This window comes from Pelecanus crispus, chromosome 2 (genome assembly GCF_030463565.1).
Source record: "Pelecanus crispus isolate bPelCri1 chromosome 2, bPelCri1.pri, whole genome shotgun sequence".
In the NCBI taxonomy this organism is placed as follows: Eukaryota; Metazoa; Chordata; class Aves; order Pelecaniformes; family Pelecanidae; genus Pelecanus; species Pelecanus crispus.
In genome coordinates, this window is record NC_134644.1 from 107690582 (window position 1) to 107819592 (window position 129011).

Genomic DNA, 129011 nt, shown 5'->3' on the forward strand with positions numbered 1-129011 from the left:
TGAATATTGCTGATCTTATCAGATGGAAATTTGGAAGAAGTGTGTACACTAATAATTAAGAATGTAATCAAGTCTTTGAAAATAGAAAAAGTGATTAAATAAAAGCCACTGCTAGGGAAATTTGCAAACTGTAAATCATTAATATCCTGTTACCAGCTTCAGGTAGTTTCAAACGTACTGGAATCTGAGTGGAAACAAAGGGGATTTCCCTTTGCTTTATGGTATATCAGAGCACCTCCAAATGCATGCTTGTTCAATTCTGCATGATTCCTTTACACGGAGAAAATACAAGGATGACATTGGTATTATCCAATAGTGGGCATCGGAAACTACCTTACAGAAACAGAAATGCCCTGACACAATCAGATCTGAGTCCAGCATTCTGCCTCCTATAGCAACATCTACTAAACATTTCTGGAAAAGATGCAAACAAAGTACAATGTGGATTGACTCATTTTTAATTGTCCCATCTTTCTTCTAAAACAAAAATAGAACAAAAACAGCTGTCTAGAAGAAGTAACGCTTAACTAGTAAAGACTGGTGTAATAAATATTCTTTCTGGAAATTGGTCATAGAGCACTTAAGAAGGAAAAATGCAATTTGAAAGGAAGTGCTTGAATCTTTACAATCAGGGAGTTAGAGATCATGCATCTGCAGTAGAGCTATTTCATCTGCATCCTGAAAATCTGTGGCTAAAATTTTGGTGTCCAACTGAGTATGTGGCATTCAGATGACAAAACAGATTTCTTCCTTCTATCCTATCTTCCCTTTTCTCCCAGCAAAGCAAATCCATTTCACCCACCCACATCAACCGCTTCTCTTTACTTTGATCTGACTGACCCTAATGCTCACAGTCTCATAACCTCCTCTGGTGCCACCACATGTAAATGCACATCCTTCCCCTGTTTTGCTTTCCTGTCTCTTCTGGAGGCTTCCTGCACCCCCTTCCCACCAGCGGTTTCTCTTTGCTGTCCCCCAGCCTGCCCTGTGTGCCTGCTGTCTGCATTGTGATCAGGCCTGGGGAGCCGCAGGCTCTTCTGCGGTGCCTCGGGGCACGTGGACCCGGCAAGGCCAGCGTGGTGGAACTGGCAGCGTGAATTTCCAGGCCCAGCTGGGATTGCGCTGCTGCCTGTTGTCTCACACAGCTTAGTCTTCACAGCCACGTGCTGACTGCCTCCTATATTCCTCCAGTAGCTTCCACCAGCCAGCCATAGTTGGCTAAATCTGTAGAAACTCAGGACTAAACAGATGTCTTTTTGATAGAGCAAGAAACTCCAGGCAGACTCCAGGTTACCCCTTGTCTTCCCAGGGGTCTGCCTCCACACAGCTGCATACCCATCTCCATACTGCCTCCTATAGCAACATCTACTAAACATTTCTGGAAAAGATGCAAACAAAGTACAATGTGGATTGACTCATTCTTAATTGTCCCATCTTTCTGCTAAAACAAAACCACAACAAAAACAGCTGTCTAGAAAAAGTAACGCTTAACTAGTAAAGACTGGTGTAATAAATATTCTTTCTGGAAATTGGTTATAGAGCACATAAGAAGGAAAAATGCAATTTGAAAGGAAGTGCAAGAGCACCCACCTAAGCAGGACTCTGCACTAGCTATGTGCCTGTTGCGAGGGCCCCAGTGGCATCATGGATTTCAGCCTGCAGATTTCTGTTCCCGCAGCAGTGCAAGTGATGAAGTAACAGCTGGCCGGCTGCTGCCTATGCAGATACTCAACTGCTTGCAGACAGGTTCAGACACATTTAAGAAGGCCTGAGATGAACCTTTTCACATTGTGCATGCTCTGATGGGTCCAGTTGATGCAAATGCCTGTCACCATCAATGTTTTGAATCATTAATTCATTCCATCAGTTGGTATGAATCAGGTACAATTAGGTGCCCGCACAGACTGGGACAGACATACAACAACACTGTCATACGTAAGCCCTGCCAAGGAGGAGTGTACGCCTCCCACTCTTCTTTTAAACACAACACTAAGCAGTTTCTCCACAAGTCAAACTATGCATACAAAAGTCTGTGAGCAATACTAATTGTAACAAATCTGTTCTCCCCAGGGACTCTTACCAAATGACCCTAAGGACCAACAGTATTCATGTGAATATAAATACGTCGCATATGAATGACATCGTATTATGGTGACAAGAACCGTGAGTGAACAATAAAATTATGCACCAGACTATCAATCAACTAGAAAGTTGCATATTGAGGTAAAAGGAAAATGGGGCAAAAAATGATGGTAGAATATTTGAGAATATTCCTCCTGTTCCAGTTTTGCCAGGCTTTGCTTGTGGGACCCAAACCAGTATTGCCATTTCACCTCTAAAGTAATCCAGGCTGTGTAGCAGGTCACAAAAATTCAACTTTAACACAGTTGGAGATGTTAATTTTCTTGCAAGAGGAGATACTCATCTCTGCTTTCTAGTTTGACCGTAACTCTCAGATGCTGAAGAAAATGAAAAGAACCGAGCTGCAAAGAGCAAGAGTACAAAGGCAAGGTTATTCCTTTCCTCTTTTCTCAGCACTTGCCGTTATCGGCTGGCCACATCCTCAAAACCCTCACACAGAAAACAGGAGACTGTCACTGCAGAATAGTCATTGACTTTAACTTCTTCCTACACATTGCAAAATAAAAGTAGCGCGTGATTAATCACCAACAACAGTCTTAGGTGCTGGATTCAAAGCAAAGGTTTGGGGGACAAAATGTGGGAACACTGTTGTCCAAAGAGGAGTGTGGCACAGGCACTGCCTTGCTCTCGAGAGGCCCAGAACCATCCCCAGCTGACGTTCTTCAGGCTCAGTCCTTGACCATCTAAATGTCTGAGAGCACAAGCACACAAATCTCACCAGAGCAGGGCAGTGAAATGTCCACTTCAGCCTCAGGATGTTCCTCAACATGGGCCAGACTACTGGGGTTCTAGCTTCAGGAAAGAACCAGAGGAAAACCCTCAGCATGGTTGCTCTCAGCTAGCTCCAAGCGGGAGCCTCCGTAAGAAGTGTCACTTCCCACCTCTGCAGATGCTCAGAGTGCTTCCCCTGCACCGGAGAAAGACATGGAGCCCCTATGGCTCCGTAAAAGGCAGGGAGCTCAGCTCAGCCTGAGGGTACAGAGGAGTTAAGGTAAAGAGGGGGAGGAGAGGGTACGCTGGAAGGACTTCTGGCACAAAAAAGGATTTGAGGGGATTCAAAAGGAAGAGAGTTTCTGTCAGCGCTACAAAGTGTTACCTCTCCTCCTCCAAGGCTGTGGTGGGCTGAACAGTACCTGGTGCGTGGTGCTAGGACAATTTATGGGCTCTCTGCTTCAGCACAGTACCTCAGGCTGAGGTTAAACACCATTTTTCCAGAACAACTGCTCTGTAGCTATGACAAGAAAAGTCCAACAGCAGCCCAGATGAGCACAAATACACAAAGGAGTCAGCCAGCTGCTGACCTCCAGTAGTGGTATAGCCATACATAAACATACTGACTCCGCAGCATCTGTGGTTTTGCCTTCTTGTGCATAGCCCTGCAGTCTACTACTTTTTATATCAGATCCACATATGCAGTAACCTTTGTTTTAGCAAAACCTCATCCCACTAACTGGAAGCACCTCCTGCTTAACAGCCACATATTTAGCCATTGCATTAAAATATCCTTGTATATGAACAACTTTATGAGTCAGAAAGTATATTTGAGCAGTTACTCATGAATGAGATCACACAATTATGATAGGTCCTGAAAACATCAGTTTAAATGTTCAGAAGATGACAAGAAAGCACATCCGATACTGGGAATAACTAGAGAAGAAACAAAGAAGGCAGCAGATTGTGGTATCGTTTAAACCTCTGATTTGCTTGTTCCTTGAATTACACGGGTAGTCTTGGTTTCCTGATCTCAAAAAGGATACAGCAGAAGTGGAAAAAGATCAGAGAAAGGCAACAAGGGCATGGAAGCTTCATACGTAAAACAACAGGGCTGTGAGCAACCTGATCCAGAGGAAAAGTATCGCTGCCCATGGCAGGGGGGGTTGGAACTAGCTGATCTTTAAGGTTCCTTCCAACCCAAACCATTCTATGATTCTATGACTCTTCAGCCAAGGGAAGAGATCATGGAAAGGGAAATTACAGACATTACTACAAGATGATGAGCAACACAGATGGCTAATGACTGTTGATTGTGTCCTCCAATACAGGAATTAGAGGATATTAAAAGAAGTTTGTGGGAACAAGGTTAAAAAAAACGGATGTGGGATGCAACAGGGAAGGTGCTTTGTTTATTTTTGTGCACGTTGCCTCTTGTCCTACCAGCGGGCACTGCTGAGAAGCGTCTGTCTCCCCCTCCTTCACTCCCTCCCTTCGGGTGTTTATACGTGCTGATGAGATCCCCCCTGAGCCTTCTCTCCTCCAGGCTGAACAGTCCCAGCTTTCTCAGCCTCTCCTCATAGATTTTCCAGTCCCTTAATCATCTTTGTGGCCCTGCACTGGACTCACTCCAGTACATCTGTGTCTTTCTTGTACTGGCTAGCCCAGTAAAGACAGCCCAGTAGAGACTGCCCAGTAAAGATTTACCAGTAAAGACTGAAGGCATCGAGTACCTCAGCCTTTTCTGTGTCCTGTGTCACCAGGCCCCCACTGCACATAGCAGTGGGCCACATCTTCCTTGGTCTTCCTTGTGCTGTCTATGCACTTGCAGAAGCCTTTCCTGTCACCCTTCACATCCCTCACCAGATTCAAGTCCAGGTTGGCCTTGTCTTTCCTAACCCTATCCCTGCAAGATCAACCAGCAGCTCTATCGTCCCGCTGGGTCACCTGCCCCTGCTTCCATCCCCTGTGCACTTCCGTATTATGTCTGAGTTCAGTTAGAAGGTCTACGTCTGCTCCTCCATGTCACTCCTCCATCATCTCCTCTCCAGCAGCTTTCCTACCTGATCTTTGCATCAGGCTCTTCTCCTCACAATTCCCCTGCAAGAAACTCATTTCCATATTAGTGACCCATTTGAGTCCTCAAACATAAACTCCTCAAACATAAACTCCAGCACCATCACATCTGCATTCATCACACAGCTTTGGTTCAGTCTTTGTACTCCTGAAGAGTGCTGTTTACCACCCTGGGGCTATGTCTGTCTTAGCAAGTAGTTCAGCACAGCAGAGGCAGATTTGTAAGGAGAAACCTGATGTTCAAGCTAAATGTTTCATTTGAGTTTCATCTTGACCTAAGACTAGCTCAAGGCCAGCAGCATGGAATGAATACCCAACAGCAGCTGTAGCGTGTCAGATAAACTCCTGGAGCAAGTCTGGCTATATTCCATCCAAAAAGAATCCATTTCACACCCAGAGACAGTTGCATGGTGCAAACTAATGAGTGCCAGAACACTAACCGAGATGGACACTGGAATATCATCTAGCCTTGCTTTCGGTGATCTCTTTCTATTGTTGATTCTTCTCACAATTTCATCCAACGCACTTGGCAGAGTCTTGACTTACCTCACTGGTGCGTGCAATGAGTTTGCAATGGCACTGTTCATCTACATTGTTAGCTAACAACATCATAGTTGATTTTCCTTAGGCAAGATTTCTCTGGCATTACTGCTTTGTGTTTCCCTTCCTTTGATTACAGAAACAATTAAATCCAGGAAAAGTCAAGCTAATAAATCCAGAAAGAAAACACCATTTTTATTCAATTTCATTGTTTAGTATTTTTCCCCTCAATAAATATTTTTTTCCCTTAACAGTCTTCCAACACAGTGGATTTTAGATGCAACAGGCACACTTCCAAAATAATTCCCAGCAACCACTGACACCAAGAATGAGGGCACTGCTTATCACTAGCAGTTGAACCACTGTATTGGAGTTGGTAAAACATTACTGGAAGCAGGCATCTGAGCAGGACACACAGCACACAGACATTTCTGCAATGACAACAAGAAGGCTATTCCCAATGCCTAATTTTTTTGTTCTTTCCCTCTATGCTTCCAATCAAATTGCAAAGCCATCCCTGTAGAGGACAGGGCTAATCAAAGAAGCATGAGGAAAACAAATGCTAATTCCATAGTTGGCATCTCCCAGGCTGCACATGTCTGCGGTGACACCGCCAGGGAAAGTGAGTCCCGCCAGCACGTGGCTTTGCTTGCCTTCTTAGGGGGATGGCTGGAAGTAGAGGGGTGTCACCTCTCACCCCTGTGCTGGGACATCAGTGCTGGGGCTGGACTGTCCAGCTTGGCAGGACTGATTTTTAGCCAGAGCAGTCTAATGGTCTGGGCTAACTCTACCTGCAAGCCCTACTGCTTTTGTGAAAGAGGCAGAGACAGCAACCTGGTGCAGTTCACCTAGTCCAGTTAAAGCCCCTCCTAAAACTGTGTACTTGGGAGTAGTGCACCCTGAGGCAAAAAATTTACAAAGCTCCTAAACTGCGAACAAATAAAATCGCATGTGTACGTCAGCTCTGTTGTGGATCTTCATTCATACCTCCCAGTTCAGGGCTCTTGCCCTCATCCGTTCATGCTGCTCAAAGCTCTGTCACCACAAGTTTATGCCTTAGCATTTGCCCTGGCTTATCTCCTGGCTATGCTATTTTCTGCCTCTTCCATTCCTGCATGAGGCTCTTACTGTTCCTTTTTTTCCTTTTCTTTTTTTCCATGAATCAATCTGAACGAGCTTTTCTGCCAGTTTGCACTTCTTTGCAAACCTTTGAGATTGACTGATGTTCTGAGAAACATTTCAGATGCTCCTGTCATACTTAGTGCCAGCTTTCAGTTTTAAAGTCCTAGGATTGCGGGGATTTCAGCTATTGCTTTTTCTTTTTTTGAAGGTTGCTTTCTAGACCACTTGCTTGTAAAGAAAATCCTTGACAGTGTCACCTGTAAGAAACAGATGGCAATTAATTTATTTTTAAATAATGTAGGCATCAAGCTATTCTCAAGAAACCTACAGTTTCTGAACAGTGGGAGAAGATAAAACACATTGGAAACTTATCTGTCTTTTCTTTCTTCATTGATGCTCAGCAAGTGCTTTTTTTTTTTTTTCCCCTATGAATTCTGTCCCTTTGTCTTTTCACTCAGAACCCTCTAATGGAATCCTTGCTAACATTCAGTTCATTTTCTTAGCTCTAGTAGCTCATTTATATACCTGTATTTTCAATATACTTTTTTTTTAAGACTATTCAAGATCCTGTATAGATAGCACATTTGGCTAAAACCATCATATTTTATTACTATTTATGTAATTTTAATGTTTTTCTTCTATTACTTAAACTAACAGTCCATCAAATAACAGACAGACAAGATTAAAGTTGACAAAAGTTAAATGATGTTTTGAGTCTTTCATGTGGATTTTAGGCGGGATACTTTGGTTTTCCTATCTTACCCTTTTGCCTGATATAATTCCAGAGGCATTATTTCAATTTTTCTGTTTCAAACTATGTATCTACAGCTGGCTGCATTCTGTCTCGCCAGCGTTGCTCAGTACTGCCCATGAGCAGTACCTTCTGTTTCCCTTTTTTCCTCTTTGCTTTTTACTTGGCACTTTTAAGACATTGATCATAATGCATAATTTGAATACCGCTTAATCCTGTTTTGCAAAATCATAAAAAATTACCAGCATTCAAAGTTTGTGAGTAGATAACCTCAAGCAAGAAGGTGAAGAAAATTCCCTAAATCTCCGAGATCGGCTGGAGTTGGACCTTTAGGCTGTACTACCACCCATTGGCTTAAAGTAGAATCAGCAAAAGCAGCGGGGTGGACAAAGCCTCTGCTCTGCTGTTGCAGCACAGCCTGCCACGGTAACCCAGCTCCTACGAGGCTGTGAATCCCAACAGCTGAAGGCTCCTCATTCCTGATGGATTTAGCTGCAGTGGCTAGAGAGATTACCAACCCCCAACATGGTCCTCTTTGATCATAGCTACATCTGACAGGGATTTTGGCTTTTCAAGGCAGGGCTTCTGTCTGGTCATATGGGATGTTCTCGGTAGCTGGTCCAAGACTAGAATTTTTTTCCACAAAAACTGAGGGAGTTTAAAGGTGTCATCACTTAATTTTTTTTTTTTTTTTTTTTTTTGTAAGGGAACCTTAAAATATTTACCATTTCAAATGTGAAGTTCTCTTCATAGATGTAGATGCAAGCTATCTTGCTCTTCTCTCTCATTCTGGAAGGTGTTTCACTCAGGATCACTCTCTACAGCTCAAGATCTTAGTATGTGGAAACAGTTCCTGTGCAGGACAGAATCCACATGAAGCTTGCTACAGATTTCTTAGTATTGCAGGTAAAACTACTTAACCTTGAAGGTTAATTGTCAGCAGAAGTAATGAACTGCTATGGGTTTTGATAATGTCAATATAATCCAGTGCATCTTTAAATCTTTAAACAATTGATTCTTTTATTTGGTCAGATAAATCATCAAATCTGTTTCTTTTCATGTCAGTAATGTGCATCCTTCTACATTTTCTTTAGGCTTTATAGCTACCTGAGTAGCATTGCTCAAAAGTGGAACAAAATGCCTAGGTCCAGAAATAATCAAATACAAATACAAATCTTCCTGTGCCTACTTCAGGCATAGTTTATCATGTAACTATATATTTAGATATGACAGATCACATTGCTTTTTGTCCAGGAGCTATGAAAACTGTGGAACTCTAACATTCAGTCCATCCTGCATATCCTGTGAATGGAGCTTTTGTCATACATATACATACATCTTACAGTATCTTTTAGTAAGGCACATTAGTTTCAATTAGAAATTTGCCTAAAATGTACCTAAGAATATAAAAACTTCTGGCATTATCTCTGCTAGGATAACTTTAAAATTTTTGCTTCGTGTCATAGAAGAAAAGTAACATTCGTGTGTAGACTCTTTTGTTGATATTAAACATTAGCTCATTTCATACACTTGATAACCAACCTTTAGCAGCTCAGCTCATTAAACATAATGTCTTGCTTCACATCAGTTCTATCTGAAGAGTTCTTCATGTTAAGAACAGGTAATATAGGGCTATTGTTACTGGCTTTGTATCATGGAACCAAGAAAGCAAGAGGAGAAAGATAAACATTGTACAGAGAAAGATACAAGTACAGCTTTCTGGGTATATGAATATTGGTATCAGTGGATTTTGAGATTTAGATTTGCAGCTGGCAAAAATAGTAAATATTGAGCCTAATTCATGATATTACTGGTTCTACACCAATAAGGTAACAAGAGCAGACAGAATAAAGGAATATTCTGAGTCTTTCTTTACTGAATGTGAACACTTTTTTTTTTTTTATGCTATTCCTGCTTGCTGAGACTGACCATGAACAAGAAGACAGCCAAGGTAGTACAAATTCAACAACAGAGAACGCACGTGTGGATCTTGTCAGTATTATGAGAATGCCTTAATTTTATAACTTTTCTAGACTATAGTTCACAGATGAACTGTGACCTGGTTACTGTATCGTGTATTAAAAAAACCCAGCATTCATTTATTGTCTGTACTTTTATAGCATTTCCTTAATAAATCTTCCTTCCAAATCTTCCATCATTTTCAGTAATAAAAATATTTTGGAGCATTTCCAACATACAACTATACTAGTTATAGGAATTGCATGATTTTTGTTTGTGGTGTGCTTTGAAGATATAACTTACATTTTCCATACAACTGCTTAACATAAATGCCCACTTCAGAATATGGGAATTTTTTTCTCTTATTAATATGAACAATATTGCATGACAAATACTCAGCTGTATAAGCTTGCTGAGATCGGTACTATTTTAAGTCATATCATCTGTTTAAAAATAACTGCATTTTAGCTCCATTCATCAGAGGGCGAAGTTGTTACTTAAGCAGTTGATTCATTTAACTAGAAAGCTGTTCTAAAGTTACTTTAAAATTTTTTGTAATGTCAGTATTTGTGTGTTTAAGAGTATTTAGCTGTAGCCTTATGTTGCTACACGAAGTTATAGGTATGTCATTTCATTAGGTTTCACGGAGCAGTGCTAAGCCTTCAAGGATTATTTCTGCATCAACCAACAGGTACCACACCTTCTGGAAATGCAACTGTTGCTGCAGCAGAATACCTAAATAGCAAAATATTTATGAAAGCAAGGAGTATGGAAGGCGAGGGGGGAGCCCTTCTTCAAAGTCAAATGTCTATTGTGGTTTAGCCCCAGCCAGCAACTCAGCACCACGCAGCCGCTCGCTCACTCCCCCTAACATGATGGGATGGGGGAGAGAATCGGAGGAGTAAGAGTGAGAAAAACTCCTGGGTTGAGATAAGAACAGTTTAATAATTGAAATAAAGTAAAATAGGAATGATAATAAAAACAATATAATAATGATAATATTAATGATATACAAAGCAAGTGATGCACAATGCAATTGCTCACCACCCACCGACCGATACCCAGACAGTTCCCAAGCAGCGATCGCTGCCCCCCGGCCAACCCCCCCCCCAGTTTCTATACTGAGCATGACATCATATGGTATGGAATAGCCCTTTGGGCAGTTTGGCTCAACTATTCTGGCTGTGCCCCCTCCCAGTTTCTTGTGTACCTGGCAGAGCATGGGAAGCTGAAAAAGTCCTTGACTAGCATAAGCAGTACTTAGCAACAACTAAACCATCAGTGTGTTATCAGCATTATTCTCCTACTAAATCGAAAACACAGCACTATGCCTGCTGCTAGGAAGAAAATTAACTATCCCAGCCAAAACCAGGACACTGTTCCTTTCTGCACATTTACATTTTTCTAGACTCTTTATGTTAAAATTCAGGTAAGTTTTACATTAGAACTGCTTTTGGAGCCTGCTGATTTTGACTTCACAATCTTTGTTTTAATTTTACTAAATGTTGCTTCAGGTACTGTTTAGAACCTGGTCCCTGCTGCTGTTGGGAGACAACCATATGGTTTTCAAAGCTTTAACAATTAATATATGATCCTTGCTCTACAACTGCATACCTTTTTCTGTGCTTGCAACATGAAAATCAGCAGACATGTCATCATTTCCCTAATGCATTCCTTATTCCTCTGAAATTTGGATAGTTGCAGTGAGTTATATTGGCCACAAAACAGCAGTGTAAAATTGTCGTTCAGAGGAATACAACAATTTATGATTAACGCCCGCTAGGTATTATATGAGGCCATAAGCAAAAAGGTTCTCAGAAACAATGGTGCAGTTCAATACTGTCAGGTGAAATGCAAGACCACAACAGGGGTTAGATCGCTATTAGTTTATTGATAATACACTCACACTGCCATCAACGCGCAGAGCCCCAGTAACCGCACGGAGGGTTGCGAGGGAAAAGGGGACAGTCTGGTCAGGTGCCCGATTGAGGCTCAGTCCAGGGACGTCCCTGCCTCGACTTAGATACTTTTTGACAGAGGTTATATGTACATATATCATGCCCACCTGATTACACATCAAACAATACAATGCTGCAACAATTAGAAGCTCAGGTCACTGTGACCTGATGATCATCAGTGCGGGCAGGATGTTTGCTTTGTGAACTGGGACTAGATCATGTGCATTAAGCTATGCCCTTGACTCCTCGACGATCTTCCAAGTCCTGCCCTTGCAACTTGCACATCCCAATGTGGTGCATTTCTCTGTAAAAACTGCAGTGACCAGGTTCCAAAACTTGGAGTAGATGATTTTATGCATAGTTTTTCTTTCACCTCAGTCAGTACATTGGGGGCAGGGGGGAAGACATCCTTGTGGTATAGCTATTTACACTTGCAGCAGCACAGATATTTATGTGTTAAAAGATGCATATATAAAAGTATGTTTCCTATTATTCCCCTATTAAAAAAAAAAAATCAAATTCAGAAGTACTCTTAAGTTCCTTCCCCACTATAATCTGAAAATTTATACTGTTTTAGGAAGACTTTTGAAATAACGTACACAAACAAAGATTACCTGAAAATACTGCCTGAAGGAAGACAATGAGAATCAGTATGGCAATATGCCATCAATATTGCTCAGAAATGCAGCTATTTTGAGGTTAGCATTTCTTTTGTTCACTTGGCTGTCTCTATTCTGGCTGATTCATATCAATCCCAAAGCAAAAATCATCAATAAGGTGCTTCATTAAGACACGGAAAATAGTCTTCAGTCTTGAAGAGGACTGGAGGTTCGTAGAGGGTCTGTTGCTGTCGTGAGGAAGATGATTTCTGCAAATTAGATAAGTTTATTTTTCGCCGCCTTAAAAAAAAGCAAGTTTTAAAACAAAGCCTACAGAGACAAAATGCAAACCAAGAGAAGTTTTAGAGGCATGTCTCCTTAGTTGGGCAAATTTTTAATCATAGTTCAGATGGGTCTGGCATATTCTTAATGTTAGTGAAGAAAAGCAGCCTTTGACTTTTGCCATTCTATCACCTGAACAGACGCAGTCCTGGAAAGTGTATGATACGCCAGCTTTGCAGGAGCCAAACGGCTAATCTTTTCCAGCTGATGGTATAGTCATTGTAACCTTCCAAAGCCATATACTTTTACCTTTCCTGCTCCGGCCTTTGTGTTCTCCTCAGCCACTTCCTTTGAGTTAACCCTAGCCTGTGTTCTCATTTACTTAGTTAAAAAAGTCTTCATATGGAAACACACCTAGCACATGTTTCTTTCGAGAAGGTTGCTGCTCCATCAAGTGTATGTTAGAACATACGTACTATGACGTACCACTAAAAATAATGTGTTAGTGGACTGGAAAAGAGCTGTTAGACTGTTTTTCAGGAAAAGTGTAATGTTTCTTTTAAATATTAACTGTACATTGTTTTGCTATACCAGGTGGCTCATTTAAAGAGACAACAGCAAGGACCACTACTGACTATTGTGTCAGCCTTCCTGCATGTAAATAAAGCTGCACTGCCACACAGAGCCAGTGCATGTTTTCAATATATGGTCTTAAATAGAAGGCTCGAAATCAAGACTTCATTCATTGAAAATTCTTTTGGACTCATGAAAAGATTTTGATGAACTATTTTGCAGAGCTCTCAGTCAGTTTGTCTGCAGAGTTCTTCAGGTACTTTTCTGCCTGTCTGGGATGAGGAAATTAGAGTCTTCACCAATAATAAAGTTAAAAGCATACCAAATATCATTAGTATACTTGGAGTTTGTAATGCTTTTACAGTACCAAAATGAAGATATAATTAAGCATACCTACAAAACAGCTAAGTGGAATTCTTCCAATATTCAGTCGAGCTGCATACTTGTACTCCACATGAAATAAGTACATATTCTCCCATTATATACAAAATTGCTGATTTATGACATTTAAATTGTGTTTGTCTTTAACTTTACGATACCACTAATTTCTCTGAAATGTTTGTTTTGCCATTCAAGTTGTAATGAAATAAAAAAATATAAACAAAGATCAAATCTATATGGTGGATATCATCAGTGTTCTCTGTATCAGAAATTTTGCCAAATGTAAAAACAAATTTTGAAATCAAAGTTCTGTTTTTAAAAATTATTTCCTGTCCTGTACTGCCCTAGGAGAAAACACCTTGCAAGCAAGGGAAACTAAGGTCACAGGTATTCTGCAACTCATGACACTGATTTAAGAGGCACTATATTTGCCTATGTGCAAGAAGGGGAGAATTTCAATCCAGTGAGGAGATTCATAGGCAGGCATAGTACCCACAGTTGCCTAAGTACACATTTATGAATAGTTATGTTTGCAGCTGCTTAGCAGACATTTTTACCTTTTGGGAGAGTCTACATCCTTAGTGATATTAGAAGTCTTACAGTACTGTACTTTACACTGCCTGGTATTCACAAGGGAAGAACTTGGGGCAAAATCTGAAAGTGAGATTACAAATACACAGCTTAAGAAATACAAAATATATCCTTTGTGTGAAGAAACAGATACATTTAAATGTGAAGAGAGTGAGGGCACTTGACTAAATCAAAATTGTAGCAGGAAAATGCGAACTACAGCTACAGTGAAAGTCACAATACTGGTACAGCCTTCTTTTCTAAAGGGCTGACGTATCGAGTGAGCTAACTGAGCATTAGGCATGAGGAGAAATCTCTGTAGGCATTTTCATTCAGACATGCTTGTGTTTACTAGTGAAAATAGATATTTTACTCTGCAATGCTCAGTACGTGTGTGGAACAGTGACCTGCCTGTTAGTTAATCAATTAGTACCAGTAAGTTCTGAGGACTGATTTTATTGCTATCCATACTCAAACCAAGAAACCACTGGACATGCCAGGTTCGGCCTGCTGACACTTTCAAAGACTTTTCCACCTTTTTAATTGTGGAAAAACTGCTAAGCTGACAAAGTGTTCCCATGCACTAAAAAAAGCACTTTATTAGAACTTTCAAACTTTTCAATTGAAGATTATAATTCTGTATTTGACAACTGTTTTTAGCAACAAAATGGAAAATACTGTTGAATATTCTTCAAGACAATTGCTGCAGTTGTTTGTTTTTGCAATTGGCCCATAAATAGCAGCTTTGTGTTGCCTTTTTTTTTTTTCTTCAGAAAAAGATGACATCACTAAATTTCAACACCAAAGAAAATGACAGAATGAGAAGTTAACTAACTTAAAGACTGCACAGGAAATAGCAGTGAAGAACAGGTTTCCTGAACTGAGTCTTACCAAGACACACTCTTTTTACAACCAATTTTTCTCTGCTGTCACATGTGCTTGCAATATGTAGAACACAAACACTTTAACAGTCACAGCCATCTCCCTCTTCCACTCTGCAAACCTCCTTTATTTCAGCATTCTCACCAGTATTATGATACAGAATGCTGAGCTAGTACAGGACAAATACAGGAAAAGAGAAAAGAATCTGGGAGCTGACAAGATGCAAGGAGGAGGGCTTATAAATGGTGTATTGGCAGGTGATGCCAAGAAGCATCAGGTGGTTCAGAAGTTTGGTTTGGGGTTTTTTTTTGGTGTTTTGTTTTGTTTTTTTTTTAAACCCAGAAGATTATTTTAAAACTAGGGCATTTTTTAATGCCCTATTTAAGGCTAGGTATGGCATCTCTTTGAACCATACTAGAGAGAGCACTAACAAGTCTTCTGTACAGAAACAGTCCACATGTAGTAATGTGGAAAGGTAGAGAAAAACTACACTTTTAGAAAGTTTAACAAGGTGCTTACATGATTACTGAACTGTGTGGACTGAATATAAACAGAACATTTATTTTAAAAATATTGTGCAATGTACCTTTCATTTCCTTTTTTGGTAACATTTTTGCAGTGATATTCTTAATGCAGTATGATCCTTTAACAGCATTGTCCGTACAGGCTCTTCCTACTTGTTTTGCATATCAGCAGAGATCAGGGGTGCTTTAATATAATGACTTGTTTATTATGTGCACTTGTTTGTGCTCTTCACATTCCCTTCTTCATGTATTCAGCCTTATTTTGGAAAGTTACACAAATCCTTGTAAGAATTTGTGATTTAAGTGTTTTTTTTTTTTTAAGGTCTGAGAACTTTGCAAAAATGCTAATACAGTATATGAAAGTTTTACAGTTAAATTCAGATATATGTGCAACAAACAATGTTATTTTAATCACCCACGCTGGTAAGCAGAGCAACTAAGCTGGTCACATGATGGCACAAGCTTACTTACGTTAAGGAAGGATGGTATGCTGATTGTGTGCAAGATTTTCTTGAACGCGCTCGGAAAAGCTCCAAGGTCTGTTTCTGCCTTTGTGACCCGTTCTTCCAGTCCAGCTACACTATTTCCAATCATCTTCACAAAAGCCTAGTGTGAAAAAAACAAAAGAAATCCCATTTTTTCACTAACAAATTGAAACAGGATTGTGTATTGCATGACAGTGCTGAAAAGTTCCATTACTTAAATGAGGAGTCAAAACTCCATGCTCTATTTCCCTTCCATCTACAAGCCCATTTTGCTAAAAATTACTTGAGATACTTAAAAGGCTGCAAAAGCAGGTTAAATCTAATAAAACAATCAGTCTTCCTTTTCCTGTTTGCTTTTCAAATAACTAATTTAGACTTCTATCTGCCTTTCTACTAAAAGTAGGACCAAGGATCTGAATCATAGTTTTGAAGCTTTACCAGGGATCAACAGACCGCTCATTCTGCTAGTCTCTGAATAGCTCCCAAGACAGTAACTTTGAAAGACACTATAAAAAAAAAAACCCAACCAAAAAGAAAAAAAACTGGTAATATTACTTTCTGAAAAAAGAAAGATGGCTGCCTTGCTTCAAGCAGTAAATAAAATAAATAATTTTTTTTTTTTTATAAAAGGCGTTTTGTTTTAGAATGCCCATAGTCTCCAGAAATTCTTAATAAATTGTGTTCTCTTCATTAACCCTGAAGTATTGAACCCAGGTTGGACATGGAGAGCAAACCGGATCTGAACCCATTGCATGTGCACAAGACACACAATTAATTACAGCATATCATTGATTCTTTCCCCTATTGAGAAACAGAATACATACAGAAGATACCAAAAACATACCTCTAGTTTGTCAATCTTCCTGTATATCTGTCTCATTTCTGTAGCTTTTGTGTAAATTTGAGGTATACTTTCATTGACAACTTGAGAGGAATCACTTCGAATCTAAAATGATTCAAAGAAATAACACAAAAGTCAATGAATAAAGAAAAATGTTAAGTAGTAGATTTTATTCTGGAAACTAGAACTGTGCTGTAATTAACAGATTAAAACTCGCAGTTGAAAAATACTAGATTAGTATTAGTATAAAAATACTAGATTAAAACTAATAAGCTCACTTCTTTGTACAGTTTAGTAAGTGCCTTTGAACAAAATTTAGTTTGCATAGGCAAATATTTACCTTTATAATTATATTAAAAATAGGCTGCCTCAGCATTATCAGAGCTAAGAGATGGAACACTTCCCAAGACATGCTAAAGAATCAAATATAATAAACTAAAATTTTTACTTAAATTTTACTACCTGTACGTTTCTAAAAAACGTACGTTTTGCTAAAAAAATAAGCTAGGCCACAGAACTTTTTGTTAAAAACAAAAAAGCGCCAAGCAACAACCAGTAAAGTTCCCCTTAGAGGAGTGCAGCAGAAACACATGTACTATACTTTAAAAGACAGCCTGTATACCAGTATCAGCTCATAGAAACTTTCCATTCCATTTCCCTGTTTCCTCCCATGTGAAAGTGAAAACAAAGCTGCCTTTCTGATGAAAGGATAAGAAAGGGCCCTCTAAAGACAAAATAGCTTTGGAGGTTTGGCAACTCTGATTAGATACTTTGATTACAAAACCCAGAGAAGATGTCTTTATGTATTTTAAAGGAGAAGCAGAATTGTCCTTTTAAGCATCTATCATTATGCCATTCAAAACTGGATTCCATGCATGTACATGGACAAATATACAAACAGAATTATGTAAATATGCAGTTATATAGCTATATGGGCATATTTATGAAAATAAATATGAAAGTTCAGTAGTTTTCAACCACGAGTTATCTAATTATCGAGCGTGTTTTCATACCGGAACCCGTCTGCCTAGACCAAAAGCTGCTTCCCACCTCGTGTTTTTAAATGAGACAGAGTGCATCATAAACCGCACTCTGACTTCAAAAGCACAACTACATGCAAGTTATACATACCATGTCCAGCATTCCCACAAATTCATCCACTCTGGTCAGCAAATCTTCTAGACTCTTGTCTAAGCTTTCTATCTGCAAAACAGAAATCCTTTAAAGGTAGTTGAAAACACAGCCCCCCCCCCCCCCCGCCCCAGATTCTCCCAAACAAAACCCCCGAGCAGAGAGGCCAGCCAGGCGAACGCCAGCCGCAGAGCAACCCCACCGCTTCGCCGCCTCTGGGCTGCGCCAGGTGCAGCTGAGCCGGCGCACCGGCACGCCTCGGCTTGCACCGAACCGCACCGGGGCCCTGCGGCCGGCGCGGCCGAGCCGCCCCGCTCCAGAGGAGAGCCGCCCCGCTCCAGAGAGCCGCCCGCCGCCGCCGCCCCCTGCCCCCGTCCCAGCCGCCGCCCGGCACGGCCGGGGCTGCCTCGCTCCCTGCGCCCCACAGCCGGCGGCGGGGCCGGGCCGCTCGCCGGGAAGGGCCCGCCGCTGCCCGCTCGGCCCCGCGGAGCCCGGCAGGCCCGGCCGCGGGGGCGGGCGGTGCGGAGGCCCCGGCCCCTCACCTGCTCGCTGAAGAGGCTGCGGTCGGCGAGCAGGTAGGCGGAGTAGGCGGCGGCGGTGGCGCTGAGCGAGGCCTCCGAGGCGTCCTCGTCCTCTAGCTCCCCGAGGCCGGAAGCGCTGCTGTGGCTCTGGGAGACGTTCCCGCTGTCCGCGCCGGGGCAGGCGCCCGGCGGCTCGGCTCCGGCCCGCTCCCCGGCTCCGGCCCGCTCCCCCGCTGCCGCGGCGGCCGCCATGGCCCCGCCGCCCCCGGCCTCCCTCCCCCCGCCCGCCAGGCGGCGCCGCCGCGCACGTGAGCGGGGCGGGGCCGGCGCAGGCGCGCTGGCGGTGGGCGGAGCCGGGGCAGCCCCGCCCCGCGCTCGGGGGGGCAGAAGGGGAGAAGATGGCGGCGTCTGCCGGGGTTGGGGCTGGCGGAGGGTTTGGCCGCCGGGGAGGGCTAGCGCGGCTCCCGCTACCAGCCGCGTTTAAAGCCCCGGTTCAACAGTCTAATCGCGTACCCGAAGGCGCCTCCATACGCGAAAGCTAAATTCCTCGCTCTCGTTTCCACACACGGGTTTCTGCCGCTCGCAGCCTGAACTGGGGAAGGGGTTCGTCCTAAACAGACACCTGGTACGAGACAACTTCAGCTATCACTGTGGCGAATGCAAAAATAGAAGCTTTCTTTGTGTGTGTGCGTGTGTGTGTCCGAGTTGATGCAAATGAGCACTATCCTGGTTCCGGCTGGGATAGAGTTAATTTTCTTCCTAGTAGCAGGCACAGTGCTGTGTTTTGGATTTAGTAGGAGAAGAATGTTGATAACACACTGATGGTTTAGTTGTTGCTGAGTTCTGCTTATGCTAGTCAAGGACTTTGCAGCTTCCCATGCTCTGCCAGGTGCACAAGAAACTGGGAGGGGGCACAGCCAGAACAGTTGATCCAAACTGGCCAAAGGGCTATTCCATACCATATGACGTCATGCTCAGTATAGAAACTGGGGGGGGGTTGGCCGGGGGGCAGCGATCGCTGCTCGGGAAACTGTCCGAGTATCGGTCAGCGGGTGGTGAGCAATTGCATTGTGCATCACTTGCTTTATATATTATTGTTATTATTACTACTACTATTTTATTTCATTTCACTTATTAAACTGTTCTTATCTCAACCCAGGAGTGTTTCTCACTCTTACTCCTCCGATTCTCTCCCCCACCCACCGGGGCAGGGGGTGCGCGAGCGGCTGCTTGGTTGCTGGCTGGGACTAAACCACAACAGCACACACCGTCTGCAAGCCTTAAACATTATGGCGCACAGGGTTAGCTCCGAAGCTGATACATCGATACTTTGCTGTTCTCAGCTTGTAATCGAACTCCCAGGTACAATACTTACACACTGACAATACTTCCACACTGCTGAAACTTACGTTTCCTACGCCCCGGGATGAATTAGCTCGAAGAGCGTGGATATTTTGTGCTAATGCACTTAATTTGGGCAGTCACCGAGGGGTCTCCAGGCCAAGACGTGCAGCGTGGCAGCGTATCACTAAGCCAGAGGTACAGTGGGCTTTTTCTGAGGAGCCAGAACTACCCCAAGTCCTCAAAGCCACGAGGTTCAAAGCAAGCCGTGCTACGAGGAGTGTAGCAAACTACTTGGTTCCCCTGGGAATCCGTGTAACAGTACCCTTAGTAAAAGCAGTACTGGGAAGAAAACATCATAGAAAGAAACTTGGTACCAGTAACAACAAGCGGAGGAATCTAAAGCATTCTATCAATCTATCAATTCTATCAATCAAAGCATTACTATAATGGTTACGTATTTGAAGAGTCATCAAAACCAGGTATCTTGTTTCCACAGGGAAGGGAGATACTTCTAGGGAAAGATGTGCTTGAGCATAGGGGAAACGATATAGCATAGAAGTACGACAGTGCACATTTTATTGCAGACAGGTCACATTTTCATCAATTAAATAAGGTAAAATGAGTAACTCCAGCCAGACAAATCCACTTACTCATTAAAGTAGTCTTATTTAAGGTGTAACAAAATTTTCCTGATAAGATGGTCTGATTGACTGAAGCACACCCAGCTCTTCATTTTTTTTTTACTCCACCAATAATCAGATTTAAAAAAAAAAAAATTAAAACCTTTGGTAAAGTACAAACACAGTTTTAAGACGAACAGGGTCAATGTTCTATTCTTACTGTGCTGGGAAAAGTAAGTGTACAGCTCTATAACTGCTGTGATACCTAGAAAAGGTTTAATTAGAGTAAGTGAAAGAATTTTAAAATAAACTTTTATAGCAAATCTAGAAGAAATAAACTAAGTTCAACATCCCAAACACATTTAACAATGAGCAGAAGACTGGTTGTTCCACAGGTATTCTAAATTAGCGACAATGAATTAGTCCGCACATCCTTTGTCCAGCCATTACAGATTCCAAAATGGAATGTAATTTTTTTCAAACCAAGACTTCTGAATTTTCATATCCGTACAATATTTAAGAAATGTCTATTCCACCATATAAAAAAGCTTTAATATACTACAAAGTTAAAAACAAAAAGAAAATGACACAAGCTAAAAGTAGAAAAATACACTGTAAAACATTTATATTTTGTTCCTTACACTGATCAGGATATAACAAAATATTTTAGATTAGACCACTTCCATAATTCATGGCATTTTCAGAAGCAGACAGTTATTGACTCAACAGTCACTGGTTACCCACTAGCCAGCATCCAGTGAAGATGCCTGACCATCGCAAACATCCAGTATATTTTAAGTTCCTAGAAATCCTGTGTAGACCTTAAGCTTTATGATTACTAGAAGAGTCCAGAAGTAACAGAACTATTCTAAGTTAGGTGTGACAGTCAGTTAGCATCCCTCCTCTGTATAGCAATCAGCCAATCTTTTGTAAGGAAAGACCTTGTGGATTTAGGTTGCCCCAAATGTACAGCAAGGACTTGCGTCAGCTCTGAGGTGAAGGGGGACAGTCCTAGCACACTCTTCCACTTTTGTTGCCTTCTCGCTCACAGCCCTAAAATTCACATGAACCATGATGTTGAAAAAAACAGAGATGATGGGGGGGGGGGGGGTGGGGTGGGGAATGGACTTTGGAAGAGAGGTATTATCTAATAAATATCGAAAAAGAATACATTTACACATAATGGTGTGGAACCTAGTTTTAAGCCCTTATCGTCATGTTTTTCATTCCCGTGCAGCACACGGCTGTGCTGCAGGCAGGCCTGCCTCCAGCCGGCAGGCGGTGCTGGCCTCACAGCAATAACAGCAACATCCTCCAGCATCGCCTCCTCAGGCTTTTTTTTTTTAAAAAAAAAAAAAAATCTCGTTTCATTTGGAAAATGTATTTGCAGCATCTCCCTAACGTTGCTACCACCAGAGTAGGAAACCACTACTTTTATAGAGCTTGTCTGGATTAGACAGAAGGTTGCAAATACGGTGTAAACAAGTTAGTGGAAGGTCTGCGTGTAACGGTAAAAGACCGGATGGCTATTAAGAAGCACTCTCTTTAAACTGGTATTAGAAGAAAACCAGATTCCACTTCAGATAGACACGTCTGTTACTATTAAAATCTAATTCATATACATGCATGTATAAATACATCCACCCATGCATTCAAACCCAAGCATGTAGCACTGCCATTGGTAGCCTGTAAGACTGCTTAGATTTACACCCACCAAAACAAATTTGTGTTCGCACTTCAGGGCTAGGACGTAAACCAGGTTTTACACTCTGGCCTTCTCCTGACAAATTTCGCACTGCGTGACAGTTTTATGTCTAACTCCAGATGCCACGTTTCCTAGAAAGCAACAGTTTTCTGCACCCGTGAGGTCTATGAGAATATCAGCTCTCTGTTTTGTGCACAACATGTTGCAAAAGTCAATTGTCCCAATTGGCACTTAAGACTGAAAGGAGAGTTGCGGGAATTGCTACTAAAGTGTAATGACTGTTCCATCCTCCTCGATACCTCCTCTGGGGATAACCAGACTGTGTCGGGGATCAGTTTTTAAGGAGCTGAGTAATTTGTGGATGTTGCCGTTGCTTTCTCGGCCAGAGCTGTTGTTGAGCACCAGGTCCCTTTGAAGTCTGTGGCTAAGGCTGCTGCCATTGATTCGCGAGAGGCTACTGGAAGTAAGGCTGTGCAGTTTAGGAATGTGCTGTGGCTCCAGACCGCCCTCGATGACAATGTCAGCCTCTTCGTCACTCTCCATTTCATCAGGGTGGAAGTTCTGCAGCACGTGGGACGTAGGCAAGCTATGGTGACTAGCAGTGCTGTCTGTAGACTGGCCAGAGCTACCAGACATCCTACTGCTTCGAATAATATTGTTCCTCTGGTTTGCTGGCTTGACCGTGATAATAAGATTATGGCTGTTGGCAATCATCATGTCTGTGACTTGGTCGAGAGTCTTTCCTGCTACTTCAATGCCATTAACTTCCAGGACTTCATCGTTCACAGCCAGCAAGCCCGTGCTCTCCGCTAAGCCTCCAGGCACCATACGAGAGATGAAGATACCAGGTACTTTTTCCAGTCCATGAGGAGTAACCCTTACGCTGGTGCCGTCGCGAATGTAAAATCCTAAGGGTTTCTCACACCCGTGTCGATACAGCCTCACTCTCCTGTGTGTTTCAGGAAGAATGTCCACATCGATTATGGAAGACACTGGTCTAAAATCATGAGGCATGCTAATGTTAATGTGGGGACGCCGGCGGAGGTTGTCATTGCGGAGTGTCACCAGAGCCTTCTTCTTCCTCGACAGTGTGTTGGTCCCAAAATTACTGTAGTCCACTTCATCTGAAAGAGAACAGTACCAATGTTATCAATCAAACAGAATAATTCAATCTACAGGGCATTTTCCTCTTAAATCTGGTTCAGTGAAACCACACTCCCAATAATATGGAAAAAATCAAACGAATTCTTCCTGCTTACTCTAACCGTTGTTTCATTTTATGTCCATCAGCACATCATTCAGAATAAATCAGTTGTTTTCAATGACTACCCATATTTCTTCCATATTTTGAGGGAAAAGGGCTTCTGATTCTCAACTCCTGTTGCCAGCTGTGCAGAATGCAATTACTTCCAGCTGCAGGCCTGATATACCATCTTAGATGTGAGACCATATTTTCAGAGTTGGATTGTAATTTTACACATATATCTCAAGTGGGCAAGGAGTGTATACACATTCCTAACCTAAAAGTCTGAATTGGGGAGTATTTTAATATCCAATACACAGCCTTAACTGATAGCAGACGTTAGGTACAAACATGAAAGCAGGGTGTGAGAGAGTGGTTGGATATGCGTTTTTAGCCTAGCCTTTTTTAGTAAGGAATGTATGTTACTATGCATCTCTCAGTACAGCACTTTTGTCTTTGGAATATTTTACTTCTTTTCAGCTGAATTTGACAGCAATAGAAAGTGCTAAAAACTCCAAGTACCCAAAAAGTTCTGTGTAAGCAAGCAGCCTACTAGAAAGAGAAGCAGGGAGAAAGAAACTGCTCTGCAGCCTAGTCCATATGCTAAGCATCACAGAATGGACGCAGACTCACACACACACACACTCCTGCCCTTGAGAGGAAGATCCGTAGGAAAGCAGCCTTTGGAGGGGCTACTGTTTAAGGAATTTTTTTTAAATACTTCTGCCTCCATAGTGGTATCTCAAGGGCATGTGCAAAGTGATCAGCTTTCAATCAGCCAAGTAATATGACAAGTTACTGCATATACAAAGCTCATGTTGCACTTTGCATAAAAAATACTTAGTCGTGAAGTTGTTAATGTACAAAACGCATCACTGCATTTCACATTAAAAATACTGTGCATATTTTAAATATGAAGCATGCCCTAGCTGGAAAATTATTTCACCAGGAGTTTGAGCATGCTAACACTTTTCAGATAAACTAACAGACATTCAGTTTATTCTACTGTTGAAGACGAGCAGTAAAATACAGAAGTACAATTACAGAACTGACACTAAGAAAATTTTATCTCTGACAAATTAACCCTGCATAGTAATGTTTGAGAAAGACAATACCTCTACCTAATAAAGGTTGGGGGAAAAAAAAAGTGTTAGTAAAAACAAGCTTATAATTACATTGTTATTTCTTGCAAGGTCTCATTTTCAAGTCAGCTTTCAAAGCATATTATTGGCAGACTTCAATTAAGTGATATTAAGTTACACAACTCAAAGGACACTAAAAAAAAAAAAAAAAATGCTAAGCAACCTGATCTAACTGAGCCTGCTTGGAGCAGGGTGTTGGATTAGCTGGCCTCCAGAGGTCCCTTCCAGCCTAAATTATTCTGTGATCCTATATAGTCCTTTGGGCTGGAAAAAAATCGTTTGAAGACTTCAGAAAGACCATTTCTGCATTCTCCTATAACTTATTTACACTGGCTATACTAACACTGAGGACATCACAAGGCATCTGGAAGGTCATCCTGAAGGAAAAGCTGCTGTGAAATAAAGATACTCCTTGGACAAGTTTGTCGTGTTTAACTTCACACTCGCCTCTTGTCTCTCCTCCCAGATCGTTCAGAGCCATACCAACTGCACAGGCCCTACTGCGTTATTTAGACTGGTGAGGCACAGGACTGGAAGTCCTTAAAATCACTGAAACACGAGAGGCTCCCAGCTGGTTCCTGGAAGTGTATTCACAGCCAAGACAGCGACTGTGTGGAGATGGCACCTTCTCTAGTTCACCTCGTGAGCAGAGTCAGCGCAGTGTCTACTCTTTTTGAATGCACAAGCCACCTGTGGCAGCCAAAGCCAGGTATTATTCCTTTTCTCTTATCAACAGGATCACCGTCACCTACATTCACCTAGATTTTAAGTTTTGATGGATGATTTTGAAGGCTGGCAACAAATATTTTTTCCTTGTAGAGTATGGGTCCACAAGAGATGTCTTTCATCACCAGTCTCCAACACCGCACCCTGCTCACCTTCACAATTCACTGATAAATTTCTTTGACAGTCCTATGAAAACAACTTGGGGATTCAGATTTAGAATTTAAATTCTTCCTCACCTGAAACATAGCGCTGTAGAATAGCAGCACTGTACGTTAAAGCCCAAGACAACCTTTATCCCAAAATTTCAGTTTAAGGTGGCAATTAAAATTACATGTGTGTTTACACATTTAAGACCGTCTCTTGCAGTACTGGCAAACCAAACTCAAAACAAAAGCTGCATCCCATAAAGACTCAGAGAATTAGGTTGGCGAGTGCAGTTTATTGCACTGCAGGTAAAATGAAACACATGCCCTAGTTATCCACATATTCCCTGAAAGCACCCAGGTAACTGTTCTCTCCCCCTCTCTCTCTCTGTGTTAGTGTACTAATACTGAATTACTTCAAGGCACACTTGCAAAAGCTTTACCAAATAATTCACATGGGAAGATTTGTTGACAAGACTGGTTTTTTTCCCCTTAAGTTAACAACAACACAGAGAGTTAACTCTCACAACATGCAAGTTTTTGATGATCAGGTAGTAATGTCGCAGAAGAAGTACGATGGTCCTCCTCAACACAGCTCATTTCTGAAGCAGCTTCCTTTGGCTGAACCACCAGCAGGGCAATGGCACAGAAGTGGCTGTTCTGTGCCTGTGACCTCCTCACCTGCGCTCAGCCCACTAATCTGTCTCCCCAGATGATTGCCAGCATTCCTAACCTCTGAGCAACTTCAAAACAACCACCTCCTTTAATAACAAAGAGCCCAGCTTACCACAAAAATGCTATCTTCTTCCTCCAAACTTGAACCAGGCAGAAGCAGGGATTACAAGTGATACAGGCTACTTTTCAGTGTTGGACTACTGACCATTCTTGGATTTACTATTTCAGGGCTGGAGCACATTAAAAAGTGAAATCCGTGTCCTGTTGATGACTGGATTTTTTTGTTTTTACAACAGTGTCAGGCATTAGTTTCCAACTCTGACCCTAAACAGGATAACATATGAGACGGATGCGGTCCCAATTTTAACAGGTAAAACTGTTACAACCTATTATAGGTTGGAGAAATGAGAGCTAATTTGGAGAGCTTCTACAAAAAGAAAAGAAAAAATACCAGTTAACTCTATTTTCTACAAAAAGTTTAAGTACAGAATACGTGCTGCTGAACAATACAGGGATTATTACATTATTTGTACTCAAGATGACCTGCTCACTAGCAGTTACGCTTGCTTGGGACTTCACCTTAAAATAAAAAATTTAAAAAAACAAACCCAGAACAAAACAGCCACACACACCCACCCCTGCTATTCAAAGCCACTACTCTTGCTGCAGGAATAAAGCAAAGTATCTACTGAAGTTTAACATCAGCTGTTGCTGTAGCAGCAGAAAGCCTTCAATTCCTAGCACAACGGGAAAAAAAAAAATTTCCTTCCTCACAAGGGAACTGGGAGAAGTCAGCCAGCATCACTACCTTTTATCAACTACAGGGTGGTCAGTGGTGTATTGCCAATTTCCAGTAATATACTGTTCAGCTGGCACATGTCAGACTGAAATTAAAACTGTATCATTGCATAATTTACAATGACACACTTTTAATGAAGGTCAGTAACTTGTTCTTGGGTTTTGAGTTTCTCACCATATACGATTGCAAGCAGGAATGCCACTTTCACTAATGGAACAGACTGTGTTTGATGCCAGGTCTCGTGAAGACCAGTATATACCATATGGAACCAGAGCGAGCTCGTTTTTCATGTTTCTTTTGTTGTAATATCAAATTCTCCTTCTGCAGAGCAAAAAGTCTATAGAAATCTGCATGCATACTGGCAGGAGAAGTGCCATCAAGCAGCACATCTGAACAGTGCTTAAAGCCTCATATTTTACAGGCTGTCATGTCTTGAATGAGGCTGGAGTGAAATGTTGCATGCAGGTGACAAAGGGAGAATTAGGTGCTGAATATGACCCCATTTCTTAGAATGGGGCAGATTACATGGAGCATTTTCATGTGCAAGATGCAGTGCTTTCAGATTAAGATGTACTATGAGCTGGACGAATAATCCTGGATAGCCACTAAACTTTGGAAGACTTGGACCTGAATTTTACTTGTGCCCATAATTTGCTTCCTACTGAAAATACTGTTCCTGTAAAAAGAGGTGAACGACAAGATTTACCACAGTTGGAGAAGGAATCCTCAGCTTTCCAGTTCTGTCCTACATGAAACCACAACTCAAAGCTGCACAAAAAAAAATACCTCCAATTCATCTGTAGGCACTGAATATTATTGCAACTCTTCTCCCCCAAAGCTTCAGTTTTTGGTACATTTTGAGAAACATTTTGTTATCTGACAATGAGTTACATAAAACCTTAAGTATTTTGGCTGCATCCTTTCTGTTAATATGTGCTTATTTTCCTTTTTTTTTTTTTTAATTGTCACTACGCACTTACACATGAGGACCTTTCTGTTGGAGAAGATACATGCTACAGATCTCTTCACGCAGAGGTGTAACCTGTGCTCACTTTCTTGACAGCAGTAGTGGTTTTGTCCCTTTTTTTTTTTTATTTTTATTTAAACTGGTGGAACTACCTCCACTTTTCCAGCAACAATAAAACCCATTAAAGGAGGTTTTCACTTCCAAGCATGGATATTTTACTATCAGAATATTCTTTTTTTATATATGTAGAAAGTTATAGACGGTAACATCTTTGAGGTACTCTTCTAACAATTCTGTAGTCAGCCTGTGACTTTACAGAATACTTTATACCTTCCTGGTGGGCATCATGAATCCTATAGTTAAGCCATACAGTACATAACAGCAGAGCATACTTAAAGGGCTATTTATAAGGGAAAGAAAACTGCTTAGAGCATCTGGCTGTAGCCAGAAGAGTATTGTATTTCTTTAATTTACATGAAACAAGAAATTATAGACCTTCTGAAAAAACCACCAGGAGCACCACTCCCACTGCTTGGACAGCTGCTTTTCATAGGAACTGCCTGCCAGATGAAATACCAAAGCTTAGCCAGATAAGATTTGTATAAACAAGCTAAATTCCACAGAGAAGCAGACTGCCAGGCTCCTATAGGAACAGTTCATTTCGGACTCTACGTTTTCAGTGTACATGCACTCATAGCTTATTATTTCCTCTGGGAACTGTGGAACATTAGTTGACAGCTCTGGAAAGTACTTCAAAGGCAACATTACTTCCACTAGGGAGAGCAGCACTTCAGGCAGCTTGGGAAGGAGGCCAATGAGTCATTAACAGCAAAGGGTAACCCCTCCATCCAACAGATCTCTATTACTGAGCATTCAAATTAGCAGCAGTCATAAAACCATTTCAAGGGAACGTGTCACGTTTAACCCTTCTACCTTTCTGTGTCCCAGCAACAAACACTGCCCGTGTTCGACGCAACTTGCATTCAGTGTCTGTTTTCTCAGAAAGATCAAAACCAGAAGTATTTGTGAAAGCAATCAGACAACAAATAAGCTGGCAGTCTCTCCTTTGTGACCTGTAAGGCTGACCACATGCAAAGGGATTTAAGAGGAAACAGATATGAAGTGAACTATGGCTTGGGGGGCGGTCCAGTGCCAATATCACTCATCAAGGAGTATTTAATGGAGGGAAAAATAAGGTCATCTGAACGCTAACATTGCATTCTGTGTGTTACAGGAATATTAAAAAATCCCGCTATTGCTGCTGCCAGCAACCTCTGGGTGAACCAATCTGAAAAACACACAGTAGGTGAAGTAGTTGTAGCTGCTATTCCATCGAAAGTCAAGTAATGTATCCCACACATGCACACACACTCACTCCTCTCTCTCCATTCATATCACCATATCACAAGGAACTGGACACAATCTCATAAATGTTTAGAAGACTACCTAAACGTTACAGTTAATCTGTGACATTCAACAGGGCCTTTGAAGCACAAACAAGATCAAAAGAGACAAGTTCAAATTAACAAGAGAGCACCTTATCCTTGACATCCTCAATCTCGATCCTTTAGTTTCTAAAACAAACCTTTCCAAACACTTGTTTGTAGACTGTAAACTCAATGACGTTATTTTTGAGAAGAAATTTCACCAAATAACTGCACTAGAAAGAAAATTTGAGAACAATTTCCCACTCTAGTCTAGCCCCTACTAAACCTAGTAAACTGCAGTTTTGCAAAAGGCAACTTTCCTTCTATAGCGATTCAGTATTAAAGACATAAATTTGCCTTCCTACTTAGGAAGCGTTCATTAGCAGGTTAGGATTAAAATCTGAGGAACACAAACATGTCTTTCTACTCCCAACATGTTTATAAACTCAAAATATCCTGTCCTCTTTCAAGAAAGTGAATGTTATTTTGTTCCTTGGTCTAGCATGTTACAGTAAGCAAAACTATAACTGCATTAGGCTCAGGGTCTCTTTATGGTGTCAGACACGCATAAGAAACACTTTTAGGCCACTCACTCTCAGGATGGAGACAAATCCCTTGGGAATTCAGCCTGCACGGCTGGTGTGGCCTCCTGCACTTCTCACTGCTTGTCATCAGAGGCCACTGTTCCCTTGCTGAACCTCTTCCTTTCTCGGCAGAAGGCCCTTTATTTTTTACTTACTGCACCGCTCCAAAGGAGCAGAAGCTGTTGCTCGACCTCTAAGTTTGCCCCATGAAGCAAGTGAGGCATTTGGAGGAGAAGGGTGCTACCAAATGTAAGCAAATGCTCAGGCCTGTACCTCCCAAAGCTACCCTCAACCTCAGAAACATCCAAACCCCAGCTCCTCAAACTAGCCCAAAAGCCAGCTATGGGACTCCAAATTTTAGAGGTGAAGTTGTAGATGGTGTTTACTATGATTGTATTTACTAAGATTGTCAGGGTCTTCCTCCTCTGAGTTTCAGATGTGACTTCTTTTCTACTATAAAACATGACAGAAACAGCCCTTCTGCCCTTGTTTCCCTCCACAAACCACATTACGCCAAAGTTACATTATTGCAGCATTAGAAAATTGTGGGTTTTGAGCTTTGGCTTCGTTGTTGTTCTGGGTTTTTTTTTTGTTTGTTTGAAAGTATTAGTTAACATTCCCCTTTTCTTGCAGGGGGTAGTGGGAAGTTGGGGGAAGTCACATTTCTCTTGCACATCTCGGCCATCAGTCATCATCGTGTTCATCCCGAGGTTGCAGGTGCTGCTATGGAGGCTTTACTGGTGAGCTGGTTTCCCAGGCCAGTCGACGCTGAGCAGACACCCGGCAGCAGTAATGAGTGGGTGATGCATGCCGAGAGTAATAGCACCTGTAAGCAGCTCTCCTGCTGGCCGGAACCTGACAAATCAAGCCTGTCACCAGACACCCAACAACTCCCACAGCCATCAAAGATTGTATTCACTCAGCTGATGGTTATCAAAATGGGAGGGCTATCAATCCTATACAAAGATGCTTAGGAAGACACCTCCCCCTCCCCCAAATCCCAACCACCACCACTCTCCAACCTATAATTACCTGTCATATCTTCAGCAAGTCATCATTATAAACTTTACAGTTTCAAGTTATTAAAAAGCAAAGATTTAATTATTTTATTTCACCCACTCCATTTTTGACCTGCAACAAGCACACTCTTCTATTCACTCAGATCAAGCAATTGAGGGGAGCACCATTTGCTCCCCATACAGGCAGAAAGGGAATCTCTTCTTTCCGAAAGAAAATGTGTATGTGTTATGAAAAGCAAATCAAAACAAAGCAAAATGAGAGACCAAACTATAATAACTCTTACTACACACTGCAGATAGAGTAAAAAAATCCTACTAATGACACAAAAAAGCAGTGCATTTTATCAAGTATTCTGCAAGCACTGAATACCAGCTGGTAGTAGAAAAATAGTTACTTTTTGCACAAGTCTAAAGTTTGGAAGATAAGAACAGTAAACAGTTGACAGATTGAACCAAAGAGCAAATTTGTGAAAATACCATTCTGTTTTTCATAGCTGCAATATTTGGAAAAAACACTGCAAGTAATGAATAAAAAATTCACCTCAGGATCATATTCATTCAGAATACAAATTTTATACCTCTGACAAGAAACTAAAATTTTCATCTCAGAAGAAGCTGCAGACAAAGCTTGGAAAGGCAGCACAAAATAAAGGTAGTGTATTTGTACTAGACTATTCACAGGGCCGTAGGTCAAAAGAGAAGGTTTTGAAGAACTGCAGTACTGAATCCTGATCAGAACCATCATCCTATAGACCCAGATATTAAAATGGAGCCTTTTCCTCCTTCCAGAAGTAACTTTGTCAGCATCGAAGGCCATTTCAGGGCTTTGCTCAACAGCTGGCAGAGGTGAGCCATGCTGGGAAGGCAGGACCTGTATTACCCAGCTAACACAGCCTGTAGCTTGCCCAAGGGAAACTGAATCTAACCTGGTATTTCACACTCCTTCCTCTTGCACTCTGCCGGGTACCCTCCTCTTCTCTGCTGCCTGCTCTCCTCCTCTCCAGTCCAGAGTTATCCTCCCTCCCCAGCTAAAAGCAAAACTAACAGTAATCAAGAATTGTCTATTATCCTGTGTTCAGGTAACTGCTAATCGCATTTCTGTAGCATGCAAGTGTTTTTTCTATTTGGAAGGAAAAGATATCCCAGGGCTGGGAGCATGAGTTTTGGATGAGGTACACCTGCAGACCTCCTGGGTGACTGTGGCTGACCTACTACAAATTCAGTGGCCTTTATCCCCCGCACCTCCTTATGATTCTCTCCTACTTTCAAGAAAAATGCATTGTTGCCAGGACATGCACATTAAAAGATGTGAGATATCTCGCAACCATAGCAGCGGGGACACGCAATCATTGTAAACATTAAATCTCTGAGATACAAGGGTACTACGAAGAAAGACTGTTTTCTGTTCTGAAGTAATTCTTTCTCATGCATTCTTTTGCTGAGTAACATCTTATTCATCCTCAGCTAGTTCAGACAGGCAAGCTAGGAAGCGCCTTTTTGCTTATACCTCTAAATTCCCAGTAAAAATAGCTAAAAAAAAAAAGAAAAAATCCCAAAACTGTGGAGAAGTTCATATTTAATGAAGATTTAAGTCTCAAAGAAATACATGGCGGTCTCTTCCACACTCTTTACCCTGTATTGCTCTAAAAAGTTGCTACCACAGCTTCTCAGAGAAAGATGTGTTCTTATGCAGGTAAAATTCTTCTAGGATGCATTTTCTCTCTTCAAAACAAAAGAAAAAAAGAAGGATGCAATCATGTTTTTATAGCTTCACTGTTGTGGTGTGATAATACCACATACATCCTGCAATGGGGGGGAGAGAGAGAAAAACATTTACAGTGCTTTACAAAGCACTTTTCTGGTTCCTGCCTCCAAGCCGGCAGATTGTAAACAAAGTCCAGGTTCTGCATCTTATCACGGGATTCAAAAGATTTCAAAACAAGCGTGGCAGAAGAAATTAATTACAACTCTTATCTTTCAAGTCGCGACCTCTGGGAATCTCCCAAACTTCGCTGGCTGGAGTCAGATTAGTCAGAAGACAAACACCCCTCCTGGGCCAGCCCTGCGCAGGGCTCCGCACAGCTGCACCCTCTCATCAGCCCCACAGCCGCTGCCCCGGGTGCCCGGGCCTTACGGCGCTGGCAGGCTCTCGCCTCCACCTGCGGCCTCCCGGAGCCACCGTGATTCCCTCCTGGATGGCGGGACCGGGGAGCTGCGGGAATCCCACCCAGTTTATCTCCCGTGTCCTGGTGGGACGGGAACAGGGGGCACTGCCCCAGCGCAGAGATGTTTTCCAGTGCCCCGCTCCCAAGGCTGGAGCAGGCCAGGGCGGGCAGGAGCAAGCCCGCAGGCAGGAGGAGAAGGAGTGGCACTGAGCCCTGGCAGAGGAGAGCCGGAGCCAGTTGTCCTCCGCACCAAGGGAGTACGGCCGGTGCAACCCCGTGCTTCATATATGGGAATGTGTCCTGGTTTCGCTGGGATAGAGTTAATTTTCTTCCTAGTAGCAGGCATAGTGCTGTGTTTTCGATTTAGTAGGAGAAGAATGTTGATAACACACTGATGTTTTTAGTTGTTGCTGAGTACTGCTCATGCTAGTCAAGGACTTTGCAGCTTCCCATGCTCTGCCAGGTGCACAAGAAACTGGGAGGGGGCACAGCCAGAATAGTTGATCCAAACTGCCCAAAGGGCTATTCCATACCATATGACGTCATGCTCAGTATATAAACTGGGGGGGGTTGGCCGGGGAGCAGCGATCGCTGCTCGGGAACTGTCTGGGTATCGGTCGGCGGGTGGTGAGCAATTGCATTGTGCATCACTTGCTTCGTATATCATTATTATTATTATCATTATTATACTGTTACTATTATCATTCCTATTTTACTTTATTTCAATTATTAAACTGTTCTTATCTCAACCCAGGAGTGTTTCTCACCCTTACTCCTCCGATTCTCTCCCCCATCCCATTGGGGTAGGGGGAGTGAGCGAGCGGCTGCGTGGTGCTTAGTTGCTGGCTACGGCTAAACCACGACAGAGTGACAGGATGGAAAAGGAGCACCACGAAGCAAAGCAAAAAAGCGTGCCCCTCAGGTTGTGGGGAGCAAGGGAGGAGCAACCTCAAAGCGCTGCTAGTACAAAGCAGAAGAGTTGCAAACATGTTTTATATAAATCTATTTAATTGTCTGTTTTCTAATGTGGAGGAGAAGCAAGGTCAAGAGCCTAATCTAACTATTACAATTCAAATTGCGTCTGTAACGCCTGACTTCCCCAAGCTGCCCCTCTGGCGTCCTTCCCCCTTTGGAGGACAAGGCTGCTCACCTCACAAATGGAAATAATTGCTTCTTCTAGATATAAACAAAGCAAGCCAGGCAGCCCTCTTTCCTGATGACAGGTCGCAAAGTAGTAAAAGCTGCCTGCAGAGTGCAAAGTATGATTTTTCCTGATTAAACACAAGGACGCAAGCAAATGCTACTTTTCTTGAGAGCTCAATTGCTCCTGCGGAGGCCCAGCCCTGCGCCAGGCAGCACAGGGCAGATCTACCCCTTCCCCACTTGGGGAACACCACACCGACCCCATCCCTAGCACACGGGTGCCCCCAGCTGAACCCTGCTACTGGTGTACCCCCAGCCCCTGCCCACAGGCTAAGGAAGGGCCGAAAAAAGTCACTCTGAGGAGGGCTGCCTCTCTGGGATTTGCCCCATGCACATCCTCTGTACAGAGCCAAGCCCATGCTGGTCATCTCGGTGGAGGAAGAAGCTCCACAATACACCTTGTTTTGCAGCACAACAGTGGATATTTAAAGATTAAAACCGTATCGCACAAGTTCTCAACGTGAAGTTTATCATCATCCGTGCGGTCTTCGCCCCCCTTCATATGGCACATTACCACGTGGTACCCATAACCTCTGCTGTGATGGTGGCACTTATACCTGGGCTACAGCAGCATGTTAACCATCTTGTTTCCTTAGCAGCCATAAGAGCATGAAGCAAGAGGGTCAGAGCGGTATCCCCACCCCTCTTCCTCAAAACAGAAACAAAGCCTTGCTTAATATACAACTACCATGGCTTCTCCAGCTGAGAACAAAATAAATTTGTTACTTTCAATGTTTGATCAGCAATGCCCTTCCCTGACCATCGCCAAAAAGCAAGAAGTGCTTAACTCTCATCCCTTCTGTGTCAGTAAAAACTGCATGTCTTACTTAAAAGTGGCTTAAAGGATCATGGCGATTCTGGCAGAAGGATCAGCTGTGTCAAGTTACTGGCTAAGTGATTTCCCCAACATTATTTTTTATAATACTGTATTCCTTTCTCCATCACTGGCTAGGTCTCCATGCCCAACTGTGTAGACAAACTAATTAAAGGCTGCAGCCTGGGCAAACTTTGCACCTGAGGGGACCCTCCAAGAGCTGTGGACATTAGCAGAAGCTGTGTACATAAAGGGTCCGGCTCTCAGATGACCACTAACTGGACTGTGAAGCTTCTCTTTTCCTAGAATATCAAGCACCAATTTGCAAGCCTGAAAAAACAAACAAGCAAAAAAAAAAAAACCCAAAATATACCACCAATGTTTACACCGCTTAAAAAACCTGGCTTCTTTCTTCAAACAATTTTTGAGACACGCCATCATTATTGAAGTGTGGTAAACTAGTGGCTCATGTACTTTTTCTTTAAAAAGTGTTTCCTCCTATGAGCACATGATACAAACAAGGGAGTGGCAGACAGGAAGCGATTATTCAGAAATTAAAGAATTAGATCAGATTCCATGATATCAGAACAAAACAGGACACATGGCAAGTGAAGCTGACATTTACTCGCTCAAATATAAGAAAACCCTTTCTTTCTTTATTAAACCTAATTCAGGGCTCATGGAAGCATTTTGTCTCCTTAATGAACATCCGTGTTGGCAGCTGCGAGCATTGATATGCCTCCTGGGGAGCACAAGTGACTCCATGTATTTCACCAGCAAAGCTCTACCAAACACTGCAGTACAGACCTCCAGCTTCTACCCAAACAAGTGGTTTTGCATGAAAGCATAGCTCTGCCAGTAGTAGCAGCAAGTCTCTGATGGCACTGCTGCTCACGGTTTGACTGACATGGCCATTCCAGAGGTGCTAAACGCAGACGTAGCTCAAGTTCAGCCTTCCTCTCCACCAACAGCAACCTTCTGCCACTAGGAACAGAGTGGAGGTGCCCAATGCCACACTTGGGTACGCCCGGTATTCCTGCCACTGGGAATTCTCTTCATGATCTTAGTTTTCCTGTTACACAGGTGATAACACTGAGTCATCACCACATTTACTTGTTAAGTGACATTGTCGGGGGGTAGGGGCAGACATACACCCAAAAGAACATACAGTGTTCACAGCCTGATCCCTGCTCTGAATGAAGTGCACAGATTATGCTGGGACATGGCTTTCCCTGTGCCTGGAAAAATTAAGTTGTGGCCAGACCACAGACGTGCAACTCCTTAGTGTGCACTGAATGACTTACTACCATTCTAAGTTCCAGAAAAGTCACCTTAAGGAAAAGCATCCCACACAAGAGGGCTAATTACATAAAGCACTTTTCATTTGTGGATCCTGAAGTGCTAAAAATAAAAATTTACAGTTCACAAGAGACTAAGCTCCCATTAGAATGGTTAAGCTAAAAACCTGGAGAATACATCAGAGGTTATGCAAAGCCCAGCAGCTTCAAAGGAAGGAGGAGGGATTTGCACTGTTCAAAGGCAGGAAAGAACAGATGCAGTACGTTGGAACTTATTTTCATTACACTGCATAGCTTGTTTCCAAGAATGTTTTCAACAGAAGCATCCTCCCAATACAAAAGGCAAGTGCTAGCTAATCTGACTTGGACAAGCTTCGATACAACTGGGTATGACCAGAGACTGAACTGCTACCAGGAATCTCAGCTCACCACTTCTCGCCTCTAGTTGTGGGACCTTCCTCCACCTTCAGTCCCTCCTGGGGTAATACTGTGAACAGCCAGCCCATGTCTGCACCCCCCCCCCCCCCCCCATACGATACAACAATGAATTAAGACCCATCCGCTTTCTTCAGGCAAAAGCCCAGTGTTCCTTTTCCACGTCTTTCCTCACCTCATTCTCTTAAATTGCTAGACAGCATCAGGAATTACCAAGATTTTTAACAAGATCAGGCAGTATTACTAAATCCATACTAAATTCCCACAACAGGAGCCAAATGATGACCAAGACAAGAATTTTTATTTGATGATGCATCCTATCTTCAGGGGAAAAAAAAAAATACAAACCAAACAGTCCCAGGGACATGAAAAGTAAAGACAAACAGTTACATAAAACAAAAAACACTGGCTCACAGGTTGATGTGATCAATGTGTCTTCTTGCTAAGATGCTCTTGGGGGGGTATACTAACACTCAGCACTAAGGTGTGCTGTATTTTAACATGCATTTATTAACACACTAGCTAAAAAACCGGCTTATTTGAAGCCTACCAGCTCCACAAAGTTTTGTGGCTGCAGTGTAGAGATCGTCATTAAGAACCAACAACTCACTCTCCGGGGGTGGGAAAAAAAGTTTGCGTTGTGCTTATGTTAAGCCTGACGGACAGGTTTAAAGGCAGCCAAGAACGGAAATGCAGAACCTTTGTGTTGGGTACAGCACTCGGAGGCACAGCATCAACACAGGACACCTCCTGCAGAAACTGAAATGATCCGAGTGCTTCCTCCCATGCTGAGGGACAGACAGAGCATCAAGGAGACAGGTTAAACAGGTTTCAAAGTTAACAACACCTACCCATGGCTTAGCAGCTACATCACATTAATCCAGGGAACTGCAGTGAGGAAAAAAATAAAATAAAATGGAGAGGTAGGAAAATTTTTTCTGGGCTTCTTTCCCCTTTACCCATCCAGATCATATTTATCTGCTCCGCTCCAGTTTTTCCTTCTGGGTGGGTGCAATTTAACATCCAGATCACCGCGCTAAAACTCTACACAAGACAGCTCATCTTGGCTTTGTCTCTATCAGTTCATTTCACACAAGTCAGGCCTTTGGCCACAGCAAATCAAATGATAGGCAAGTTGAAAGGAATCACCTCGAACCTTTAGTCTCCACCTTTTAATACACAGATACAGTACTGAAAGTTTCAGAAAGAAAGTGGGGAAAAAGAAAAAGGCTGTGGCTATGAATCACCTGCTTGTCTGGGCAAGAAAGAAATCTGGAAAATCCTGATCCTAAGAGTGCCTGAAGTATACTGAGAGCATGGTGAGGCATTCAAGACCAGCTAGGCTTTATGGATATCAAAAAGCCAGTCAATGGAAGGGAGAGTCTCATTTGTAACACACATGTCTCCTGGGAAAGCACCACCATCCTGTTTGCTTTTATGCCTCTCATGTCAGATCAGTCAAAGGCCAGCCTAAAGTTAACATGCCAGATTTCACATCAGCTGCTTGCCCAAACAACTGGGGAAACTGTTTTAGCTGAGCTCTGCTCTTTCGCTCGCTTCAGATTGTTGCGTTAATTAAAAAGCCTTGCTCTTGTGTTACACAGCCCACAGGATGCGAGGAGGAGATTCCTAGCTTTATAATCACGTTAGTCAATAGCTCCCAGCGCTCTCACCGCTGCTACGCACGGAGCCAGCATTGCGCTGTGGGTTTGACAGGCTGTGGGAGGATGCTGCGTAGGAGACTCGTCACGTTATGCAGAGTCAGCCCAAGCTCCTTCACAATGGGAGCTTTCTGCAGAAGCGCAACATAAAAACCTCCCCAAAACTACAAGACCATCTGAGCAAATTTCCCAAACAGAGAGCCAGCCCCACAAAAATTCACTTGACAAACAAAATGCAGTTGCTAGCTGGCAAGTTACTACATATGGATGTGTCATCTTTGGGCTCACCCAACCCCTAACCTAACAAGTAAGTAAAAAATATTACTATTGTCACCTCCAAGCTTAGGTTTAAGAATTTCCATCTTGGAAGCACTACAAGAAGTGAGTCACTCTATATACCTTGGCAGTGATTTGCAAGCCAACAGGGAATATCCAGAAGGAAATAATGTCACCAATTGGTGAGGCAGCAGCTATGTTTACCAGCTTAAACAAGTTTGTGTCTCAGTACCTCTAGTTAAGTATGGCCAACAGCGAATCTCCAATTCACAAGCCTTAAAACTTGCAATTCAGAAGTCATTTGCAACTTAATTAGAAAGTTAGAGGCCTTTAAAAGTTATCCAAATTGCTCAAGAAAAATGCTAGATACTAGGATCATACAAAGTGCTGAGTTCTTTTGAATACCTGTATTGCCCTTGCCTGATCTCTGCAAGGTCTTTAGCAGGGTGGGAGATCTGGACACCGGAGACGCATTCGGCAGGAGGCCAGAGCAGCTGCCACCCTGCACTACTGGGCAGCGGGAGGAACGCGGGGAAGAGCCGTCCGAAGGAAGCCTGCAGAAACGGGAGCCAGGCGTGGTGGCACAGGGCACCCATGGGGACAGTAACCAGAGCCGCTCAGCATAGACAGGAACAGGGCGGGGGGCCACCAGCCTGAGCGACTTTTACAGCCGGAGGAAGATTTAGGTTTCTGAAGCTAAAGCTGACTGTCCTCAAGAAACTGCAAGGTGTGAACAAGCTAGTTAGAAATAATAAAAAAAAAAAAACCCAAACAAAACCCCCACCCACACCCTCTCTGTACTGGTCAAACTAAGTTTTGAGGGAGATACCAATAAATGAGACTCTGAAAAAATTAAGTACTGCTCATGTGTCAAATGAGATGCACCAGATGACAACCATTCACTAGCTAAATCTAAGAATAAACTGAGGAATTAAGTGCTCTCAACACATCCATTTACTACATAACCTCTAGCAATTCACATATTTGTTACTTGTCTGATGAGCAGTGCTAAAGGCACATGGCAGTGCAATTAAGGAAGTCTTCCCTACTTTACTGCAAATCAATTATTAATGGGGCTTACTCACATTTTGAGCTAGAAGTTTACTTTTGAGAAGGGCTAATGGAGATGCATCAGCTTCACCTTTGAAACAGACAGTAAGGGGACCAGCACAGAGCCGGGCTTACAGTACAGTAGAGTTAAGACAAATGTCAGACCAAAGGCTGGCTAAGAAGCCATGAGAATACCACCAAGCAGTCACTTGTGAAAAAGTATATTAATTGAGCAGGGTCCTTAAAGCTGGTTTTCCTCTGTCTGCTTCTAACAGCAGTACTACCCTCAGAGGATTTATTCTTTCCAGAGTGTGCTAACTGCCTTCATTACCAGAAATGCTTCATAAACAGTAAAAGCTGGACATTTGTATAAACAAGGATCACATGCAACAACTGCATGTTTTCAAACAAGTGACTTGCAAAAAATGAGGACACAAATCCCTTCTACTATATTGATTCAGAAAGCTGGAGACATATCTTGTCACCTTCTTCCCATCCGAAGAAGTCTGTCATCGGATAATTTTAACACTACACAAATATCCTTTCTAGCCTTTTTATTTGTGCATATTATTGCAAATCTTTAGGATGCTTTCATTAAGGCCTCAAATGGAAGAAAGTAACTGTGAGCACATACTCTTCCCTCTTCTCTAGAATTTACAGATGCCTTAAGTAGGCAATAAAATAAAGTAGAACAGTTTGACTAAGATGTTTTAGTCCTCAGGTTTTACCTCCTTCACAGGGTACAGTCTGTGTCCTATCAGCTGCCTGCGGTTAAGAGGCAGAAGCAAAGGTGGCATATGTTTTTAACACTGCAACCCCAAAACCACAAAATAAAAGCCTTGCAAGAGCCTCACTTTCCTTCTAATAGAATACTAGGTCTCTGCTGCTCACTTGGTAAGGCACTTCAAACATCCTTAATTTTCTAAGCAGACAGAAACTGTGTCTTTGCAAACACAAGGCATCATTACAAGATCCGTGTTCCTTTGTTCTCACGAGGAAACAGCTTTCTGAAATTTGCTTTAAAATTCCCATTTTTGAGGTATCAGTGCATGGGGCAGCACACGCAAAATGTCCCTAACTAGCATTTGCAGTTATTGCAGATTGTACTAGTTGCTCATGCAGATATTACAGCTGTCAGCACACACATATCACTAACCACAATTATTTGCAGACTCTTCAAAAAAAGTCTGGCCTTGTACAATAGTGTTCTCACTATACCCATTTCAAGAAATCACTTGTGTTACAATGAAGATAAATGGATTTAAGTGACCATCCTGCTAAAGCATTTACAACAGAATTAACATGTAAAGTTTGATAACTTGGTGTAGGCAAAACATTTGCACAGCAAGTTCTCTTTAGATGACTAAGCTGTCACTGGAACGGGCTGAATCTGTGAACCACAATTCCTCTCACAGGGGGCTTTGCCAGCTCTGCTGCCTACTGCCGGTTTTGACCAGCTCAGCAGCAGCCACCACCACCTGACAAAGCACTTCCAAATTCAACATCTGCATCGAGCCTCGCAGTCTAGGGGCAAGGTAAGGCAGCCAAGCACAGCAAGAAAGTTCAGACTTCTTGCACCGTGGAGCACAATGATACAGAACAAAGGCGAAGAAGTTCTTTTGTTTCTATGAATTTACACGAGATCAATACTGATGATTTCTCTCAGTTGCTGCAGTAGTGAAGACCACAAGTAAAAAAAAAAAAGATGACTGTATCAAGCTTTTTCCTTCTTCCAACATTTTTATTTTCCCCTCTTCGTATCTCTAATGGCGCAGGAAAGCTGTTGCTCTGTCCTATCCGCTGTCACCCTCTGTGCCAGCAACACAGCCAAGAGATTCTAGCTCTAAAATTTACAGGCTGCATTATAACCTGTCAGCACCTCTGATGTAAAAAATATGCCGGTTTGCACCCTTCAAATCATTTCCATCAGAGGAAGTCATGCTGTCAGTGGTGGAGAAAATGGAGGAATTCCTGTTTACTTTTAGACTTGAAAACTTACTTGGGAGGGGACTTCAATTAAAAGCTAACACCTGAAATAATGACACACAAATTGGTGTGGTAACACATATGCTTATCTAGAAGACCAACCTAAAATTTGTTGATGAAGAATCACTGCAGAAGGTGAGCAGCGACTAACATGAGAGGAATGGGACATGCGGGAAAACATTGCTCAATGCTTGTTTAGGGTAGGAAGTGATACCAGAGGAGAGACGTGGTCCTGTCCTCTCAGAGAACACCCGTGCGGAAAGCTGTATGCTAGGTCAAACTGTTGCACTCCCAAATGTCACTGTCAGGGCTCAAACTGCTGTACAGATTCTGATACTGAGCTGCCTGGAATGCAGAGACTTCAGCTTACAAAAGCTATGAGCTATCATTTTATTTTAGGACAGGCTTGATTTTGTGACCTTCTATGTTTTAGACACACTATATTACTCTTACAGGTGCCCCATCCTTCCAGTTAAATCATGATCTGTTAGCGGGATGTTGGCTCACTAAGAGGTACCTTGGACTTGTAACTCAAACCTGACCATATACAAATGTAGGCAAAGAGTCACTGCAGTTTCCAAGTGAGAGAGTCAAAAAATGTTGGCAAAGCTGGGACTGCCACTGCGAGGAGAACATACCTAACATCGCCCAGCACACACGAGTGGCTTCCACATGCTCCAGCCAGGGCTGAGCACAGCTCTATCCTACTGTCAGCCAATTAATCACTGCAGAAGGGGGAGCAGACACACTGCAGGCTTTCTCACGAGCATTCCCACCCCCAAATAAAAGCCAGATTCCTACCCCAGTGTTGGGAGAGATGAACACACCAGCTCAGACTGTCACCACACCTCTCACGAGCAAGGGCAGCGAAAACCCTCAGAACAGTAACTGGCTCGTTACAGAGATGTAACACACGCACACACACCAGATCTGAATTCTGGTTATTCACGGATGGCCGATTCGTACTGATAGCACACCTTTACCAAACCCACCCAACAGGCTCAGTTTGAACCCTCCAACGCTGCCAGTTTCCCATGGAGGTACCTGATCTTTGCTAACTAAACTCCACCCTCCACTCTTTCATCCTGACAAGCAACTAAGTTGTCCAGGATGCTCCAGGCTGATAAGCAAACTCCTTTTGATTACTGCTGATTGTATTAATAGAAGCAGCAGCTGGCTCCACACAACACAAAAAGGTTGAAGGGGGGAAAAAAAAAAAACCCAACACACCAATAAAAACCAGGGCCGCTGATAGGCAAACCACCTGGAGAAGCAAATAATTTGCCAGCTATTGGCCTGATTCACTCTGCTCATGCAGAGTGAACCCCTTCTGTCTAGTCTCTCCTGACAGACATCTTCAGGACAGGGACTGTGTCCATATTTTTGGTACATTGAGTCTTCAAATTCTAAACACAACATAGCGATTGTTCAAGCTTGCAGAAGAGAGAATGCCTGCAAAGCAAGCACTGATTTGTAAACAATCTTCATAATTTTTCTGTAAAAAGAATGCAGTATTTTTCATATCTATCATGAAATATATATATTTTCATGTTCATACATACATATAGACATGCATTTCACAATTTTCAGTCACACCTTTTCATTTGCTTTGGCCCACTGCTGTCTGGAAGACAGCCACACTATATTGAACAGTTCATAGTTTCCAAATCTAGGCAGAACAGGCCTAAAGACAATCTGGACTTAATTCAAAAAGCAACTTTGCCTCAACTGAACTTTATTAGTGATTCTGCTTGTGAAGAGGCAACCTAAGAGAAGGGAAGGCCCACCTCAGCTTTACATTCCACTTTGGCCGCAGAGAGACTTTCAGTGTGAAAGCTTTGCTTCGTTTCCACCACCAAGGGCAGAAAAGCAGTACGGAAAACACACCTGAGAGGCAGTAGGAAAGAAGTATCAATACCGTTAACTTCCGAAGAAGGGCTAAGAACAGACACGTGAGTTACAAGGACCACATCCAGCCTGTTGGCAGTTTTGCTGGAAGGACAGATTCTATCCAGGAGCAATTCCACCATGCATCTCCATGCCTTGTGCTACAAGTTCGGGTCTCAGATGGAAAACTTTACACACCTGCTGTGCCCAAGGTTGAATTTGGGCAGACTTCTCCATTCTTCCATCTAGCTTTTGTGGCTAATTCAATCGGTCCCTGACTCTATCTTCTCAGGCTGCAGTAGGCCATGCCATGGCATGACCCTAGCTGACCTTGGGACTGCTATGGCAAGCCAAACCCACTGCTGTATCTTTCTCCAGTTAGGACAGTGGTTTTTGTGGCCCGGTAAAAGCACTTCCTCCTTGACAGCCTCTGAGCAACTGGGAGGAAGTCACTGCTAGTTCCTGCAGGTCACCGACTATGGCTTTTAGCCTCTCCCTGTGGGAGTCTAGAGGTTTGGGATTCATCAGGTTAATGAAATAGCAGTAATGCTGCCACCAGTTCCACAGACCAATATTAACAAAATTATTTTCACTTTAACCTTTTCTTGACTGTGGGATATCAAATGCGTTAACTGGTTATTCTTTTCAGTTCTCCTAGCTAAACAAGGAAAAGTTTCCAGGCCAAGTCAATTCAGTGAGCCCCCTCTCAAAATTAGTACCATAAAGTCCCCACTTCATTGTCCTCCTGCTCCCTTCCTAAGAAGTTCCTGGGATGACACCCAAAAAAAGAAAAAAAAAAATCACATAAATCTTCTGGGAGTACAGGATTATTGCATGCAGTTTATGTGCAAGTTTATAGCAGAAGGCTACCAATTCAGGACCAACAAGTTATAGCGCAGGTTGGAAACACTGATCTTTAGAGGTAAATATTTCCTATGTTGTCTTAGCTCAAAAGCCTGAGCCTAGCCTGCTCCAAGTCTGGTTTTGCAGACTTTGCTTTGGAAAGGATTCTTTTCAAGTCAAGAGAGGCCTGTTAAATAAAGTCAAACATATATGATAGCTTTGCATCAACTATTTCTGTATGCCTTTACAGTAATCAGCAATCTTATGGATGTTGTCACCTGACTGTATGGACACCACCTGTAAAGGAGCTACTGAGGAAAGGAGGCAGGAAATAAAGTCATGACTTTTGCTTTGGAGATAAGGGACTTAAGGAGGAACACTTGAAGGATCATTAACAAAAATCCCAATGATAGTGAGCTAGTAATTGGCTGTCCATCTGTGCTGGCTTCAGAAAAAAAAATCTTTGAAACTTCTCTACCAGTCCTCAAGGAGCCCCAGATCAAAAGGACAGTGAAAAACTTCTGCTCTCACCAAGCTCCTCCTGAGAAAAGAAATGTACGTGTACACACACACGCTGGGGCACAGATAATGGAAAGCTCTGCAGAGTACTCCCTGAAGCTAGGCCATGTGGCTAACATCAGAGGGATGGTAAACTCTGTGTGAATGTATCTGCATAGAAAAAGGCCTTTAAAGTAAGATTGCTGACTGCATGACGTACACTGCTCCTACCGTTAATGGCCAGCAACTTGCTCCAAAAGGATGACTGCTGTCTCTACAGCTGCTCGTAGCCTTCTCGCGTGAAATGGAAGCTGGCCTGTGGATTTACCACTCATGGATGCAACTCCCAAGTACCCAAATACAGGGCTATAACCCAGGCTCTGCTCTAAACGTGGGAGACCTGCCCAGTCCAATCTGCAAAGAACTGACGGCAGGTTACTTCAGTATGAGCAGAGGGACCTGGAGAGGGATCAATGCCACAGCTCACTTGGACAATCTGGTCAAATTTAAAAGTGACGTCTTCTAAAGAAAGGAAAGGTTTGCATCTGACATTGGGTGATATCTGGAGTAAGAGCAGATAAAAGACGGGGTTGTTTGTCCTAGTAGGTTCTGACACGAGCTTAAAGCAATGCTTATGCTCTGGCCAGCGTCACTGATGGAGGCCAGCAGAGCCATGGTGATGTGTGGGCAGATGAAAGCAGTGTTAAGTGCTACTGTGGAGGGAACAGAAAGCATCTGAGCATCTGCTGACCTCACGAAAACAGTGGCTACTTAAGTAGAAGAAAAGTCTTCCAGAAAAACAGAAGCAAGAACAGCTTGTTCTTCAGACTGTCAAGCTTATAGATATCCACTCAAAGAATCTGGGTTTCACAGCAGAGGCGTACAAGGCAGTGGTCCAGTGTACACACAGAGAGCCAAAGGCTGTCATGGACACTCAGTCACACAGATATTTAAAGCAGTACAAAGGGGAAAAAGAGAAAGAATAAAAATGAGCAGGAAAAGGGGGGGAGGGGGAGGGCAGAGGGGTTAGCGCTGAGCTGATGACTACATTACAAGGAGCACTGACTACCAAAAAGAAGCACTAAGAGTATTTAGAAGAGTCAATATCTGTATAGTCCTAGAAGGTTGGCCATAGGGGAAGAACGTAACAAAACAGGAGGGTCAGGCTTCAGATCATGGGGTAGAAAAAGCACTGTGGCCAGCGCTGCGGAAAACTGAAATTAATTATTTGGGAGAGGAAGGAACCGAAACTGTTGCTAAAGACTGAGAGGACCTCTGTAAGTAGACCTAAGTAAGTTTCCTCAGTCATCTCACTTCAGTCTGAGGTATGCTTTCCTTAACGCAGATTCCAGGAAGTAGAAGAAAAAGTTCACAATTCACACCATCTAGACACAAATTGCTAATTTCTTTTTATCCTCCTCTCTTTCCACCAAAGGCAATATTCAGGCAGAAAACCCTATTCCAACCTGACACCAAAACATTTTATTTTCTCCCCTAGAAAAAGAAAGCTTTAGCTTTTATCTTCAAATGATACATTAAGAACTCTAGTTTGCAAGGCAACCATCTGCTGTAACTAGATTTACAGGGCCACATCATCAGCTGTTGTACATCATCATCACTCCACTGAAGTCAGTGGAGCTGCAGCTGGATCTGCTTCATGGTTTAAACATCACAGTCTGATGTGCTGTCAAGTTGCAGAAAAACACTATTACCTATCTTTCAGAGGTTTATCTATTTTCTGTTAAGACAGTGAATCCTGGCTTTTGTCCTTGGTCAAATCTTCAAGGTCTGGGTGTAGCCTTTTGTGATTCTCTTTGTCTCTCAGCATGCATCAAGGTAGTTGCAGACCTTCCACTAAGCCAGGTTTGAAATACAGCACTTGGATTCATCATGAAGTTCTACTTGTTAGGGTCAGTTTGGGCCCATTAACTCACATTATGTGATGGAACTCCACAATGTCATGAAGCTCATTGGACATCACAATCCCTTCTGCCTCTCAGGAGTCATTGGCTTCCTAAACAGCAGAGACAATCACTTCCATGCAGCAATTATTTCAAGCTTCCCCACTCCATGAAGATGGATTGCCTGAAGTAACAAGGATGGCCCAAAATGCTTCCTGCTTGAGACACCTTTCTTCTCACCTTTCAGCAAAGTACCTCGGGGGCACCACAATGCTGCTGCTTCTGGCAGATCTGGAAGCCTTCAAAGTTGGCACACACCTCAACTGTCCAGAATTTGGCACCAACGACCCCTTGCAACCTCAGTGTTTTACCCTTTTTACCCTTTGCAGAAGCAAGTGCTGACACGTCCTATCTGAACAACCCCCAGCATCAGCTAGGCAGCAGTCCCCACAATGAAGATTTATTTACTCCTGGCAACATGCAGACAGGTGGACTGCATGGCCCAACATTTGCATAAGTGTTCAAGGAACAGTGCTTTGTAAGCTCTTTAGCCTACAGGGATAGATCTATCACATCATGTCTGGGTGACTTCTCTATGAAGATTAAGCATAACTTAGAAGTGGGCAGCAGGTACACCATTCCACTTCGGTGCTGCTGAAAGACAGGAGCATTGCTTAAAACCAGGAAAAGACATGGCATCTCCAACCCAGCAACACATTATGCAAAATAAACTTTGATCCTGCCCTAAAGCCATTTCATACCTATTCCCCATCCTTCTCCTCTCAGCCACGTAAGTCACTGAGTTGCACTGCTCCACTTCTATAGCAGAGCATAAAAACAGTACTAAAGGCAGAGGAGACAGGACATTGGGCCAGCAGCTGCACTGCACCCAGTAGAGAATTCTTGCTCCCTGCAAAGATGAGACCACAGAGAAAAATCTCTAAGTCTGCACAGTAATGTTAGGTGTTGGGAGGAGGGATGAGGGTGGTGGGGGTGGTGGTAAAAGATGATCTCACACAGCTATCAAGAAAAACAGGAGGGAGGGAGAGGAAAGAAAGCACACCTGACAGACATGTTAAGAGATGTCTGAACAAGAACAGGGCTGGCCCAAAACCACACTGCAGTCTCTTAGGAGCCGTGGAAGTAAAAGCAGTTCTGCAACTAAAGGCTTATCAATCACTCCTGTGTGTGCGCTTTACTGAACTCCTGAAGAAAGTGATTTAAAAAGACAGGAATCGAAGGACGAGTAACAGGCTCTCAACAGACAGGAAGCGGAGAACAGAAGAAGGAAGAGGTACGAACGCTACATTTGGGAAAAACCAAGATGTACAAAATGCCCATATGCCATGCCACTGCCTGGAATGATTCTTATCTCCCTTTCCTTTGAATAACCAGTACTACATTGCTGACCCCCTTCATATTCCCACTTATATCAGACTCTCCCAAAACATCCTTTCTTTTTCAGGAGTGGTAACTGCTAAGCTGCAACCTATGAAACAAGCAGCTGCTGAAGGAAGGATGCCCTCAATCTTCAGCTGACTTACATTTGCAACTCAGTGAAAAGAGATCATTTACAGAGCCATTCTGTGGAACAGCAAAATGAGAATTAGGTGCTGAACTATCACCATTAGTTTACTATGCACATTTGGATCAGTTGGTCCACAACTCTAGCAGTCCAGAAGAGGTGGTCAACTTACTTCCTAGGGAAAAAAGCAAGCCAGGTAACACTAGGTTACAGACTTAATCCTACAAAAAACGACACCACCTTGCAAAAACATATTCCAGCCTAAGCTTGTTTAGGTAATTAAGACAAAAGATCTTCCACCCTACCTTTGCTATAAGGTATTCCAGTAAAACAGTACCCAACACTTAGCCTCAAAACATGCCCATTCAAGTTTGGATACTGGATTCAACCCACTTGAAAATTCTTCTGCATAATTTGAAAAACTGAGCATATACTTCATTAACAGCTGGTTGCTTAGCATTAATCAGCCATTTCACTCCTCTCCCACTGTCCTCATAGCCAGGGGCTGAAAGCATTCACTATAAAAGTCACTCAATTTATAAAGCTTTGTCACATGATGAATATGGTCATGACTTCAGATTCCCAACAAGCCTTTCCTGAGTCAGCACCAGCAGACTGACCCACCTCCTGCAGCGGGTGTCTGCCCAAGCCCAGCCACGTTACCCTGTGAGTACACACTCCAACTCTTATTTCTGGCAAAACTGCTCCATCCTCACCAGAACAGGATTTCCTATGTGTTATAACTCCAACACTACAGCATAGAAGAACACGTCTGTAAAGATGTAGCTATAGCTGTACATCAGTATTCAGCGCTGCAGGAAGTGAAAAAAGTGACAAGATGCTAAACTGATTCAGTGCTTGTTATAGTTCATTCCTGTTTGCATAGAGAATTCTCTAACAACTCTCCTGACAAGCACAGCACACCCAGTACCAGCACAAGCCTCTCACACAGCTCCTCCCCAACTCAGAAGCAACAGCACTAGAAGGGCAGAGTAAGACATTTGTAAGCTTTCAGGTTTGGAAAGAATTTCACTGAGTACCTGTGTCCAATCCCCCACTACCACACCCAATATCATAGGGTGGTCTCCTGAAGCTAGTTAGATGCTTTTTTCCCACTTTTTGCATCCTGGGAGTCTCACTGAAAGCATCGATGGTCCACTGATTAGAGAACATTTGAGCTGCAGCATGGGTATATTTCTGGTCAGTTCATAGGCATTTATCCTCATGCCAAAACAAGCCTTCAGCTTCTTCACCTCCCTCCCCTTCCACAGTCTGACCCATCAGTGCTTCATATATTGACATCTTTACATGATTCTCTCACCAGGAGCAGTCGCCTTTGGACTGGTACAGCCAGGTCTTTGCCATCTAATGAACTCCCAATTTATATCTTTCAGTCTCTAGATTATTTCAAGGCATCTGCCTACAAGGGCCTGGACTGCAAGGAGATGCATTTCAGAGCTGCTGTTCCATTATTTCACCTACAACGAAGTCAGGAGTTTACAGGATCAGAGTAAGAACGGTCATGTTTGTTTTGACAAGCTGGGGCCTAAAATGTGAGTGGAGGGCTATGGCAACTAAAAAAATACAGTTCTTCGATTTTTACCAGAAACTTAATTGAGAAAACATTCATGTTTTCTGGCTATATTTAAAACTTCACCTTTCACTTTCACTGGAGTTAACAGAAGATAATTAAGTCCTTTATTGCATTTGCTTATGATGCCCTTTTCTTGGGTGGGGGGGTGGAGTGGAGAGACAAAAATCCAGGCTTTGGCATCTGTTTCTCTCCCCTCATCTCCCTTGACATTCCTGGACACACCAGACCTGATCATGAAAGACTCCAACAAATTGCTTGAGCATTTTCAAGTATGTCAAATCAGCATTACCACCCCTCACCCAGTCTACTCTCCCACACCCCAGGGAAAGCTATTCCTTGTGTAAGCACCACCTGCTGAAAAAGTAGGGCTCGCACAACTGACATGTTCTCATAAGGTAGCGAGACACCTCCAGCCACTCACTTTCCTGTGGATCCCCATCAAAGATGGTCTGCTGAAACTCCAGGCATGAGGAAAAAAAAAAAAACCAAACAAATGAAAAAAAAGAACAAAACCCAAACACATCACAGCTTCACATTATCAGAACCCAGTATTTCTTCTGCAGCAGGTAGCGTGGAGAAGACATTTCATGACATCTGCCACTGACCTCCTCCAGACTGCAACAATTGCAGCCTTTCTAGTCAGTGGAAAGCCCCTTACTTCATGGGAACAAGGGGATAGATAAGAAGTCAGCTGTCCCATACACTCATGGTCCCATGAGACCACTGCGACGGTCAGCTTGCATCTTGCCAGCACAGACATATTTGTCTGAAGACATTAAATGTGAAGAAATTAAAGCAGCTTGAGAAACCTGCTGCATGGCCATCTACGCATCTGTGGAAGTCACAGCTTGGCCCAATGTGCTGAGGAGACCTACGTAATGCTGGCAAGCAGAAACAGCGGCCAAAACCAGCAAACCGAAGTCACATTAGCGTCAGAGGGAAACCGGTGTCAACACCTGCTGCTCTAAGTCAGACCTGCAAGTGAGAGAGGCTCCAGTAAACAGCTTTTCAAAGGTACATACAGGATTTAACCAAGTCCTACAGCAAGGATAGGAAACCATTCATGATTTTGGACGTTTCAAGCATGAAAACTTGTTTGTTTCTACTCCACCATCAGACAGCAAAGGCATTTTCGGTGAAGCCAGAAACAAGGTAAAAAACAAACAATGAATTCTCCCCTCCTCATACATAGCAGGGCAGGGGAAAGTTGCTTTTCTAGTTCAGCAGAGGCAGCTGCCGAAGGAAGGCAGAGGGCCCTCCAGGGCGGAAGGAGCAGTATTGCCAAAATCAGCAACACAAACATCAGAACAGCTTCAGCATCTCCTCCCCTGCCTGCTGGCAAAGCAACTCCCCTTCTGCCAAGGCACAGGGGAAGGTGAGTCGTCGCAGAAGTAATTGAAACAGATGAACACTGGGGATAGATTTCCTCGAAGAGTCTCATTAGCAGAGCAACTACAGCCTGATCTCCTCCCTCTTTACTATAAAAACATAAAAACATAGTCTTTATTAAACTCCACTTGCAAGTGATTTCAGAGAGACTGGGAGAAGGGCACACTTAATAACAGAACATGACTGGAAGGGCTAGACCCGATTTAAAAAGTCAATAAAGCGCATGTTTTCATTTAAGAAACAAAACTTAGTCATGGTTTTAATAAAAATCCATCCCTTATTTGTTTTGGAGGAGGAGAAGGGAGATGAGTGTGCTGCTCCCCTCGCCTCCCCAATTTTGAGTCCATCTCATTGCTCCTGGCAACAACAAACAAAATCCAGCTCATCCTTAGGAGAGGTTTGCTCCTAAAGAGAGTGGGAAACCCAGGCACGTGCTGGGTGGAGAGAGGAAAACCACTTGGAGATTCTTGCGTTGCTTCAAAGATTAATCTAACATTTTAATTTTAGACCAGAAGCAGCACAGCAAGATAGGGATTTTGTTTTTAAAGGGCAATTAGAGCCTTCCTCCTCCATTTGTTCTTTCTTCAGAAGAAATGTTTCCATTGTCTTGACATTTTGGAAAGGAAAAGCCCCACTGTGATTGTTTTACAGCAGTTATGAAATGCAGCAGCCGCACAATATGAAGCCCTAGGTTTGTGTTTTTGGTTCTCTTTTAGGTGCCCAGCCCAGGTTGTACAGGCATGAAATCATTTGCCCGACAGCTCAGCTACTGGTCACTTATCTAAGGAGAAAATCACTGATGACGGCAAATCAAGATAAACACCCCACCATGCACAATGGAAGAGCTTTGAAAAACAATATGCTCTTTTCAAGAGAGCCCACGCATTAACGACCCATTGCTTTTCCACCTTAGTCACTGCCTCCACCATAGTCATATCTTGGTATCAGCCTATTCAAGCTCATTTTACTCCTATGGAGGATATAAAAATATTTGGCTTACGGAGCATACACAGACTAAGAACAAGTTACCCTGGAAAGCATGCTGCCAGAGTTATAGTCTAAAAGCACCAGGACAAACAACCATTGCCTACTCCTCTGAAATGGCATCTGAAGAGCCATCCCTTTAATCTCTTATCTTGAGAAAACCTGCCAGTACTGAATGAATCGCAGTCATGTTGCCTGCTAGCTAAGGTCAAGAGTTCTGCAACATGTTGCTGTACGATTTTATCAGGCATGAGAAATGCAGAACTCCTCACGTGTGCCAGCAGCCACCCCACAACACTTGCAGTGAAAACTGGCATGTACCAAGTGAGTGAACAAGAAAGATGAATTTTCTAACCGTAAGCAGTCCCCTGGGGACATCTCAGATTCCTGAAAATCTTGCTGTCCATAAGGTGCTTGATTTTTCTGCAGCAAGACTGCTACTTTATTTCAGATTTTGAACAAGGAAATTTTGGGCAGCCCCAGTCAAGACACACCAGGACAGAAGCCCACTGCATTTTTAAAAGCAGGGTCCTTACTTATCCCTTACAGCAGTCTTTAAAACAAAACCAAGAATCCCCAGGATTTTAGCCTCAGTTTAGGGGGAGGGAGGGAAGTTTAAGTATTTGATTCCAGATTTCCCACAGTGATTAACGCATTTTAAAAGAGTTCCCCAGTAAGATGCAAGAACTGTACTTATCCAATCAATTTCACGCCATGACACTGACAGTAAGACGCCTTCCTGCCAACAGCTGGCTCTTACTAATCCTTCCATTCAACCTGCTGAAACATGATTTTGCACCCAAGGCCACATGCAAAAGCATCTGGCTCAGGAGCAGAAAAAGAGATGCTGTTAAGCAGGACGAGCTCTGCACCTTTCCTTTCTATCCCCAAGAATGAACATAAACAGTGTTTGATGCCAGACCCCACAGGCCCCGAGATGGAGGCGACAGCCAGGAAATCCTCCTTTAAAAGTGGGGGTAGAAGCATAAGCTATAAATTAGGTACAGCCCAGTGCAGGTGGCCACAAGGTTGTAATGCAAAGCAACCTTAATTTCAGACTGAATTAATCCTAAACCTGGATTCATAGTACGTTGTTGAGGTCTCTTCTGCTTACTACGTAGAAGAAACTAAGCAGTCCAGAGTGCTGTGAATTCCTTACCACCACCGACTTGGATACAAAGATCAAGGAGGTGAACAGCAGCTTCCAACATAAGTGAACTCCAGCAGAGAGCATTTTAAAAAGTTAACAGAAACTGGGCTGGACAACAAAAAGTCTAAACCCAAGCAGGTTCAAGGCACTCCAGCCCTTTCCTGCTATAACATGCCATGTTTAAAGGGAATCAAGTTTTTATGCCTCGATCCAGGGAGGATTTCCTTTTCTAGGACAGAGCAGCATACTATTTCCTTCCCTCAAATAAAGGCAGCAAAACTAGGTCTTCTACTTAACTTGATCCAGCAATGCTGGCATTGAACGCTGGTCAAACAACAAGGGAGAAATTAAAAAAAAAAAAACCAACCAGTAACATAATAGCTCACTCGGAGACTACCTTTACGCTAAGACTCAGGAAATGGATGGCAGAAGTTTTATTATAACTAGAGGGGGAGCATTTTTCTTTAATAATCTCCACAACTGAAGTTACTCAGGTGTGTCTCCAGCAGACCTAGTCTCAGACACATTGCATAGTCAAAAGATGAAGTCATCATCAGTGCAAAAACCAGTCTAGCCACCAAAGACGGAGGCTTTTCCCCTACTCAGCTACTTCACAGCAAACATCTGATGCACCTGAACAGAGCAGAGCATGGCCAACCACCACTGCAAGCAGCAGGCTCCCCAAGGAGGGGCAAGATAAAGAGCACAAGCTACAAACTCAGTAACGGAGAGCCCTGAGAAAGACTGAGTCGCTGAGCAACTGCATCACGTCACCAACACCCCGGAGGGTTTAAGGAACACTGACACACGTCCGCCTCAGAGCTTCAAAACAAGACGACTAACGAGCCTTTAACGCATCGCGCTCTCCTGTGTCAAGAGTACATCCCAACCATGCTGACACAGAGCAATTAATGGCTAGTTAATGGTCAGAATTGCTTCCCGAGCTGGCCAAAGCCAAACATAGAGCATGATCTGCTTATGCGAGGTGTGTGCCATTTAGGACACAGCATCCTTAATTCAGATTAGGTTTCATTTATTGACTATTCACATCAGTCAGTAATGCTCCCTCCCCTCCCACCTTGGGCAATTTCCAATTTTGGGGGGGAGAGGGAAGAGGAAGCAATATGCTCTTCTTTCTTCCACTCCCCTAAAAAACACAACTTGCAGCTTTGGGGTTTCAGTTTTAAGAATAAGCAAGTAGTTATACAGATAGCATTGGGAATTGCACCAGCGAGATCATAATCCAAGGACAACAGCATTGCACAAGTTTACTTGCATTTTCCAACCTGCCAGTCGCTTGTTACATGAGGCAAATGGTAGACTTGGACTTCAGAGGGTCAGAATAACACACCTCTTTAGATCAAGCATGTTTGAAAATAAAGTCATGTAGATGCATGGAGGGCAAAGGGTGAGGAGATCCATCTCCAAGAATACAGCAGACTGCACCATGGGATCTCTAGCATATATCTAAACTATGTTGTTTTGGAACAAAAACTACTGGTGGGATTTAGAAGACAACAGAGAAGCTGACTTGTTATTTGCTCCACCCGCTCACACACAGGTAAGAAATTTGCTCAGCCAGAAACTGGCTGCAGGCAAACTGTAGCACACACAGGACATACAGCACCAATTCCTCCTGCACCTTACTGACATAAAATAAGCAGTGCCCATGAGGAAAGCTAGCACTTCACTTCCAGTGGGTGCAATCTTTCTCACGCTACCCTTTCTTACCCTGTTCTAGAGGAAAGCATGCCTCTTCCCCCGCTTTATGTTTGATTTTATCTTATTCACCTTCCTAACCATTTGAATCTGGGCAAAATACTCTAAGACTGCAACAAAAGCATACACTTACAGTGAAAGGTACACATGCATTTCTAAATAGCTCTGTCGGAGCACACAGCAGCCAGGGAAAACTCCTACCATGTACTACTTGTCCAGGAGTTTGATATGCAGGGGCTGGGAAAGCACCTCAAGAGGCCATTTAGTGCAACTCTCTACAGTGAGACAGAAGTGAATTATCTCCCAGGAAGGGAGAGCCAGCAAGATGATGAGAAAAGGGTTCCTGACAACTTTTAATGACAGTGTGAAAGGCAGTTATAAAAAAAAAAAAAACCCAAACCAAGAAACCACACCAATAAAACACCCCAAATTCACTCACTGGAAGGGAGCACGAAAGCCTGCCACACATCGCCACTGTCACGTGGGGGTCTGCACATAGGGTCTGCAGCCACAGAAGGATGAGATTCACCATTTCCAGCCTTCTGTCTGGGCAGTCTGTCCTGCTGTACACCACCACACTAAAGCTAGCTCTGCATGACCAAGTAGTTTGGCTCACTTGAAACAATCTGTAAGACAACGATACAGAAGGTCCCAACATCCAGACTAAAGGTTTAAAAGGCTTTTACTTCAGATCAAGTCTTCTGTCACAGACCAAACAGCCAGCATATCAGGTGAGCCAGGTGGGCTTTGGGAATGCAGCCTCTGGTTTTGTTTTAGGCAGAAGGAACCCAGCTTGCACACCCTGACGCTGCTCTACAATGCCAGCCCCCACACGGGGCATGGAGGGGGGGAATCGGGACGTTTACTTCAGAAGTGCCCTCTTGATCCAAACCGAAACAGGAAAAGCAGACATAGCTATCTTCCAATGCTTTTACCCCATAGCAGTCTCAGACCTGTTTTCTCCTCCCTCAGTTAATCTGTTTAATTTGGGGAAAAACAGAAGGAAAAGTTTCCTAAGCCTCTTTGCCTTCTCACTACTCACCTCTGAACCTTTCTTTCCCCAGATGAAGGGTTAACAGCCAAAAAAGGACACAGCACATTAAATAGAGGCTCCCCCTAGGCCAAATTGCTTCTCAGATGCCAGTGTGCTAGTTTTATTGATAAATACATCCTGCTACATTTGTTGTTGCAGCATGTTTTTCTGAGGTGTTCTCTAGCTTGCCATCGACCACGCTGGATGAAACTATTGACTTTAAGAGCAGCTTTTACAGCTACCTTTGAAGTGGCCTCCCCCACTTGCAGCATTGCTTACGAAGTGGCTCAAGCCTGCAGGTGGTGAGGGAGGAGGATGCTGCTGCACAGAGATGTCCATCACACCGGCCAGGTGCTGGGCTGCCACTGGAGCAGGAGGGAATCGGTGGCTGGGAAGCAGCAGCCAGGGCTTCCACCAGGCTTTCAGGACATTGCCATGCAGGGCCATAGGACAAGGAAAGTTGGATGCTTTGCTAGACTGCAGGGTCTGAAAGCATAATTTGGCCCTTCATTATCAACTGTCTTTTTTAAAAGAGATTTTAACTTGTGGGAAGCTTTGGCAGAGAATGTAAATTCCTCCCCTCCTTTTATATGCCTCTAAGAGCTTCAAGCAAGAGTCAAAACACTCCCATGACTTTCAGTTGCTGTCTCAGCTTAATACAGGGCCGTATACTTTTTCCCCTCCCACATGTATGTCCTCCCCAGTTTTCCAAAGGTCCACCTTTGCCAGCATAAAGACAGGCATGGGTTACACTTCTGGCAGCAGGGAGAACAGGCTGCACAAACTACACAGAGGATCTGCAGCAACTCCTCACTGCACAAAAGAGGGGAAAGGGAAAGGAGAGAGGACGGCACAAGGGGAACAGTGTACTTTTCTCCACATTGAAGATACTGAGTGGGAGTGTTTTTGTTCATTTCAAGGGCAAAAAACAATAAATTCTTATTAGCATGCATACTATAATTCAAAGTCTTCCAAGGCTCAGTGCAATAGCAATATTAAAGACATTGCCAAGCAAAGAACTGCTGTGCTGCAGAAAACTGGGTATAAGCGGGAAAACTTCAGCAAATAAGTTTTCCTCTTCTTCAGAAGGAGTTTTACCTCAACACACTGGCATTTCATTTCCTCCCTCCATCACACCAGTCACTGATGCTCTCAAGGCTAATGGCAATTGCCTGAATCGCTGTCCCCAGCTGGTTCAGGAAGCAACAACCAGGGTACCTCAGTGCATGCAAAGGGGGATTGAAATCAAGCTAGGAAAACAGTGTGAGTAACAAAGCCAGACCCCCATGTTTTCAGGAGGGTTTGCTTCTCTGCCCTCAAACAGCAGCCTCCTTCAGTCCCACTCCTCACACAGAGGCACTCGGTTTTCAGTGAGGCCACCTTTCCTTTTAGTCCCCATGGTTGCGAGTCATCGAAGGACTGAAGTTAGCCTCTGGAAACCACCAATTTCCTTCCTTCCTGTAATCATTAGCGATAGAGCCCATATGAAGTTTTGAAGAAAAATCTGACCCCAGAGGGCATGCATTTGTTGTCTGTCACCTAGAGACCCTTTTTGGTGCAGAAACCTGTGCTAACACTGCTAAATAACTGTTCACACCACATATGCTAGAAAAATCTAGGTGTAGTAAAGCAAATATCTCTTTACAGTATAGTGAGTATCTGGTGCTAGCCACACATTGTAATTCCCTTCCTCCACTTCTTCCCCCAAAAAGAGGGCATAGCACAGGGGAAAACAAAAAAAATAAAAACATGTAGTTTTGTTAGTTTACCCCTGCAGTGCCAAGGCCAAGGGCACTGCTCTCCCATCCACGGCAGACAGCTGCTCTCCCAGCCCGCTCTGGACACTGGGCACAGGAATCCAAGCTTGGCATCACGCTAACCCAACTATGTGGCTTCTGGAGCAAAACCAGTCCATGTCCAGCCAAGAGAGCACAGAAGCAGCCAAAAGGCAACTGCCTATACCACTGTCTGTGCAACTAGGCCCTTAGATACTCATTCTGCTTGTGTTTTCAGGTCGAAGGTTTTTTCCTTGGTAACTACGAAAACTGGACAGCTTGCAGAAGCACCTCAGAAGTCAACCACAGGCTCTAGAAGCAAGGGCTTTGCAAATAAAAACACCCAGCATTGCCAGAGCTAAATAAAGCAGCTGAAGTTTACCTAACTAGGAGTATGTTAGCTATAACATACTTTCTCGGAAATCAGTGTTTCATTCTTTCAAGCTATGCGCAACAACATGCGCCACAGTGCTGTCTCCCCAGCCCAGATGGGGGATATATCCTCTGCTACTTTAAGTTTCTACTCCTTGAGTTTTTCCTTGAAAGTCTCCACCCCCAACACTGCATTCCCATCTATCCGCCCCCAAGCACTTGGACTAAATTAAGCCAAAAATCAAAGCCAGCTGATTATTTATTAAACAAACAGGATACATTTTGTCTTTGGTAGAACTGAGCACTCCTGGTAGCTGTAGACCTTAAACTTTACTTGGGGGGGGGGGGGGGGGGGGGGGAGGAAGGAAGTGGTGTTTCACTTGAGGAGAGCACACTGAGAAGTTGTTATTTGACTTAAAAGCCATCTGCCTATAAAATGAAACTGTACACGCATGTAAGCCTTAACAAGCTATAAACAAGCATCGATAGCAGCACTCATATTTCAGTGATAATAGCCGGCTTTGATCACGTTTCTTTAGACTACCCTCCCCTTCAAACCATTTTCAACTCTCTCAACTCCTGTCAAGCCCATCTCCCACATCTGCCAATTAAAGGAAGAGGCAGAAATTTGAATTAATGGAGGTGCAGGGAGGGAGCTAGTGTGCTTTGCTTCTGTGCCAAAAGCTTTACCAGGATGCAGAGAGGTCCCTAACAAACAGAGGCCAGCAACACGTGCAAATGAAAAAAAGCCACAGTTATGTATACGGAAAGTCATTCCTAAATTTTTCCAGAGAAATTCTGAATACTTTGTTTCCTGTGAGAAAATGAGCATTTGAGTGGAGATCTCCTAATCAGGAAACAGTCACGTCAGGTATTTCTAGAATGCTAATGAATATACAGAACAGAAAAGGGATTATCTGCCGCCTGCCTCAGCTGACACCAGAGACTCCCAGCATCTGAACTCCCTCCTGCTTCTATTCAAGTCACAGTTCGCAGAAAGATCTTTTGCATGAAAACAATGCACAAAGTCAATTCCCAAATGGATACAGAGCGCTACATGTTGAGCTACAGGAAGACAGAGCTTAGAAGCCACTTGCATCAGGGATTGTTTTCTTCTTCTGGTTGGGGAAAAAAGAGAAAACATATCCAAGACAAGAATGTGCAATAAAATCAGATTAAGGAATGTTAGTCACTCCTGGCTTCCCCTCAAAACAGAAGTCAAAGACTTTCCGCCATTCATTCACAAGATGTCTAAACAGTGAGTATTGCTGAAAGAAGAAGGGGGGGCGGGGGAAAGTGAAAGGAAGCAAAGAAGGTTGCTCTTCTCAACCTACTAATAAGCTCCCAAAAGTGCTTTTCCTTCATCCGTGTGCTAAAAGCCAAAGCAATCCCTGCAGCATCAGCAGGCGCTGTGGTCAGGGCTGGGTCCCAGCCAGCCAAGAGTGCAAATACAGTATTAAATGCGTTCATACTTTCCCACTGAGACAAAGCCTGAAAAGCCTAACCACTGCTCCATCCTCTGTGCTGCCTCTTCCCAGTTAAGCCTCCTGATATTGCTCCTAAACAAAAATGTCCCTGACCGCTTCCATCCATGTTTACATAAGGAAGAGGCTGAGGGTCATGGGCTGGAACAGCTGAGAAGAGCAGGCACATTGCTGCAAACGTGTCCACTCTTTGGATTTGGCTTAGGTACTCAGTGGCTTTGCTGTTGCGATTCAGCATCCATTTACAGAAACACCAGTGCGGTTCTCGGAGAAAGGAGGATTGTAATTGAAACCACCAAAAATAACCATTGGCATATGACACTTGTTATTTAGTACAGACCCCCTTCAGCAGTTTTCATGGTCGTGATTCAGCAGACATGGTGGCAACACTCCAAAATAAGGTCTCTTTCTCCTTTTTCTGCAAAAGGACCATGGAGCTGCACAGAGCAGCCTAGGAGAGGAGGTCATGCCCCAAGCTTAACCAATTTACCACCACGCTGCATCCCAACCACAAGAGAAAACACAGACTAATGCAGCTGCAAACAGAGAATTGTGCTAAAGCCTTCACAAAGCCTCTCCCAAGAAGCCCTCTCCCCACAAGCAAAATGGACCTGTGCGGCTATTCCCAACAGCTGATGAGTCAAACAACTTTGTTATGAAATGCTTGCTTAAGACCAGAGTTGTTATTTAAGGAGGCAGTATCTCACCTGCCTCACAAAGATAATCCAGGTACACGAGACAACACACCCAGAATATAGCTCCTCCCTTTACCTACAGAAGTGATGTGCTCTGAAGCAGCTTTTCTTTGACTGTTTTAAACGTGTCACACTAGCGCAGGAGTTGTTTACCCAACTTCTGCTGAGATAATAAAGCTAGACATGTAACACCTCCCAGCAGCTGCAGAAGCTCCTGCATGTACAAAAAAAAAAAGCTGTTGTTTTGGTTGTTTGGGGTTTTTTTAATCAATTAAGAATTTTCATTTTAAGTTATCTTAATCTCAAAGAAGGCCTGGCTGAAAAAGTTACTGAATGGCTATATGAGGTGACATTTCTCTCCAAATTTTGCCACACAAAGAGCAGCAGTGAGTAACATATGCCCTAGACTTCTCGTAAATACATCTCAATAAAAAAAGGTTGTATACATGTGTTCTGAGCAGATTACTCATTGTAACTATTTTAAAGCCATTAACTGGCAACTATTTCCCAGCTGATGTAGATTCCAAGTTGAAGGTGCATTAGACAACACACCTAAACTCTTTAGTAGTTTCTTGTTTTTCCTCATTTTATCATTAAAAATAACTAAGTGGCATGGGAACTAAGTGTTTTAAAAACACTTGATGATTTTTTTTCACCAAGAAAATCTTATCAGACCAGAGCAAAAGCTGTTCACCCAGCTCTTAGTGGGATGATAAAGAGGAGTTAGGCCATCACAAAAGAAAAAAATTAAAAAAAAAAATGAAAGCTTACCCACCTTCAGCTGTTGGGAAAGCAGAATTCTGCAAGTTGCAAAAGCTCACATGCTGTATCATGGAAATGATTATATTATTCAGGAGTGGCTAGTGGCAGTGACTGTGCCACCACACTGGCAGATGCATCACTTGTGTGAACCAGTAGCTTAGTAATCATCAGCTTCTCACCGTCTGTTTCCGAAAGAAACAACATTCTAAACAGTGAAAAAAAAAGCTTCCCATAGAAGCACTACGAAGCAAGTAAATTCAGGGGCTGTATTTCAGTAGCTCTATTCTTCCACACCTTACAGCAGAACTTGTCTTATTTCACTGACATCCAATCTGCCAAGAATTGATGTTGAGATTTAGATAAACATAGCGAGTATAGATAAATATTAAATACAACCACTCTGTTTCTTCCACATGCCAGTATTCTCAGTATCACTGACACAGATGAAAAGCTTGAACAATATTCTGTACTTTACTACTTGAATTCAACATCCAGCCTCCTTGTGATGTCCTCCCTGGTAGGGTGTCTCCAAAAGCCATTCTAGCTAGCTAGGTATCAGCTCCTTAGGCCTCTCAAATTGCTGTTCAGAACAGCTACTGTTTCTGCACATGCATTTTCAAGTCAGCTGGTTACAAATGCTAAGTGCTATAAAGAAATAGTTAAGCTGATTATTTGTTTTAAAATGATTCATGTTTTAATTACATTAAAAAAAGTCTCAAGGCAAAAGATCTAGGAAGCGAGGTTTTGCAGACAGAGTATGTGAATTCAGAATGCAAGTCCTTCCTGCGTTCCTTTTTAAAACCAGTGAGATTTTGCATTTTTTTCAGTTCTTTCCCCATCTTTCCCATACATGTTTATAACTTCCTGTGCATTCTCTCTTCCTCTGCTTTTTGAGTTGTATTAAAACTTTCTGTTTGTGGGTAGGTAGGTTCTGGAAGAAACATCAGTGATAGTACGACTCGGAACCATAAGACCCCTTCCTGCAAGCTAACAAAGCAGCCGAGTGCACAGTTTCAAGTTACGTGCCATGCGAGCCCAAAGAGACCCAGACTGCATCTGAACAGGGACAAAACTTCCCCTTCGATCCTGAGCTCTGCCCTAGCGCTCCGCACCAAAGCGCACCGCCTCTGGTATTTGCACATTGGATCAGTTCGCAAAGGCCATCCGCGCGCACTGTAGCCAAGCACCACATTCAAGAGGAGAGGGAGTCATTCACTGCATGGAGTAACAAGCTTTCCAGATTTATTTTAGGTTGCGTGAAAGCTAGTAACATAAGCAAATCTTGTATTTTCCTTGAAACAGTACAGACACTAAGAGTCAGGAACCATGTCTCAGCAAGACAGCAGGAACCAAATCTGAGTAACAGACTCCACAACTGCACGTTCACCGAGTGTGAACGCGCTCTGCTCTGTAAGCCACACCAGTCTACATGAGCTGACACAGCCCCATCATGCCAGAGGGATGCGAGGCCATGCCAGAGCCTTTGTGCACCTTACAGACACAGTCCTGTCTGTAGCAAGCTGCCTTTACGAGCCTTCAGACCTCACCACAGCCCCAGAAATACCTCTAGCAGCATTCCCTCCACAGTGATCCCTCCTCAGCAAGGATGCAACTTCTCCTTTCTACTTGTATGTGCAAGCAGCTATCCAGCAACACATGTTGCCAACACTGACGTGCCCTGTCGTGCCAGGAGGTCTTTAAGACAGGGAGACCTGGTTTCCTGGAATTGCTCGGTCCACAGCACTTGCGAGAGAGCCTCCATGGAACAGTACCATTCAGTAGGCGGTAGCGAGCAACCTAGCTAACCAGGTTTACACTAGCCAGGAAAAAGCTTCCTCTCATAGTTGCTGCTGACACACATACGCAAGTATCTTCTTCATACTTCCCTCTTTCAGCTCTCCTGGGACATCCACATGGAATTGAAGTGGTCTGAGACAGAGGCAATAATATTTCCGAAGACAGATGGAGCTAGTGACTCTGATTTTCCAAGATAAGCACAACACACCCATAAACCAGACCAACAAGACTCAAGAGCATGCTACCCACACACTGTATTACACCCATCAGGGTAGAAAGGCACCCGCACCACACTCTGCAGCTCCAGTACTTCCTCATGATGCAATATGGCTCTGGGAACTCAGGATGCAACTGGTGAGAGGAAGGGTGTGGGACATAGCCACCACTTACCAACTGAATGGGGACCAACTGAGGTACAGCACTGATGGAAAAAAAACACTCAGGGAAATATTGCTGTCCGGCCTTACTCCAGGCATCCGGAGGTAGGACAAGTTATTTGCAGGGATGCTCTCCATATGGTCTGGGGTTCAACACTGGTGAAGCCCACTGTAAGACAGGGCTTTGTGCGTACCCCCAACACCCCCCTCCTCTTCCTCGCCACCACTAGGCGCTTCCCAGAGCTGATGCAGATGACGCGTACCCTTGCTGAGGGTCATCTGAGCAGAGGAAGCCCAGTTTGTTGCAGCAAGCTGTTTCCTGTTATCTGCAACCCATGAGCTGGCTCCTGTGGCCAGCTGCTTCTGGGAATGTTCAGGGAAGGGAGATGGGTTTTGAGGTACTGCCAAGCCGCTTTGCCCACAGCAGCACTTGTTAAATCACAATGGATATCCAGTCTGCAGCTTCTCCCAGCACTCCCCCTCTCCTCTCCATCCCCTCTGGATGACATGGCATGCCTGAGATGAGCTTAAATACCCTCCCCTGCCCCTGAGTGCCCTGCAGCGCTTGCACAACAGAGATAAGCATACAGCAATGAACGACATCCAACACAGAACCTGTATTGCAGCCCACATGTACCATGCTACTTTGCTACACCGTATGTCCCCTGTAAGGTGACTGGGAAACTGTGCATGTGGCACGGGGAGGTGTGCTATGGTACAGTAGCCAAACAGAACAAGGAATGAGAAATTAAGTCCTGCTTAAAGCAAAATACAGCACAGGCCAGTGTTCTTCTAGGGGGCAGGCTGGGACCCTCAGGGCAGCCTACAGACAGCTATTCAATTCCTCTCTTTCAGTGCAAGAAATGTTAATGCACCAAACTCTCCACTGCGACAAGAGCTGCCAGGTAATACTGCCTGCTGCCACACAGCCTTTGAAGTTAGCCAAAAAACTAGGGAAGGGGAGATTCTGCAATACTCTCACCAGCACCTTTGCATCCACAAGCAAAAGGCGAGACCAGAACAGAAGACTGGAGTTAAAAAAAAGTTTCCTGTTTTTCATAGTCATGGCCCAGTGCAGGCACAGATACCTTGAAGAGGTCAGAAAGGCACCAGCCACACAATTACTGAAATCAACTAAAACAAAAAAAGAGTCTGATATGCCTCTGGGCTTGGCCTGTTTACACAAGAAGAGGTGTTAGCCAGATCTAGTGAAAATCATGACCAAAATTAGCATTTTCAGTCACTCTTGCAAATGTAAAGCTCACTAGCAAATCAGTAGCAGCACTGTCTGCCCACAGTGATTGTCTGTCCAGGGGAAACCCTTGGGATACAACCTTTCAGGTACAACAAGCTGATAAATGGAGACATCATGTGGTTACCCACATGGAAAAGTAACTCCCTCATGAAGCAACCTAACGGATGAAGAAGCAACTTTTCAACCATAGCACTGTTCAGTTTAACACTGGAAACAAGAATATCACGTTTTGCGAGAGGTACAGATAAAACCCACCATTAAGAGGTCATCTGTAACTTTAAAGCTTCAATTTAGGCTTGAGCAGAGATCCTGTACCAGGGCTTAATGCATAAATGTTAAGTTGGCTCCCTTTCCCCTCTCTAATACTCAGGCAGAAATTTTAAAAGCAACGAGTACATTGCACAAGTGTCCAGTGCACCTTCAAGTGACTGAAGAGTAATGCAGGCACAGCAGACGTCGTCACTCCTCCTGCTATTGATAATCTTTGTCTCAGCTAAGAATTGCTCTGAAACAAGATTTTTAAAACGTCTTGTTGCATACTGCATTTCAAATGTGCTATACTTTTATTTTTTCCCCTCTACAAAGGATGTCATGTTAGAATTATGCAGCTTCATGGAATGCAAGCTTGGGGAACTCCATTTTTTCTCGTTGCTAGCCACAAAGACACTACCTCTGGACTTGTTTATGTGCTCTATTATAAAGCATTCATTCATTCAGATTCTTGCAATTTGGGGGGAATTCTTTCTGAAACTATGGTTTTCTGGTTAACACAATGTGTTTTTTCCTCCCCTTTATTCATGCCTGCTGCATTTAAAACTAGACCTTAGTAAGTACACAAAAGCAAGAATGTGAAGATTACATTATTTTTTAAACAAAATCACTGCATCTGCTGGATACATACTACTAAAACTACCAAGCTGCTTGGCAGGATGAAAATGAAGCAGCAATAAAGCAGGCTAATAAAGTGAACAAACTGTTTGCCATCAGTGTCCAACCCGAGGTCATAACTGACAGACCTCCTCTTACCACACCTCAGTGGCATTCACGGATGAGGAAAACAGCTTTAGGCCTTTTCAAATCCTCAGCTGGTACCTCAGCTTTACAGGAAACAGTCGTGTTCACCTACAGCAGCTGACGAGGCAGGAACGCTGTCTCGGAGCCCGCCGCTGCCAGCAGCTGGGAGCCTGACAGTGCCCTCGCCGTGCCAAGACAGTGCCTTCCACCAACTCCGCTGGATTCCAGCTCTCCAGCTTCCACAGGCACCAGGCAGTACATCATTTCTTCTTCATACGTAAATTCAAACTAAATAAACGTTCTCCTTCTAAAATTTCACAATGTTTTTTGTTTGTTTTTTAATTCTCAACTCCTCTATTATTTCTAATGCAAAGGGGTAATCAGAGAAGAAAACAAATTAGTCTAAGACCCACAATAACAGGCAGTTTTTCCCCACTAATTGCTATTTCCATAACTGCTCTGTCACTGCCGCTCCACCCCACCGATGCCAATGTTCTCCAAGCCTTCTTCAAGCGCTTGGAGTAAAAGAGCCACCAGCACGCTTTCACCCAACACACGCTCTCCTGCCCAGTGAGAGACAGCCTTGCAGAATAGTCAAAAAGCTGAGGCAAGGAGCAGAAAGCTGAGAGCTGAAAGGAAGAAAAAGCAATAAATGGGAGAAAGAAGCAGAACAGAAAAAAATACAACAAAATTAAGGGGGGCGGAGATGAGTGGTGTAGAAGTTGTTCATATGAAGTTTTAGAGGTTACTTAATGTCAGCATATGGCAGGGGACTGAAGAGCAAGAACAACAGTGAAGTTTTCTAGGTTAACAGTTTCCTTAATATTCCCCCAGGATTCTTTGCTACTCTAAACATAGCGCAGAGGAAAAAATAAGATTTGAGTAGACCATCATCAGGGGCAGATTCAAGAAAGAGTTCTTTCAACCTCCCCCAAACCGCTTTCTCTCTTGGAGTTGAAAAATACCCAGAGTTCTTATGCAGTATTAATGCTGACACTCACATTTAAATTTAGAGTGCAATCCCAACAACACAGGCAGTCTGAAGACAAAAGAGAAGCTTTCAGTCACTTCAAAAAAAATGGTTTGAGTTATATTTGTTGAGTTAAATTTTGAGTTAATTTTTCAATGCCTATTACAAACACCTAGCAGAAACGCCCTTCACTGCATGCTTGCTTTCACTGCAAGAGTCTACCAATTAAGTTGTCATAAGCCCTTTAGTGTACTCAAGAAGTTTAGAGTACTTCAGAAATTTAGCAGAAAGCCTACTCCTGAAAGCCTGACTCTCGAGTTAATGTTTGTATTTGCATTGTGCTATCTACCCTCCCTCACTACATGAAAGCTACTTTGAGCTTGTGAGGTCTCTTCAGGTAAAATCCAGCGTCAAAGAAGAGACTGTCAAGTGCATTTCATGATTATCTGCACATTGTACTTGTTTCCATCACTTACAGAAGGGAAATGACAGCTAGGCACAACAGGAAAAAACCTGAGCCATGAGCAGGAAACAGAATCTCTTGTTTTGACTACTAAGGTAAGGAAAGATAAATAGTGGAAAATTCCCTCATAGGGACCTTAACAGAGGTGGATCAGTTGACAAGTCTTCCTCACCACTGTTTTTATACAGTCAAGCCACCTGTTAGAGTAGCTTCACTATGTTAAATAAAAAGGGTCAGACCAAGGAAGAAAACAAGAAATAGTTCTACTCGAGACTATGTTTAAGTAGACATAATTGGGGGATTCTTCTATTTTGCCTTTTTAAGCACTGTCAGAGCCACAATCTGCAACTGTAAAACAACAAACAAGAGTTTGGAGGGACAGGAAGGAGTGGCTATTTGCTTGTTCTTATGTGGGTTACCAGCTAAAGCAAAGCATGGAGTTGAGTAGAGGTTCCTATTAAAGGCTGCATGAATTCCCACTGTAAATAAGTCTCTTTAGTCTACATTCAGCAGAGCGTGTGGTGCTGGTACCACCTTGATGCAATTTTTAAGAAGCATCAACTGTTAAAGTCTATTTTTATTAATATATCTGATCATGTGTTTTTATTATTAAGTTATTAAACTTTGAAACTGAAACCAAATCCTATGTAGCTTTAACACAAGTGCAACAAATGTTTGCTGCCAATGCCAGAACAGCAGCAGCGTTTTTGCCAGGCTTCTGTTCCATGCTTACTGTACACTGCAGCATCTATACAGCACATATTTCTCCAAATGTTCCCACTACCAGTTATCAACGAACGCTACAAAGCCTATCTGGAGGCTATGCTATTTCCACATGCTTTCCCCTCCTTTCACTGAAGATTCTTGTTTACCAGGTGTTCTGGCTGCAATTAAAGTAACCAATGATGAAAATGAAATATTTCATACTCTAAAAATGGAGTTTTCAAGGAGAAAGAGAGAAGCAGCCTCGTGCTGGCTCTGCTCAGCCACCAGGTATCACGAACTGTGCCAGCAACAAAATCCAAGGCTGTTTTGTGTTTATGTCTGACAAACCAGATAAAAACATTATGTTTTTAAAGATGGTTATTAAAGTAGTTGAAAGATAATGATTACCCAGTCTCATCATTTGCACATGAAAGGTGGAGTGGAGAAGTTACAGTCATTTGTTGCCAGACTTCACTGGAACAAACAGCTGCATTTTACTTATCTTCAGATATCAAAGGACTTGAGTGGGACAAAGATTACTTGGCTTGACAAGCATTCAAAGACCCCTCCAGCTCAAAACCAGAGACGTTTCTGAGGAAAATCATGAAAGGATTTAATTTAAGCCTAGCAGCAATTCCTATTACACTAGCATAAAATATACCACCATCCCCATATCTTGTCAAAGCTAAGAGAAGATGCTTTGCCTTCTTTCCAAACACAGTGGCATTGGACATTTCCAAAGGCTACAAGCAGGCAAGTTCTTCCTCCCAGGAAGCAGAGGCTTCATGGCAGTATTAAGTCGCTTTAAATCTGCTGTGGTCCTGCTCATCCCATGCTAGCTCCTCACTCAAACAAGTAGTTTTCTGCTGAAGAGCCATCTCGGAGAGCTCAGCCCCTGGGTCACGCCAGCGCCAGGGCAGAGGAGACAGGGTAGCAGCCCCGGGACAGTCTGACCACCAGCAGAGCTGCATCCTCCAGTGTGCCAATGAGCTACACCAAGTGCCAGAAGAGTTTCTTCTCCCCCTGCCCCAAAGCAGATAAACTGAAGACCTCAAGTCACCTTCTCTGCATCCTTAACTTTATCTTATTCCCTCAGACTCATATAAGACCATTGTGAAAATCTACGCAGCTCAGCCAAAAACAAGACCAGAAGCAGTTCGATATTTTCCCTCAATATGTGCTGCAACCTGCTTTATTATTTAATATATCAGATGCCTTTAACAAGAGCAGTAAAATCACATTGTTGTTCTTCAGAAATACAAGTCAATGCCTGTGCTGCAAAATAAACAGGAAGGTTACTGAAGAACCAAAAGGAAGATGTGAAAGACTTCAGCTCAAACTTTTCCAACTGTACCCGCTCTAGAAGGCTGAGCAGAGAGTTAAAGTTTTTGAGTAATTGGAAATAGGTTTCATTTTAGTTGCTGCCTCAAAGCCAGTTTTTAACACATGTGGTTAGACAGCCAACCACCATTCCTGGGGATTATCTGCTTAGAGTATGAAAGACAATAAAACAACCCACCATCGGTTTTTCAGTCAGACCTGGGCATGATTCCCATTAGCACATTTTTATTTTAAAACTCAGTGTGATTGCTATGATTTTATAATGCAAGAAAGCTAAGCACAGATGTCAGGATTTCAAGCAGAACAGAACTTTGCCAGGTAAATAACAAATTGCAGAGTTACGAACTGCTTCTGAACATACAGAAAGATGTTGCATGGCACAGCATTTTAAATACATTAGTCACTGCACGCAGCTGAAGAAAAACAGCATCTTCCAATCTTTAAATTAATGTAAATGAAAACAAGCCAAATCGAAAACCCAACCAGGTAAACGCACATTTTTCCCTGATGGTCTTGGATCAAGCTTTAAGTGAGAACTGATGGCAGACAGCAGCTCTAACCACTCAAGGAGAAAAGCAACGACTGGTGTTCAGTACTGGTTTACTGTAACAGTAATGGACTATTAAAATATAACTACAAAAGAAGAGACACTTACAGCAAGTTCCTGAAGATGGTACTTAATGGCTTTTTACACGCTGTGAGTTTTCCAGACCGCAAAATGCAAGACAATACAGGTATCAGAAGACATCAGCCTTCTCCAGCTTCAGGCCACCTCAGTTAACAGTGCAGTTCATTTGTGGCATTTGCTGAATTATTATGTAAGGCCCTGAAATACAGATCCAGCATCTGACACTCCAGCATATCACCTGTCTCCTACCTGTAGGACACTTACCATGAAACCATTTAAACCTTTAGAAAGCTTTAAAGTTAACTTTATTGATGGGAAGATTGTGAATTTGATCTAGAATCTGCTTTAGGATTGACAAGTGCCGCCACATTCATTAATTTACTGTTATTTTTATGGAAGTTGCTTAAGAGCAATAGTAGTACACTTTCTGGTTCACAGGAACAGCAGCTGTACTCACACAACAGTCACATGCACACTCACAGTCCCTACTGACACTCCAGATGTCTTGACTGAATACTTAAGTTTGTTATTGCTCCAAACCCCAATTCCTTCAAGTTTTCCTTGAGAATTGTTCTGCTGAGGGATATATTTTCATCAACACTACGGATTTATAGGAACAAAGCCACTTGCTGAAACTCAGGCAAAGCAAGCAGAGGTCCAAAACCTCAAACCACCATGAGGACACACCTCCAGCTGTGATGGGGACAAAACAAAAAGGCTTCCCAGAAGAACTGTTCATTTGACCTCAGTCTGGGATCAAGATGAGGCCTGACAGGCTGCTCACCACCTCCCTCACCTCCTTTGCTACTTGAGCTACAGCAGATTTTATGTTACTGCCCATTACTCTATAAACCCTAGCAAGTGGTAGGAAGTGAAGGTCTGGTCATCAGCAGCCTCCGTCACTTCTCCCAGAATCATTAGTCTAGATTTACGGTGGTGTGCTCAGTTAGAATTAGAGCTGAATATCACTCCATTCACTATGCTTGCCATACTGCAGCATCTTGGTCCTGGATCTACCTCTTCTCCTTGGAAAAAAAGTGCTGCACAGAGTACTGACAGGGTGATCAGCATGTTCATTTTGCAACACTTTCCTGAGCTTCTGAACTTCCTAGGTTAAACACACTACAGTAGGCAGCCCAAGGAAAAGAGGAGAAATCTTGAAATCTCTGTTACTTGGTAAACCTCCACTTACATCGTTAGGCCCCACTTGCAAAGTTCAAGTTGTTTCAGGCAGGTTTACAATGAAGAAGTCACTATAATTCTGCTATTTATTCCATTCCATTTAAGACCCTCCAATACAGCCTGGTTTTAACAACATGCTCTGCCTCTGGGAGATAAACATTAAAGGAAGATTTGATAACAACATTATTCCATGTAATCGTACAAGGAAAAATGTAATGCATTCACAGTATGTAATACTTTCAGTTTTTCTATTCTTTGTTTCTGCTTGAATTCATAGCTTACACTTAAATATTTTTGCAGTATTCAAAAGACTGTCTCAAGCGCTGTAGTTTAAATCAGACACAGAACAAACGAAGTCTTGAAAAAGTGATGACCAACTGCATCATCAGATAAGCTCTTCCTTCATGCAGGTCTTGGCTAGAGTACAAGGGTTCAGTTATTATGGAGCAAGTCAAACACATCCACAATTCCTTGCATTGTTCTAAGGTCTTTGGGACATCCGTCCCTTCCCCAGCAGCAGGCACCTTCCATAGAGAGTTCTGGATATGTCTGATATCAGTTACAGCCAAGTGAATAAATTCTTGGGCTCCAAGCATCAGCTGATATAAATCACTGCTGTGCTAGTGAAGTCAGAAGAGCCACATCAGTTTACAACACAGGACATGACCCATGCTTGCAGCCTGGGAAAGCAAGTCAAAGGAAAGCTGCCTTTTCTTTTTTTAGCCTGGTTCTCTAATTAGGATTTTTGTCTGCACTGTAATTTGGTATTGGAGGGAAAAAAAAAAAAAAAGAAGAGCACCACATACTTTCAGCAGATGGATCACTACGAGCTATAAAAACTCATAGCTGAGTTTATTCAAACATAACTTGCAAACGTCCTGGGACCTTCAAGACCCCAAAAAGTATTAACAGCAGTTGTTGCAAGCACACTGGGAATGGCAACTCAGGTCCTTTGTAAAAAGGCTGGCTAATAAGCACTGACATCCCTTGCCTGGGAAGGGAACAGCTACTGGGATCCTGAAAAATCTGGGGCTCAGGAGACTTGAACAAAAAGGAGGAAGTGGAATAAAACAGCCATCCCATACCTGGACACCAACCTGGTATGTAAGAGTCCAAGCAGCATGCACATGGCTTGCCTCTGGAGACCAGGGAAAAGCTTTTGAATTGAAAAGGTGCAAGACTAAGCTCAGATAAAAAAAAACTAGGCAAACAAACAAAAAAAAAAAAATCAAACTTGCAAATTGTTGCTTGATTAATGTGCAAAGACTAAGTTACCTATTTTGCCACTCTGGGAACAAATAGTTAAGCTCTTTTAACATGATTGTATAACTCACTTGACAAAGAGAAGGGATAGCCCAGCTATAAACTGGGAAAACAGAGAAGATGACTAATCATGCAGTTGATAAACAGTTTGCTCTGCTAGAAAAAGACCTGAACTTCAACTATTCAGTCCTTCCATGCCTGCATACTTCTGCCTAGTTCTCTCAAACGCTCCCTACTCTGCAACACTGTGAGAACAACCTTTGGCAGCCACCTCCCAGGACTTCTCCCACTGAAGGGCAGTGATCCCTGACCCAGCAGGCTGGAGAGCCCATGCTCTGCAGTCTCCTTCAAAGTCACAGAAGAGGACTGGTATTGTATTTTACTAGCATCCCTGTCAGCTTAGTTTCCTCCCTCTGAAGTCAGAGTTTAGGGTGTGAGCTGAAGCACTGCAGGCACATCACACTCCCCTGGATGGCACAATGATTTCTCGGTGCTAGTCACCTTGCCCTCTAGTGCAGGTCTCCACAGAAGGATCAGCATTGCTCTGTCACCCCAGTCTGAAGAGAGGGAAAACAGACAGGGTATGATGGAGCAAAGGAAGAACAAACAAGATTTCAGTAACGCCTACTAATGTTGAAGGGAACAATTTCTAAAGGCTTCTTCTCAGAAAAGCAACAGACACGGTTGTTTGGGAGCATCCACAAGTATGAACCTCAAATGTTAACCCCCAGGAGTCCCTTATTAAAGGTGCCATTAATCAAAGGGATGGGCCAGAATTTACTGTTCCCTTCAGCTTTATAGAGGGAGCGCAGGAGAATGTGTGCTGGGAGAGCTTTCAGGCTTTGCCACACGTGAGGAGGCATGGGCCTGTCCTCCCTCTTGTATGAGCTTCCTTAACTTGTCAGCATGATTCTTTCCACTGAGCAACAGGTAAAAGAAAAGCTTTTTAAAAAGAAAATACTGCACTTTTCCATTAAGGTTACAAGTTATAGACCTCCACAACTAGCATACTTCTGAGGAAGAGGAGGGAGCATTTTTTCCAGATGTAGTCAACAGTTTTCTCTCATTTGCCTACTTCTGCGATCAGCATTTCAGTGGCAACCCCCTCCCAACACAGAGTTAGGGATACGCGGTGGCTTCAGCAGCCTGCCCAAGTAGGGCAAGGACAGCTGCATTTTGAACAGGATTGATCCAGAGACATGAATAAACTTGAACTCATGCAGGCATGACAAAGTCATGCAAGCGATTTCTCATGACCTGACCCACCATGAACATTCGCAAGCCCTAACAGGCATTGCAGGAAGGAGACTTAATAGGCCTTGTCATCCACCTTTGCATTTTCTGCACAAGAAGGGAGAGCTAGCAACCCAAGTCCTCTCCCACAGACATTTCCACTCATCTGACAGACACACAAACAAAACAAATTGCTCCAGACCCTCTTCTTCATTGCCTCCTTGAGCATTTATTTCCATCTAAAAGAAGGTGGCAGACAACATGCTCTGAATGGGGAGGGCCACACAACCCTGGATGTATCTGATGACACCAAATCGAACCACACACTATACCAGCTCATACCAATGAACAGGCTGGAGCCTCCTGCTAAATCCTTACCAGTACAAACGCCCACACAGCAGAGTCCAGGCCAAAAAAGCTACATGACTGCTCAAAGTGTCAGATCAACTCTCAGATCAAGACTCTGCTACCGACAAGATTTTAATTCCAAAAGCCCTGTGCTATAATCACTACATGACTGAAAAAACTGTGGAGGTAGTGTTAACACAGTGTTAGGTACCCCTGGGATTTAAGGAGCTCTGTGGGGAAGACACCTTGTTCTAAAAACCAATCCTCATCTGAAGCGACTGCCAAACATGGTCTTTAAGGAGAAGGTTTCAGATATTTACGATAAAAGCTTGACAAGAACAACACATAGCCACTTAAACCTGATGCCATCTTAACATTTTGGCAATTCTGCCCAAGGTTTACTTGATGATTCAAAATGGGAAGATTCAACACTCTAGTGTAAGGACAGAGGGGAGAATCATCATTTGTCTGTCTGCCAGGTTTGACTATGTTGACAAGACCTCATTCGTGACAGAACGTTTTTTTATAACTACATAGCTGTGAGCATTCACACACTATCCAGGCATGAATCATTTGGGTATGACACTGACTATCAAGATGGATAGATAAGATTTCTAAATGTGAAGTAGTAGTACAACACTAGGATCCCCTCCCTCCTCACAGCTCCCTCAAATAAGTGGAGCGGTGCAGTTGGCACGCTCAAGTGATGACACTACGAGCAGCACAAGGTATGCTCTCCTCAGAAAAGAAGGGGCTCATTGTGATTCTCAGCATGTTATCCTTCAAACACCTTACAGGCAGCAATGCAGTCCCTCTTCCTGCCCTGAAGTCATGCCATTCGTGCAAGTTGTCACGAAGTGCCTGAGAGGAGGAGCAAGGGGCCTCCTAGGTCCCTCTTACATCATTTCAGCCTTTAAATGGGGGCCACAAATTCACTCTTCACCTTGCCCCAGCACATTTCGAGGCACCAAAATGAAACTGCACCTTACCTTGTCTTTGTATAAAAACCCTGAGCAGTGGATGAGCACTTGAAACAGCCTTGAAGAAGTTGTCATCATTATTAATAGGGAGAAGGTCTCCATGCACATCAGCATATCCAATCATCACTTCCAGGTTGGCTATGTGATGAATGTGAAGAATTAGTTTGTAGAAGTCTTCAAACTTTCCTGGCTTGTAGCGATCCAGGGAGAACCTTCTGAACTCTGCCCCAAACTGCAAGAGAAAACAAACAGAGTGCCTGCTGTGAAACATCACCACAGCCCAATGCTCTAGCTTGGCATTTGAACATGGTATATGTCACCCCTCTCTTTCTGTGATGAATATAATCACATATTGGTGCTTTCAAGTCTACAAATGACCTTTCAGGTCCTCACATTAGAATACAACCATGGCTACCAACCACCCTGCTTGACAATAGATATGCTCAAGTGTGCCACCTTAAAAGAAAGTGTATTTTTTAACTATTAAGTTTACATTAAATCCTCTAGAGGATAATTGCATTTGTAGGATTTAACTTTGAAGCTCCATCATTCATTAGCATCATCTCAGGCATCCACAGAACCATTCTTCTCCAACGCAGAAGTGTTCACTCTACTGCTTTCAAAAGAAGTTACTCAGCTATTCAAACAACCTTATAAAAATTCTTTGCACGTTTCCCATCAATACCACTGGGATCCCAACCACAAGACCTTTAAAGAAGTGTGGTATGCGAGCGCACAGCTTGTTATGAGGAAATACACTCACTTTACATGCCCCTGAATTTCCTGGTATCCACGCAGGAGGAGGAAAGTTCTTATTCTAAGTTAGCTTTCATGGGTTTAATTTTTCTGTCACAGGGTGTGATTTAGCACAAGACAATTGAAAGTGCTATAAATCCATGAAGTTATTTTAAATAAGTCACAAAGTGACTGAGGAAAATATTTCAATGGACCTTATTTCTGATATTAGAAACCAAATATGCTATTAAGAACCAGAGGAAAAAAAATAGATTCTCTCTAATCCAGGAAATTAAGAGTGAAAAAACAGGCATCTAAACTAAGTAGTTTAAATAATCTTTCTTGTACACTTAATTTCATAACTCAGATTGTATAGTACTAGTAAACTACTGTTCATCAACTGAACCTCTAAATCACACTAACTCACTCCTGAAAGCATGGAACCACATCTACAAATCCAAGAACAAGGAAAGCTGTGACTGGGAACGCATGGAAGTTCCCATTTGCAAAGTCAGTCAATAGCAGGGCAAGAAACCAAAGACAAAAAAAACCCCAACTAACCAAGCAAACAAAGGGACACACACACACACACACACCAAAAACCATCCCAAGAATATCTATAGATAAATTCTTCCTCAAAATGGAGAATGACTTGCTTAGAAGTTCTCAGATGTTAAATCAACTTAGACATGCAAGCCACTCTTTTGCTGAGACTAACAAAAGTATGAATCATCACCATAATCATCTTCAAGCAAAAAAAAAAAAACCCAACCCTACTGGCTTTGGGTGCAAGCATGTTCTCAAATTACTTCCGCAGTCATGAAAATCCCACTCTTCAGCATCAAAGCCTAGTTGTGATCATCTGGAAGCTTGTTTAGTCAAATTGTGCTGCTTGTTTGTAATATTAACTGCTAGTTCCAGTTAGCATTTCAATTCAGAGTGCCCATCCAAATGCACAAAAGACGAACAAACCACAGCTGGTTCCAATGGAGGAAAAACAGTCCTCATTTGTCCTCCACCCCCTGCTCCTCTCCAGAAAAATCCAAGTGGCAACTTACTTCTGTTGACATATTTCAAACTGAAAGAAAGCCTAAGTCTTTTTATTTGAAAAGTATCTTAAAGGTTTCTGTTTCCTAGATTCAAACAAGAAGAAACCACCTTCAAGTGACAAGTTTAACATCTACACGGTAAAGTACAGGAGCAGGAACCAGATCTTTGTAGGCTTTGTTTAGGGCTGCATCTCCTGCTCCGCACACCTGAACAGGAACAAAGGATTCCTTCAGCTGAAAAAGCACCAGGCCAGGGTATCTGGATGCCAATCCCAGTAACCACTTGTTTACTGGACAGACAACTCGTTCAGGACCATTAGCATGCACGGTGCTTGCAAGGAAGCGGATGCTGTGCAGTCTCACCCCAACCGGTACAACACCCGTCCTACACAACCACCCAGACACCGTCCCCGCACAGCCTGCCGGGCGACCCCATCGGTCACGTTCTGCGCAACACACGCGCCGAGGCACAGGCCAGCTCCCACGCTGGGGCATTGCACTCAGCGGGAAAGCGACATGGGAAAGGACGAGAGAAGCAAGGGTGGTTATTTACTTGTTGGTATGACCCAAAGTTCAGCTTAAGCTGCCACATGAGAGGAGGAGGGCTGGTGAAAGGGCCAGGCATCCCCGCCTAACCCCGGCAGGCACGGCAGACGTGACCGTATCAGTGGAGCGACACGTGGGTAACAGTCTACCCACAGGGATGCAATCGCAGACTTGGGGCGCTGAGGTCTGATGCGCACGCTGTATAGTCAAATGAAGTCGTTCACACGTTCAGCCTCAGGAAAGCCCAAGAGACAGTTTCCTTCACCTAGGAATGGGACGATGATAAACAAATGCAAGCGATTTCACTTCTGCTTTTTGCATGATGCAGCCCTTTAAGGCAAGGGAGCTAGAAGGTGATCCTGCGGAGTAGGAGGAGGGAAGAGTCTCTTCAAAAGAGGTTTAAGCAGATAATGCAGATGATGCTTTGTTGTTTAAAGGTTAGTATTATTGTAGTAGTAGTTTAGCTGATTAATTCACCCCATGCATATACACAGGCAGCAACCATTGTCAACAGGTCTTTTCAGAAGAGGGGAAAAAAAATGCTTCAGCAGTGACCGTTCATTCATCATCCCTAATGAGGCTGATAGAGAGTATCACAGTAATAAAAGGTTTTGCAGTACCGCACGGCTTGGAAGCTGGGTGCTCTGCATTGTATTCAGCCAGGATTTCAAGATAACATCCACCACGTATCTTCCAGAAACTACAAATTCTGAAGGCTTTGGACAGATAGCCAAGATGACTATCTGCTTTCCTAAGCTACAAACAAAGTTCATCTTTAGTATATCCCTCCACAGAAAGAGACACAAGGACTGGTGTCTGCCAGCAGAGTCTCTGCCAGAACAATACTGTATTACACTGTTTGATAAACTAACAGTTTTAACAAGCAGATTAGTTTTCCATAATGAAGTAAATTATTCTAACTTATTTATCTAATGCAAATACTGCATCTATTATTGCAGAATTCAGAGGACGGGAGGGTCCAAGGGAACTAAAAAGAATTTAGTCTGATAGAGCTAATTGTGACTGAAAAAAAAACCTAGAAAGAACTGTACATTTTGCTTCACAAAGAATAAGCTATGTCCCAAGATCCTCCAAAGTATCAGCCAGCCACTATACTTGCTCTCTGCAGCTAGATAACAAAAAGCACCCAACAAAATGCTATACATCAAGCAGGAACCCTGAGCAAAAACAGATGCCAAGAAAAATTAGAAAAAAAAGAAGAAACAAAGTGTTCTGATAAAAGTTGTGTTAAAGAAGAAGAAAGTCACAGCTAGCTGACCAAAACTTACACAGGCTGACCAAGAGCAATCAACTGTGCTTTTTTTTTCTGGCTGGGGGGGGACCAGAGGTCAGAGGAGAGGAAGGAACAGGATTTTGAGGTTTGTTTAGTTGGAGGGCTGCTATTTTGTGAAATGAAAGTTATTTGCAAGCAAGAGACCGACTTTTTTTTCTTTAAAGTTTCAAAAAGTTTACAAGGTCAAAAACGAAGCCCTGTGTTTATGAGGTGCCATCCCTCTAGTTTATTGCTGGCTTTGAGTTCAGGCTATTGTAATAAGCAAGCATCAAAGAGCAACGTTTAGCAATAAACATGAATTACATTAGCCACCTACTTCTCCCATGAAGTAAGTATCAGGAACAGAAAGAAAAACAAACACTTTCATCCTTGCATAGACTACAATTTCTGCTTATCTGTGAGATTTTTAAAATGGGGAAGACCTGATCAGCGCTCTTTGTCAGTAAGAAGGAGCAGAGGCCAAGACAGATGAGGAGGGAAGGCTGAATGTAAATGGTTTTGTGCTGGCTGACTTCATCCGGGACTTCAGAGTTCTGCTGTCACGTTCATGTCTGTGTTTCTTTGTTCCCTCTTTCTCCGCCAGCCACATCTTACCCAGCTCACCCTGCACACTCTTGCCCTGCTCCCAGTCTCACAGCGATTGTCGCTAGCGGCAAGATGCCACCAACCAAGCAGATGTTCTCTGCAACAAGTTCTCTCTTCTCCCCTTCAACCGCCTGCCCCAAAGCAGCTCTGCTCCATCCCAGTGATGAAGTTGGTGAGAAGTGCAGGATTTTGTGTTCTGCTGAGTCCCCTGCTCACCTCTTGCTATTTCTTCCAAGAGACAGTCACAAGACAGCCTATCTTCTATTTGCCCTTCATAGGAACCCCATCACAGACACAATTTCACTACCTTCTCCCTCAAACTTTTTTCCTGATTGTCATCATGCTATATTCCTACCCTTCTCCCTTGTATTATCTCCTTTCACTCCCCCATAAAAATACAGCCATGCTCAATATCTACAATTCTTAGAATAGTTTATTCCCCCAAAGAAACCCAGAGCGTCCCTTTTTTCATGCTTCTTGGACACAATGCCTCATGTCTCTGCTTTTCATTTGAAGAACGGCCTTTGCAACCCCTCCAACCTTCTCCAGCAGTCTGGGAGGCTCAGTCCATGACAATACTTTTCTCTCTTCTGCATCTGCTCAGAAGACAAATTCAGCTTCTTTCTCTGTCCCCATCATTCTCAGATCAACTTCTGTTCATGAGATGCACCTCCCATGCAAGCTCTTACCAATCTCTTCACAGATGCTCAGCTGCCAGCTCAAGGGCAACTTAGTTAAACTTACCCTTTTCCCTGCTTCACCTACCTTCTTTCATGATTATTAGGCACAAGACCATGACAATGCCTTCCCCAGCATCTGTAACTCCAGTACCACCCTTCATCCAGGCAGCTGTAGATATCTATATGTTAATTACCCAGATCTTTTCTGCCCAATACAATACCTTAAATCCCTGGACACCATTCAGCTACTCATCTGCACAGCTGGACATTGCCTTGACTGCTGCTCTGCACTTTTCCCTAGCTTTCCTAAACACTATGTTGCCTCACTACCACCCAACTACTTCTTAGTTGGGTAGTTTGTGAAAATAGCTAGCCACAAAAGCTATTTTCCCAGCCTGTTCTTCCGAACTCATTATCCCTTTCTTTACCACCCCTGCTCCAGTGGCTCCTCTCCTATCAGGTTACCTGCGTAGCTGCTTTCTCCCTACCATCTCTCTCGGTCTACTGACCGCTGCCTCCAAGCAGTACACAGTGCCAGCCTTCCTCACTGCCTCAACTCTTGATATTTAAACCCACGGTGCTGCTCTCCTTCAAGAAGCAATCATTTGCAGCAAAGCCTTTAAAATAAATCTTTACCTTAAGCGGTTGGTCTACCTTTCCAAAAGCAAATCTTTTCCTTTTTTCTTCCAATCCCCTGCACCTCTGGGAGCAAACCAAAGTCTGTTTGCAAAGGATGTAGGCTAACCCCATCCTCTATTTTCAAAAGGACACTGAGCACCACACAACTTCAGCACAAATACAGCACAGGATGCATACATCCATGGCATGTCACCATCAGCACAAGGGCGAAAGAACATTTGGCACCTTGCCACCCAGAGAGACAAAGGACCACTGAATCAGGAGGTCTGGTCAACACTGCCAACAGCAGACAAACCCTTCCTGCAGAAAGGCAGCCCTGCGCTAGTACAGGTCTCTAGCAAGAGCAAACCATTTTCTGAACATTTACTCAGAGAGATATCTGCATGGTTACAAGACACCTGTAACCAGCAAGGACTCTGGCTGCTTGCAAACTTATTTAAGACCCTTTCAGTTTCCGCCAGAGGTTTCCCCCATGAGCTCAGGGCCAACAACAGCTGCAGAGAAGTAATTTGATGCACACACACACATACACACACACTCAAGCCCCTAGCCAGACCTGCCTGGGACAGCTGGGAACAGCTGTGCAGGGTGGAAGCAGGAGGGATGGCCCCAGGCCAGGTGGCCCTGGGGCTGGTGCACCACACCCTGCCCCAGACATTTCTGCCTCAATTAACTTCAGGAATTTCCAATGGGAATGGGACTACCTCTGTGCTGGGAGATTTCGCCTTCACTTAGAGGGAGGGAATGTCTCCAAAGGTACATTTCATCTTTAACTCCTGGCTTGCATTGTAAAGGTAATTAGGGGCAAGCAATCAGTCCTTGGAAGAGCGTTTCTTGGTTACTAAAAGCTCAGATTAAGTGTGCGCAAAGTCTCTTACAAAGGGAATGATAAGGGACTACTGAGGAAAGCACTATTAATTGCACCCCTGAAGAACTGCTTGGAGGTGGCTAGTCCTGCAGCCTGCCAGACAGAGCCTCCACAGGTATTTTAACCTCACACGGGAGACATTCCTTTCTGACTTGGCTGTAAACAACTTTTCAACTTTAAAGAGCACCTCGGCAAATTAAAGGTCCATTGTTCAGTGTCCTTTAGGGCTGTTTCAGTGCAGCGAGACTAAAATTCAGAAGACTGCTCACATAAGACAAGACTGGCTGGCTGAAGTTTTAAGCAGATCAGAAATTTCCAAGTCACGAGGCTAAAAATGATTCCAAAAGCAAAGGTGAGAACCTGGAGGCAGGATCAAGCACAGGAGAGTATGGGAGGTGCCGAAACACAAGGTAGCAGCCCTAGCCTTCTGGTCAATGCATCATAGGGATACTGATAACCATCCGGTTAGCACAGCTAGCACCCAAGCCTGTAACATACTACTAACTTTGGGAACATTGTCATAGGAACTACCATCTTTCAGCAACTAGATTTTGACACTTTTTTTTTTTTGGTTACACAGGACTCGAGATTATAACCCTAGTACCAGAGCACATCCTCCTCCATCCCATGCTCTGTGAAGCCAGGTAGCTTAAAGCACGTGTCCCAGCCTTCCCTGTATCTCCTGCAGGCACTACTGCTCACACAGTGCCAGAGCATAGGTCAGAGAAGATGGTTTCCACTGTGCTGGTGCTTACCGCAGCTGTCACCTGAACAGAACCATCGCAAAATGACTTGTCTCTGCAATACCTTTTCAGCTGAGAAGTTTGGCCTCTCATCTGTGAAGGGCAGCAAGCTGACATGGGACCAACTGTTGTGGCTCAGCTGCTGCAGGGTAACTTGTTTAGCTGTGGTCACTTTCTCATAAGTCACCTAACCATTTAGAGACAGACCTAAGTTTACTAGGTATGACCACTTCGGAAAGTCATCCTACCGTGAAAAACAAAGATTTCTAATAACAGAGGAACCAGGAGTTTAACTGATGCTATTTAGCACATCAGAATAAATACAATACCTGCTGTCAGAAACTCAGCAAACTGGTGGTGGGGGGGGGAAGGAACAGAGGCAAGATTTCTTAAAAGATTAACATTTACAGTCTCTTTCTCTTGACACATTTTGCAACAATCCAGACCATCTCAAGTTGCTAATGCTGTGGCATACTATCTTCATTTGAGAGGGGGAAGCATTGCGGTTTTCTGAGTCCGTGCCACATTTGGTTTGCATATAATCAAGTATGTTTTGAAGCTCAAAACCAGAAGTTAAATCAGCTGGTTACAGGGCTTTTCACTGCACTTATTTTAGTTTTATTCTAGGTATGACAAGTATGACCTTAACTTGGAAGAATCTAAAGTACTGCTTAAAAACTTAAAGCAGACTTAAAGTCTGTTTTAACATCCTGTAGGTTTAGAAAGAGTGATGCTTTTTGATCCATTCTGAAGTGTGCTACACATGGAAAACATTTCTTAAAACTTCAGAAGGCCTGTAAGGCTTCAGGGTTAGAGTGAAATCAAAGCACAAAAGGCTGGAAAACACAATTTGTAGACCTCTCTCACTTAGTTAACACCAGACAGAGAAGAACCAGACCTTTAAAATCTCTTTACAGGGGACTGGTAAAAGCAAGTTTGCTCTTACCACTATTGCTACAGTTATAACACTGCTTGATGCTACACTTTATACCTTTCAAATACACAATGTGTGTACATATACTGTAATAACTAAACAGTCACATGGACATGCAATACTGCTAAGGTGTCTGCAACTTTTAGAGGGGAAAAAGAAAAAAAAAAAAAAAAGGATGTGAAAGGTTTAAAACAGCTGTCTTAATGTAACAAGCACAGATACACTCTTCCTAAGAAGAGGAGAGGACACATGAACAGGACAAACCACCTGCAAGCTGTTTGGATATTACATTAATCTAGCAGTTGGGCAGGCTTGCTGAAGCACTGACTTCTACACTTGCCCAAAGGCAAAACACATAATTTTATCTGCTAGCCATTTCATAAGAGCACAGAGCATAGCTGATCCCAAACATGCTCTCTGTCTTCAAGGTCCGGAACAGTATCACATCTATACTCTGCATACATTGTGAAAATTTATTAAAAATCCATTTGCAGCATCCATCTGAACACCAACATTTACTGGAACAAAGTCAAAACAGGATGGAAGAAGAGGAAAAAAATATGGTTACAGTTAACTGGATATATTTATCTTAATGGGTTTGTTTATAGTAGTAGGATGTTAGTCACATTATTGTTAATTTGTAAATCAGTTTGTAATGCAAGAAAACATGACACTATTAATAAGGCAGAAATGTCACAGTTAGCACTTGAGTCAGGTAGCTGCGTTTTTATAATCCTCAGCCATCACCAGAAGTTCCTATTGTTCACCAACAAAAAGGGTTTTTTTCCAAAGGACTATTTTTCAGGGAACCGTGAGTGCATTGACCCACTTTTGAAAACATGAAAATGAATTCTTACTTGTATGTACAGCTTGCAGGAAATAATACAGTAGTAGCAGAGAAACACTTTGCTGCTGCTTTTAAGCAGAAACCATAAAACTGTCAGTTTCAAAGTGCAAAAAAGCACACTTTCACAAACAATTCAAAGGGCTACCATTTAATGTCCTGAGGCAATCTTATACCTCTACTATTCCAGAATATCCAAGTGACTGGAAAACAAATACACACTTGGGCTGATAGCTACCCTCCTATTTGAAAAGCTGTATATACAATTCAAGGGGGAAAAAAAAAAAAAACCCAAACCTTTTCACTCAGAGCAGGACAAGAGAACATTGGCTATATGCAGCTACAGAAATCTCACCATTAATGTAGGAATTCCTATTTTAAAAGTATTTGCTCTTCCATAGACTTACACTCATGGGGAAAGAGGCCTGCGACCTCTCTGTAAAGCTAAGGAGAGAAAATGAAAAATAGGTTTGGGATCTCATGGCCACAGGCAGGATTCTTAACAAAACAAACAAAAAAAAGCCCCACACATTGCATGCGCTGGAGCTCTTGGTAAAAGGGAGAAGGGAGAGAAAGGGTCATCTGGAAACTTTTTTCAGAGATCAGAGGCAATTTCTTCAGAGGGGACAGATACTTCACTTGTCACCCGGCTGGGGAAAGGAGACAGTGAGTACTAGACACATGAGAATACACAGTTGTTTTAAGCCAGCAAGATAACGTGTTTTCAGATCCTGTCTAAAAAGGCTGAAACATTAATCCTGACCTGCACAGACAACACCTAGATAAGAACTGAGCTTCTAATGTATTCTGTCGTGAAAGACAGGAGAAGAGGGATAAGGTGTAATTACAATTCAATTAATATTTTCCTACGACATGTGCCAATATCTAAGCAGGTTTCTCTTTATCCTTCCGCTTTCCTATCTAGCAATAAGCTTTGAAGTGTTTTGATTATAAGGCCAGCTCTCAGGGGAGGAGACAGAGGAAGGGAGGAAGCACAGAGCCTGAAGGAAGAGGACTTCTTAAAGCAGAAGACCATAGCAATTCCTATCACTGCCACATCTGAAAAGAGAGGTGCGTGCAGATGGCTGATGCTCTGTTTTCCCCTTCAGTATTTTGCTGCAACACAGCGATCCGAGAGGCTTCTGCAGCACCTTACAGTCACCCAGAGACAAACCGACCTGATGCACGCCAAAAGGTATTACACAGCACCACAAAGCTCATCCTTCTGCAAAGACACGTAGCCAAAGAACATATCCCTGCAAATGTTCCCACCGGGTAGTCACAAGGCATTAAAATATCCACGGACACGAGCGTTGGGAGCTGAAGCATGCTTCTGGGCCATGCTCCCAGCAGGGGTGACGGGTCAGGCTAGGTCCAGGGAATGTACAGGCTGGTTTAGACCAGCTAAAATCCCATCATCCACAAAGCGCACACATCTACTGGACAAGGAAAGAGGAATACCGCCTGCAGCTTTTGGCCCTTCAGCACAAGAAGGATGTTGAAAAACTGGAGTGAGTTCAGCCACCAAGATGCTCCCTCTCCCCGCCCCCCCTTTTTTTTTTTTAAAATAATTCTCTGACACACATCAGGAATCTTAAAACTTCAGGATACTTCGGGATTGCCAGAGAAGTGTCTTACTCAGTATGGTACTAAGGATCTGACAAATTCTCCCCTTCCAATAATCAAAGGCACAAACCAACTTTCAAGAACTTTCTTTTGGAGAAAATGAAAGAAACTCAGGAAATCCAGGAAAATCTTGGTCAGTTTTCACAGGAGCCGTTTCCGAATCGTGACTAATGCAATGCACCAGCTGGATGGTGGTTTATCCTGAAGGAAGGAACCACCTGGTTATCATAACAGAGGCAGGGATATCAAAAACCCAACGTTTGCAGACTATCGCCCAAGCAACTCCCCACAGCTATTTTTTTCCAGAGCTCCTTCACATCCAACTCTATCTTCAGAGAAGGAGAATAGCTATTTCACACCGTTGTGTAAAAGCGGTGCTCTCTCACACCCAGCTCCTCCGCTAAAAGGGATTCCACCTGCCCACGGCTCGCCACTTCCCCAGCCTTTGAAAAGCCACCCGAGAATCCCTTGATCCCCGGCCAGCAGCATGCCCCGGCGCAGAGGCTGAGCTGCACCCACCTCCGCTCACCTGGCAGCCTGCGCTCTCAGGCGATAGCTGCAAAATCATGAGTTCTCAGACTCAACTTTCGAGTTCTCAGGCAAGTCTGGACAGGCCTCATACTTACAAAACACAGGCAACTAAGTGTTTAAAAGGCTGACTACATATGGCTACCAAATGCAGCATTATTGAATCTTTCTATTTCCCCAGCCTTAGATAGTCCACCTGATAAAAAAAAAAAGCCAATCCATACTTCTAAATGATCACAGCAGGGCATCACCCCAGTGATCAACAGGGACAAGACAGACAGCATCATAACTGACCCTACAAGATCACCATGTTTTAACAAGAGGTATAAGGTCTTTACCTCACCAGGTACCATTGGCCAGAGCTTTTCACTGGATCTACTTCTAACCACTGAAGCGTAACTCCGCGAGAGGGAACCTACGAGCTTTACAGACAAAAGAAAACCATCTTGCAATGTCAGTACCAACCTCTGTTTGTCAACAACCTGCTACATAAACAGTCTCCATGTTACTGAGCACAAGTCATGCCAACAGTACAACCCCACCAGCGCCAGGAAATTCAAAAGCACAGCCTCCAGTGACCCACGCTGCACGTTAATGGATCACCACTGGGTGTAGGCCCTCAGCAGGATATTTTTAATTTAGCCTCTGTTTTCAGTTTCCTTCCAATGCAGAACAGTTCTCTGAAGTAACTTCTGGGGTATCAGCAGTGACAACCCTGAGCTACAGAAGAGCTCCAGTAAACCCCACCCACCCAAGTTTACTTTCTTTCTCTCCAGAAATCTGCATTCATACACTTACAACCACTCTGTGTCTATACAACTGCGTAGGATTCACTTACAGGATTCCTGCTGCTGTAAAGGAAGCTATGAGATGTTCATTACAAGGTTACTTTTTAATTGTTAATAGAACAAACTCAAGCTTTGCCAATATTAAAGTAGAAGGGAGAGGATGAACTTAAAAAAAATTCCTATCTGTGGTCAAGGTTTCAGTCTGAAGCTCGTACAGTACATGGGGTATAACTCAGTAACTAGAAAACAGGATCTGGAGCATTTGGGGGCCACAATGACTGTTGTGCATGGGTTACACCATAGAAGCAGGACAAACTGAACCAAAACTTTCCAGCAGTGGAAGGAGGATGGAACTTTCCAGGCCAGCTAAGCCCCTTCAAGTGGCAACAGCAGGTTAGGAAATAAGGGCCTCAAGCTACATCGAAGGTGCCACATTTAGAAATGACTGGAGAGTCCCTTGGACATAAAGTAGCTCTCCCACCGAAGCCATCTGACCATCCGCTGTGCGTTGCTCAAGGCTGTTTGATCTGAATGAAAATATTAACAGCAGCAAGGGGCAAAAATGGGGAGCACTGAGCATGAAGTCCCAAAGACACTGCCTCCAATACCATCTCAGCAGGTGATCGGGGCTCTGCACAATTCCAGGACATGCTAATGTTACTCCGTACTCTTTTCGACTTACGCACTGCCTACGCCTTTTCTGTTATATGTCTGTAGAACACGGGCTTCCAGGGAGATTTCTCAGTTTTGCTTAAATGCTACTTACTTTTGCACACAGAGGTGGCAAGCAAGCTTTTGACTTGCTGGTTCAACCACGAGCAACCAGAGCCTCTTGAGGAGAGCTCAGCAAGACCAACCATAGACGCAGCCAACTGATATTCATCATTTTAAGAAGCCGAGCTCCGGCAGGCAGCTGTTTCTGCACATGACAGCCCTGCAGATCACAACCCCTTCACCAACAATACAAGCGTGCAGAAGCTGACTGGCTTATGGCGGGTGCCGGCAGCCCCAGGTAGCACCTGGCAGAACAGGCACGGGAGGGGGAAGCTTCCCGCAGGCCTCGCTCTGGCTTCCCCGGCTCGGATCTACAGCAGCATTTCGGCGCTGCCGGCACCGGCCGGGGGGGACCGGGCCCTTCTCCCTCCCAGACCTCCGCTCCTCTGCCACACCGCGCCGGGGCACCCGCCCCACCACCCGGGAGACGGCCGAAGCACCCGGGCTGCGTGCTGCCGCGGCTGCGGGGGGGGGGGAGCAGGAGCACCCCGGGGGCGGCACCGCCGCCGGCCTCCCGCCCGCCCACCGGCGTCCCCGGCCCGAGCCCCAGCCCTCCCGCAGGCGAGGCGACCGGCGCCTCCCGAGCTGCCCCACAAAGTTTGCGCCGAGGTCCCCGCGGCGAAACAAAAGATCGAGCGGGAGCGGCGGGCGCGGGGCCCCCGGCGCCCGCCCGCCCCGGCCCCGCCACCGCCCCGGGGGCGGGAGGGGAAGGGTCGCGCCGCCGCCGCCGCCGCCTCACGCCGGGCAGGGGCGGCTCGCCGGGGGCGAGGCCGGGAGCTGCGCCCGGAGCGGGGATCCCGCCTCTCCGCGGGCTGCCGCCAGCCCGTCACCGGCTCTCCGGGCTGCGGCACGGCTCCGGCAGCATCGGGCGGCGAGGCGGCGGGAGGGGGTGAGGGATGGGGGCGGGGGGGGGGTTCATTCATTTTCGGGAGAGCCGCCGGGAGCGGGCCGGGCAGGGGCGCACCCGGCCGCCGCCGCCGGTCGAGGCCGCGCCGCGCTCTCCTCACCTTACTCTTCACTTCCACCGCGCTGCACTCCAGATACCGCAGAGTCTGAGATTTGTTGAAACTCCGGTTCATCTTCCCGGCCCCGCTGCCTTCCTCCCCCCCCCCCGCGCCGCCGCCGCCGCCTCCCGCCCGCCCGCCCGCCCGCCCGCCGCGGGCCGCGCGCCCCCGGGCCGCCCCCGCGAGCCGATCGCCCCGCGCGCGGCAGGCGGCACGCGGCGCCCCGCTACCGCCCCGCTCCCCTCCGGCCACTTTGTCCCGGCGCGCCAATGAGAGCGGCCGCTCCGCTGGGCTCGCGCTCCGGCTCCCGACAGCCGCGCGCCCGCGGCTGAGCGGCAGGCGGGCGCCTGCCTGGGCCGCCAGGCCACGCCCCCTCTAGGCCACGCCTACCCCGCCGCCTGGCCACGCCCCGCCCGGCGACGCCCCGCCCCTCGGCGGCCGCGGGGCTCCGGCGCGCCCCCGGGCCCCACGCGTGTGCGGGCGGCCGGGGCGGTGCGGGGACGCCCTGCCCTGCCCCACACCCACCCCCCCCCCTCCCCAATCCGGGGACGGGGGCTGGGGGGCTGCGGGGGCGGCGCCTCGCACCATCGCCCCGAAGGGCCGGCGGTGGGGGACAGAAAACGGCTTTATTCTGGGGCGGCGGTAGGCCCCGGCGCTTGGCAGGCGTGTGCACCTGCCCGGTTTCACGGGCGGGCAAGCGGTCCCGCTGCCGAAATCATTCACGGGGCAGAAAGTGCACCCACAGCAGCCGCCCGAGCGCGATGCGCCGGCTGCACCCCCGGGCGCAGGGGGGCTCGGAGGTGCCCGCTGCGTGCCGTGGGGACCCGCACGGAACTTTCCAGACGGCGCCGGTTGTTCGTAAAGAGCGCTGGGATCTGGAAAGTGCTGCAAGTCATTAACTTGAGACCACAGACCGTCAGGTTTGGGAGGAGAGTTTCCACCGCTCCCTCGTCGAAATAAACCGGCGGACTGCCTGCCTCTGCTAGCAGCCCTTATTAATTAGGTCGGTTATTAATTTTAAAATCTCCAAGGAACTTGCTTCTTTCCATCTTCTGCCAAGGACCTTTATAATTCTAACAGACCTTTTCCTTTCAGGCAGTTTCTTTCCGTCACTGAGAGCCTTTGACAGTGGTATTTTTTCCTACGCAGGCCTGCCCGAAACATCAGTCGCGATGTAAAGAAGCTGAGGACAAGGCACAGACCTGTGCAACCAGTTTTCTACCGCTCGACATCTCCTGGGATCGTCGGCCCGACTAAGGAAGGAACATAAAGTCCCAGCAGACGTGACACATCACCCATGTCCCCTTCCCCAGACCCGCTGGGCAGGTGTCAACGGCAGTGACGGGGAATACCCGTGAATTTCGGGGCAAAAGAAAGAACTGAGTTGACTTTTCATGTGACTCCAAGTGGGAGGATCAAAGCGGATGCCCCAGCTACAAACCCGCTCCAGCTTATTGGAAAATGGATCTGAAGTGAACATTTGCCACATGTTCTGGGCTTGCACTGTGTTTGGAAGGCTTGCTCTAAGTTAAACTGGAAAAATAAAGTCTAGAGAGCTGAGAAAGGAAATGTTTGCATGAACTTGATCTTTCCCTCTTTTTATCTTAGCATGAGCAATGCGGCGGCTTCGCCTTCCTGCTGTGATGGCCAAGGCCGAGCTGTGGCGATACAGCATCCCCGGGGTGCTCAGGGGCTCAACATCCCTTTTGGGATGTTTCCATTTAAAGATGGACCTTGAAATCCAACAGCTGGATCCATATGGTTTAGTGGTTCAACATTTGGAGCAACAAGGCCAGTTCACTGGAGTGAAGTTAATCAGTAGCTAAAGGACCGGTCTAGTCAAGAAACCTCCAGTGGGGGAAATACTGGTATTACTCGCATCGCTGGGAGCATTAGCAGGGACTTCAGGTGGGATGTTATTCCAGCCCACCTGTCCTCCAGCTGACCCTCGGAAAGGGACCCTGCTGTTTGCATTGCCTCCTGGGTCAGGAAAGAGCCCCGGCAGTGCTCTTACACATTTCAGGCACGTGGTGATGCGGTCGAATTCAGAATCACAACCACAGAGAAGGAAAGATCTTTATTAATTTTTTGTTTCAAATTTTTAGTTTGTTTATTTTTTCTAAGGAAAAGTAAGTTCTCAACGGTTGGCAATCAATAAGCAATTTAATTTTAGCCTTAACTTTAAATTTGGTACTTCTTGTATTTGTGATGTTCATTTGAGAAGCACAGATTAAACTCATTTGTCTTTTATTTTATGCTTCCTTCAGAGAGTGCATGTGCTTCATTACCATCTCTTTTATATTAATAAAGACTTTTCAAACTAATAATGCCTACCAAGCTGTGTGTAACCAGAATGGGAATTCAATGAAAAGGAACAAAAAATCCATATTTTGGGGTGAGATAAAAGCTGGTAAGCCATGCTGGATTCATAAAGAGTAAAGATACATTTTTCAAAGCATCAGACAGGGGTTGATTTACCAGCGGGGCTAAGGTGACTTCCACTCTCCCTTCCCTGGTAGCAGCAGCTATTGAAGATCCTGTTCGTATTTCCACCACCACATGAATACACAATCGTCGTCTTCTCATCTAACCTGTCTTTGAAGCTAGCAGGTGCATTGAGGACACACATTACTGTATTTGGGGAGTGGAGCTAATGTTGTTTCTATTTCTTCTATCCTACAAGAATTCAGAAGTGGTAGATCACTGCCTCTCCCTTTTTTTTTTTATTCACACATAAGAAGAGCTGCTTTTCTGCTGTTCCATTCCTGTGCGCTTTTTCAACCTTGCATTAAACACTTATTGCAGTAAACAAGGTGAATGTACTAATATGAGGAAATATGCTCTTTCTGCCTCCAAAGAGACTATTGCTAGCAAAGGTTCTTTTCAAACCACTTCAACAAAATTTGGTTTCTGCTCTTTTTTCTCAGTTGATCTGTTTGCCTCTTTGAAAAATTCCATCAGTAAGCCTGAAAAAGATTTTAGTTTCAAATATTTTTGTTCAGTTTTAATATATTTTGCCATGATTTCAGACATAATGATGAACAGACTTTTAAAATACAAGTGTTTTATTTAAAAGAAATCCAATTTGAGTTAAATATCCATTCTTTTGTAAATTAATAGAAACAATTTCTACCCACTCTGATCCGGGGAATGATCAGCTTCTGGATAGCTCATTGATTAAGCTAAAATAGGTGCACGCATGGGTAGAGGGTCACAGTATGAAAAATTGGCTGTATACTTTAATTAGTAGAAAAATGCAGTCATATTATATGATTATTTATTAAATAATATATTATTAATATTATTTCTTATTAAAATTATAGAAGGAGTTATTAAAAGTGAATCTTCTCAGTGAAGCTTCACTGAAGTCCAGTTCAGTCCACTTTTGTAAGTTCGCTAAGATACACTTCTTTTTTACCATTTCCAAATTACTTCCAGGTTTAATACCTTTCCACCAGAGCATTGCTGAGGCACGATTAAGACAGTTTGAGAAAGTTTCTTCTCTTGCCTCCCCTTCCCATGGTCGTGCTGTGCTGTACTGAGCAGTGACTTCAGCTCCATATGCCGGCAGGAACCAAAACACCACATGTGCTCCCGGGCTGCCCCGGCCCCAGGTAGCACCAGGCACTGCAGCCCCTACCAGCTGTTTTCCTCCTCAAACTCAGTCGCAAAGATGGTTTTAATTTAACTGCTTTTGCTCAGGTACTTTTCAGTGGGTTTTTGGGTTTTTTTCCCCTTATCACTTACCAAGGACACTGCATTCCTTTGACAATTTCTGTAAATCTTCATCTCTTTTAGTAATCCATAGTTAGTTTACCCTGTTTCTGACCTGCAGAGCTTTTAAATTACCATTGCTTCCCAGGTGCCCATCTCTCAGCCCTTGCTTGCAGCCTTATCCCCAGATGCATCTGGATACGTGCAGGCACGTTTGCTCTTGCCCAGCCACATAGCCCCTTCTTGCGTGCAGCACTGCACCAAATACCCTCATTTCTTGCCCTAAACCAGGCAGGGATGCCACAGTCCAGGGATCCTAACAGGCCATTTAAAAAATATTCGGATATTGCTGTTTTCAAAGCTTTCTATTTATCAGATCAATGAAAGGTGCTGCAACATGTGCCCGGCTCACACTCCTGCGATGCTGTTTTTCAGCATGCAAGGGACTTCCCCCTGAGTAGCTGCATGCCTCATTAGTATTAACAAGTCATCTACATGCTCTGAGAGGTGAAAAAATACCCCAGACTCACATCCAAGGATTTATTTTTCTCCCCCGCTCCTCATGCTGAATTTGCAAGAGCTACAAATAGCAAGTCCTAAGGGCTTGGGGGAGCCGCTGCAATGACAGGCGGGTTTTGGTTTCTTTAAATGTAAACCAAAATGAAGCATAGCATGAGGGAGACAAGAGGGGGGATGACAACTATTGTTTTGCTTGTGGCGAGCAGTGTTCCTGCCACAGCGAGGATGGTTTCTACTTCATCAAGCACAGAGGACAATGGCAGGGAACATCAGTTACCCCAGCACAGGAGCCTACCTAGAGGGGAGCAAGAAGAAGAATGCCACCAGCCACGGCAGTAATGGATGCTCCGGGACAGGAGACCAGCTGCTTCAGTGGTTTTCCATTGTCCCGTCCCTCATGGTGGTGAAATATCTTCTTTTTCTTTCCTTTTAAGAACTTTTGCCTTCAGGCCCTCAAGAGATGTACACGCATTTAATAGGAAATAGAGCGAAGAAGAGTGTGTGTTCTCAAGGGATGGGGAAACCCGATGCTTTTCTACCAGGATGATGAAGCATCGAGGAAACCTCTTGCATGACTTTACTACAAAATACTCCAAGAGGAGAGGCCAGAGCTGCAGCTGAGGGAACGGCACCTGCCGAGCTGCACTGCAGAGCTCACATCTGAGCGCGGAGACGGGCGTTTGCTATTGCAGTTCCCAGGATTTCTCCAGAGAACTGCTCTGCATCAATGATGTCCTTTCCCTTTTTTGTTTCTCCAGAATACTACTCCCCACCCCACCACTGGGCTTTGCTGTCACCGCTCGGTGGCTGGCCGTGCCCCGAGAGGTCTCAGGATGGTGTGCGTGCAAAAGCAGGGAGGAAAGCCAGTCTCACCTTCCCCCTCTGAACAGGCATGCATGCTGAAAAAGGCCAGACAAAGCACTCGGGGTGAGAACTTGGCTGCGAAAGGATGCCAGGAGCACTATGTTTTAGAGTTCAGTTTTCTTCTGTTTCGAAACAACGCCGGGAAGGGAGCAGCGTGAGCACTGCCGACGTGCCGGGGGGAGCGGGCGGATGTCCCCAGGCTGTCTGCATGCAGGTGCCCTGGCTTCAGCAGATCAGATCAACCTGCTCTTGTGTCAGCTGAAAACGTGCCCCTTCGGCTGAACTGGTGGATATTGTATAACCAGTTACGTATTGACACGTATTGACGTGCAAATAATTCAGGAACCAAAGCTGCTGGGACACCACAGTCCAGAGAGGGAGTAGGGTGGGTTATCAAACCGATTGTCCTCTTTTCAAATTACACCTAGATTAGGGTTAAAGGCAACAGTGCTTTACAAGGATGGCAAAGGTGAGTTTGATTTGCAGAGCTGAGTTTGGGGGTTGGAGGAGGGAGGAGAGAGGATCGTGCTCCTTATTTTGCCCCCAAAGCATGCTCTGGCTATATGAATTGCCAGGGTAAGACGTTGCCCACAAAGTATAGAAATATTCAAACTATATTTGTTCTGCAAATGTATTTGCTGAATTTAATGATTTTTTTCTCCCTTTAAATTGCTTTGATTCTTGGTTTTCCATTCTTAACTAAGGAGAAAAACATGAAAAAGCAATAATGTTTCCCAGATGTCATTCATTTCAGCAGAAAAATACATCTCATCCTTCACCAGTTGTCCAGAAGTAGGTCCTTCTACTTCCACGTGGTGTAAAAATGTTGTTTACAATGTGATTTCTTGCTATGGGGCACTGGAATCAACACATGCTTTATGTGCGGTAACTCATACACCTCACATAGCACAGCAAGGTTTCCGTGTCTGCTGCATGCTTTTATGGCTTGATAGTAAGTGTAACGAGATTAATTAAAAAAAAAAGTAGGGAGGAGAGAAAGGGAGAAAGCAGAGGTTCTAGTGAAGAAGATGGTTTTACTGGTTGATAGTATGGGTTTGGGACATTCAATGGATGTTCAAGAGGCACTGAGTTAGTTTTTAGGAAGCTCTTTAAGTCTCTAGACGAAAGCTGCTGTGCAGATAGCAGCTACTTATGATGTTAGAATGACAATGGCAAATACTTTTAAAATATGATTGATTTGAAGGCAGTACTGCTGATCACAGGCCTGGGGTGTGGGAGCATCTGGCTGGTTCTCTTCCCCCAAGAGAAAGGGCTGTGCTTCGCTTTGTCCCTTTATTGTTGGTCCTACCTGTACAGTAAATTGAAGCATAATTGTAAGTTGGCAAGTGCAGGATGCATCTCCTAATTAGTCTAGTGCTATCAAATCATTTATGCAGTTGGTGCCATCTTTATGTTCCCAAGCACCTTTTCTGTGTGAAACTGTGGATGGGCTATTGAAACAAACACGATGACACTGGAGTAATTTTTCTGCGGTAGTTACCAAATTTTCTAATGGAATTAAGCTGACCAGATCTTCCTTAAATTAATAAAATGGAAAGAAAAGTAGTACTGTTAATTCTCAAAGTTAATGTCATAGAATCATAGAATCATTGACATTGGAAAAGACCTTTAAGATCATCCAGTCCAACCATTAACCTACACTACCAAGTCCACACTAAACGTCTATATGAGATAGCTGCTATCATGAAGATATAATCACGCCTGCCTTCTGCTTATGGTCCAAGTGCTTGTCCAGCTTGCTTAGTGAACAGAGAAACCTGCCTGCGGCACCCCTCTGCAATTCTTCTCAGTCGCAAATTGGGTTTAATCTCTTTCAGGTAACCATTTAAATCGTATGAATGCCATCTACCATCTTTGTTAGCCCTGGCAGCTGAAGCGTGGGGTTTGGTAACAAGGTAGGAGACTATGACTTTTGCCCGGCTTCACTCAGTCCCTCACCAAAAGCATGGAGAGGTGTTTAGCCTGGCATGGGGTGCAATTAAATGGAAAGAGCAACTAGAATCTTCACGAAAGTATAATTTATTGAAAACTTCCATTTGGGAAGTGTCTAAAGGTCACTTTAAATAAACAACCCCGATATTCCTGAATTTCAGCTTTAAGCAATTGATAAGGTACTATGTCTACCTATTAAGTCAAGCCCTCTCAGAAGTGGTGGTTAGTGGTCTCACCTATTAATAAGGGAAAATAATAAGAAACTGTCCTAGCCATGCAAGTTGTACAATATACGAATCTTGACTGTTTACTTACTAACTTGAATCCCTAAAAAAAATGTAACACACTGCAGCTGAAAGCTTCTTAGTTAAAAAAAAAAAAAAAAAAATTGTCAGATGACTTTTTAAGTCTGCTCTTAGCAAGATTTTTTTGGCAGACCTGCTAGACCAGTGGCAGTGATAAGATAAAGACAGATTCAAAGATGTAGCTCCTGATTAATAATAATAATTAAAAAAGGTTAGAGGGAAAGGTCACATGTACTCACACAGCAAAATCCACCCGATGTTTGCCAAACCATTGCACATAGCTGTACCAGGCTGAAATCACCTGATCCTGTGAGAACTACTGAAGCAAACTCATGTATGGAAAGGCACTGTGAAGCCCTTAATTGTCTGGGACTGGACATAATCTCCTCCTCACCCACCTGATTTGCAAAGAGATTTGCCAAGAAGCGGCTTACTACATTGGAGATGTCTTTCAGCATGCCTTTGTGCCCTGCAGACACCAAAGTTCTAAATCGTTTGTGCACAATCAATCCTTTCCGGAGCTTTCAGCGAGGGCAAACAGTCTCATGTGAGGCTTGAAGGAGTCCTTCAAAGCAGCTGTTCAGAAATGCATGAAGCATGAGGCACATTATATCCTCTTCCCACAGGCTGAGGGCCAGATGTTCAGTGGGTGTAAAGCAGCAGAGCCTCAGTGTGACTTTTTTTGGGGCCACGATGATTTATACCAGCCAAGAATCTGACCCTAAGTGTTTCAGCCAAGTGACTTCCCGACCTCTGCTGCTGAAGGGCCCGGTTTTGTAATCTCTGATCTAACCTCCATCCCACACTGACGTCCTCCGTGAGGTGAGAAGGCATGGCAAGTGCTCAGGATTGCTGGCTCAAGGTGCTGGAAAGAGAAATCTCTCAGAAGATTCCTGACACCGCTTCTCCAGGCCAGTTTGCTGAAGGTTTTCGGTTGTGGTGCACTTACATATATTCCTTCGTCTGTTTCTGCTGCTAGCACTGTACATAGGTTCTTTATATCGTTTCCTCCCAAAGCAAGTTCCCTTTTGCACCCCGTTAAGATCAGGAAACAAGAATATTTCTATGCAAAGGTGTTCCTGTACTTTTTTTTTTCCTTCATAACTCGCTTCTTCCTGAAGCATGAACGAGGATTACTTGTGGGGGTACGGATTTCAGAATCAGGCCTTTTAGCCATTTTGATAGTGTCATGGGAGGAAAAACTGTTTCCCAGAACCAAACAATTTTATTGCATTCCAGAATCATGTGCAAAACAGGGTTCCCATCTGTTCGACAGCATTCCCACTAAGTACGGTTCTGCCTGTAGCTCACCAGCATAAGCAGTTCAACAAAGGAGCCTCAGTTTTCAATGATAAGGTTTTCTTCAAAATACAAGACACCAGTAAAAAGGCCTTCATAATAGTTTGCATGTTTGTCAAGGTGTATTTTCTTAAATACTGTTTTGACTGGTAAGACCACTGCAGAGTAGTATAGTGCTACAGCAATCACTCCTAAATTAAACCTTCTCTGAGATCAGTTTTGCCAATTCCTCTCAATCTGCAATAAATGAATGAAGAATAGAAACAACCTGAAAACTGATGGATTAAAATTGGGCTGAAATAGACTTCCTTATTTTTACCCCCGACAGCTTGAGAAGTTTTGAACAAAGGGTGCTTGAATACAGCACTCTAGGTTTAGGCTGGTTTACCAGAGTGATTCTGCAATAAAAAGATTATGAAGTAAAAGAGAATTTAATTTATGAGATTCCTCTAACTGTGGGCTGGTGCCTGGGATTTTTATCATCACCATGAACATCAGCAAGTTTTGCTTAGCAAGTACAATGAAGGACTTCTGGAAACTCTAGGTAAGGGTTTTATAGTTGCTTAATTCTGCATATCTCAATTTCCAAGTGTCTGCTTTGAGTCACCTTAAAGTCCTTTTGGTGATCTCTCCATCTGACTGTTGGAGATTCCCCTAACAGCTCTGGAAAACCTAAATTTTCATCTTTGTGCTTTTCCTTTCAGAAACTGATCTGAAAAATAAAATGCAATTTCAGGGGATGCTTGCCCATGGAAAGAGATTGTTGTTTGGCTGGGAAGTCAGCGTTGCTGGTGCTCATGGTTTGCCTGCAGGCCAGGAGTGATGCCCACCAAGCCCAGTTTGCCCCAGCCTCTCTGCGTCCAGCCCTTTCCCTGTGGTTAGAGGAGCCAGGGAATATTTGTGTGGTTTTCAAAGGACCCAGCTCATGTGTAGTGGCAAGAGGTCTGGTAGGGAGATGTCTTCCAAGACAGGGCCTGAAGTTGTTTTTTCCTTTCCTGGGAAGGTTCAGAAGGAGGGCAGGATAACTAGGGAGCCTCATTCTACCCTTTCCTGCCCAAAGTCCACCTGAGCATCTCTGGTGCCAGCACAGCTCTGCAACCCTGCCAGCTCTTTCCTGTAGTCCTCCTGTAGACATAGCTCTAGGATGCATCCCTGGAGGGCGTCAGCGGCTTCCCTGATCTCCCAGGATGTCTCTCACAAGGTGTAGGTATTACAGCTGTCATCCATTGCCTAGATTTCCATGCTGTCTGGGATCTGCCATGATGCAGGCAGTTCAGCATGGATGGCCTGTAGGGTGCAAGGGAGACAGGTCTGACTTTCACTCCTTGGGTTCATCCACAGCTGTGAGCATCACAAGGGCCAAATGATGGGCAATGACAGAGATGTACAACTCATGGGCAATTAAGAGTCATCCTTCGCCTGACTAATGACGCATATGGGTATAGGTGCCTTTGGGAGTGCATCCATGGCAAGGCCATGGCTGGCCTTTGGGTTTTTGAAAGGAGGCAGCCCCAGCTGGAGGTGCTTCCAGGGCATCGAGGTAGGGAGAAGTAACAAATGTTGAAACTCCTCATGATTTTCATCTTTGTAAGAAAACTTAGGATTTTGCAGGGGCACAGTACGTGATCTATTAATTTTATCAGCAACAGGTCAAAACATGTTGATCTTCTGGCAGGTAGGAAGGCACCTAGCACCTAAGGAGGAGAGCCTGGGGAGACCTTGGGCTTCAGGACAAAGTGGCAGGTATAAGCTGGTCCCTCAGCTTCTTCATTTGAAAATCAGAATGAAAAAAAAATAGCTGTACCTCCGCATCACGGGGTTAGCATGAGGCTTAATTAACTGTGTTTATGACACCCTGCCGGAAAGGTGTTAAGGTAATTAGCAACGTAACTCTTACCATCTGTTCGTGCCTACTCTGCTGGGGCCACAACCCATGATTAAGATTTCTAGCAGATGTCACAACACAAATGGTGACGAGTAGTAAGTGGGAGTACAGAAATAAGGAGCATAAGCAGCTCTCATCCCTCTGAGAATAGGCATGCTCAAGTCGTCGCTGCTGTCCACACGCCCTCACGTCGGGCAAAATCCCTTCGAGGGACCCAGCCCTACACCACAGTGCCACTCGGCTCGGTGTCCAGCGGGGAAGGGAGTCTATGCTGAAACATGGTATTTTATGGTAAACATTTAGTCTCTAAAAAGCAGACTAATCCATTCCATACCTTCTACCCTCACTGCAGGCAACTGCAGAGAGAGACACTTGCCATTGGAAAGGGTGTTTTATTGATGCCGTTAAGGAGTAGAATGACATCATTTGAATTTTTTGGAACAATGGCCTTTTTCCCACAACTGCCTTGGCTTCTGGTCGCTTTGCACTGGCACCACGCGACTGGCTGGGATCTGATGTTATTCGTGATACTGGGTGCCAAGGAGAAAGCAGTCTCTGGAGAGTGGGTGATTGGCAGGAGTCAGCAAAATGCTGGTGGGTCCTGGCTGGTTTTTTGTCTGTTGGGGGAGTGATGGTATTTGGTTTTGGCCTGCTCCGTATTTCAAACTTATAGCTTGTTAGGAGAATGCCTGCCTGCAGAGCAGGGATCCAGCTTGTTGGTATTTGAGGTGCTGGATGTAGTGACACACATGGGTGGGAGGCAACCAAAGTTAGGTACTCTAGGTAAGGGCTGGAAGCTCGCTGGACTGGAGTCAGGCTGAAGAACAGAAATAAAACAGGATGCTATAATCATAGAATCATAGAATCCTTTAGGTTGGAAAAGACCTTTAAGATCATCCAGTCCAACCATTAACCTAACATTACCAAGTCCACACTAAACCAATTAAGGGTAGACTAGACTAAACCATGTCCCCAAGTGCTACGTCTACCCGTTTTTTGAACGCTTGCAGGGATGGTGACTCTACCACCTCTCTGGGCAGCCTGTTCCAATGCTTGACTACCCTTTCCGTGAAGAAATTTTTCCTAATATCCAACAACTTCCCTCCTTACTCTCTTTCCTCTCCAAAGCAGGTCAGTCCTTTGCATCAAGGTGAATCTTGGTTCTCCTGCTCTTCCCTTGCTGCTTCCCGTAAGCTCCTCAGCCTCCTTTGCTTCACTTGATTCCGCCCCCTCAGCCTGATGCTTGTTTCTTCTGGTGCAACCTGGAGCTGTTTCCCATCAAACCTGGGGTTCCAGCTGTTCACAGGAGTGACGGGCCTCCTACCCCATTTGGGTGTCCAGGCCCAGCGTGACCCGCAGGAACTAAGCATGACTAACCTGGCGAGGGTTTTCTGCAAATTTAACTGTTCAAATCTAAGAAGGTTGTACAAACGGTGACTCCTCACAGGCTAAGGTTTTGGAAAAAATTAGATGCATGTCGGTGGCGATGTTGGAAGTCTCCTACTTAACAAAACGCTGAGCAAATATCTGCACAAATACAGTCTTTTTCTCAAATCCTGTTAATATTAGTTATTTCCAAATGAAAGATCACACAATTTATTTGTTTTAAATATGGATAAGAGGTACATTCCCTAGCCTCTTTCTTGGCAGTGATGGAGCTGTTTTGCCTGAAACAAACAATACAAAATAATCCCAAACGACCCCCTCCAAACCACAAAAATCCCAAACCGAAATCAACTCCCAACAAGACTAAACTAGCCTGAGGTAGGCACCTAGGAAAGATTTCGGCTCGCTCACTTTTGACAATGCTGTAAGAAAGCAAAGGCAGGACCTCGTGCCAGGAAACACCAGGCAACCTGAACCTGAGGCGTGCTGCCTGTCTTGCCCGCTGCAGCTGGCCTGGACAGTCGGCACCCCATTTCGGGTGCGTGGGCTGCGTACGGCAGGTAGTCTCTATTAGGAATTCCTGTTGGCAAGCTTGCACCTGAAAAGCAGCTCCAGCCACTTTTTTCTTTTTAATGCAAAGCAGTATGAAATATGTGAGGCAGTAAGGACTACATTAGGCCATTTGGGTAATTGCTGTGCAGAGACTTAGTACCAGTTTCTAAAACAACAGTCTCCTGCGACATTGGTCCAGCACTCAGTAGTAGTTGAAAAGACAAATCAGCTCTTGGGTTTATCAGGAGGGGAGGGGCAAAACCTCCCCAATGCCCTTATAAACCCACAGTGAGCATCTCTCTTGAATATGTGGTGTGTGTTTCTAGTCCCATCTCTCAAAGATGGCACAACAGAACTAGAAAAGGTGCAGAAAGGGGCAACAAAGCTGGCTGGAGGTGCGATACACATTCTCCACTACAAGATGAACTAAAGCTCCACAGTCTGGAAAAAAAAAAAAAAAAAAAAAAAAGAGGACTGAGAGGAGAAACTAGAGAGGTTATAAAATCATTAAGTGAGTGAAAAGGGTGAATAAGCAGTAATTGTTAACACTTTATCATAGCACAAGAATTAGGAAGCTTCAGATGGAATAATCAGCAGGTTTAAAGCAAAGAAGAGAAGGTATTTTTCTCCCATAGCACATTAAATAGTGGGATGCCATAGGGTGCTGTGAAGGCTAAAAGATTAAATTAGTTCAAAAGCACTTAGGCTCATGGAAGGAAGGGTATCAGGGCTAATAAACACAGAGCTGCAGATACGTCCTTTGACACTAGAAACCTCTGTGCTGCTAGAAGAGAGAAGAGCACACCAGGAGGAGCAGCGGAGGAGCAGCATTGTATGCTGGTTCTAGTCCTTGATTATTTTTTTGTTCATTTTGTATTCACTCCTAACCTTTTCCAGACACTACAGACTGAGTGGCATTACACGTATGGTTGTTCTTCTACTTACAGCGCAACAACTGTGGAAATGCACGATTTATCATTTGAGGCAACTGGGAAAGCAACGTGGCCAAGATGAGGTTGTCTGGGCTGGAAGTTCATTAACATGGCACCAGCAGAGCTACATCAGGGATCAATTTTCACTGTTTGTTTTCAACTACAAATAACGGCTTGGAACACTAGTCCTTTCTGGCTAGATTTGGTGGTTGTGCTTCCTTAGAAAGGTTACAGTCTATAAAATAGCCATAAGTGAGACAAGTGCAAAGTATACTTTGGTTGGATGCTAGTCTTCTCTTTTCATAAAAAGTGTGAAATCTGGAGTAATGTGCAGCATGTTTTAAGCTATGTTGTAAAGTTGCCTCAAAACCACTTCTTAGAGAAACAATAATTCTTGGGAAAAAGTGCCATCTAAGAACTAATACTGATAAACCCTACCTTTTTCTTCCTGGGTTTCTCGTGGAAGATGTCTAGGATTGCTATTTCAAATTATTTTCAGAAAATGTGGTACAAGTTGTAAGTGTTTTGGAAATAGATTAAGTGAAGGAGTAGGTGACAGGCATAGATATAAAACAAGAATAGTGAACCCTGTGTCACTGAGTTTGTCACGTGTGATTTGAATACTCCTGAGAAGATATCTTGCAACCTGTTGGTTTTTAAGCCAGCCGCCAGATTGCAGGAGTAGGTCTCCTAGCTTAAATCAGCTTCAAGGTGGATGAATGAAGAATGTTCCTGGAAAAAAGGGAGAAAAAAAAAATCTCCAAAGGTATCTTTTCCCTTTAATACACTGCCAAGAGTTTTCTTACAACAAGAAGAGTTAGTTCACAAGGACTGGTAAGCCAGGATTTGGACCTCAGACATAGTAGCAGGAAAGTTAAAAGATGTGAAATTATGCTGCTAATGAGCCTAAGACAATTGGCAAGTCATTATCTCCTGTCAGAGAAGCTGAAAAAGCAGTGTGAGGAAGAAGAGCCTGCACTGCCTGCAAGACAATTTTGGCTGCTAATGAATGAAAGAACATCAAATTCAGGCCAAGAGTCCTTCTCGTTTGTTTATTTCTTCCTGTAGGAATTTGTCTGAAGCTGCTTAGTAGTCTGCTGTCTGACGCCTTCAGGTCTCATCCAGTATCATCCCACCTTTGAATAAAGGACCTCAAATCTGTTGCTGATGGAAATGGATAGCTTTAGACAACTGCATCTTTCAGATTGCCCACATTCTGCTTCCTCTGCTGTCCAAAGTTGCTTCCTTGTGAGGTTGCTGATGGCACTGAAGTGACCCCCATGGCTGGGCACATCTCCTCACTTTTACATCGGCGTTCTCCACAGTCGTTCTTCTCCGCATGGCAGGCTAGGCAATTTCGATTCACTTCCTTGTTTCCCCAGCTGGGTATAACCTGGTGACTTTGTGATATGAGTATGCTTTCTCCTAGAAAAGGAAGTCATTGGGATTTTTTTTCCCCCCTTTTCACTGACAATACGTGTTTGGAACTTTCGGATTAAAAGCATCTTCCAGTTTAGGACTGAGCTTTTCTGTTATTAGTAGCACGTCTGTGTTGTTATTTTATTTGTGACTGACTGCAACCTGTTTTTCAGCTCTTCCTTTTCCTCCTCAGCATCAGTGGTAGGACATCAAACTGGATTGTATTCATCTCCTCAGATTTCAGACTGAGCCTTTGACACCAGGCCCCACGCCATGATAAGATTTTCCTCCAGCCTTTAAGAACATACCACCCCAAACTTCACCATCTCTTCATCTGCATTTACACATTGTCTTGTCATTGCCTTATACAAGATTTTCTTTCCTTTAGGCCATAGACCACTTATTCTCCAAATGCCTTGTGTGCGTTTCACCAAGTCCAAATAATTTCTGACTGTTTTTCCCATTTCCCTACCTATTTTGGCACTCTGGTATAAAGCATACCCAATTCTGTTTTTAAGAGGAAGGCAAAGCTCTCCTGGGGTTAACACATTGTCTTGTTTTAGCGCTTTTACATTAACCTACGTTAGGTCCACCATGGAGTGATTAACTGTCATTCCAGCTTCCCTAACTGTTAGAAGGTGGCTAGCTTGTATTTCCCAGTGGAGAACAGGAAAGACATCCAGGAATCCCAGTGAGGATGAGGGACCTCTTGGTAGGCAGTGAAGCCTGCCCTAGCATTGTACTGGGTTTTATATATAACAGGATTAAAAATTTCACTGACCTTTGCCAGGCATTTCACTGTTGGTTCCACCCTGGACAGGACAGAGAAAGCACCCTTACACCCAAGAGACCCAACATTCAATATTCAGTGTGTAGGGGAATAGTAGATTCATCTTTGCTTCCTGGAGCGCAAGCTCACGTGGAATAGCTGTTTATTTCTAGTGACAAAGAGGTTAGAACTCTTCATTTTTCAGAGTTTATGGAAAAAAAGAAGCTGACAAGAGAGGGAAGAAATGATGGAGATGAATTAGTCAGAAAAACTTGTTTCCCATCCAAATAAAACATGCAGGCATAGTATATTTTTCCTAAAAGAACCTGATATGAAAAATGTTATCATTGCTGGGCTATGGGAAAGGAAGCATTTTGCCTTCTCATCTCAGCTTGGTTTCAGCAGATAGGCAGAGCTAAAGCTGCCTTGCACAGCTCACAGAAGATGAATTTGCTTATCTTAAAACTGATGTTTTCCAACTGGAGCTTGAATCCTGACCATATGAAGGCACCTGCGTATCCAGGGAAGCAGAGCATCCACAGAGCTGTGATGCTAGCTGTGTACTATTGACGTCAGTTGAACTTTGGTTCCTGAGTTCAGGAAAAAGTTTTATGAGTTACCCGGGAATTGTGTATACTCAGTACTTCAGGAAAAGGGCTCATTTATCAAAGACGTTCAAAGTAGAGTCCCATGATGGGCTGATTGATTGAAAGACAGAGCAAGGGGGTGAAGTTTATGCAGTTTGTGGATGACACCAAGTTTGTGCTGCCTGGCTGCGAACACCCAGCTCTGGAGGCAAAGAGCATGAGGCTGGGACTCCGGGTGGGACTGGCAAGCTGAGCTTCAGCAAGCAGCAGGAAGAGGAGTCACATGCGGACCTTGGTTTACTAGTCCAGGCATACCACCACTAACATGCCAGGGACCGTTCCCAGGAGGCAGAAATTGCATGTCCTGCTGTTAAACTATTTTGTTCAAATTGTTGAACAATTGCAAAGTATTGTTAAACTGTTAGCATAGCTCCTGCCAAAGAGCATCTTCCAAAAGCTCCTGGCCCAGGGACCCTTCCCAGAAGGCAGCTTGGGTTTAGGCACACTCTTTGGTGGATAGGAGAGGTTAAATAGATGGTCACAGGGCACTTGTACAGAGGAGAACATAACAGAACTTGATTTGAGTGTTCCTGCACAACCTATTTGGGAACCAGCAATGATTTTAAAAAGGAGGCAAAGTTTACCAAGCCAAAACAAATGCCTGCAGGGATGGTCTGGATGATACCAACACATGAAGGGCTGCAGATGCTCTCATCTGCTGCCCTGTCAAAAACTCACATGAATAAGCAAGCAGCTATCAGCTGGGGGACAGCCAGCCTCCGAAGCAGTACTCGCTCCGTGCCAGGGAGTTTGGATACCAAGTGCTGGCTTTGTGGAAGAGAAGGAAGTGAAATCACACATTGCAAACCCTGTTTTTAATAAAGTGGGGAGTTTTTTGCTATTGAGTTAAAACATCCACGCAGACAATTTTTTGGGGTTGTAAACATTTGCTTCTGGTAGATTAATTTGGTTGTTGCCCTATTTGTCATACTTGAGAAACTGAAAGCGGAAACGAGTAGAAAACAAAGGGAAACAGCTGAGCTTGTGTTCACCCTCCGAAGTAACTCACTCAAAAGCAAATGACTAGCACAGATAACGTAACTGATGATTTTAAGACTATATAAGATCCTTCCAAAATGTGGAATGAAATGAGCTGCTCTCTCAGTCTGCCTGTTGCTTATGCTGTCCTTGTTTAAATGTCGTTGAAATAACAGTGTGCCAAGGAATATAAACTGCAAACACAGCATTTTAATAAACACAAAGTGAAATAAAACAAGCCAGAACAGATCTGTTGGCTCTGGCAGTTTTTTGTTTGCAAGATGGGGAGGATGGAGGTGGGGGGGGCAAGCAGGGAGGGTATTATTTCTTGCACATGTTTGCCTGGTGCTGATTAACAGGGGCAATGTTAGAAACTTTCTGCGACTTGTTACAGGCTATAATCTTCAAATTTAGGGCCTTGTACTGCTCTCAATCTAGTCACACATCCCCCATTAAGGAGCGTAGAAAGCCCTGAGGAGTTTGTGTAATAGGCTCTAATAGTGTCAAAGAAACAAAAATCTTCTTAATTGTGCCCAAACCATCTTTTCCTCACATTTTGCAGAAGGAGCTTGGGTATCAATGTATTTTGCAATCACATAATCTGTTGTTCTTTAAGAGTGTTCATGTAAATATAGGCCTAAAGCAGATCTAATTAATAGATCTGATTAGTTGACTAGTCAGATATAACATAGAAACGTTAAGAACCTCCCAAATGTGAAGAAATCTGAGTGACACCCTTCCCTCCCCCAAAAACTAGCCATACACCCATCATTTTCTCTGCCACGTGCTCCAGTGTTTGTCAGTGCCTTGGTTAGCAGCAGCATCTCCAAACTCACATTGCTCAGTTTTGCTTCTGCTTTGCTCAGCTAAAATCCCCATGAACTTCTGAGCTGAAGCTCCTGCTTGGAATCCCAAGCAGGGATTGTCTTTTCCAACATGTGGGCAAACTGCTGCAGCCATGGTGGCTCCCCTTTCCCAAATCACAAGTGTCATGAGTGTGACCATCCTGTGCTGGTATGGACATAAGGGCCTGTCATGGTTGGAAAGAGGGGGAGTGGCTTGGAGAGCATCTCTCTAGGCAAAAGCACAGCCAGCACAAGGCTGGGGGCAGTGGGGGCTCAGGGGCCACAGCTCCACTCCCTGCCCCACACGGCACGGCATGGCACGGCAGCCCCCAAGACCACACCACCCCAGCCCTGTCCCCTGCCATTGCCTCCCTCCTCACCTCTGAGCAAGCTCCCACCCAACATTTTAGAAAATTAATGCTAACTCGAAAATGATGAAAGCATATTACCTGTAAATTACCTGACTAATCATATTCCCTCTCTTGGGACCTTTTACGTTTCCCAGCCTGCAACTTAGTCATCCTTGCAGGCAAGCTCTCCCCATTCCCTGGTTTTGTTCATCAGGTTCATCCAGAATATTTGCTAATTTCTTTTATTTCCTCCAAGCTAGCAGTTCAGTCCTGCCAGGCATTCGGCTCTCCAAGCTCTCTCCAGGAAAGTAATTAAGCACATGCTTGACTTTAAGCATGTGAAGCTGATGGCAATTAGGAAAAGAGCAGGCTCTACAGCACTCTGGGTTTTGCTGGCAATTCCTTAGGTAGGTGGGATGAACTGTTCTCTAGAGATGCTTGCCTCTCTCTGTTGACTTATGAGGAAATCCTGACAACCTGTTCACCAGTAAGAGCAGTGTGAATATACCAGCCAAGGCATAGCATGTGCATCCCTTGAGTAGGGTATTTTGACTCACATGGAAGATAAGTCAAACACTATTTTTAGCATCCTTTATTGATTCCTGTATAATTTCCCTTGCCCTTCCTGTGGAAGTTCCTTCCTTTCCAGTAACACCAGCATTTGAAGTAGCACATCAATCCCTATTATGTGTCAAACCTGACTTCTTTTCCCAAGCCTCAGCATGATGCGGAAACTCTTAAAGACAAAGTCTTCCTGTAATTTAAACACCCAACTGTATGTGTAATTCAAATAAGATGTGGTGAGTACTAATGAAGTTACCCCTGGGCTCAGCAGATAGTACAACTTTCTGGATTATTCATGGGAGGGTCGATATAGAGCCACAAAATACTTTATCTTGCCAGAGAAAAGAAGGAAGGGCTCAATGAAGGCTAAATTCTAAATGACTTTGGCTCTGCTGACTCTGTAACGTCCCTTTTGTGGCTCTGGTTTATTCTGCCCTTCTAAAAATTGCAGAAGAAAAGCAAAGCAGTTATTCACAATTTTATTACACTTGCTCTCAAGCAAGCTAGCTCTCTAGCCCCCGGAAACCTCTTGGAGGAGCTGCTCCTTTTAAAACACTTCCACCACCACAAAGAATTGGTGTTTAAATCTAGCCAAAGTAATGGAGGTTGTCTGGCCACTAGTTAGGAAAGTCAGAAGATTGAAAGGTGAAAGCTACACATCAAGTGCCAGCACCTACTGCATCTTGATAAACAAAATCAGGCTGTGTGAGGTGAAGAGTATACATGTATTTTCAGCCTCAGCGGCGGTGTATGTTACATCAGAGCTTTTTAGACTAAGATCTGTGTACGCGCATTTATCCATAAGGCACACAGGGAAGCAAGGGCTGTGCAGTTTGCTCATTAACTGTTTTTTCCTCGTGCGTTTGGTATTGGTATGCCAGCCTTTGTCTCAAGGCAAACACTATTGATTTTGCATAGGACAACAACAGACAGAAAGGACCTTGATCATTTTCGCATCTTAAACACAAATAGCAGGAATCTCTATTGCTTCCACCAAAGGTCTTAGGGCCACATTTTTAAAAAGCATCCAGCCCTGTAAAAATGCCAAGGGATACCCAATGGGATTAAAAAAAAGCTGAACTGGTTTCTTTGCTTCTACTAAGCATAAAATATTTGGCCATAATCTGTTAGAGCTACATGCTAAGTTCTCATTGCAGTAAGTGTGAGCAAAAGCATTGAACACAACTGCATTGAAGCACAGGCACCCACCACCTCCTCAAGGTTCACAATCTACCACGTGTGTGTGCCCCAGAGGGAGGTAGACGAGTGGAGGAAGAGTTAGCTATTTATGCTACATGTGTATAGCAGGGAAGCCACCTATGGGGCATGATGCTCTGAATTCATGGCTCTTCCACACTGGCCAAAATCCTCCCATATGCTCCCGTATGCTGGGAAATGAAGGGGTAACCGAAGGGATGATGCTTGTGACCCTGCCATGCTTCCCGACAAATACTATGTTTTGACTGCCACCTAGGTAAGGGCACCACCCCAGGTCCGTGCTGAGCTGCTTAGTAAAATAAGGGGCTTCTTTTGGCCTCCCACTGCCCAGGTTTAGTGACACAAGCGTGGAGCCAATACGCACCATTTTTTCCTCCTGAGGATATCATGACAGCCAGCAAAGTATGAGAAAGCTGGGTAAGCTTTTCATTTAAGCTCTTTTCTGTCCAGTTCAGGTGAGTCCTGTGGGGATGTGCGAACCCCAAAAAGCTTTGAAGGAGGCTTGAAGTATTTAGTCAATGGGGACAAACTGATACACTCAATGTCACAGAAGAGTTTTCTGTCCTTATACCTAGGTGACCAGTTTGGGTTTTGAATGCCAAGACCAGATGCTTAACAAATAATTCACAAGCTGCAATATTTTTGTCATTTTCTTCTAAAGTCTGAATAGTTTTAAGTGCTTCACAAAAATCATGTAAAAGCTAAACCCAACAACTGCTAAGCAGCTTGCTCAAAAATTTAGGTGTCTACCTTGCTTTGCAGTTCTGAAATGCTTTAGATGTATGTTCTTGTGCAACACTAGCCCTGGCTTCCACGGTGTGCATTAGGACTGTTATAAATAAGTTGCGAGTTACATGGGCCTGACATGTTATTTATGAAAAGATCATATTTGCTGCTTTGAAATAGCCACCCAGCAGAAAGTCTGGCTCTTGTGCAAAGGCATTTATTCAGTGCATCCCCTTTAAAGGTCAGGAAAGAAAACTTAGAAGATGGGTAATTGCAAAACAGGTTCTGGAAGTGTGCTCTTATCTCCTGGACAAGAGGGGAATGCCAAGAAGGCAGTGAGGTGAGCTAAAGCAGGCTGGAGAAGATGCAAATTCCAGGACCCTCACGTAGGCAGATGTTACGAAAGGAATTCCTCCTGCCTTTGCCAGCTCTGAGGAGTGCTGCGCCATCTCCGGCCAGCAGCAGAGGCATCCGAGGGAGGAAAGAGCCATACACCATTTACCCCACCTACTAGGTTTTTGCAAGAGTGGGAACAGGGAGGAAAAAATAATTCTGTATTTTAACGTGGTATTTGGGCTACTCTGTTTTGGTATGGACTATCCTTTTAAATCCCAGATCAGCCTTCCTATTCAGACATGAGATTGGATCTGGCAGACATTTCAATGCCAGACCTTCTTTTCTGTTGACTCCAGTGGATTTAAGGAGATTTTTTGACCAATGTTGCTGTTAATTTCAAATAGACACTTGGCCTATCTGGTAAATATAACTTTAAAAATAACCCAGTGTTACTCTGCTCCCTCTTCTTCAGGATTCTTTCTCCGAGACTGATCTTGCTGTTTTGCCTACTCCGGTACTTTCTATCCACACTCTCACCGATCCCCAAGTTATGTCCATTTGCTGCACTTTGTTACATGACGGTGAAGACTGGTGTTTCGCTCCGTAACGTATGGAAGCACCTAGCTAACTTTTAGCACATCTCTCCTTGACTTCGTTGGGACTTACAGCCTCTGCTGAGTAGAGCATTGTTGCACACCTGAAGCACAAGCCTTAATCCTTTGCCCTGCAGCTGGGCTTGTACCGATGCGTTGAAGGGCTTGGAGTGGTCCATCACCAAGCGCGGTGCAAGCTTTTAAACTGGGCCTTCTGGGGCAACTCCAAATCAGGCACTGTGGTGCAGGAGGGGAGGATGGTCAAGACCGATCACCTTGCAAAGTGGAAAGTTGCTTGCTCAGGAGGAGGTGCTCTTGTTGCAGGTGCTGCCTGTTCTCATGAGTAAGCATAGATTACAGTTTCTGAGTTTCTGGCACTGGTAAAATTTACAGAGCAGATGGAGAGCCCAGCACAGAGGTGCAGGGAGGTACTGGGTATCACCTGGATCCACTGAGCCTCAAGCAGAAGATGTCGAAGGGCTCCTGAAGCAGCAAAACTTCTCCTCCATAAAGACCAGATGAAGATGTAGTTCTTTTGAAATCACAAGATGTGTGTAATTCCTGCACATACACCAGTGTTTCTGCTATTTTATTCATCTAGAAATAACAAAAGGACATGTCAGAGCTTGTCTGGAGTTAGGTGACAAGCACCATGTGATGGAGGTCCACATTTCTTAATTGTAAAGTGGGACAGGCAGCGTGCCAGCGAGACCACAAAATAAAGGAAAATAAATCATCATTTGTGGTAGCACCCTAAGGCCCTCACAATTTCACATCTCCCTTTTCTTTACAGTATTGGTGGGTTGGTACCACTGCATGAATCTGAACCGGTCAAAGAACGCAGAATTAAACCCCAAAGTCCTTGTTTCTGAACTGGCATGGGTCGTGTCGCCCGAGAGCAGCGCCGGCCCCATGCTGCGGTCGGTGGGTGCAGTGCTGGGCCGGGGCAGAGGTGCCTGGAGCCAAGCCATGAAGGGGAGAGAGGTGGCCTCTGCCAGCATCAGCCCAGCTCCTTTGGAAGCCTCTGCGTCCCCACCGCCTTTATTCCTTTTATCGCTCTCATGAAGGCGTTAATTGCTTCACGCTTCCAAGGGCTGTTCTTTTAATAAGCTGCTGCTTCATCCGCTGTACGCCCAGCCGGCTGGAAATGTTTGGTTTCGCTGGCGTTTGCGCCAATGCAGCGGGAGAAGAGAGGCAGCCACAAATCAAGCAGCAAAATATGTAAGCGCTGAACGGGCTGGGATATACAGCCCACTTCTGCCAAGTGAATGAAACATTAGCATTCTGCTCTCTATCCGACGTCCGCGATGGTTAGGGTAAGAATAAAATATGAACTTATAGCATTTGCACAACAGCCATCAGGCCGTAATGAGATTTCTATCCTGTGGTCTCTTGGATATTTTAGACTGTCAGGCCCAGCAGTTCACAGCATATGGTTTAGATTTATGTTTTACACATATCAGACTTAGGGCATGAGTCTGGAAGAATGCATTTATAGTGGATAAAGGTGGGCCATTGTGGAAAAATCTTCAGTGTCTCAAACCTGAACTTTTATTCTATTGTATTCTGTTCTGTTCTATTCTATTTTTTTTTGCCTTCCTGTGTCCCATCTAAAAGCACACATGCAGGATCATACCTCATTTCTGTCCCTGGAAAGGTTACGGTAATTACTAAATTATGAACCTTCTCTCCTCAGTGTTCGTAAGCCAACCCACAGGAAAAGTACTGGAATTAAGCATAAGGAAACCTAAATGCTGAGATGGCTACTTCAAGCACATGTGCCAGAAAAATGTTTATTTGTGGATAAAAACCCAAGTACTCCTATTTACCCCTCTGCACCTAGCATAATAATGTAACCATCACTTCCAGCAGCTATATGGATTTGAAAACTACCTGCCCCATCTAACAAATTGTGAATAACAAAAGGGAAGCTGGAGCTGATGCATGGGTTCTGGTGCTTTTCCCCACTTAACTTTGGATCTCTGCAGGAGCACAGGCTGGTACTTTGCTGGAGCACAAATCTCTTAATGCTGCGACAGCACAACATTCATCCCTCACAGCTGTGCCGGTGGTGGTGTGTCCATGTTGTTTCAAGCCAAATGCATGGCTCTTGAGACACAGGTCTGAAATCCACCAAATGGGCACTAGCAACTGCTGTGATAGGTCCTGACATCCTCCTTGCACTCGCTTTCCTTCTTTTATGAGTTACACTCATTGGGGAAAGACAAGAGGGAGGGAAGACATGCAGCTTGTGCTGCTCAGGGGAGTCTCCCCATGGTTATCCCTGGAGCTCCTTGTGGAGCTATGTGATGAGGAGGATTGCTGGCATTCATTTTAGTACAGCTAGTAACTATCATTTTATTCTTTTAGGTTTTTAATTTACAAGCAGTGGACACCCACAGTCCTCTCAGTGGCTCTGCCCATCACTAAACATCTTCAAGAGCCCTATCTGTATCCAGAAAGGGAGACAAGATCCTTAATTCACTTATGAAGGGCCTTTGAAAAATGCATGTGTTTGATGCTGTTGAGAGGTGGGAGCCATGGTAGGGATGCAAAGAAAGTAATATGAGCCTGGAGGAGATCTTTCAGCTGTCTAGGAGATTAGGGAAAGCTGACTATTTGCATACGCATATGAGCTGAGTAAGAAGCTGTGCAGAGAGTCAGCATGATTTAGACACTGCCAGCATCTGAGGATGTGAAGGGAGACAGTAGCAGGTCAAAGATGATGGATAAGCTGTAGGTGTATGAGAGGAGCCTAATGTCAGTGGTGCCTGTGGCAAGCAAGGGAGCAAGTACCAAGGACAACTTTGGGAGAATCAGTATCACACTTTGCTGAGGAACATGTTTATTCAGAAACAATTAAACGAGAGTGCAGAGTGGCTGCCCCCTATAGATTAGCTTGCTATTTATAGAAACTTCTCACACACCTTTAAAAATGTCTCCTTTCAGCCTTGTCCTTCTCTTTAGTGAGTATAATTGACTTGGTCAGTATTTCTCAAGGCTGCTAACCCCAAGATAGCATCAGTGGGAGGGATAACCGAGAACCACCTGGAGGCTGGCTGAGGAGGACATCTGGGCTTTGCATCACCTCTGCTCTGAGGGAGCATCCAGTGAGCCACATCACCGAAACTGAGCCTTCGTCAAGAAGGTGGCAACAGATTTAATTCAGAAGCCTGTGTCCTGAGCAGGTTGAGTGTCTCTGGCCTGGGGCCCCTTCCTTTGCTTATTCTTGGTGTCTTGTGTCCACTGTAAAGTCTCTGCTAGTGGCTATCTCTTGACTAGGTTGCATTTCTACTGCGTGCCTTTGTAATATTTTTTAGGAAATAGATTCTGAGCATTATTGTTCCCCATGAGGATTTGGGGACTTTTATGTTTGTTTTTGTTCTGGGAACAACCTTTCTAGCATCGGTGAGCAAACTGCACAGGCTTAAGGCAGATTCTAATGCAAAGCAACAGACTTATTCCAGGAAAGACTTTGCTTGACATACTGTTCATAGGCAACCTTTGAGGAGACAGTAACAGCTGTCCTCTTTGACTTGAATGCCTAGAATATTTAAAAACCTAAGTAAGCTACTTTATCTTTAGAGGTGCTGGACAGACAATGTCCCTCATTTGTCAAAAGGTGCTAAATATAGATCTCAGGGCCTGCACCAAGGACTCCAAATCTGAAAGCACTGGCTGATATTCTTGCTGTCTCAGTTCCTGGTGGCCATGACATAAACTGGGACATGAACCACTTTCCACTGGTCTCAGTCCATGGTGTGTCTTGTTTTATGGCATGTGTAACTGAGAGCAGAATTTGGGCTGCTGTGTGGTGTGGGGAAGTGCAGGCCCAGAGATGTTAAGAGCTGACCACAGATCATGCTTGTACATAATGAGTGTCCCTGTACATGCTCTAAGCTGAAGACAAATTTCAAGTGATTTGAGTTGATCAGCTAACCGTCTCTCATTGAGGGTTAACTCAAATTACCTTGGGCTAAAAGCACGCACATGGGTAATTACCATGAATCACGTGGAGCAGTGACCACTTCGTGTGCCTGAAATCCTCTGTTCTCCTCTGGTGTGCCACTGAAGTGCACACCATGGTTCAAGGCTGGATTCTGGCTCTACTGATCCTTGGGCAGCTCCAGTGTGAAAGGCAGTGAATCCAGTCTCATGAATAAGAATATTAGTCTGTCCCCTCCTAAATACCTCTCACTGCCGCTGAGGTTTGGTTACATACAGTTACTGAGATTTCTCACTATTCATCGTGCTGTGCACTTTCAGGAAAAGCTTTTCTTTATTTAACAGACCCCTGTTAGCTGTATCTAAGGTCTTCACCTTTCAGCCTTTTATCAGACAAAATGCTGGTTCACTTAAAAAGGTGCTGCCAGCCAAAGGAGCCTTATTTATCCCTGAGCATGACTTTGAGAGGAGTAACAGAAAGTCCAACTCTGGTCTTAGGCAAGCTTAGGCTGGCCTAGTGGCCAGGACTTCAGTAGGAGCTGTGTGAAGTCAGCCGTTAATCCATATGAACAACACATTGATATTTTAGCAAAAAAAGCATCAGGTGAGGTTTTTTCCCCTGCTCTTCCTTTCTATCCCCAGTGTAAAGTGCTAGCAAATAGGACACAATCAATATTTGCCTCTTAACAGGAAGAACTTGTGTGGCCGTGCAGGTTTATATTTAGAATCAGAGTGGTTTAAGATGGGGGCTGGGAGTTGCCTCCAAACGTTGCCATTACTTCTTCAATGAAACAGACAGCTTGCTTCCCTCTTTAAATAGCAGAACAGCCTTGTATAACCAATTATTAAAGCTTGCAAGCCTTCCTTAGGCCCATAGATGGCATATTCCAACTATTTGTGTTCTGTGAAACCAGCAGTGGGATGGAGAGCAGAACAACCTAAAAGGCAAGATTAAAACTGAAATGTGTCTTCACAGGCACAAGGGAATGGGAGGGTTTTTCCCCCGAAATTCAAAGGCAGAGAAGTGAGGAGCTCAGAGGAGACTTGGTGAATGCCCACAATGGATTCTCACCAGTTACCCCTTGTCTAATGATAGACAAGAAAAGTAAGTGATGGCACAAAGTGTTTATGTTTCCTTGAAAACAAAAGCAGACTGGAAAATGAAGCACAAAATGGAATGCAGATGGGAATTACAAAAAAACACACCACTGACGAATCCTGGAAGAACCACGGACTCTCTTCCATGCTAGTTTTACAGTGGCCTCAGCACTGCAATGGTCTTTGTCGCACTGGCTAAGCTCTTGAAGGCTGATCAAGTGTTACACCAGTGAGAGGCCTTCCCGGACAAGAAAGGCAACAGAAAAGAAAGAAGAAGGACCAGGGCTCATCTGTTCTCTGAGAGAGCTAGTGGTTAAAACACCTGAAGAGGATAAAAGATGGGCAAGATGAAGTAGGACCCAGCTGACCCCTCTGGCCTTTGGTCTTGAGCTTCCTATGACAGAGTCTAATCCAAGAGCTTGCATAAAACTAGAATTGTGTCTTCCTCTCTGTGGTGGGTTGACCTTGGCTGGATGCCAAATGCCCACCAAAGCCACTCTATCACTCCCCTTCTCAACTGGACACAGGAGAGAAAATATAATGAAAAAGCTTGTGGGTTGAGATAAGGACAGGGAGATCACTCAGCAGTTACCGTCATGGGCAAAACAGACTCGACTTGGGGAAAATCAGTTTAATTTATTACCAATCAAAACTGAGTAGGGTAATGAGAAATAAAACTAAATCTTAAAACACCTTCCCCCCACCCCTCCCTTCTTCCCAGGCTCAACTTCATTCCTGATTTTCTCTACCTCCTCCCCCCAAGTGTCGCAGGGGGACGGGGAATGGGGGTTGTGGTCAGTTCATCACATGTTGTCTCTGCTGCTCCTTCCTCCTCAGGGGAGGACTCCTCACACTCTTCCCCTGCTCCAGCCTGGGGTCCCTCCCACGGCAGACAGTCTTCCACAAACTTCTCCAATGTGGGTCCTTCCATGGGCTGCAGTTCTGCATGAACTGCTCCAGCGTGGGTCCCTTCACGGGGTGCAGCCCTTCAGGAGCAGACTGCTCCAGCGTGGGTCCCCCACGGGGTCACAAGTCCTGCCAGCAAACCTGCTCCAGCATGGGCTCCTCTCTCCATGGGTCCACAGCTCCTGCCAGGAGCCTGCTCCAGTGCAGGCTTCCCACGGGGTCACAGCCTCCTTTGGGCACATCCCCCTGCTCCAGCGTGGGGTCCTCCCCGGGCTGCAGGTGGATATCTGCTCCTCCGTGGGCCTCCATGGGTGCAGGGGCACAGCTGCCTCACCATGGGCTGCACCAGGGGCTGCAGGGGAATCTCTGCTCCCATGCCTGGAGCACCTCCTCCCCTCCTTCTTCGCTGACCTTGGTGTCTCTCTGCAGTTGTTCCTCTCACATATTCCCACTCCTCACTCCAGCTGCAGTTTGTGTCCTGGTGGGGTTTTTTTTTCCCTTCTTAAATATGTTATCACAGAGGTGCTGCCACTGTCACTGATGGGCTTGGCCTTGGCCTTGGCCGGTGGCAGGTCCCTCTTGGAGCCATCTGGCATTGGCTCTATTGGACATCGGGGAAGCTTCTAGCAGCTTCTCACAGAAGCCACCCCTGTAGCCCCCCCGCTACCAAAACCTTGCCACGCAAACCCAATACATGCTCCCATCTCAAATTCATGCAAATTATGCATGCAGAATCTGTATAAAGGGTAAAGGAGCTGGGGACAAATAGTGAAGTCATTTGGGAATTAATTATGGATGAGCAAGCTGGTTTGTATGAAGAGAAGAAAAAGAACTTATGTTCTCAGAGCATTTTACAAGCAAACCTAATTATTGGCCTACTGTGACCATCAGTGCTGCATTCTGGTACTGAAAGGCTCACATGGAAACACAGGGAACAAACCCCCCCCAGCACGCCGCAGCCTTCAGCAGGGGTAACCTGTCAGGGAGGTTCTTCAGAGCTTTTCTGATTACCTGTGTGCCTGCCACAGAAGCCAATTTCACTCTTAGCTCAGCAAAATTGATGCTCAGGGCTGTTACATATTTCACTGTGCAACAGGAAGGAATAACACTGCCTGGCATCACTGGTGGGGTAGTTTTCAATGTCTTCAGATACATTTCTACAGCCACAAGAGAATTTACAGCAGGACGTGATCCTTGCCCAAGCCAAGTGGCACAGAGAAGGGCTTATCCATGGCGCTCATGGTAACCACCCCCAGTGCAGCCTGCTGACACCTGCCCTGAAAAGTATGTGGCTGGGTCTCTTGTGGCCCATGTGGCATGCCAAAAATACCTTTATTTTTCAGTTCAGCGCACCCGAAATGGATACATTACAGCCAGAGTGGTGGGTTTAATACCAGAATGCTGAAGTTGCGCATTGCACGCTCTAACACAACGCATGAGGAGCAGCCCTAGTGTACGAAGTGCTGTGGTGGTGAGCGGGACTGGAACCTAGTGCAGTCCCAGTGTTGCTCCCCACAGGGGTTAGCCCTTTAGCAGATGAACTACAGACATTGTCCTGGGGGAAATCAGAGAGCTTGCTCCAAAAAGGACCCTGGGACTTCAATATCCCCCATGCAGTGCAGATGGCCCGAAGACTACAACCCAGGAGCAGAGCAGGCAACAAATTTATCTGGCATTTTAAATATACTCTGACCACTTGCTGCTTCATAGGGTGGTTAGGCTGGAGTAATATAACCCCTTGGCTCCATCCTTGCAAGACAAATACTGCAGAGACCTGCCCATATGCTTCTTCTATGAGCAACACGCTATGCTAGCGGAGAGCTCAGCAGCATGTCATTTTAGTAAATGTGTGTTCTGCTCATGAGTCAACCTTTATCGAGGATTGTCACACTTTTTTGTGGATTTTGGCACCTTCTGCACTGTAAACAAAAGAAAAACTTGCGTTTTACAGAGCAAAGCTTGCTGTTGCAGGGTTAAAGGTACCTTCGTAATCTAAACTGCAATCCATCTGGAGATCTGCAGCAAAGCTCACCAAAACCTAATAAAATAAACAGTGGATGGAGAGAGTTTATATTGGAAATTATATCAATAACAGCATTAGTAAACCAGGCCACATGCAAGGGTGCTGAGAATTCATCAGAAATTGCTCTGATGATCCTCAAATAACAAAGACTTATTCTTCTTTGGTTTTGTAACACACGCGATGGTGAAGTTTCCAGTGTCCTTGAAGCCTGCCAAGAATGGGAAAAAGGGAAGGAAAATTAAGGAAAGAGAGGGGAATGTACTGCAAATACAGGATGACAGAGGGCAGAGAAATGTGGAATGAGCTTTGATGTGGAGCAGATGTACCCCTGCATTCCACAGACAAAACCGATGCTGAGGCCGCTCAGAAAACAACGAGGAGGGGAAACGTCTCCTGTCTCCCTTTAGCTTTAACACAGAACTGTTTCAGAAACTAGGATGAGTAGCAGAAATGTTTCTAATAAAACCCCCAAACTTTTCCCATCAAAAGGGGGGAGCAAAAAGCAGGCAGAGTATTACACTCTCAGGTACACAGCAGCGCTTTTCCGAATTACTTGTGGATTCAGACATTTTGCAAAGTGCCCTGTCTGGGCAGTCCTGTCCTCAGTCTGGGAATATTTGTTCTGTCTCCTAGAGATAAAGCTAGAGAGTCATATTTAATGCATTGTATAAAAGTGTTCAATTGACATAATATGCAAATAAGGAAATGTATCTGTTTTTTTAATATATTGCAATAGCAGAAAATACAAGACAAAGGCATAAGCAGTGGCAAATTGCAATATTAGTTCACATATTTTCTCTCTTTCTAAAATGTTAGAGATGATCCTTTCAAGCTGTTAACTGTATTCAGAAAGAGATGGGGGTGGTGGTCATCGATTATTTGTTATCAGCACTGAACCCAAACCCACATAGAAAGCCTGTGATGTTAACATTTCTGTTAATTTGGTCTGGGCAGAGATTGGAGTACAGTTCTGGCCTTACAAGAACTTAATGGCAGAAGCTACACTGACTCCAACAGAACTGGCATTTAACCCTTTGCATAGTTCTGCTTTATTAGAAACATATGTCAAAGACACAAAGAGCTAACAAGGAGGCGGGAGGATTTTCCCTGTGGTTTTGCATCTAGAAGCATATAGAAATGTATACACACACAAGTGTGTTATAACATATGCACTTACTGGGTATATGAGTATGTGTGCGTATACACATAAATGTAAAGATACAATGCTTTGAGATGTGTTTTTTTCCATCAGTCAGAGTAAGTATATTTAAAAACTTTCAAAATTTTTTAATAAGAGGAAAAAAGCCCCATTGAATTAGACGAATAGAAAAACTAAGAAAGAATCTCAAACTATGCAGCATCAGATGTTTTTTCAAATGGAAGTGACTTTTTCAGAGAATGAGTTGTGTATGGTACATTATTGCTTTTCTACCATTTATATAGTTGAAAGTTAGAAGTGTTTGCAGTCTTTTAAATTAAAATACTCTTCCCTTTCTCTAGCCTAGTCCGTTCAATAGGAAGAAATTATGTGTTTCAGCAATAATGTCTTAGCAATTTAATGTAAATTTTCCTCCTTGAATTATTTAATAATTTCTATTGGATGCATGAAGTAACAGTTAAAATAAAAATCAAAACATAAGAGAATAAGAAGGTTGCGAATAGTTACTGAGGACACATACAGGTTTAAAAAATGCTCCCTGCAGCATTACTCTACCCTTAATTGGTTTAGTGGTGGACTTGGTAGTGTTAGGTTAATGGTTGGACTGGATGATCTTAAAGGTCTTTTCCAACCTAAACGATTCTATGATTCTGTGATTTGGGGCTCCAGCATAATGTGCTGTTAGCTTTCCATGCCAGCCCTGGTGCGCAAGGAGCCACACAGGACAGAGGTTTTGCAAGTAGGATCTGTTGGCCAGGCTGGGCTCACACGAGGACATTTGATGAATGAGGCAGCCGAGGACGGCAGTCGTGTGAGAAGGACTGCAAGCGCACCTGTGTTAGGATACAACCCAAAGTGCTCAGTGCCTTCAGAAACTTCCTCTCATGGGCAGCAGTGGAATGTCCTCCACTTTCATCTGAAACTCCTGCTGGTGGAAAATAAGCGTGGGACCTTGCACTGGCTGGTCTGTGGTGGTACCCAGGAGCCCCAGACAACCAGCTTGGAGTAACTGGCTTTCCAAGGGTGCGAGCAGGTGGTGGCATTTTTCCCCTCGGCTGTTATTAACACCAACTCCTGGAAACCAGGAGAGAAGCTATGGGTCATCTGCACAGATACGGCCAAAAAGACCCCCTTGTTGTTTCAATGGGAGATGTCATGCTGGGACAGGGGGCTGTAATGGAGATGTCCACAGCAGACCTGTGGGAGAGGTCCCCATAGAAGCCCCAGAGCCACCTCCTCGGCAGGAGGTCTGAAGAAAACAGTGAATTAATACAATTCTTTCTGGTTCAGGACTCATGGGTCTTGTTGGACGAGTACACGGAGGCCCACCAGGCTTTCACAGCCTGCCCTGGCCAATACTCCCTGTACAGGAGCCCGTGGGGGAGGCAGGATTAGGCCTGAGAATGTCAGTTAAGATTTAAGCTGAAATAAAACCTGCCGTATGGCGGCAAGCAAAGTCTGATGTTTTATTTCAGGCATGCTGGGGTATATGCAGCAAGGGGTTCTTCGGAGTCTGCAGTGCCTGAATGAAATTGATTGAAGTGCAAAAAAAAAAAAATCAGGTATAAAAAAACCCTGAAAGCAAGGTAATTGCTTCCAGATGTTTTAGAATTGCTTTCAGAAATGAATAACCAAATCCTGCACAAGCAAGACTCAATAGCAGAGGCAAGAAGAGTCAAGAATATTTATGAAGAACACCAGGGAGGGCACCTCTTCTTTCAGGAGGGGCATAAAAGACTTAACAGCCAACAGCATCCAAAAATCTGTGTTTTGGATGGTGGCTTGCTATAGGCTTTCAGACTGGCAGCCGGTTAAGCAGAAAGAATTGACATGCTAATTACAAATGAACACAGCCATGACAAGTGGTGTTGGCCACAAGTTTTTCAGGCCTTAATTAAACGTGATAAGACACACAAAGCCTTGGTTTATTGAACCGACAGCATGGGGCCGCTGCCTGTCACTCATCTTTGCATGTGGTCTTACAATGAACAGAAAGGTAAACTTAGAGCCTTATTTCCCTTTCGACCGATTTAGTACATGGAATATTTGGGCTCATTTAACTTTATTCCAAAATTAGTATTTTCTTATTAGGTCAGTCTGCATATTTTTTTTTTTTTTAACTCTAAAAAAAGACATCTGCATTGCACTGTAAACTGTTACAGGCAGGTCACTGCAGAGACCTGGGTCCAATGCCTGCAAGCCCTCCTCCACCTCCTGCCCTTCGGAGCAGATCAGGTATCAGATCAGGTACCGTGTCTTAAGTCACACAGTCAATGTAAAGAACTGAATTGCCCAACAACAGGTATAAAAAAACTCTAGAAGGTTTTCAACTTCCTAAATATGATTTTTGAGAGACAGTGCCCCTGCTCACAGCATACTCGAGCCTGAACTGAGTACTGGAGAGCACTGTCTTAACATCCACTGTCCAAAAGCAATTTAACAGGACTGTTTTTCAAGAAAGCTGCACCCACTATGAATGAGCAGTTTAAAACATAATCCATATCAGCAGGTACCATACTGATTGATAGACTTACACACTGTATATAAATAATTGAATGCAGTGAAGGAAATGAGAGAAAAGATGTGGCCACAAGGAAAATATCAAATATAGATTTTCAATAACATTTATACAATCAGTTTTGTTGTATTGGTTTTTCGTTTTAAATGAACATCTGTATCTGTATATTCTTCAGCTTAAAAGACAAGCAGAAAACAGAAGGCAGCACAGCTGAATGTGGTTCCTACACAGGGATCGATGTGGTTGGAGCACAGCTAGTGCTTCCATGCCAAAGTGGGGCTGGAGAGGTAATCTGTCTCCCTTTGGGGTAGATGTTTGTAATTAAGACACCATTCCTCATCAGCCCCTAGCAAAAATAAAAGGTGCTTTGTTCTCTGTGGTTCCAACAGGCAGCTGAGGAAAGGATTAAAGAGATTAAACTGAGCTGAACTGCAGGCGTAATTGTTTCTGAGGATGGACCATGCGCTCGCCCACCTTGGAGCTCCCAGCTGTGGGAGCTCCCCGAGCGCGCGTGCCTGTGCTTCACGCACTGGTGAGGGGGAGGGGAGCACGGGCAACGCTCGGTGTCGCCAAGGCCATGCTCTTCATCTTCACTGAACTCTTCCCCTTTAGTGTCATGCCGAAGTTGGCGTGAGGCTGTTTCCTGGTACTGCACTCGCGTGTTGGCATGGTGCAGCCGCACCTCTGGAAGGAGCGGCAGAGCAGATCTGTGGAGAGGGGACAAACAGAATAGAGGGGCTGTGCCAAGCACTTCTTTCTTGTACTCACAGGTCCAGCTCTTTACCATGTTGACCACTTTAGGGTCATTTCCTCTGATGCAGGTTAAGTACAAGATATTCCAGGTCTGGTTTTGTAGCATGCTGCTTCTTATAATGACATGAATGACCAGCTATTGCAAATGATGAAGTTAAAAATATAGAGTCTGGTTCTGTCAGGCAATATTGTCCCAAAAACTCAGAAATTAAGCTGTTGCTCCACCTGCCAATGCAGTCTTTGCTCTGAAGGGAGAAAAAGAGTTTCCTAAACTGTTTGTGGCCAAGAACTGTGTTTAAGTTGTGTTTCTGTAGAATATTTTAAGCAAAAGAAAGAAACTTTTTGTAAATGTCCTCATGACAAAGCTACTATGACTTATTTTTAATAAAAGCTAAGATCATGGACCAGCTTCTCTTTTAATGGTTACAAAAATATTAAGACAGGTTATGTTGGGGACTAAATTTGTTGATGAGGTCTGTATCACTTTGTAAAGGATCCTTATATCTGACATGTAAAGGATTCAGGACATGCCCATCAGACTGTATTCACAGCTATACTGTGGCCATCTGCCTAGTCCTGAGTATAGTCATTTCTGATGAGGCCGACAGGTGACCAAGCTCCACAGGAGTTGCCCCTGTGGTTGGCTAATGATGCTTCTGTGCTCTACAAAGGCAAAGTCCTCCAGGGAAGGAGATTCCTGATGCTGAGAAGGCATCTGTGTCTGTGTGGGGCAAACGATGCAGCCTGGGAGGAGCAGCTGTACAGCACCATGTGCCCATGTCGAGGATGGAGTGCCTTTGTTTTGGGCAGCCCTAGCCCCATCACCACCTGGCGAGTGCCCCAACACCTTTTTGGCAGTCTGATGATGCTGGCATTACATTCCCATAGTGAGCAAGGGGGACCAAAGCCAGACATCAATTTTCCCTCCCCAGCTTTTGGTGTTTCTTGTCTTTCTGTCACCAGATGCCTCTCTGCATCTTCCCCTGACCCTCACCAGGAGGACACACGTTTCAGGCTGCAGCCTGCAGGCTGGCTCTGGCTCCCAAGCAAAGGCAGGTGGCTCTCAGCTCCTTATCCAGCCCTTTACACCCACTCCCCGTCCTGGCACAAAGCGCTGCGTGCACTTGCTTGGCCTGGGCACTTGTGGTCACTCGCCATGGGGAGAAGGGCAGCGACTCAGCCCCCTTGTTCCAAGGAGGAAGACTTCTGCTCCAGGGAGACTTACACTGACCAAATAAGTGAGAGAAGCTCACTGCATTACCTGATTTAGCAGAACAGCCAACATAAAACAAAACCAAAAGGTCCCCAAAGATTACGTGACACCAGCCTCCTTAGAGGAATTAAGGCTGATTCCAGGTTTGTCCCTAAACCTCACCCTCCGGCAGTCTGCCGATATGCCTGAGACAAGCAAGTCAGCTCCACCATGATCCACTGTCAGACATGCACAGGGATACCTTGATGGTCAACAGCCTCTGTGTCTTTCTCTTTTCCCCCACTTGTATTAACACGGTCCGTGACTCTGTCATGTGTTTTCCAACTGATTTTCTGTTACATCAAACAAACCATGCCAGAAATAACCACTTCAGCAGCCTTTGCATCCCTGTTATGCTGCAGGCAGTGAGCCTGGGAGCCTTCCCTCCAGAGCCAAAGGCTTTGACCTTCTCCCATCAGCAGCTGGCATTAAAGTGTTTGTCTCTCTGCAGCAGTTGTGCAGCAGGAGGAAAGGAAAAATGAAAACCTCCCCTTAACCAAGCTTGCTTGTGCCTCTTTGCTGAGTGATTTAATCTTTCTGACACAAATCCCCCCTCTTGTAAAGAAAACTTTTGCTTTTTTAAACAGCTCTAGCTACACTGTTAAAAGCAGCATTTGAAAGCAGAGGCCATGGATGCACAGTTGGACTTCCCTTTAATTGTTCAGAGCTCATTTCATGGATCATCTATGCTTGGACAGTCTCCTGCCTTCACAAGCACTCTGGAGAGCCAGGACTGATAGTAAAAACAAGGGCAAAACTTAATATTGCTATAGTGCACGTAAATTCCTCATTTTTGCTGGTCTGAACAGCTCTCCTGATGTCAATGGGATGGGGAATCAGAGCACAGTTAAATACAAGCTTAAATGTTTGCAGGACTTAGACCTTAAGCAAGCAATGTGTTGTTCCACCTAGAAGGAATTATTTAGTCTTTCAGGGAAGGCAGACAGAATCGAGCAATGGTTCAATACAAGATAAAGTTTTTGTGCAGTGAGACACAAGCCATTGTCAGCACAGAGTTAACTGGGAAAGTGATAAAGATCACAGTGATTTTCTAGACTCAGGATTGACTAGAGTTGGGATTGTTCAGCCTAGAGAAGAGAAGGCTGCGAGGAGACCTTATTGCGACCTTCCAATACTTAAAGGGGGCCTACAGGAAAGATGGGGACAATCTTTTTAATAAGGCCTGTTGTGACAGGACAAAGAATAACGGATTTAAACTAAAGAAGAATAGATTTAGACTAGACATTAGAAAGAAGTTTTTTACAATGAGGGTGGTGAAGCACTGGAACAGGTTGCCCAGAGAGGTGGTAGAGGCCCCATCCCTGGCAACATTCAAGGTCAGGTTGGATGGGGCTCTGAGCAACCTGATCTGGTTAAAGCTGTCCCTGCTCCCTGCAGGGGGGTTGGGCTGGATGACCTCTAAAGGTCCCTTCCAACCCAAAGCATTCTATGATTCCATGATTCTATGACTACATTTCTACTCATCCTGCAAAGCAAGCCTTTTGACAGGTTAGTTAGCATGAAAATGTCTGTGCAAACAGGAGAATATTGATAAAATGAAGACATTCTCCATCCAAGAAGTGGAATGGAATTAATTCTTTCCTTTTTGCATCATTTTCCTCTCTCTCAGGTGCCTAGGCCCCTGTGCGTGGGTACTGTTGGTCCTTTTATTGTAATCGAGGTTTGTTTTGCCCTCCAGGTTCTCCTCTTCCACTGCCTGCTTCTCTCCCAGTCTCTGCAGGGGGTACAGCATATGAGGGTAGAAAGAATTCCCACCAGCAGTGGTTGGTCAAAATGCTTTTCCAGTATGAACAACCTAAAAGAAGGACTATGGGGAAACTTATAGGGGGGAAAAAAAAATATTCACTTCCCATAGGGATACTTCCACTGTCTGGAATTTGTCAGATGGGCAGAGACTCTGGTGCAAACACAGTTTCTGCAACTAGTGCTATAAGCTACCACAACCATTTTCCTTTGAGATCATATTTTTTCCAGGAACATTTCTGCTGTAGAACTGTGGCCTAATGCTTCCATAAAATACCTTCTTACATGGTGTAGAGGAAGTACGAAAGATGATAGAAGCATATAATGTGTGATATAAACCTCCTTTCTTCCAAATACCTGCTATTTACTCAATTAGATGGTCCCAGTTAGTTTTCTGGAAGAGAGATGAGTTAGTTAGCAAAGGAGATATATAGCCAAGGAAAGGGAAAAGGTCTACAACAAAATTCTTTTTCTCAGCCCTGCAATGAGCACACGTAACACTAAGGAGAAGATACCAGATAGTAAAGTGTAACTCTGAAAAAAAAAAAAAAAACAGGGAGACAGACAACATGACTTCCAGCTGTTCAGTACCTTCACCAAACCTTGAGAAAGTTGTAAAGACAGACACAAGACAGCAGAACAGTCACTTTTTCTTTAACCTAGGATAATTGTTGCTCTCCTGATAACAGTAAATCAAGAGTAGAAAAGAATAATCAAAAGGGGCATTCCTGCAAGCTTTGCCATCAAATCAACCCTTCAAGCAAAGATGGCCACCATCACTGCCCAAATTTTTTGTGTGATATAGCTGAGGACACCTGATGGCCTCCTACTACTTTGAGGTCATCAGCCATTAATCATCAGCAACTGCATCTAGACCTGTTCTGATGCCTAATCTCCTAACTACTTGAGAGGTCCACGTAGTTCAGCGAACCCGTTTTGAACTTCATCCCTTGTAGGCCAGTAGAAGCCTTGCTTTTGTAGAAAAAGCTCTTCTCTATAACCGTTCTTTTTCTTTATGGATTGTCTTCCTGTCCCTCAGGTGCAGAGGACCCTGTGCCTGGCTCCTGCTAGCCCTTTATTACAGTCTGTGTTTATTCTGCTCTCCATACGCTCCAGTTGCACTGCATATTGTCAGCTGTTTCCTGCTAGCAGCTATATTCCTTATTTACATCAGGTGTGCTTTGCGGTTTGAAATGTCTTGTTTTCAGTGTACACAACATAAAAACATGAGAATAAAATAGCACTAATATAATGTTGTCAGCAGCTAGACTATGGTATCCAAGGTACGATTAAGGGATACCCTTAGGCTAAGATACTGGTTGGCAAAGGCTGAGTTCAGTCAACCTCAATCTTATATACTAAGCAAAACTGCACTGTCTGTGTGCCACTAGAAGGCTAATTATGCATCTCCTACGCATTTGACACAGCAGGAACCTTATCGGTAAGTTACAGGCAAGAAAGCAAATGAAGAAGTTTAGTGACTTCTAGGCCAGCAATGTCCAACTGATATCCCCACGGGGTGTTTGCAGCCTCGCGAGGGGCTCCTTGGGAAGTGGCACTTTCCAAGCTGCTTTCCTTCCCGGGAGCACCTCGAGACCAGGCTGCCTTTCCGAGCAGCTGTCCTGGCCATGAGTGTGAGCAGTCAGTTGACCAAGCCTAGATTGTTACTGCCTTTACTGCTCATATCTGGTTTAATCTGCAGTGGGTATGCCCTTATATCACAGAAAGATCATCACAGTGCAATGTGAAGGAAGCAGGTCAACTTGTTTCCACCAGCCCCATCACCAGTAACAGATAATAGACCAGTATGTGGATGCAGTAGAAATTATGCCTGCCTCTGTCCTTGGAACCTCCTCTCACCAATTCAGGAATAACAGTCTTCCATAACACTGTGAAAAAGGACCTCGGTGCATTAATGCGTTTGCTAGTGTGAAGGAGAGCAGCATAAGAAAAGAGTGAAAAAAGGCATTTGCGCTCTGTTTGGGACAGAGGATACTTCCACTGGCCAAGTGAACTTCTCCTTTTGCATCGTAACAGATTGAATTTCAGGCGCTCTGGCTGAAGCTGTTGCACGGTGCTGTCACAGCTTAAGCGCTTCGCTCTGGGACCGTCTTCTCACCCCAGCAGACAGGGCTCTCTGTTGTGCTTTAGTTGTGCCCTTGAAACACGTTTACTTGACCTTCCTGGCTGTAGCTCTGGTCAGGCTGAGGTTGAATGTTCAAAGGGGCGTGCGATGAGCCATAAGTGGCTGCAAGGGAGTTTCTACCTCCTCAGAGCTGCACGCGATTTCCCCCCTGCTGTGGTCAGCCAGATGTTGACAGTACCTACCACAGTCATCATCAGTCTTCAACAAGTGTCTGAAGGTCTGGTAGGAAGAGGTTAAGAGAAAGAGTCTGAAATCCTCCCAGCCAGGGAGCTATCTCTGCGCACGTATGGTGCCTGGCACAGCAGTGACCCTGATCTAATTTGGCATCCCTGGGGCAATACCTTTTAAATGCCATTACTTCGACAACAATGATGTTGATGGTTAATGGACAAATGATACCAGGCAAAATAATATAGTAGATTTCGTAAACTAAGGCAAAGCTGTAAGGGAACAAGCCAGACATGAGTGTTTCTTCAGAGCAGAGGCAAAATGGATTTTCTGACCGAGCAGGCCTGCAAAATGACTTCAGCGATGTCTTTCCAGGGTTCATACTGGAACCCCATGTGTCTGGTTTGCTTCTGCTCAGGCAGGTTTTCACAACTGGCCAAGAAACACACACCTCAAGAGGATCTGCCTTTTTATGATCTTCACTTGAAATGCAGGACTCGGAAGAGAAGGAGATCCTGACCCCAAAAGGAAAGGGCCACCCGCCCTGCAAAGGCCCAGCAGTGCAGGAGCCTAAGTAGAGTGCAGACCACCCCAGCCCCTCAAAATTAACCCTAATTGAGGTTACCCCCCTCATGCTGACTTGCTGAGCCCTTGCATATGCCACACTAAGCCATCATGGAAGATGGTTTAGCTCCCCCTTAGCCAGTCAATAGTCTTTAATGATAGCCCTAGAAAAAGCTGCTGTCTATCCCAGTGGTGGTGGGACACCTTTTTTACTTAAAAATTTTAGTGGTGATTTCTGTGATAAGAAAACATATCCAGACAGAAATGGATTTAAATCCTTTTCTTGTTCTACACTGTACACTACAATGATTATATGAAGATAACTTTGAACAAGTAGTCCCCTGGGACCATGCTGCTGCGTAATCCAAACTCTGTCCTTACTTAATCCACCTTGCAACTGCACAGAAACAATTCCAATCAGGCTGAACACAGTGAAAGGATGCTTTTCATCTATATATCATCACCCAGTTTTGCTATATTTTGCAGTTATTTAATGCTTTACACACTTTCTTTGAAAATGTTGGATGTGCTTATCCCTCTCTAGGGATAGTGATGGAGGCTGGCCGGGCAATCTGCTGGTTGCTGGGAGCAAGCAGGAGCCTAGAGCTGAGATGAAATTGCTCGTGTTAGGTTGCTTTTGGAACTCCTGGGTTGTTATAAGTCTGTTACAAGGTGGGATGCTCTCCCAGAATTTGTCTGCAAGGCTTTTTGCAAACTTCCCCTCCAC

The 129011-nt window shown here is 44.2% G+C and overlaps 2 protein-coding genes across 2 annotated transcripts; both read right to left on the reverse strand.

Moving 5' to 3' along the window:
* Positions 1-11172: 11172 nt before the first annotated feature.
* Positions 11173-18300, reverse strand: LOC104031379 (biogenesis of lysosome-related organelles complex 1 subunit 4). The gene is made up of 5 exons (XM_075705041.1): positions 18070-18300; positions 17528-17599; positions 16400-16501; positions 15542-15676; positions 11173-12127 (listed from the first exon to the last, which is right to left on the reverse strand). Exons 1-5 carry the CDS (start codon positions 18298-18300, stop codon positions 12029-12031), a joined length of 639 nt encoding a protein of 212 aa, XP_075561156.1. The 3' UTR covers positions 11173-12028.
* A 3681-nt stretch (positions 18301-21981) lies between these two features.
* On the reverse strand, positions 21982-88209 carry PARD6G (par-6 family cell polarity regulator gamma). The gene is made up of 3 exons (XM_075706034.1): positions 88138-88209; positions 74507-74729; positions 21982-22841 (listed from the first exon to the last, which is right to left on the reverse strand). The coding sequence occupies exons 1-3, from the start codon at positions 88207-88209 to the stop codon at positions 21982-21984; spliced, it is 1155 nt and encodes a 384-aa protein (XP_075562149.1).
* Between the last annotated feature and the right edge of the window lie 40802 nt (positions 88210-129011).

What these genes read in the sequence shown, in the direction of transcription:
- PARD6G (XM_075706034.1), bottom strand. Translation starts at nt 88,209, where the DNA reads ATGAACCGGAGTTTCAACAAATCTCAGACTCTGCGGTATCTGGAGTGC. An exon ending in CGGTGGAAGTGAAGAGTAAG is followed by an intron (nt 74,730 to 88,137) that starts GTGAGGAGAGCG and finishes TTTCTCTTGCAG; the next exon opens with TTTGGGGCAGAGTTCAGAAG. An exon ending in GGTTTTTATACAAAGACAAG is followed by an intron (nt 22,842 to 74,506) that starts GTAAGGTGCAGT and finishes GTTCTCTTTCAG; the next exon opens with ATGAAGTGGACTACAGTAAT.
- LOC104031379 (XM_075705041.1), bottom strand. Translation starts at nt 18,300, where the DNA reads ATGGCGGCCGCCGCGGCAGCGGGGGAGCGGGCCGGAGCCGGGGAGCGG. An exon ending in TTGTGGGAATGCTGGACATG is followed by an intron (nt 16,502 to 17,527) that starts GTATGTATAACT and finishes GAATCATTTTAG; the next exon opens with ATTCGAAGTGATTCCTCTCA. An exon ending in GGAAGATTGACAAACTAGAG is followed by an intron (nt 15,677 to 16,399) that starts GTATGTTTTTGG and finishes TTTTCACACTAG; the next exon opens with GCTTTTGTGAAGATGATTGG.